Consider the following 143,803-nt stretch of genomic DNA (forward strand, 5'->3'; position numbering starts at 1 on the left):
GAACAGACAGAAGCACATGTTAATGTGCCTGAGTGACCCAATGTGAGGGAGCAGGAAAATGTTCTAGAAGGCTGGCTCCCAGGCTGAAAAATGCCAGTGATCAGATAGGACCTGGTCTGCATTGCTTGGGCCCTGGGTGGGGGCTGAGGGTGTGAGGATGCAGAGGCTGGAGCTCTGGGTTGTGCCTTCAGGTCGTGGCATTGAATGTTTTTTCTCCCTGCAGCGATGAGCCTGGCTTGCCTATCAGCATGGGTCTGAGATGGCGCCTTCCCACCCCTGTCTTCTGTCTCCTCTGTTGCTAGACTGAGCAGCTCTGTGTCTGTCTCTGCCACTCTTGGTGCCAGGCTCCCAGGTGAACACAGGTGCAATCTAGGCCCAGGGAGATTCTGTTCAGCCTTACATGCAGCCTCAAATCTGTCCCCTCACCTATCAGGGAGCACTTCCTCTCCTGGGAGTGGGATCCGGTCATCTGGAAGCCCAGTCCCGCCCCCCACCCCCCTTTTTTTAGCTATACTTGCTGGAGTGGGCGCAAGACCCCTTTTCAGTGTGCCGGGTATGGGAGTGCAGAGATGAAGGCACAGTGCCCAGCCTAAAGACTTTCATAGCCTGGTAGGGCAGCCATATAAACGGATGGCAGCCACGCAGAGAACCGAGAAAGAGGTAGTTACATGCGGGTGCCTAGGGGGCTGCTGCAGGAGCCCCCAGAAGGCATCCCTCTGATGGGGTGGGAGATCCAAAAGGGTTTCTGGGGGGGAGGTGAGGATTGAGCTGGGTCAAGAGGACATTCCAGCCTGGAGGACTGCCACACAGAGCCAGGTGTGTTCCAGGAATGGGGAGGGGTTAGGTGTTACTAGAGAAGGGGGCCACGTGGTTAGTGAGGGAGGAGAGCTCACTGAGGGCGTGCGTGCTGGCAGCAGGTGGCTTAAGCAGAGGGCTGACGTGGTCGGATTTGCCTTGCTCTGGGAGGTGGATGGGAAAGCTGTATGGTGGCAGATAGGGAGGAGGAACCAGCAGTGGGGATGATGGCGGGCATGTTTGCAGTTGACATGGAAAGCGCTGGGTTGCGGCCTGGGCTAGGGGGCCAAGAGGGCCAAGTCTAAGGTGGTTTGCCTGCCCACCACTACAGCAGGGGCTACACGAGGTGGTCAGGTCAGGCAGGACAAGGGAAGGCCCGTTTTGGACAAACTGAGTCTAGAATGTCTCTGGGGACATCCAGGAGCCAATGTTTAGCAGGAGGTTAGGTATGAGTCTGGGCCGCAGAGAAAACCCTTTCAGGGATAAGAGTGGCTGGGAAGAAGGTATAGGGTGTCAGCTGAAGAGTGCAGACCCCAGAGGGAGCAGAATAACAGTGGGAGGAGGGTGTTGTGAGGGGACCTCAGGAGGGTAACTTAGCAGCAGAGCAAGGAGCTCAGGGTGACTGCCTGCCTGGGTGGTTAGGAGGCCACTGGTGGCCCTGCTGCTGGCTTGGAAGGGCAGGCTTTGGCCAGCCTAGATTGAGGAATACATGTGAGGGAAAAGACCAGGGGCTTGGGCAGGGTGACTCCAGGAAGGAAGCGGTTGAAGGTGAGGTTCCTGGGGGGAGAATGATCCCGGGTCATCCAGCAGGAAGAGAGAGGACCTAGAAGGTGTGAAAAAGAACTATCGGGCTGGGGGTGCAGTGGGAGGAGTATGCCTAGGGTGCTGTGGGGGTGGGGAGCGCCTGTGAGGGTTGGCAAGAGGAAGGAGAACCAGGGCCTGGCAGAGGGGAGCCCCAGACTGTCTCAAGGCTGGGAACTAAAGGCCTGGGCTGGGGCTGAGCAGGGTCAGGCTTTCGGACAGACACAGCGTGGATCTTGCTCTGGACTTTGTGTATGCCCTGGCCTATCTTGGAAGCCCTGGTTCTCAATAGCCGGGAAAGGCCTGGAACGGTCCGAAAAGAGCTGGGCCTCTGCTGCACTGCCATGGAAGCATTTGTGTTAGCTATTTCCCTGGGTACTGGGGTGACAGCCATGGGCACTCACCAGCAGCCGCTTGCCTGGCCTGGTGGCGGGGAGTATAGCCTTCAGTCTTGCTTGGTCCTCTCTCTACCACCAGGTGGCATGACCCCCACCCCTCAATTCCAGCTAGGAGTAGCGGTTCTCTTCCTCTCTACATCACTGGGATCTGCTCTGGGGCTGGGCAGCTCTTTGCCGGGGGTTGGGTCTTAGTCAGACTTGCCTTTCTTTCTAGGCCTCTCCAGTGACTTCTGGCCATGCTGATGTGAGTCAGATGCGTTGTTTCTCTCTGGCTCCTAGGGTGCTCAGTAGCTTCCTCCACCTTCAGGCTGCAGCCCAGTGGGGGGCAGGCTGGTGGGCAGCTGGGGGCTGAGGCAGGGAAACTTGAGCCCTAGGCCACGAGGTCCTGGGCCGCTAATTTTAGAAAGCACATGTCACTGGAAACTCTCCTTCTCTGCCAGGAATCAATGGCCTGGCTCTCCTGGTGCTGCCAGGGGCCCCTGGGAGCCTCTCCCCAAACCGGGAACCTCAGGGGTGTCTCCTGGCCTGGGTGGGTACTTTCTGTCCTGAGTACATCTCGAAAGGCGCTCTTCTGAGGCCCTGGACAGCCATGGCTTGGGCCAGGGAGGTAGCTCACCTTGTCTGCTCTCTACTTTCTCCAGCCCTTCCGGGCTGCCCCTGGCCATGAGCAGAGGCTGCGAAGTGTGAAGGCCTGGCTGGGGCAGGAGGCCACTTCAACTCTTCTGAGTAAGCTGTTGTTGAAGCACCCTGGACTAAGCGGATTTGTCTCTTCCTTCCCCCAGGCCCTGTGTGACCCTTGCCTTCTGAGGTGTGTGAGAAAGGAACCCCTGCCTTGTTTTGACTGTTTGAAAGAGTCCTTCCCTCCTCTCTTCCTGCCAGCTAACATCTCGGGGCAAGGGTGAACCAAGGGAAATGAAGTGGCCATTCCAATCTCTGTTTGGGGACTAGCATCTGCCTCCAGCTGCCATGTGTTTGCCTGTCTCTCCTGGCTTCTTCAGATAGGCAGCCTGTGCCTGTGTCCTGATTCCTGTACACCCTCCAGCCCAAGAAGACCTCATTTGGGGTGCTGTTACATAACGGATGTGTTCCAGTGCAGCCTGAATGATGGGTTGGGAAGGAGGCTGGCCAGAGAAGAGAGTTCTATCTTACGTTGGGACCTGGGAGCCGTTCCCTGTTAGTTTAGAGAGTAGAGTGGTTCTGAGCTCAGGTTCTGGAGTCAGGCAGACATAATTTGGAATTCCAGCCATGTCTGTTTCTGGTTTTTGGCCTTGGGTACATTGATTTATGCTGCTGAACTTCAGTTTCCTTCTCTATAAGCTGGGGCAGTGATAGGAACTTCCTCATCAGGTAGATGTGAGGATGCGGCCTGGCGTGTTGGAAGTGCTCGGATTGATTAGCTTACCAAGGCAAGCCCAGCCTTGCAGGGAGGAAGGTGATGCTGTGGCTTGTCTGGCACGTCTAGGCCCTGACAAGGAAGGTGCCACGTTCTGGGACCTCATGCTGTATCGAGGCTCTTCTCAGCCCCCAGGCTCCTGCTTCCAGCCCCTCCCAGAGCTGATGGTGGCCGTTGGGCACAGCGGCAGAGGACAGCTCCTGGGCTCCACCTTTTCCCTCACGCTGCCAGCACCAGGTTGGCGGCTTCTCGCTCGGCTGCCTTGGCAAGAGGGCAGGTCCAGGCTGGAGCCAGGTGTTGAGTGGGAGCAACCAGGAGGTGCTCCTGCCAGCCCTTCATGCTCTTTTTCTCACTTCTCCCTTCTTTTTGTAAATAATCACGCCTGCTTAGACGCCTGGTGACTCTCATCTCACAGCAGGCCACACTGCTCGCCTCCAATGAAGCCTTTAAAAAGCAGGTGGAGAGTGGTAGTGAGGCGGCCAAGAAGTACATGGAGAATGACCAGCTCAAGAAGGTGAGTCCAGTTTCTCGACCCACCATGGGGCGTCCTGGTGTTATACTGCAGGAGCCATATTCTTTAGGGCCTCAGTGGCCACTGCTAGCCTATCACCCTGGGAAATGTGCCTGAAAAGCCAGAGTTGGGTAGAGGCGCAGAGGGGAAGTCCTCAGTGGGGAGAGTATGCCTGCTGGAGGCGTCTGTGTGTGGGGGTCCTGGTGAGGAGGAGGGTGTTGCTGCTCACGTTTCCATCCATTGCTTCCAGTCAGACCCTTCCCTGAGAAAAATGGCCCCTCAGTGAGCCAGGCCCTCTGCTGTGAACCAAAAGCCCTCAGGTAGGCCCTTGTTCCCTGCAAGATTGCCGCACCCCCTCTGGAACTCGAGGTCTGTGGCATCCCTCAGTGCTGGAGAGGAGGTGGGGGCAGGGTAGTTGGCCAGTCTTAGAAGTCCTGTCAGGAGGTGAGCTGCAAGGCAAGCTCGGAGGGATGTGGATGCAGAGGTGGGATAGAGCTGGCCAGGCCGACTGGGGGCTCCTGAGTGCAGTGAGCGGCACTGTGTAGAGAGCACAAGGCACTGCCATCCGCGGAGGGGTTGGTGAGCACCATGGAGCTGCTGAGCCCTGCTGCTCGGGAAGGAGGCAGGGCCAGGGGCCAGGGCAGGCAAGGCGTGCCCGGCGAGCTGCAGCAGGTGGCCCCATTGGCGCTTCTCTTCCCCTCGGCAGGCAGCCACGCCCTGGCCTTTGCCTAGGAGCTGGGAGCAAGTGGTGGCTCTGTTCCGCGTTGACATTTCTGAAGGGGCGAGTGGCCAGGGCAGCTTGAGGAACCGCAGCTCGGTGGGGAGGATGGGGCTGGAACCTCTCCCTCCCTCCCTCCTGAGTAACCCTGGCCTTTGGCACTTTTCACAATGAGCTGCTGTTGATGGAGGCAAGTTGGATGTCGGGAATGCTGAGGTGAAGTTGGAGGAAGAGAACAGGAGCCTGAAGGCTGAGCTGCGGAAGCTAAAGGACGAGCTGGCCAGCACTAAGCAAAGTGAGGCTTGACCTCATGTCCTTCCCCGCAGGGAAGTCCAGAGGAGCGTCCTCTGCCCGCTGCTGCCCATTTTGTGCCAAAGTATTAGTAACAAGCCTTGCACGCATGCTCGAGGGCTGCGTGAAAACAAACAAATAGCACCCTATGCCTCCAACCCCAATGCAGCCATGCTTAGCTGGCAGGCCAGTGAGGCTAAGTGGTTTGAATGGGGCTCAGGAGGAACCAGGCTGCAGTTGGTGGGCCTCGATTGCCCTGCACTAGAGCAGTGCACACTGGGGCTTTCCCATCCAGAGTGTGGCACGGTAGCCCCAGCATTCCTGGGAGCTTAGAATGAGGGGAGTGTGGGAGTGGTGTTCAGGAGGGGAGTGGGAAGCTCCCATGCAGCCTGCCTGTCTTTGGTCTTCCACGCATAGACTTAAGTCTGGGGCATTTTCCCACAATACCACAGGCCTTGCCTGCTGCTGCTGTCTGCAAGGCATGGTTGTCATTGGGTCTCGCTTTCAGGCTGGGATCTTGCTCCCTGTCTCCCACTCTCAGCCTCCCTGGAGGTTACCCTTGCCGAGAGCCACTAGAGTTCCCCTCCATTAAAGGGACTGGGGGATGTCCTCTGTATTTCTTTTGCTTTATCTTGAGCTTTATTGTCAGCCTTTCCCTCTACTTTGGGGGCCTGCAAAAGCAGAGGGGCTTTATTTTGAGAAGTAGGCTCCTGTATAACCTCGTTTGAGATAGATTTGGGCCAGTTTCTGGTGCCTGTAGAAGTTGGGTTTTTAGCCCCGATTCCTGTCTTTTCATTTCTGTTTTCTTGGTCATTTACATCATTTCAAGAACTAGAGAAAGCTGAAAACCAGGTTCTGGCCATGCGGAAGCAGTCTGAGGGCCTCACCAAGGAGTACGACTGCTTGCTGGAGGAGCACGCAAAGCTGCAGGTCAGCCCTCACGTATCGCTGCACCCAGGGCAGGAAAGCAGAGCAGGATGAGGCAGCCCCTGCAGGTGGGAAGGGAACCTTCCAGGGGCCCAGGGGCCGGCTGCCCTCTCCCCCACTCCCCCTGGCCACATCTGCCCTACCGAGTGGGACCATTCACCGGGCAGGAGAGGGGTGGCCTGGCAGCAGATGTAGGCACTTGCCGAGGCGGCCCTCAGGAGTGGCACTGGCTCACTAGGCTCTAAGCCTTCCTACCTTCGTGCTCAGGCTCATTCCAAAGTTTGGGGCCTAGTCAAGAACAAAGAAGAAGGTGAAACTCTGGGACCCACTGCTGGCCTTCTTTCCTAGAGTGCTGGGGGGTGACATAGGGCAAAGATCCCTGGGCAAGTAAGGGCACAAGGTGTCAAAAAGGCACCTCCCCTAGCAGGCACTAGTTGTGGCCATCACCTGCTGCCCTAGGCCTGATCCTAGTCCTCAGACTAGCTTGGGTGCACCAGGCCGCATTTGGAAGCCAGGTGGTCTTGACGTTGGGAGTGAGGGCCACATAAATACTCCTAACTTTGGACAGCTGGCCTCAGTGCTTGGTGGCCCAAGTTTGGGCACCACAGTGGGTGGGGAGGAAGGGTCCAGCCTCAAAGAGGGCACCCATGCCCTCTGTATAGGGCAGGCTTGGCAGACGGGACTTGGGCTTCGAGGGCACCTGTCAAAGGTGTGCAGAGTTGGGAAGGGCCTGATCAGGTCTTGAAGAGTACTGGATACCTTGCTGTTCCCTGCAGCCAGGACTCAGCCCCCAGTGAGGTCCTGGCAGTCCTCCCTGGCTGGCGTTAGGTCCAGGGCTTTCCTTAGAGCATGGGCCAGGGCTGATGCTCCCACCCTGGCAGGCCTTTGGGTGCAGCCGGGGAGGGGGCCCCTTGCTCACTTGAATAGCTCTCATTAGGAGAGAGGGGAACCGAGCTGGACCTCTGGGGCTTGGGGCTGGAGGTGGCAGGGGAGGAGTGGACCTGGCCAACCTACTGCTGTGGGATTTCTGTCCCTTTCCAGGCTACAGTAGATGGTCCCATGGACAAGAAGAAAGAGTAAGGGCCTCCTTCCTCCCCTGCCTGCAGCTGGCTTCCACCTGGCACGTGCCTGCTGCTTCCTGAGAGCCCAGCCTCTCCCTCCAGTACTTCTGTTTGTGCCCTTTGCTTCCCCCATTCCCTTCCACAGCTCATAGCTCGTCATCTCGGCCCTTGTCCACACTCTCCAAGCACATTACAGGGTACCTGATTGCTACACGTTCAGAATGCGTTTGCTGTCATCCTGCTTGGCCTGGCCAGGCCTGGCACAGCCCTGGCTTTCATGCCTGAGCGTGGAGGGCACGAGTTAATTGTAGTCTGGTTTGCAGTGGGGCTGACTTCCTGTTGATTTGAGCCCCTTTTTGTTTTGCCCTCTGGGTGTTTTCTTTGGTCCCGCAGGAGGGTGGGTGGAGCAGGTGGACTGGAGTTTCTCTTGAGGACAATAAAAGTTGTCATGGTGTGTATGTGGTGCGGTGTGTGACTGTGGCCATGGAGAGGGCTCTGCTTTCTCTCCTGCCTGGAGCCCCCAAGGGGCCACAGGCCTTCAACCTGTTTCCCCCACTGAAGGCCAGGCTCACACCTGTTCTCGAAGGCCCTGCCCTCTCTGTTCTCCTGTTCCCCGGGCTGGGCCAGGCCTCGCTTCAGGGCCACCGACCGAGTGTGTGTCCTGTCTGCCTCCCTGGGTGTGGGCAGCTTGGGAGGCTCAGTAAACCGGCAGGGCTTCTGGGTAGAGGACTCGCTTGCCTTCTCTGGGTTCCTGTTCGTCACATTTGGGACAGACAGAACGTGGCAGAATGCCACTAGTCACTCCCTGCCCCACCCCCTCCTGAAGGTTTGCAGGATGACCTCTGACTAATGCCAGCTGGGAGAGGAGACTTGTCCTTGGCAGTGATCTGGAGCTGGCCCAGGGCAGAGCTAAGCAGAAAGGGGCTGGGGCCCTTGGCCCTGAGAACGTGCTGGGTGTGTGCCTGCCACCAGAGCGCTGTGCTGGTGCTGGCTCCAGGGCGTCCCTCCCGTGGCTCCCTCAAAGCTGTGTCTTCCAGGCCCACAGCAAGCCAGGCCAGAACCGGGGCTTCCTGCCTGGCACCAGTGCCCAGGCCCCTGCACTGTGCTGCTCTCCAGTAGCACATGAGGAAGGCAGTCCCCGCCTGCAGCACAGTGCTCCCACCCTGCAGGGCCTCTGCCATGCCTGGTGTCTGCATGAGGACTGGGCGGAAGGGTCAGGGGAGCAGGTTAGAGGTGTGCCTCCTGGAACTGGGGGGACCCCTGAAGGATGTTGATGCTGGCAGGGTAGCTGATGGCCTGCTGTGCATGCTTGCTTCTGCCTGCCCTGTCCAGGCCCAGGCCAGTGGTTCCCTTCTCTAGCATCCTGTCGCCCTTCCCTTGTGCTCAGAGCACAGCCGCCTCATGACAAGTTCTGTCCCTTTCCAGGCGGTCTGAGAGGTGGTGTCTGAGGGAGTAGGGGACACGTGGGCAATACCCTCTGGTTGCTGTGCCAAGGCCGAAGGCTGATACCACTACTCCAGGAAGTGTTCTCGGCTACCTTGGGCCTCCCTGAGGTCACCCTTCTCTGAGCTTTGAAAGGCTAAAGTCCAAACGGGTGCTTCCCTCACCAGCCCTGATGGCTTCTTCTGCTGTTCTGCCTAGGCTAGCAGCAGACAGAAAGCTGCATGAGGCCAGCTTCTGGAGCGCCCTTTCTAGTGGAGTGATGGAACAACATTGGAGCAGGGGATGTGGGCACAGGCTCTTAGAGACGAAAATTGAGGTGCTTGCCCAGCCTAGACTGGAGGGCGGCCTGCAGGCTCGCGCTTTCCTGGATCAGCTTCTGTTCCAGGGCATCTGCACCCGTGGGCATCCTGATCTGTTTTCTTACCCATCTTCCACTAGACTGTGAGCTGCCTGAGGGCAAAGCCTGCTGCTTGTTGATCTCTGTGTCCTAACCCCTCATGCGGGAGCTAAGTCCTGAGGTAATGGTGTCTCCATTTCAGAACCCACTTTAAATGACATGCTTCTGTGAAGTTTCCTTTTTTCAATGTCTTTTTTCTGTGTGTTTGGTGTCATTGTGGTGCATGAGGTGGCTTGGAGGGCATTTGGCCTGGAGGTGTGGAGAACAATTAGCAGAGGGTGATTGTCATCCAGGCAGAGACCTGGCTGACTGTGTATAAAGCAGTTGGCCTGAGCTCAGGGGTCCTGAGGGTGACCGTGGGCTGCAGGACAGTTGGAGTCGGTTGGGGACAGGGGCTGTGTGAAGGCCTGGGGCACCCTGGGGAGATGTCTTGCCGACGTTGGGAAGCACCTTTGCAGCTAAGGAGGGCCAGGCTGGAGATCTGGGAGCTGACAGCCAGGTGGGGTTCTTGAAGGCTCAGGCATGGTTGAGAGGACAGGCTTCTCGGGGAGAAAAAGAAAACTAGAAACAGTGGTTGCCGAAGAGATGGGGGCCAGGGACCGCAGGACAGGCTCCAGAGCCCCCAGCTGAGCTAGGGTGGGACTGCACTGCCACTCCTTTCTCTGCTCCCTGTCTGGTCCATGTATTTCTCACCCAGGCTCTTGGTTGGCCGTATTCTAAGCCAGGTCCCTCTCCTGGCTCCAGAAGTTTAGGGGTAAAGCCCCTCCATAGGGGGTGCTGCCTGCTGAGGAGCAGGGCCTCTGAGGGTTCTCCCATAGCACGATAGCAGTCCTGGGCAGGACGCAAAGGGAGCAGCACAAGCTGTCACTTTGCTCTGAGGGGTCACCTGCTCCCCCTTCACAGGCTCCGATCCCTGATGCTCTCTGTGCTTGCCTGAGCCACCCACTGCATTGCCTGCTGTGCCCTGCCATGGTGCCCAGCCCTTTCAGGGTGGGGTGCCACATGCTCATCTTGTGCACGGGTCCTGCCCCTTGAAGGACCTGTCTGTACTCACTGTCTTCAATTCCTCTCCGTCTCTTCTCATGGTAAAACGCATATATATCACACATATATATAGTGTCATCAATGTATATGTAATGAGCCATTTTCACCATCGTTAAGTGTGCAATTCAGTGGCATTAAGTGCAGTCATAGTGTTGCGCAGCCACCACTTCCGTCCACCTCTAGAATTTATTTTCTCAAACTGACACTCTGTTCCCACTCAACACTCCCCACCCTGTCCCCAGCCCCTGGCACCCACCCTTGCCCTCTGTCTCTGTGGATCTCCCTCCTCTCATGTAAGGCCCTGTCTCTCTCACAGGAGCAGAACCCTATAGCAAGTGTCTCTTTATGATCGCTCATTTCACAGAAATGCCCTCCAGGGGTCAGCCATGTTGTGTCCTGTGTTGGAGTGCCTTCCCTTTCCAGGCCAGCTCATATTTCCTTGTCTGGGTAAACTACGTTGTTGTCTCTCCCTTCGTCTGCAGATGACACTGGGCTGCCGCCACTGCTTTTCTCAATCGCACACCAACCAGCCTTTCACACGCAACCCCTCATGCAAGCCACCCTCACCAGGCCCCTGTGACCCTTGCCAGACTCAGTGAGCATTTGCAGGTCACTGTCCTTCACCAGCAGCAGCAGCAGCAGCAGCACTGGACAGATGGAGCCAGCCACTGCTCCTCCCTGACCTGTGAGGGGTCCTCACTGGCTCAGGTTGCAGGACCCCACCAGGAGCTCTCAGGCATCCTCCCCCATTGCTGCCGCATCTTCCCTCTGCCTCTCTCATTGTGTCCCAGGACTTGCGGCGTCCCTGTGAGCTCACCCAGGCTCAGGGCTTTCAGTGTCATCTCTATGTGGTAAGAACTTGCAAAGTTCCATCTCCAGTACTTTCTGGAACTCCTGTGTCCACCTGCCAACTAGACAGCTCCACTTGGATGACACTTCCTGCATGACACACCCAAGGCTGACTCCAGACCATTCTCTCCTTGCCTCCCCATTGCAGGACCTGGCAGCTCTATCTTTCCTCTTGCTCAGGCCAAATCTGTTGTCCTTAACTCCTCTTTGAGCCCTGCATCCTGGTCATGCACAACCCCTATTGGCTTCACCTTCAAAATTGATCCCTGATGCAAAGAGTTATCCCCTCTGCTGCTATCAGCCTGGCCCAAGTGACACAAGGCTGTTCAGTGACAAATTCTTGGGGTAACATTTTGAAAATTTCAGCACCCATGGCTTTACACCCACCCTTCCCCGCGGGTGTGGCTGCTCTCCAGCTCTCTCGTCCTGCTCTCCCCAGGTGCCTCGGCTCCAGGGGGACAAGGTTTTCCCTGGGCTGCTGCCTTCCCTGCTCCCTTTCCAGTCCCCAGAAGGGTGCCGGCCTCAGAGGCCTCCAGAGTAGAGCCTTGCCCACCGCAGCAGCTCCAGCTGGAGGAGGTTCCCCTACTTCCTGCACCTCGACCCCTTAGAGCAGCAGAGGCAGAAGCAGAGGCCTCCTTTGGAAAATGACAGGTTTTTATTGCTATGTTTGCAGTGGCTTTTTAGCACAGTAACAATGTCCCCGCAGGCCCACCACCCTCACCCAGCCCCAGCCCTCCAGCCTCTGTCCGGGTGTCAGGGAAGCCTTTCTTGGGGTCACTCAGCTGTCTCGGGACTGGACGTGACAGACATACGTGGGTTAAAGCCGCTACACAGAAGACTGGAGGTGCAGGAAGTGCATCCGCCTTGAGCCTGGATGTGGGAGCCGTGTCCGGGGTCCCTTCCCGGGGGTGTGCCCAGCCCAGGGCACAGGGTGGGAAGCCTGAGCAGGCCAGGTTAGCAGCCCAGACACCCAGGATGGAATATTGCAGCCTCTTGCCCCACAGACCTGTGGGCAAAGGGACAGCGTGGGGACAGCCCCGAGGCCCCCACCATGCACTTTTCCAATCCATTCTGGGTCTGGGGATCACACACACACATCCACACAACAGACTCGCACACGCAACAGCTCGAAGCTTTTGTTTTGCCTCTGAAAGTTAGATCTATAAATTCACACTCCTAGGCTAGGGGCAGAGGGGAAATGTAGGGCTCACAGGGATGGGAGTGGTAAGGAGAGGATGGTTTGGGCTCCTTCCTCTTTTTAGAAATATACAAGCAGAAATCTCATTCTCTCAAGTTTTTATAAAATGTGCAAAATACAAGCCTCCTTTGCCCAGAGGCACCATTTACATCTGGTATTCACCTTTGCTAAGAGATAGATATCTATATATACTCTACGTACTCACGCACGCATGCACTCGCACCCAAGCTCACACAATTGATATTGGTGGTGATTGGCGCAGGAACCAGAAGGTTCCACTGCTGGCTGGCTCTCTAAGCTTCTATAACAGGGATGGGGAGAGGGGTATAGCCCAGCTGAAATATTTGTCTTGGTTCTGCTGCCCCTCCCTTGCCTCCCTTCTCCTCTCTCTCCTCCCTCCCGTCTCTCCCTCCTTCCCTTCCTCACGTTTCCCAAGCTGCCACTGCTGTTTCTGGGGTGAGGGGTCACCCAAGGGTGTGCTACAGAGCAGAGCCTGGAGAGGTGGGCAGGGGGTGGGCATGGCAGGGGCAGGAGGAGTGCTGCACTGTGGGTGGGGGTGGGGCACTAGGCGGGGCCTAGGACCAGCTGGGCTAGGACTGGAGGGGGAGAGGCATCTATTTTTGGTGGGTTGTGATATTTTTGGCGTTTTATTAAAAATGGAAAAAGTTGTTTTAGTGAGCACTCATAGTACTTTCTCCCCTCCTCTCCCAGGCAGACCCCAAAAGTGTCAGGGAAAGGCACGCCCCCTGGAGGGGTGGGGTGGGGCTGAAGCAGGGGCTGCTATGGCTACCAGAGGTGAACTGGTGATGTGAGCTGAGCTGTCCCATGACACTCTCCACCACGACGACCTTGCTGCTCTTGGACACTGGGGTCAGGGTGGTCAGGCCCCTGACATCTGCATCCTGAGCTCGGTACTCCAAGTGGTGGAGGCCCCAGATGGGCTGGGTCAGGTGCTGCTAGCACTGCAGGAGAGGACATGTTGAAGCCCCCAGGGTCACCTGCTCATCCCCACGGTGACTTCCTCTGCCTCTCTCCAGCTCCCGCTGCCTGCCATCCTAGTCAGGGCCACTCCTTGGCTAGGAAGCAGGCTGGGTTGAATGTTCACAGCAGGGGAGGGGAGGGCAGGCCGGGAGGGAGCCTTACCTCAGCCATGGTGCCCTTGGCCCTGAGGAGGCAGCCCAGGAGGTGCAGTGGCATGCACAGCATGGAGGACAGCACGAAGGCCCAGCTCATGGCCTCACCCCACCCCGGGTACACGTAGGTGTTGTAGACCAGCGGCTCGTAGTACACAACGTTGAAGATGAAGATGACCTACAGACCAGAATGCCGTGGTTAATGGGGCCCCCTACCCTGCCCCACCTCCCCCAGCCCTTACCATGCAGACCAGCGGGGTGAAGAAGGACCAGCACCATTTCATCCAGGGGCAAGGTCGGTACCCGATCATACAGGCAATGTCGTCCGTGAAGCGGTCAGCTCCTGTGGCAAGGCAAGGCGGGAGGGCCAAGCTGGAGACCTGCCTTCCCCACCACCGTGCCCCAGCCCAGCCCTCAGCCATGACCTACTGTACACACAGGCCACCACCACGCACTCCCAAAAGGCCTGCCAGAGCAGGGTGGTGCCGCTGGCCGAGTAGTAGTCAAACAGCTGGAAGACATACATCCCACCCTGGGGGACAGAGCCCAGTCAGGGAGGATGGCGGACGGCCACCAGAGGTCACAGGCAGACCCCCCACCCCACTCACATCAGTCACCATGGAGAGATCAATGACAAAGCGGAGGGCACAACAGAGGGCCACAGATATCTCCCTTTGGAAACAGAAGTAGTAGGAGGCTGGGAGGAGGTCGAGGAGGCTGGTGATGAAGCCCTCCACACCTACAAACTGTGGCCAGGCCAGCTCAGGCCGAGCCCCGCACCACCCTCCACCCCTTTCCTTGCCTGCAGCCCTCATTCCGCCCCCCTCCTGGCTCCCTGTCCCAGGGCCCCATGCAAACCTGGCTGTCGAGATCAAGCAGCAACAGCATGAAGAAGAACAGGGCAGCCCAGAGTGGGGCCACTGGCATCAGTGTGACAGCCTGTGGGTAGGCGATGAAGGCCAGGCCCGGCCCTGTGGGAAAGGTGCAGGCTCTAGACCTTGCAGCCGATGTCCTGCCCTACGCGCACCCTGAGCCCTGCCTGCAACACTCACGCCCATGCCCACACCTGCCTCTGAGTTGCTGTCAACCCTGGGTCGTGCAGCAGGGGCTGGGAGGTCCTGTCTCTGTCAACATTGACAAATCCCAGGACCTGCCCTCACAGGCCCACAATCTGACAAGTTCTGTTTGAATCCTCGTCACTTTTCAGCATTTCTATTGCGTGTTGTTGTACATCATGCATCTGGGTGGCCGTTGCTGCTCTGGAGGCGGGGCTGGGGGTAGGGCCCTACCTGACTCTGCCACCTTGGAAATGTGCATGCCCTGCTCTGCAGCCATGAAGCCCAGGATAGAGAAGACCACGAAGCCAGCAAAGAAGCTGGTCCCACTGTTGATGAGAGCCAGGATGATGGCATCCCAGAGGGGTGGAGGGGCCAGAGTGGATGGGTTAGGCTGCTGGGCAGGGCAGGGCGGGACGGGGCACGGGTGGCAGGGCAGCAGTGCTTACTTGTAGCAGTTGTTGTCGAAGCGGTTGTAGCTGCCCAGGGCTGTGAGGGCCCCCAGGCCAATGGCATAAGAAAAGAAAATCTGGGTCCCCACATCTATCCATACCTAGAGGAGGGCCGGAGAGCGCAGGCATGAGGGGCCTGCAGGGCTCCCACCCCAATGCCCTGCTGCAGCCTCCCCACCTCCACCTCACCTGAGGGGACCCCAGCTTTGACCAGTCAGGCTTGAGATAGTAAATGATGCCATCCAGGGCGCCAGGCAGCAGCACTCCAAGCACCAGCAGCATGACCAGGACCATGTAGGGGAATGTAGCAGTGAAGTACACGATCTGGGGGGCCAGGCTGCTCAGTGGGGGCTGCGGCACCACCTCCCTCACAAGCCCACTCTGAGCACCTCCGGTCCCCCTTGCGGGCAGGTATGTTCAGAGGTCCCCATTCTCCTCCGAGCCATGGCTCCCGCCAGAGGAAGCTAGGGGCAAGGCTGGGCCCCGGCAGCCCTGGAAAGTGCAGTGGGGAAGCTCTCTGGGTGCCTCATTTGTCTGCAGGGACGCGTGTCAGTGGGGAGCAGGCGAGCCTCTGGGAGCTCTCTTCAGTGGGGACAGGAGGCGTGGAGCATGTGGGGAGTGAGAGCTGTGTGAGTGTGTGGGCAGTGCACATGTGGGAGGCCCAGGCAGGGAGCAGGATATTGGATCGGGGCCGGGTCCCCCTCCTCTTCTGGAGAGAGGCTGGGGCTGAGCAGGTGGAGAGTGTAACTGGGCCAGGCAGAGGCAGGCAAGACGCGGCTGCCACACTGTCTGCCCCCTCTTCCCACATGCTGCTCTGGGGACCTTGTCCCCTAGGGAGCTGGCCATGTCCCACAGCTCTGGACATTGTCTTCTTTGTTCAGGTGACTCCCCAGCCTGACCAGGAGCCCCCAAGGGATGTGGCCAGACTCTGCTCTGTGTCCCCAAGGCAAGATAGGCAGGTAATAGATGGCCAGACCAGGTCCATCAGACTGTCACAAGAGTCAGAGACTGGCAGGAGGGCACCGGTGGGGGTGATGGGCACAGGGAAGGGACAGTGCCTGCTGGGGCCTCTCCCCACAGGAGCAAAGGCTGCTGGGCCCTGGATTTGCAGGATGGGGAGTGTTGCTTGGCTTTCAGTACCTCCCCCTTCCTTGGGGCTAGACTCTGTCTGGTCACCTCCCGTTGCCACGGGTGTGCCTGGCACAGACATCCAGCTCCCAGGGCTGAGCCACACTCCCCACTGCATGCCTCTAGTGGTACCTTTCCCATGGATTTGACCCCCTTTCAGACACAGAAGTAGACCAGCACCCAGCAGGCCAGCAGACAAAGGGTCACCTCCCAGTTGAGGGCCCCTGGCACCTCCAGTCCCCCAGACAGCCTCAAGACTTTGTTCCTAGGGGAGGGAGGGAGGTCCCATGAGGACTGTGCCAGTAGAGGATGGAGCCACAGGGTCCACCCCCAGGAGCCGTGGCTCCCTTCTCTCCCACAGCCCAGGGTTCAGCAGGCCCTCTTGTCCATCTGGGCTGGGCCTGGAGCCCACGAGCCCCTGGCCTTTGGGAGGCCACTCCCATCCCACCCCACATGCAGCCCCAGCTCCCCCATCAGGTGGGAATGACCAGGACAGTGATTGGCTGCCGAACCCAGGAGCGAGGCTGACCTGGTGCAGCCCCTGGGGCTGGCCCCAGGACTCTCCGAGGGCAGACAAGGGCAGGCAGGGTCCAGGAGGGACTGCCAAGAAACACCCTGGTCCCCTCTCAGGGCCATTCCCCTGGAGCCGGGCAACATGAGGGAGACCTGGGGGATGGGATGGGCTTGGCCCAGAGGTGCTGGACTCACTCCCAGAACTCGATGACAGGGGGCCGGCGGTCAGCAAGCTGGTCACAGGTGAGGTTGGCCAGGCTGGCACTGGCACAGTCTTCATGGCGGAAGATCTCCACACAGTCGGGAGTGTTCCAGGTGTGGCCACATGTGGCCCAGGGCAGCGTGGTGGTAAAGGACTTGACCAGGTAATAGAAGCCCCAGGCCAGCACCATGATGTAGTAGGTGTTGCAGTAGAAGATGATCATCATGGAGGCATAGCCCAGGCCTGGGGCCGGGAAGTCCTTGCCATGTAGATTCTTTCCTGGCCACCTACCCTGCCACCCCTTTATCTCCCCACCCAGGCTGGCAGTGCTCCCACCGTCTGTCCTTCTGGAGCCTTGTTTGTGGTGCTCCTGACTCCCCTGGACTCCCCCTTGTGTGAGCCCCAACACTGGGCTGACTCCCCAGCCTCTCTCCTCTCCTCCAGCCGCCCCCTAGACCCAAGGCAGAGCGAGCCCCTCTCCTCCTGTCCCCATCTGACCAAGTGCTGTTGAGTCTCCAGCCTTACACACCTGGCCCCTTCTGTGGGTCCCACTGCCACCATGGCGGTTCCAGGAGGTCCAAGCCTCCACCTGGCCACCCAGTAACTCCAGTCCTCAGCAGCTGGTGGTGGTGGTGGTGGAGAGGGGGGGAGTTTCTAGTAGCCTGAGGTACTGTTGGAGACAGTTGCCCCCGTAGTGGGCAACCTCAGTACGTCACTCCACCTATCTGTGCCCCAGCGTCCTTGGGGACAGTAATAGTAGGACCTACCTAGAGAGCCAAGTGTGCTGGGCAGGTCCCATCCCCAGCCCGGCTATGCCTGGCCTGTCCTTGCCTTGTGAAGCTGCCTATGCCCCCTCTAGTCCCTGCTTCCCCAAGTTCACTGTGCGGCCTGAACATCTCCTCCAGGCTCCCCCCTCGAGACTGGGATGCCATCACGTGGCCCCAGGCCTGGTGCTCAGGACAGGAAAAGATTTCTCAAGTGGGAGCCAGCTGGGAAAAGGGGGCAGTCCCTGAGGCTGGCCAAGGGCTGCTCACCTTTGAACAGGGGACAGACGTTCCAGACATTGATGCTGCCGGCCTTCATGAACTGGCCCAGCGAGATTTCCAAGAAGAAAATGGGGATTCCTCTGACCAGGGCTATCAGGATGCAGGGAATAAGGAACACACCTGGGGGTGGAGGCACAGGGTGGACTCAGGGTGGCCCCCAGCCAGGCTGCCCAGGCCCAGTGGGCCAGCCCAGACTCCAAAGGCCCCATCACAACTTCCCACTGGGTGAGTCAGTGTAGGGGTGGCCACTGACTCAGGCCCCACGTAGGGTCTTGAAGGGCTGGGTTCAGTGTGTTGAAGAGGTGCTATGGTAGCCCCTGGGCCATTGAAGCCCTATTCCCTGGGTGGCAGAGAGGCGCTAGGCCCACAGGGCTTCCACCCCCATGGTCACTTGGGGTGATGGCCATGGAGGACACACATGCTCAGACACGCAGCCTGTCCCTAGTGCCACAATTCCCTGTTTCAGGCAGCACAGTGAGGGCACGTCCCTGTGTGCATGTTCGCCAAGGGTGGGTGATCAGGCCTGAGGGGCTCATCCAAAGGCAGGGAGCGCGACTGTCCTGCACTTGGACGCTTGCCTGCAAGTGTGAGGTCCAAGGCAGAGGGCGGGTGGGTCACAGTCCCCTGCTGGTGGGATGGACACGTGCAAGGACAGAGGGATACAGGTGCGGGAAGAGGGGCCAGGCCGGCCTTAGCAAGCCCAGGTAGTCAGGCTCTACAGGAGATAGGCAGGGCATGACACAGGCCCTGGCCAGCAGGCTGGGGTGGGGGTGGCAAAAGGACAGGGAGAGTTGGGTGCCACTACCCCCTTCTCCTCTCTGGGCCTCCTACCCTTGCCCTGGCTGGGCTCGCTCCACTACTCAGAGGCCGAGCTTGGCTGCAACTTGCCTGACTCCAGGTCCCAGCATCCTTCTCCTAACCTTGGGCAAAGGCCTTTGCTCTGGACCTCTGTTTCCCACCCATCACTGGGTCACTTCGGCTTCCAGAAACCCCAGTGCTGTTTTGTAGTCACAGGACACACGCGTACCCATCGGTCTTGCTAAGCTGGGCCCGGGCAGGCGGGCGGGCATGGGACGTGCATGCACTGTGTCCAGTGGCGGCGCCAGGCGGGCCAGGCCGCAGGCTTCCCAAGCCTGGCTCAGGTACCCAGTGTTCCAGGCCCGGGCTAGAGGGGAGGGGCGGGAGGGCCGTGAGGGGAGGGGAGGGCAGGGAGAGGGACAGAGTGGCCCATTGTGTGTGTGTGTGTTCATGTGTGTGCACACGTGGGGGGCCCAAACAATGTGCCGCTTGTGTGCCCGACCCGCAGGGGCAGCCAGGGCTCCTTACCTCAAGGAGACCCCAAGGCGCAGGCCTGCTTTCCCACCTCGGCGGCCAATCGCTCCTCCCAGCCCAGGAGTCTGAGGGGCAGCCTCGTGGGCATCGCCGGCCCCCGCCCCTCACCCTGCCAGGCACATGACTGCGAGAGGGGTGGAGGCGCCCGGCCCAGCCACCGAGCAGCAGCGGTGGACCAGGGGCGGCCCCGACCCCGCGTGCCCAGGGGCCAACCGCTGCCCGGACTTCACCCCTCCGCGGCGGCTCCGGGGGTTGGGGGTCGGGGGCCGGCGGCCTGCTGGAGGAGGGGGCCGCGGGGTGCGGGGGAGCTCACCTCCGCCGTTCTTGTAGCACAGGTAGGGGAAGTGCCACACGTTGCCCAGGCCCACGGCGAAGCCCACGCACGACATGATGAAGTCCATCTGGCGCGTCCAGGTCTATCTCGCGCGGCGGCACGGCCAGGCCACCGCCGGGTGTCCCCAGGCCCGCGGGGCCGTCGCCCTTGGCCGGGGCCCCGTCGGGCCCGGGCGCGATGATGGGGCCCTTCTTCTGGTCGCTGGACACGCTACAGATGCCGTTCTCGGCGCTCTTCTTCGCCATGGCCCCAGCGGGCCTCACGGCCAGGCCGGGGTCGCGGCACCTTGCGGGGGGCTGCGGCAGGCGCGGGGCACCGGCGGCACCGGGGAGGGCCCCGAGGGCGCTGGCCGGCCGGGGCCGGGAGACTGGGCGGCGGGCGGGCGGCGGGGTGCGGGGCACAGGCGGCGCAGTCAGAAGCAGTCCACGAAGCACTTGAAAGTGAGCCTGAAGAATCTCCTGTGTGTCGGGGGCCCGGGGGCGCGCGGGCGTCGGCGGGGCCCGGCCGGGCGTCGGTGGCAGCGGTTCCGGAGGCTCTTGCCCGCGGCTCGGGCGGTGGCGGCTGCCGCGGCTCCTCGCCCGACCCTAGGCTCAGCCTAGCGGGGCGCGGGCGATATCGGCGCCCGCAGTCTGCAAGCAGCGGCTGGAGGAGGGGCCTGTGGCCCGCGCCCCCGGCCCCGGCCGGGGCCAGCGGCGGCTGCGCGGCTCACCCGAGACTCCGGTGGCGGCAGCGGCGGCTCCGGCGCGCCTCGCCCTCTCCTTCCGGGCGGCGGCGGCTGCAGCCGCTCTCGGGGCCGCGGCGGGCTCAGCGACTCGCCACCGCGTTCCGACTGTCCCTCTCTTCCCGGTTCCCGGCCGGCAGCCACTTAAAAACCGACTCCAGGGTGATGTCACTATCGCCCCACCCCCACGGCTGGCCGGCCCCCCTCTCCCTCCCGCCCTCCTCGTCACAGTCCGCCCACCTCGTCCCTGCCCTCCTCCCGGGGAGGAGACGCCGCTCCAGCGGGAGGCAGGATGGTTGCTACCTGGGGCGGCCACCAGCTCCTCCCGCAGGGCTCCGGGCCGCCCCTCGCCCCAGGGTCGCCCGCTCCTAGTGCGGCCCAGGCTTCCCGGCCTGCCCCTCCCAGCCCTAGGAAGACGTCCCCCGGGCCCCCTCAGCCCTCCGCCTCCCTTTCTATCCCTTTCTCCCCGCTCCTGGCAGGCTGCAGCCGTCTCCTCCCGGTGCTCGCTCCTTCCTTGAGCTCTGTCCACCGCTGCCCACTGGGGGCTAGAGCTTCCTGGCTACCCTGGAAGCTGGAGGCCGGGACCAGCTCTTCAGGTGACAGGCCTCTGTGTCTCCACAGTGGCCAGAGGGGAGCCTGCCTGACTGATGAGCAAGGCTCGACTTTGTCACCAAGGCAGAGAAGGGGCCCGGGTAAATGACCCCGGTGGCCCCCACCCCTGCCTGGCATGAGAGTGGGTAGGGGCTTCAGACTTGAGGGGACTGGAGCGGGAATAAGGCAAGGCTGCCACCTGGTGCCTGGCGGGTGCACAGACCCTTCCCCAAGGCCTCAGGCCTGAGGTCCTGGCTGCCCGTCCCCCACCCACCCCGTGTTCCTCTCCCCAGGACCCCCCAGGCCTACCCAGCAAGAGCCAGCTTGTTGGGCTGCCTCTCCGCCACCAGCTGAGCAGCTTGGTTAGAATTTTCTAGGGCAAGAGTAGCCTGGGAGTGGGGTGGGGAAGGAAGTGGTCATTCTCCTGGCCTGGGAGGTAAAGTGTGCCCCCCTCAACTTCAAACTCCCTGATCTGATCATGGACACTGCAGTCCCCAGATGGCTCATCCCGTTAAGCTAAGCCCGTGGCCATCCCTCCAGCTTTAGGAAGAAAAGCAGTTCTGGCCCAAGCCAGATTGAGCTTCCTGGGTGAGGGAGGGGCAGTGTCCCTACCCAGGCTTGGAGGAGGAGCCTCAAGGGGTGTGTGTGGTTGGGGGAGACAGCCGGTGTCACCTGTGCTTAGACAAGGGGCGGTGGGCGGGTACCCTTGAGGTGGCAAGGTCACACTGCTCATCAGAAGTTTCTCACTAGGGTCTTCTGTGGCCCAGCCTTTGACTGAAGCTGGTCTGGAGACAGGGGCATTAGAAAAGTGACTCATAGATGGCCTAAAGAAGCGGGGCCACTCAAGGACCCAGGAGAGAGTGAAGAGGGCCAACCCAGCTGGACCTCAGGCAAACCCCATGGCCTTTGAGAGAAGAGAGAAGAGGACCCGGTGAAGTAGGTTCCGAGGGCCTCAGCCCAGCAGGAGCGCAGGGTGGGTGTGTGATGTCATCGAAGGGAGGACAGTGACGTGGGGGAGGGCCGCTTTGAGGGAGAGTGCAGGCCACGGCCAGACAGCTCTGGGAGCCAAGGGCAGGGGAGACTTTCAGATGTTGCTTGTCCAAGGGGTGGGGGTGGAAGGGAGAGAGAGCAGAGGCTCGAGAGGGATGTAGGAGAGCTGATGGCACTTTGCGGACAGCCTCAGGGCTGCAATTGAGAAGGGCTCCCTCCCTCATGCAGGCTTTTCCTCCAGGACCTGCACCAGGAACTCACAGAGGATCAGGGAGAATTCTGAGAACATGCTACTGTGGTGCTGCCTAGAGAGGAAGGATAAATGATGACAAGTACATCTCTGAGTAACGTATGGGCACTTGTTCATGAAAACTGTTTTTCTGAAAGCTTGTGAAGGTCTTGAAATACTCGCTATCAGTTGAGGACAAACATTTACACCCTCCTTCCACAGGGAGTTCAAGCAGGCTGGATGGGTCCATCTATGGATGATCTTCCCCAGCCCCTTCCTCTTCCCAGCTCATCCCTGGCTCTCTGTGTGAACAGTTCTCATCAGTGGAATGTGGTTGATGAAGTGAGGTCTTCAATTTTCTCATTTACTGTGTAGTCATGTTATTTTCCTCGTCTGAGGCTTAAAAACTCACCTGCATGCAGCTCATGACAGCTTAAAATCTCTTGTGAACAAAACAGTAACAAAGACACCCACCAGCGTTGAGCATCCCATGTTGATGACAGCGACTACCAGGGGTCAACGTCCTCTTCTCAATCCTGTGTCAGAGCATCACTTGACTGATTTCATTAGCAACTTCCCAGGAGAATCAGCTTACAAAATACTTGTCCCATTTTCCAGGCAGATGTAACCCATCTATTTTACTGAAGAAATAGGAAGAGCTGAATGCTGAATACACTGAATGTCTGCAGGTTGTGCAAGTTTGTGATTTTATCACTTTCTAATTTCTGATCTGTGTGGACCACTCTACAGATTTTTCTCACTGGTGTGATCAGCCTTCTGGAAGTCAAATATAATAGACTTTCAATAATATAAAAGTCAACACAAGCTCCTCATGGTTTCAGTGCTCAGTGACAACTCTAAACTTACACAATGTGTTTCTTTATTAGTTTTGTTTTCTGGTATCTCTACTCGGCATCTTCACCACACCCATTTTATGTTTCTTATACAGGTAATTGATAATTTTAAAATTTATTGGTGCTTACTTTAATTAAATAAGCACACAATATCTTAGAATTTAAAAAAAAATATGCAGTAAAAGGAAATGCAATAAATTTTAATGTAAGGAAACCAGCAGCTGAAAGCAAGGGAAATCTCTTCTGCTGCATAGGAGGGTATGGAGACCTCATAGTACGATGATTTTCTGCAGTTTAATCATTATTGCCACACAAGTGATAGCATCCTCTCTCTTTATATCAGCACATTCCCTAACGTACAATAAAGACTGAGCACAGATACCGCCAACCAGACTGACCAGCACCTCTCACCGAGTGCCTGAGCTGATAGTGATAGATATCACATTCGTCTAACAAAATCATTACACCCTGTAAGGATACCCACCAGTCATAAGGAGACAATTTAAAAAATTTAGTCAAAGCCCAAACCTGATAGGTAGTCATTTATACTTAGAAAAATTAACTCTTATCTTCACATGTATTTTTCTTAATCATAGAGAAGCTACTAGAGTCACTGTCCAAGTTACTGAATATCTTATTCCTAGAATGAGACACTGCACAATGTGTTCTGACACAAGGGGATGTAGATATAGTTAAGGGACAGGAGATGTGATCATGGGAACAAGAGTCTGTGATCCAGCAGTTCTTTCTCCCTCACAGTTGACCAGAAACAAGGCCCCAGCAGAACAATGGAAACATTGACTTAGGTCTCCACAGTCTGATGTGAGATGAACAGCAGGTAGTTTATGCTTCTGTTTTATAGTAGGAAATTTAATAAAGAAGGGCCATTTTGGGGATAATACTATTCTCTAGGATGCTTAAATGCCCCAAAACAGAGAGCACTACAGTGTCCCATGGCCAGGAGCTACAATACCTGGGTCTAGAAAGCAGTGGACAGAAATATCGGTTTCTCTTGCCACATGTATGATGAAAATTTGAAGAATGTTTCTTTCCTTCTCCATAATCATAGTCTGCGATGGACTGGAGGTCCTGGTGCTTAAGAATAAATGTGTCTCCAGTAGGAAAAGAATTAGTCCCATAAAATAATTGTGCTTCCGTGGTTCTCATACTGTTGGAACAGCTGACCAAGAAAGTGTTGTAACAGCTGCAGTGTTTATTGATTCCTATCATATTGGGGGCTACATTCGCAGCTACCAAGGGAAAGAGAGAGAAGTAATTCTGGCCTAGATAGAGTCTATAGATTTTTTTTTCTTTCCTTCAAACTGAGGTTTAAAAAAATCACATCAACTAAAATGCAGATGATGATCAAATGATCAAGGACAACAGCCATTAAATGTTTCAGGTGTGTTTTAACCCAAAGTCACACAACATGTGAGAACATGAGCTCTGGAGTCGGGAGAATCTCTGAGGAGAATCTAGAAGGTGGGTGGGAGGAAACAGTGATTCACGTCTAAGGAAATTGCAGGGCTACCTCCTTTAGGGGAAAGGAAAGCCTGAGCCTCTCCTACAGTGTGCTGTCTAAAAATTTTTGGCTGACTTATTATATTCTTCAACACCAATATTTTTTAGTTCTCTTTTAAATTTTTTTATCTCTTAAAATTCTCACAGTGTTCTTGCATGCTGCCACTAGCTTATTAAACATGATTGTAATATTTAAATTTTCTGCCAAGAAATCCATATGCTTTTATATTCATTGATGCCAGTTTCTGGACCTTTATATTGTCCCTCTGTTTGGACCATATTTCCCCATTTCTTCATTTTCCTTGATGGTCTTTTCTGCCATCTACTTATCAAAAAAAACAGCTCTTTGTTCATCATAACAAAGAGCCATACTCTTCCAAGCCTAGGCCCTTAGAGAAAAGCCTCACCAATCACCCCATCAGTGATTGTAGATCTCTCAAAAACTTCATAATAACTTCATAATATTCAAACTTCTGTCTTTGTTCTCAGTGGCCCCAGGTTTTAGAGCATGTTGGGTTGTGGCAGGACTCCTAAGTAGGGGAGGTAGAAACTATTTACTCAAGCACCCTCTTGAACAGGTACACCGTTCAATACAGTTTTATTATTCAGGTATGATTCATCAGAATAATGTCAGTTTAAGCGCCTCTCAACCAGTTGTCTAGCATTGAAATGTTATAATTTATTATTTGGATCTCTCTGTCATTTATTTTTTGAATCTTAGGTAAAATTACAAACTGGTATAAAACTGTCTGTTTGGCAAATGATCTGCTGCAGAATTTTCATCTTCTATGTATCTCTGTTTGCACTTAAATCCAAGTTTATATTAGGCATGTATCTAGAATGTAGAAATAAATCTTAAAATTCCTTCATTTTTAAAAAGATTATGGGGTTTCCAGAAGATGGGAGAACCTTCTTTATTTATAAAATACCTGATTCCACATTTTCCAATAGTTTCCTCTTTATCAATCTCCTCTCACATTATACTATATTAAGCAAGGAGAAATTAAAACACACCATCCACACTTTGCATAGAAATCCCCTCAATCCCCTCAGCTTTTTTTTTTTTTTTTTGACGGAGTTTCACTGTTGTTACCTGGGCCTTGGCCTCCCAAATTGCTGGGATTACAGGCTTGAGCCACTGCATTGGGAAGCTTGAACTGGGCAGAGCCCACCTCAGCTCAGCAAGGCCTACTCTCTCTACAGACTCCAGCTCTTTGGGCAGGTCATAGCTGAGCAAAAGGCAGCAGAAACTTCTGCAGACTTAAACGTCCCTGTCCAACAACTCTGAACAGAGCAGTGGTTCTGCCAGCATGGCATTTGAGCTCTGAAAATGGACAGACTGCCTCCTCAAGTGGGTCCCTGACCCCCGTGTAGCCTAACTGGGAAACACCTCCCAGTAGGGGCCAACAGACACCTCATACAGGCGGGTGCTCCTCTGGGACAAAGCTCCCAGAGGGAGGATCAGGCAACAATATTTGCTGTTCTGCAGCCTCTGCTGGTGATACCCAGGCAAACAGGGTCTGGAGTGGACCTCCAGCAAACTCCAACAGACCTGCAGCTGAGGGACCTGACTGTTAGAAGGAAAATGAACAAATACAAAGGAATAGCATGGCCAGGCACGGTGGCTCATGCCTGTAATCCCAGCACTTTGGGAGGCCGAGGCAGGCGGATCACAAGGTCAGGAGATCGAGACCATCCTGGCTAACACAGTGAAACCCCATCTCTACTAAAAATACAAAAAACAATTAGCTGGGAGTGGTGGCGGGCGCCTGTAGTACCAGCTACTCGGGAGGCTGAGGCAGGAGAATGGCGTGAACCCGGGAAGTGGAGCTTGCAGTGAGCTGAGATCGCGCCACTGCACTCCAGCCTGGGCAAGAGCAAGACTCTGTCTCAAAAAAAAAAAAAAAAGAAAGAAAGAAAGGAATAGCATCAACATCAACAAAAAGGACATCCATACCAAAACCCCATCTGTAGGTCACCATCATCAAAGACAAAGCTTAGATAAAACCACAAAGATGGGGAGAAACCAGAGCAGAAATGCTGAAAATTCTAAAAAACAGAGCATCTCTTCTCCTCCAAAGGATCACAGCTCCTCACCAGCAACAGAACAAAGCTGGATGGGAATGACTTTGACGAGTTGATAGAAGTAGGCTTCAGAAGGTCAGTAATAACAAATTTCTCCAAGCTAAAGGAGCATGTTCTAATCCATCACGAGCAAGCTAAAACCTTGAAAAAAGGTTAAATGAATGGCTAACTATAATAAACAGTGTAGAGAAGACTTTAAATGACCTGAGGGAGCTGAAAACTATGGCACAATAATTTTGTGATGCATGCACGAGCTTCAACAGCTGATTTGATCAAGTGGAAGAAAGGATATCAGTGATTGAAGATCAAATTAATGAAATAGAAATAGAAGACAAGTTTAGATAAAAAAAGAGTAAGAAGAATGAACAAAGCCTCCAAGAAATATGGGACTATGTGAAAAGAAAAATCTAAGTTTGATTGGTATACCTGAAAGTGATAGGGAGAATGGAACCAAGTTGGAAAACACTCTTCATGATAGTATCCAGGAGAACCTCTGCAACCTAGCAAGGAAAGTAAACATTCAAATTCCGGAAATACAGAGAACACCACAAAGATACTCGCTGAGAAGAACAACCCTAAGACACATAATTGTCAGATTCACCAAGGTTGAAATGAAAGAGAAAGTTTTAAGGGCAACCAGAGTTGTGCCATGGCACAGTGTTGTGCCATGTCCTTTCTCTTTTTTCTTGCCTGTTTATTTATGTCAGATGTGCCACCTACATGTAATAAGGTCAGAATTCTGCCTCCAGTAACACATCAAAGGTGACCTTTGATTGTACTTTTGGTTTATGCTCCAAAATATTGATTATAAATTTCATCACCGTCTTATTTTATGTCAAAATAAATCTGCATAATCTGAATGTCAATACATTTTGGAATCTACTAAATAACTGAAATTGCAAGAAATATTACCCACTCCAAAAACTGGAGAGATGGGCATGTCCAGAATTGCAGTTAGCACTTGCTTAACTGGTGCAGAAACTGCAGAAGCTGCAGAAGCCACAAGCTGTTGAGGGCACTTATATGGTAACCACTATAGACGTCTGAAAGACAAATGTGGACTCGGTAAATGTGACCATTCCAGAGGGTCTTATACTTCTAAGGTTTCTGGACTTTCTCTCCAGAAACCTCCAGATTCTAAAATATACAATCCAAATAAATTTCCTGTGGGTCAGAATTGAAGGTGAAATGAAGATGATTAATTACAGAAAACTACCAGGAGACTACTTCAAAAGCTTCTAAAGGGAATGACTTTTCCAGAACCTTATCCTATGTGAAGGAAGACAAATCTCCCATTCCAGATTCTCTCCCATTCTTCCATTATTATATGAATGAGTAAAGTTAGCCAAAAGGTGTAAGATGTACATAAATAGTCCAGGGAGGCCAAAACCACAAAAGGGAGTAACAGCCAAAAATGAGCTTTTCCCCTGGAGATGCTTTTTCAAGGTCACAGCCCAGAAGAGGAAGCCTATCGAATCTCTAGGTTTCCATTGGAAGAACAGGCAGTGCTTACCTGCACTGCACAATCCATTCTAACTAGGATGATGACTATGGATTAAAGATGAAAGTGTGGCAATGCACAGACTCTATCTGAGGAGAATACAGAAACACTAAGACAATGACAGAGGGTGAGACAAAGGCAGTAGAGCAATGTGAAGCCTCTGACATCGTGATTTTTAAGACCAACATCTTGTAAATGCCATCATAGATCTCAGCTTCTTTTATTGTGGGGACTTTGCTGGTTTCCTAGCTGAGAAAGTGAAAATAACAACCTGCAGGCACTTCCCAAGTCTCCACCTGTATCCTGTTTGCTTTAAATCTCTAGGAGAAGAAAGTCAGATAACTGGGCCTAGTGTCAGCATAGGAGGCACTTCCTAAAAGCTACATATTAGGAAGAAGGGAAAATGTGTGTTATTGGAATAGTGGTTATGGAGTGGGCTTTCATCTGAATGTATCTGCACCTGCTGGTATTCTCAGATGCAACATTCAACTGCAAGAGCCCAGTGAAGAAACACGGCACTCCCAAATCTCCTGTAAGTTTTTGTCTTCATTTTGGTTCCACTAATGAAGTGAATCTGGAGCTTCAGAGAAGGGGCTCACTTCTGTGTCATTGAATCCTTGCTCTGGGTCTCCTTGCAGAGTTCAATAGGTTTAGTAAGGCTAATCAGTTGTTTCAAGAGATGGTGTCAGCGGCATATGGTGTCACTGAAGGAGTATGATAAACCAGGACACAACCATTTCATGCTGGGCTAGAGAAGCTTGGGGGAAATGATTTGTAAGTCCCAGCAGGAACCTCTTTGCAAGGCAGGGTCTGGGCTATTGGGGGCACAGACCAGGTGAGTTAGATATCAATATGTAAAGATGAGTACCTATGGATATTAATTGAAAATACATAAATACTTCAAAAAATTCCAATAAATTGAGTCCAAAATTAACCCCAAATTATTCAAAACACAAATTCCTTGACAAATATTTTGGGAGCAATGAGTTCATAAAGAATTTGAAACTACCGTTTCAGCTTCTGATTCTTATTGTTCCTGAGATGAGAAAATCATCTCTAATCACACATCACAGAGCAAATCTGTAAACAAGAGTGTTTCCATTGAAGATCCTGGGGGATCTGAACACCAGGCAGGTGCTGGAGACACTGTTTCAGGAGTGCCCAGCAGATCTCAGAGGGACCTGCTGGTCACTCACGTGGGACATCAGCAGTAACTTCCTCAGTCATCAGTCAGCTGTGCTGGTGACTGATGGATCCAGGGCAGAACCAAGGCACCTGCTCAGTGTCATGGAGAGTGATGGTTCCAGAAATTATCCAGGTGGTCTCTGTGCTTATAAAATGTAGGTTCACAGTGAGGAGCGTGTCCTGAGGGGGATTGTTCTTCTGTGAAAGGACCTCTGTTCATCAATGTTCATAAATGGAGCAGGGCATGCATTTCCTCAAACAGGAATAGGGCTTGGACCATCAGCATCTCACTCTTGTAAATCTGATGTGTCATTTATCTTCCCTTTCTTATTATTAACCAGGCTTTGTGCTATGAAATGCTATCTCATGAATATGCAAATAACCTGAGATCCACTGAGGTAAATTTGGATGTCTGTGCCCTGAGAGCATCACCCAACAACCACATCCCTCCTCTATAGAAGCCCCTGAGAACACAGCTCCTCACCATGGACTGTACCTGGGGGATCCACTTCTTGGTGGCAGCTGCCACAGGTAAGGGGCTCCCAAGTACCAGTGATGAGGAGGGGATTGAGTTCAGTCAAGGGGGCTTTTATCAACTCCTCCATTCTCCTCACAGGTGTCCTTCCCAGGTTCAGCTGTTGCAGCCTGGGGCTGAGGTGAAGAAGCCTGGGTCCTCAGTGAAGGTCTCCTGCCAGGCTTCCAGATACACCTTCACCAAATACTTTACACAGTAGGTGTGACAAAGCCCTGGACAAGGGCATAGTGGATGGGATGAATCAACCCTTACAATGATAACACACACTATGCACAGACGTTCTGGGGCAGAGTCACCATTACCAGTGACAGGTCCATGAGCACATCCTACATGGAGCTGAGCAGCCTGAGATCTGAAGACATGGTCGTGGATTACTGTGTGAGAGACACAGTGCAAAAACCCACATCCTGAGAGTGTCAGAAACCCCAGGAAGAAGACACCTGTGCTGACACAGAGGAGATGACAAAGATTATTAGATTAAAGATTTGCTTAGAAAATGACATTAAGTCATTAAAGAAAAGGAACAATATTAATGTGTATTTGAGAAATTTTAATTATTTGAGAGATTTTTCATACATTTATTCTGTAAACAAATTTCAATGATTAGAGAATGAATCAAATTCATGAAACTAATATAGAACTTCCTCTGAAAGTATTTCTGTAAACATTAATTTCTTAATCAGTGCTGTAAGTATTTTGGAATACAGACACAAAATCACATTTTAAGTCTGCATTTATATCTATTAAAAATGCCAAAAAAATCTCCTTTTGTGCGTGTAGCATTTTGAATTCCAACCATCAATGCATGATAGTTCTTGGTTTTCCACATTCATATTGCCAAGTATCCTTATGAGAGTTGTGTGTTTTAACCAATCTAGTAGGTGAGTAATGGGATCTAATTTTTATTTAAATGCACATGTCCCTCAAAAAGTTCATATTTAACAATTTTCCTATAACTTTTGTTGAGATGCCTCTCCTGATATTTGGTTCATTTTAACTGCATTGCTTTGTTTTGATTCATTGTAAGTTTACTTGCATATTGTTTATAAAAGTCATTTAACAAATTAAAAGAATTCATTTAACAAATATGTGACTTGGAAGTATTCTTTCCAAGTCTGTGGCTGTCTTTACTCCCTTATCAGTGTGTATTGCAGAAACATACGTGTGTGTGTGCATGTGTCTGTGTGTGTATGTGTGTTTGTACAAATTTAGATTCAAAAATATGTAAAATTGTACTCATTCATAGATGATGTTTTTGGCATTATATCTGAAGTCTCATTATAGAATACACAAATAGTGATTATTTTTTCCATGTGTCTAAGCTCAGGCCACAATCAACTCATGAGTGTTTAAACTTCACCTACTTGATTGGAGGACTATTCACCTCAGATATTTGGAATACTTCTGTAAGGAGATGTGTTCGTCTTCCCAATATTTATTTTCATAATCATCTATTAATATGTGTATTGGTTTATGAATATATATTTCATACTCTGAAGAAGATCCATGCTATATTACTCATTTTATCGTTCAAATCACCACAGCTTTATTAGGTCCTGGGAGCTCATTTAGTTTGGATCCTGTATCCTTACAGTGCACCTCATCCTTTTGTTTTTGAACACTTCCCTGTTTCCTTGTATTACAACAAATTCTAAGTTCATTTTCTATATTACCTCTTTTGTACATAGAATTAGCCATTTTTCTAAAGCTTGCTTGTTTCTAACGTTAACGAATAGCAGTAAAATAAAAAAATTGTGATACCATGTAAAATTACTTCTAGGACCTCTCAACCTACTGGCCTAGCAGACGTGCATGTTTATATGAACCCATGCTTATGGACGCATCAAAACTACTTATGTACCTAATCTTCTGTAACTTTATTATATTAAAAATGAGAACACACTGGTCTCCTGACCCAACTATGCTACCACGTGGACCTTTCTAGCCTTCCTTCCTTGACTGTCCATAACCATCCACTTTAAAGTGAGGAATCCTATCCCACCAATTGCCTTATTATTACCTGGTTGCACAATTTTAGGACACATGCATAGCGGTACCAGAAATGTAAAGCTCATTGGAAATATGTTTATCTACTAGAATAGAGTGCTATGTGTAGTTTCTTTACATTTTAAACATACAGAATTTCCTCATTTTCAAAGTTAATTAGACTAGCAACTTCATTTTCTACTTTCTTCAGTGAAGTCATTTCAATTACACCGTATAACATCATTTATTTGAAATTCGGTATAAACCAAAACTATAGTCAAGTAAACAGATAGAGGATATTCAAGGAATTTAGAGAATGAGTATTAAATAAGTAAAAATGGCACTGTTTAAGAATAGTAAAATTTTTTTTAGTGCTATAAAATGGTTGAGACACGATGCAGTTAATTTGTCTAAGCTCATAATTGTGTGATGGAAAATATAAACCTAAATATATACAATTTTTGTGAAAAGTATTTAGCAGTTCATTAAACCCAGGATTAAATGCACACTGTATAAAGTTATCTAATAACTTATTTGGTGAGGGTGGGGATATCATGAGATGCATGCAAAAAAGAATGAAGTAATTTTCCTCATTTGCATATAAGATGTTACCATTCACTAAAGACCTTTAATTTAAAAAAAAATCAATTTTCAACGTGACCCAGGTTTTTTCTTCCTGACAAGCAAATAACCCAGATAATTCTTTTCTTTCTTTGGTTGATAAAGATTTTCCCCAAACTTCAGCTCAGTTCAGGCACACACTGTCCCTGAATGGGCATTTACCCGCAGATGGGTACACACACCTGTCAACATGGGGACTCTTCTGTCAGACAAACACACCTTTACTCACGTGGATTCTTCCCTCAGACAAACACATATGTCCCCACATGGACTCTTTCCTCAGACCACCACGTATGTCCTTACATTTACTCTTTCCTCTGGTAATGACATTTCCTCATGTGGACTCTTGTCTCAGACAAACAAACATGTCTGCATGTGAACTCTTCACTCTGATAAGTACACATATTTCCACAGAGACTGTTTCCTGACACAAGCAGATATATCCAATGTAGAACTGTTTTATGGGAAAATGATCTCAAGATAATAATTATAAAATCCCTCCCTGACAAGGTGTAGATCTGCATTTTTTTATTGTACCTTAACTTTGCCTTATTGTCAAGAACAGTAGTTTGTAGCTATAAATGCACCGATTAGAGATTGGTGTCCGTTTTCTCTGGAAATGTATTTTTAAGTTCTTACTGGATGTATTTTTTTGATAATGTTTGCTACTGTGAAGATACCTGAACAGGGTCCACACTAGAAAATAAAAAAGACTAATCAGCAGATTAACCCTGTGCATCCAGACCCACGAGTCCTTTGACCCTGCCCCCCTGAAATGGAGACACAGAGGATGGATGAGCAATGCTGAGCGGCGCACCCAAGACCACAAAAAGAAAGACAAGAAAATGTGTCCCCTCCCCTCCTCATGAAAGGCAGCTCATCTCCTGTTCCTTCAGGCCCTGGCGAGGAGCCAACCCATGTCTCTTCCCTTCCTCAGTGTCCACACCATGGGGTCTGCACTGATTTGGGCTTCCCTTCTCATCACCCTCAATATTAGTGTCCCTTGTGAATCAGGTCCAGGTGCGGCTGCTCCACATGGGGCCGTTCTTCCATTTCCTCAGTGTTTGCAGAAGTCCTGTGTGAAATTTATTGATGGAGTCAGAGGGGAAAAATTGTACACCCAGTGGTTCACTGAGACTCTCATGCAAAGCCTCTGATTTCACCTTTACTGGCTACAGCAATGAGCTAGGTCCAGCCAGCTTCATGACAGGGATTTGTGTAGGTGGAAACAGTGAGTGATCAAGTGGGAGTTCTCAGAGTTACTCTCCATAAGTATAAATAAATTAACAGTCCCAAGCGACACCTTTTAATGTGCAGTCTACCTTAAAGGGACCAAACTGAAAGTCAAGGACAAGGCCTTGTAATACTGTGAGAGACACAGGAGAGGGAATATCTGTGTGAGCCCCAACAGAAAAATCTCTGCAGGAAGACAGGAGGGAGCTGCATGGTAGATGCTCCTCAGAACCACCAGGGCGCCTTGAGGACAACCTGGGGGCACTCAGAACCACCAGGGTGTGCTTAGGACCATGGGGTGCTCAGGATATTAGGGGGTGCTCAGGATCATGAGGGGATGTTCATGACACCAGGGGGCACTCAGGACACGAGGGTTTGCCCAGGACCACCAGCAGGCACTCAGGTCACCGGGGGTGTTCAGGACCACCAGGGGGCGCTCAGGACACCAGGGGGCGCTCAGAACCACCAGGGGGCGCTCAGTACACGGGGGTTCTCAGGAAGCAGCTCCAAATCAGGAGCCTGAGAAGCTGTGGTTTTCTTTTAAACCTTGGTGATTCCCGACCTGGTCAAGCAAAAGTCTTCCCCAGGATCTCTCACCATTTCTTCCTTGTAAATCCATGATTACTTTTACCTACAAAACATTAACTTAGAACAGGAATTTAATGCTGCATATTTTCCAAGTAATACTAGCAATGATCTCTCAGGACAATTTTTAAAATAGGTTATTTATATATTCTCTTGATTAAAAATAATACTATTATTAAAATAGTAAAATTATAAAAATCACACCTGTAATCCCAGAACTTTGGGAGGCTAAGGCAGGCAGATCACTTGAGTTCAGGACTTTTAGAACAGCCTGGCAGCACAGTGAGGTCTTTTCTATACAAAAATAATAATAATAAATACCTGGGTATGGTTCCACCTGTGGTAGCAGCTACTTGAAAGGCTGAGGTGGGAGGATCCCTTAAGCCTGGGAGGTTAATGCTGCAGTGAGCTGTGATTGTGCCACTGCACTCCAGTGTCGTTGACAGAGTGACACCCTATTTAAAGAAAATGTATATCCTCAATATAAACTGTTTCAATGATTAGAGTTTTGTATTTTTGTGCTGTAATAGTCAAACAATTGTACATGTTTTTTAACATTAACTCAGCATATACATGGTATTTTGTTTCTTTTTCTTTCATCTGCTGTTTTTGGAAATTAAACACAACTTTAAATGCTCTTGTTATCCATTTTGGTTGGCTTCAGGTGTCCTGTTTTTCAGACTGTTTCTCCATCTTCCCTTTTTCTTTGAAAGTATTTTACCTTCCTCAGTCTCCATGAAGGAAAAAGAAAGTCACTTTACTTTCTGACCTCCAAGTCTGGTGAATCAGTTCCCTTGTCTTCATAATCACTGAAGCCAACCAAGTTTAGAGGATAATGGTTCTCCTTAGAATATGCTCATCTACCTGCAGACTCCCTGCCCTACTCACCCTTTTCCAGGGTCCTGCAGACCATCCCCTCATTTCCCTAAGTACCACAGAGTGGGCTCTGCAGCTCCTGCTGCCCTCTGTGTGTTCAGCCCTGGGGCTCACTAGTGTTTTGATGATGAAGTCCAAATCCCCATGTGCTTGGACCCTCTGAGACCACCCTCTAGGAAGACGCCATTGTGAGTGAGCCCTGAAAATCATGGGCTGTGTTCAGTTTCATTATCCTGGATGTTCTCTATCATAAAGGAATATTGACAAATAAATACTAGAGTTTGTATTGAATATTCATGCCAAAAAAGTTTTTTTTTTAATTTTTCAAATGAAACAATTTTATCTTTCCTGGTTTGAAAACTACAATCTAAATTTAACAAATAATGTAATACAATGTTTGTCTTGTTAGTTATTCAATTTATTAAAAACAGACCGATATTTAAAGTTAATACCATTGCACATTTGAGTGACATATTTTGCAAGAACAGCATTTACATTCAGCTTTAACAAAACATGTATTTAAATATATTTGTCTTTTTAGTATTGGAATAGGCAGACATACACATAGAAGAGCATTATTTTCTACTACAACCTCAAACTGCAAACACAGTTTAAATTCAATTAAGTAATTACAAAATATGAAACAAATAGGTGTGCAATTTTGGTGTTTAGATATACATTCACTTTTGCATGGGCATATGTATGTGTCTTTGCTGGGCTGTTGTGTATGTATGTGTGTTTGTAGAACCATGAAGTTTTCAAATACATCATTAAATGACATATTAATCTTGGCCAGGCATGGTGGCTCAGGCCTGTAATCCCAGCACTTTGGGAGTCATAGGCAGGCAGATCACCTGAGGTCAAGGGTTCAAGACCAGCCTGGCCAACATGGTAAAACCCCGTCTCTACTAAAAATACAAAAAATAGCCAGGTATTGTGGCAAGTGCCTTTAGTCCCAGTGTGACAAGGAAATGTGGGGTCAGAAATCCCACACAGAGTTTCTACTGGTGTACCACCTGGTGGAGCTGTAAGAAGAAAGCCACTGCCCTCCAGAACCCAGAATGGTAGATCCACTGACAGCTTGCACCATATTTCTGGAAAAACCACATACACTCAATGCCAGCTCGTGAAAGCAGCCAGGAAGGAGACTGTGCCCTGCAAAAGTTTTTTAAAACTTTTCATTTGAAAAGTTTTAAGAAAGTTCTGCCACAGGGGCAGAACTGCCCAAGACCATGGGTACCCACCTGTTACATCAGGTAACCTGGATTTGAGACATGGAGTCAAAGAAGATTATTTTGGAACATGAAGATTTGACTGCCCAGCTGGATTTCAGACTTGCATGGGGCCTGTAGTTTGGACCAATTTCTCCATTTGGAATGGCTGTATTTACACAATGCCTGAACTCCCATTCTTTCTAGGAAGTAACTGACTTCGTTTTTATTTTACAGGCTCATGTGGAAGAGACTTGCCTCATCTCAAATGAGACCTTGGACTGTGGACTTTTGAGTTAAGGCTCAAATGAGTTAAGACTTTGGCAGACTCTTGAACAGGCATGATTGGTTTTGAAATGCGACAGCAATCACGACTCTAGAGGAGCACATGTGAAATGCAACAAGCAGGAGCAGAAGACAAGTAATTCATGATTTCACTGTAGTGCATTAAAATGGTAAACTCACAGAAGTAGAATAGAATGTTGGTTACCAGGGGCTGGAGGGGTGGACTGGAAAAGGAGAGATTTTGGTCAAAGTGTAAAATGTTCCAGTTAGACAGAAGGAGTAAGTTGCAGTGTTCTAATGCACAAGATGGAAAATATGGCTATGAATGCATTATATATTTCAAAATGGCTAAAAATGTAAATGTTAAAATTTTTCCCACTAAGAAATTATACAGGTCGGGAGTGGGGGCTCACACCTGTAATCCCAGCACTTTTGGAGGCCGAGGTGGGTGGATCACAAGGTCAGGAGTTCAAGACTGAACTGGCCAAAATGGTGAAACCCTGTCTCCACTAAAAACACAAAAGTTAGCCAGGCGTGGTGTTGGGCGCCTGTAATCCCAGCTACTCGGGAGGCTGAGGCAGGAGAATTGTTTGAACCTGGGAAGCAAAGGCTGCAGTGACCGAGATCGCACCACTGCACTCCAGCCTGGGCGACAGAGTGAGACTCAGTCTCAAAAAAAAAAAAAAGAAATTACACATTTGTGAGGTGATGGATATGTTAAATAGCTTGATTAACAATTCCATGATGTATACATGTATCATAGCATGTGTGAAGCGACCTACCTGTATGAAGGTGAGGTGACCTGCTCACGTGACAGTGAGGTGACCTGGGGGATGTGTAAGGTTACCCGGGGGTATGTGTGAGGTGAACTTGGGCTCATGTGAGGTAACCCAGGGTGCATGTGTGGTGGCCTGGGTGCGTGTGAGGTTACCTGGACATGCATGAGGTGACACGGGGAACTCATGAGGTGACTTGGGCATGTATGATGTGACCTAAGGCATGTGTGAGGTGACCTGGGGGACGTGTGAGGTGACCTGTGGGACGTGTGAGATGACCTGTGGGACATGTTAGGTGACGTGGCGGATGTGTGAGGTGACGTGGGGAATGTGTGAGGTGACCTGGGGGACGTGTGACGTGACCTGGGGAATGTGTGAGGTGACCTGGGGAACGTGTGAGGTGACCTGGGGGATGTGTGAGGTGACCTGTGGGACGTGTGAGGTGACCTGGGGAATGTGTGAGGTGACCTGGGGAACGTGTGAGGTGACCTGGGGGATGTGTGAGGTGACCTGTGGGACATGTGAGGTGACCTGGGGAATGTGTGAGGTGATGTGGGTGCATTTGAGGTGACGTGGGGGATGTGTGAGCTTAGCAGGAGTGTGTGTGAGGTGACATGGGGAATATGTGAGGTGACCTGCCTGATGTGTGAGGTGACCTGAGCACATGTAAGGTCACCTAAGGTGCATCTGAGGTGACATGGGGGATGTGTGAGGTGACCTGGGGAACGTGTGAGGTGACCTGTGGGACATGTGAAGTAACCTGGGGAATGTGTGAGGTGACCTGTGGGACATGTGAGGTGACCTGGGGAATGTGTGAGGTGATGTGGGTGCATTTGAGGCGACGTGGGGGATGTGTGAGCTTAGCAGGAGTGTGTGTGAGGTGACATGGGGAATATGTGAGGTGACCTGCCTGATGTGTGAGGTGATCTGAGCACATGTGAGGTCACCTAAGGTGCATCTGAGGTGACATGGTGGATGTGCGAGGTGACCTTGGGTGAGTGTGAGGTTACCTGTGGGATGTGAGAGGTGAATTGGGACTTGTGTGAGGTTACCTAGGAAATGTTTGAGGTGACCTGCGGGATGTGTAAGGTGACATTGGGGATGTGTGAGGTGACTCAGGGCACATGTGAGGTGACCTTGGGGATGTGCAAGGTCACACTGTGTGAGTGTGAGGTCATGTGGGATATTTCAAACTTTGTAAGGAAAGCCTGCAACAATATATGGCTCTAGAAGCTTCACACTCCAACACTGTTAATGTGCACATCCTCAAGGAACTCTAAATGTTTGCAGGTTAGCTTAAATGCCATGGAGTGACACCTGCCCCAGGTACACTCATATATGCATCCTGGGTCTCCCTATCAACCCCTATCCTCAAATTTTCAGTTCATGTTTGCTCCATGATATCAACTCAGATATGCTGAGGTGTTTTTTTTTTTTATCTGTAGTTGTTCAGGTTTGCTGTTTCACTCTCATTAATCTGGGCTCAGTCCTCTCCTCAGGTGTCCCACTTCAGAGCTTGCTATGTAATAGGAGACATGCAAATAGGACCCTCCCTTTTCTGATGAAAAGCAGCCCAGCCCTGACCCTGCAGCCCTGGGAGAGAAGCCCCAGCCCTGGGATTCTCAGGTGTTTCTATTGGGTCAACAGCAATAAACAAATTACCATGGAATTTGGGCTGAGCTGGGTTTTTCTTGCTGCTATTTTAAAAGGTAATTCATGGAGAACTAAGGATATTGAGTGTGAGGGGACATGAGTGACAGAACAGTGGCTATGTGTGGCAGTTTCTGACCAGGATGTCTCTGTGTTTGCAGGTGTGCAGTGTGACGTGCAGCTGGTGGAGTCTGGGGGAGGCTTGGTCCAGCCTGGGGGGTCCCTGAGACTCTCCTGTGCAGCCTCTGGATTCACCTTCAGTAACAGTGACATGAACTGGGTCCTCTAGGCTCCAGGAAAGGGGCTGGAGTGGGTCTCGGGTATTAGTTGGAATGGCGGTAAGACACACTATGTGGACTCCGTGAAGGGCCAATTTGCCATCTCCAGAGACAATTCCAGGAAGTCCCTGTATCTGCAAAAGAACAGACAGAGAGCCAAGGACATGGCCGTGTATTACTGTGTGAGAAATCCTGTGAGGGGACACAAGTGTGAGCCCAGACACAAACCTCCTGCAGGAACGTTGGGGGAAATCACTGCAGGGGGTGCTCAGGACCCATTCATCAGAGTCAACCCCAGAGCAGGTTCACATGGAGGCTGGGGTTTGTTTCCTGTCAGGATTTGGGACTTCCTCTGGTTCTGACAGTTTCTCTAGGGAAACTCTTTAATTTTAGATTTCGTGCCCACCAATGTCATCTCTACATATATTTTTTTAATCATTGTAATATGAGGGCTCATTCTCACATGCACAATATGTACATTGCCACCTACAGGAATGAGAACTCCTCAACCATGGGCACCAGCATCAGAGTCGTGAGGAAGCTCAGGAGTGCCCGGTGAGTCTTCTCCAGTCAGACTCAGGACAGGAACCTCAATGGGATTCCCTGACTAGAATGGCTTTTAGGGATTTTGATTACAGCCAAGAGAGAGGCTGGACCAGGGTCAGTGTCATGTAGGACCTCACAGGTTTTATGTATGGCATTTCTCCTGAAAATATTCAAATGAGTATCAGCACTGATCTGGTGCTTTCTGACTTTCGTTTTTAGTGGTTCTCGCTTTTCCATTTGCTTTTCCTGCTTTCTGGGAAAAAGGATGTTGTCCCTGTGGTCTAAATCCTGGGGCTCAAGCCCTTTCCCTGGAGCTTAGGTGGGGCTCAGGCTGTGACTCCTGCAGCCATTGGGAGAGGCTGCTGAGACTTTCTTCTCTCTCATTATTCAGGACACTCCACTCTGTTTTCTAGAGACGCATCTGGGAATGCATGTGGCCATTAGGAATGAGGGCATAAACTTCTTTGGTCAAAATGGGGTGAGGATGTGGAATTGATCCTGTGCTGTGTAAACTGTCACAGAGTCACCTTCTTCACTGGTAGTGTTAGAAGAGCCTGTAAAAGTTGTCAGAATCCAACTGGAGTCCCTTGTGTTCAAACCCTGACAAATGGAGCTAGGGAAGGCCATTTATGGAAGCTTCTCATGCACATACCCCTGAGAACAAGACCAAGCTTTATAACACTCCAAAAAACCACAAATTGAACAAAGGCAACCACAACAATAAAAGAATTACTTATATCCCTAAGAACAAGAGCTAGCTTTATAACACTCAGAATAGCCACAACTGTGCACAAAGGCAACCACAACAACAAAATAATTACTTATATCCCTAACAACAAGAGCTAGCTTTATAACACTCGGAAAGGCCACAATCTTGCACAAGGCAACCACAACAATAAAAGAATTACTTATATCCCTGAGAACAAGAGCTAGTTTTATAACACTCAGAAAAGCCACAACCTTGCACAAAGGCAACCACAACAATAAAAGAATTACTTCTGTGAAAATATCTGCACAGCAACTGCCTGTCCAACCTTACACTGATGTCAACCTTGTTATTGATGCTTCTAGCCTGGGGTCGTTCTCATCAAAATGTCATTAAGATGCTGCGTATGACAAAAATTGTGTTTTTCAGTGCAGTCATGTTCTAGTAAAGCCCTCAGAGACCCTCTCCTTCACCTGTGCTGCCTCTGGATTTCAGATCATAACCAGTACTTCCTCCTGGAGCTGGATCTGCCAGCCCCCAGGGAAGGAGCTGAAGTGGGTCAGGTGTGTAGGTCATGAGGAAGCACACAGTACCACCCACTTCTCAAGAGTCCAGTAACCACCTCCAGATACACATTCAGAAAGCAGTTTTTCCTACAGCTGAGCTGCATGTGCAATGAGTACACCACCATGGATTTTTATACAAAAGACACAGAGGGGGAAGTCATTGTGAGGCCAGACACAAACCTCCCTGCAGGGAAGCTCAGGACACCAGGGGGTGCTCAGGTCACCAAGGGGCGCTCGGGACACATTAAGGCAGGTGCAAGAGGGGAAAAAAGGTGCTGGAGGTGGGGTTTTTCATCACTGACATATTTTACTCTCCACCATATTTATTCTAATGTATATTATTGTATTATTAGACAATGATGTTTATATAAATATATATCCATACGTAGGTGCACCAGGTTGTCCTCTCCATCTAATGTGGACCTTGTCCTTCAGGACTAAGTCCTTGTATATATTTGAGCACCTCATAAATTATGGTCAATTATGTAGGATCTCTCACTTTTTCTGTGTCCCTTCCTCCCTCCTCTCTCACACACAAACTGACACACACAAAGAGTTCTACAACTTTAATTACCTGATGTGTTGAAGAAAATTTATTGAAGTGCAGCTTTTTCAGTTTAACTGCTGTTCACGTTGATGTAGGAATAAGAACATTGTCTTTCTCAACTGTGTAGTTCTCTAAGCTGAGTAGCACCTTTCTTTATAATACCCAGATACTGAAAGCAATCCAAATATTGATCAGCAGGTTAAGCAGTAAACACTTTGTTCTAAATTCATTCACTTGAATAATACCCACTGTTCAAACAAGTACTGCTGGAAATGCGCAACAAGGGTAAATTCACAAGTACTTATGACGAGTAACATAAACCAAAGAAATACAAGTACATACATACAGTTCCACTTTTATAAATTCTATAAAATGAAAACTAATCTAAAGTTACATAATGAAAACCAGTAGTTGGCCATGATCATGGTATGAGAAGGGAAGGTGTAGGAAGTGGAAATTACAAGACAACGAGAGGAAATTTTGAGGATAATTTTTTCTGTATTAAGAAAAGTTATGGTTATGTCATTATTTGTTAAATTGTACACATTAAGGGAAGATTGTTACTTTCTAATTTCAACTTTTTAAAATACTACAAATTTAAACATATATAATTTGGTAGAAAAGAATTTAGAGACGGATAAAATATATGAGAAATAAAAAAGAAAATCTCAGAACGATGGCATAAGGACTTCAATCATCAAACTAAAGAAATTTTAAATTTCTCAACACAGAATTAAAGATTCATAAAACCAGCTCCTGGATCATTGATTTTTTGGAGTTGATTTTCATGTATTTATCTCCTTCAGTTCTGCTCTGATTTTAGTTATTTCTTCTCTTCTGCTAGCTTTTGAATTTGCTCTTGCTTCTCTAGTTCTTTTAATTTTGATGTTAGGGTGTCAGTTTTAGATCTTTCCTGCTTTCTCTTGTAGGCATCTAGTGCTGTAAATTTCCCTCTACACACTGCTTTAAATGTGTCCCGGAGATTCTCATATGTTGTGTCTTTGTTCTCATTGGATTCAAAGATCATCTTTATTTCTGCCTTCATTTCTTTATTTACCCAGTAGACACTCAGGAACAGGTTTTTCAGTTTCCATGTAGTTGTGCAGTTTTGAGTGAATTTCTTCATCCTGAGTTCTAATTTGATTATTGCACTGTGGTCTGAGAGACTGTTTGTTATGATTTCTGTTCTTTTGCATTTGGCAAGGAGTGTATTACTTCCAATTATGTGGTCAGTTTTAGAATATGTGCGATGAGGTGCTGAGAAGAATGTATATTCTGTTGACTTGGGGTGGAGAGTTCTGTAGATATCTATTAGGTCTTCTTGGTCCATAGCTGACTTCAAGTCCTAAATATCCTTGTTAATTTTCTGTCTCGTTGATCTGTCTAATATTGACAGCGGGGAGTTAAAGTCTCCCACTCTTGTTGTGTGGGAGTCTAAGTCTCTTTGTAGGTCTCTAAGGACTTCCTTTATGAATCTGGGTGCTCCTGTATTTGGTGCATATATATTTAGGATATTTAGCTCTTCTTGTTGCATTGATCCCTTTACCATTATGCAGTGCCTTTCTTTGTCTTTTTTGATCTTTTTTGGTTTAAAATGTTTTATCAGAGATTAGGATTGCAACTCCTGCTTTTGTTTTGTTTTGTTTTGTTTTGTTTTGTTTTGTTTTTGCTTTCCATTTGCTTGGTAAATATTCCTCCATCCCTTTATTTTGAGCCTATGTGTGTCTTTGCACGAGATGGGTCTCCTGAATACAGCACATCAACAAAATAGATAGACAGTTAGCCATATTAATAAAGAAGAAAAGAGAGAAGAATCAAATAGATGCAATAAAAAGTAATATAAGGGATATCACTACTGATCCCACCGAAATACAAACTACCATCAGAGAATACTATAAAAACCTCTATGCAAATACACTAGAAAATCTAGAAGAAATGGATAAATGCCTGGACATATACACCGTCCCAACTCTAAATCAGGAAGAAGTCGAATCCCTGAATAGAACAATAACAAATTCTGAAATTGAGGCAGTAATGAATAGCATACCAACCAAAAAAAGTCCAGGACCAGATGGATTCACAGCCAAATTCTACCAGAGGTACAAAGAGGAACTGTTACCATTCCTTCTGAAACTATTTCAAACAATAGAAAAAGAGGGACTCCTCTCTAACTCTTTTTATGAAGCCAGCATCATCCTGATACCAAAACCTGGCAGAGACATAACAAAAAAAAAAGTTCAGGCCAATATCCCTGATGAACATCAATGCACCAATTGTCAATAAAATACTGGCAAACCAAATCCAGCAGCACATCAAAAAGCTTATCCACCACGATCAAGTCGGCTTCATCCCTGGGATGCAAGGCTGTTTCAACATATGCAAATCAATAAATGTAATCCATCACATAAACAGAACCAATGACAGAAACCACATGATTATCTCAATAGATGCAGAAAAGGACTTCAACAAAATTCAACGCCCCTTCATGCTAAAAACTCAATACTCTAGATATCCATGGAATGTATCTCAAAATAATAAAAGCTATTTATGGCAAACCCACAGCCAATATCATATGGAATGGGTAAAAACTGGAAGCATTTACTTTGAAAACCAGCACAAGACAACGATGCCTCTCTCACCACTCCAATTCAACATAGTATTGAGAGATCTGGCCAGGCTAATCAGGCAAGAGAAAGAAATAAATTGTATAAAAATAGGAAAAGAGGAAGTCAGATTGTCTCTGTGTGCAGATGACACGATTGTATATTTAGAAAACCCCATCGTCTCAGCCCAAAATCTCCTTAAGCTGATATGAAACTTCAGCAAAGTCTCAGGATACAAAATCAATGTGCAAAAATCACAAGCATTTCTATAACCCAATAACAGAAAAACAGAGAGCCAAATCATGAGTGAACTCCCACTCAAAATTGCTACAAAGAAAATAAAAAACCTAGGAATACAACTTACAAGGGATGTGAAGGATCTCTTCAGGGAGAACTACACACCACTGCTCAAGGAAATAAGAGAGGACCCAAACAAATGGAAAAACATTCCATGCTCATGAATAAGAAGAATAAATATCATGAAAATGGCCATACTGCCCAAAGCAATTTGTAGATTGAATGCTGTCCCCATCAAACTACCAATGACTTTCTTCACAGAATTGGAAAAAACTATTTTAAAGTTCATATGGAACCAAAAAAATCCTGCATAGCCATGACAATCCTAAGCAAAAAAAAAAAAAAAAAAAAAAAAAACAAAGTTGGAGGCATCATGCTACCTGACTTCAAACTATACTACAAGGCTACAGTAACTGAAACAGCATGGTACTGGTACCAAAACAGATATATACACCAATGGAACAGAGCAGAGGCCTCCCAAATAACACCACACATCTACAACCATCTGATCTTTAACAATCTTGACACAAACAAACAATGGGGAAATAATTCCAGAACTATTTAATAAGTGGTGTTGGGAAAACTGGCAAGCCATATACAGAAAACTGAAACTGGACCCCCTTCCTTACGGCTTATACAAAAATTAACTCAAGATGGATGAAAGACTTATCAAGACCTGAAACCATAAAAATCATAGAAGAAAATCTAGGCAATACCATTCAGCACATAGGCATGGGCAAAGACTTCAAGTCTAAAACACCAAAAGCAATGGCAACAAAAGCTAATACTGACAAATGATATATAATTTAAGTAAAGTGCTTCTGCACAGCAAAAGAAACTATCATCAGAGTGAAGAGGCAACCTACAGAATGGGAGAAAATTTTTGCAATCTATCCATCTGACAAAGAGCTAACATCCAGAATCTACAACAAATCTACAAGAAAAAAAAAACCCATCAAAAAGTAGGTGAAGGATACGAACAGACATTTCTCGAAAGAAGACATTTATGCAGCCAAAAAAACATGAACAGATCCTCCTCATCACTGGTCATTAGAGAAATGCAAATCAAAACCACAATGAGATACCATCTCACACCAGTTAGAATGGTGACCGTTAAATAGGAAACAACAGATGGTGGAGAGGATGTGGAGAAATAGTAACATTTTTACACTGTTGGTGGGAGTGTAAATAAGTTCATCCATTGTGGAAGACAGTGTGGCGATTCCTCAAGGATCTAGAACTAGAAATACCATTTGACCCAGCAATCCCATTACTTGGTATGTACCCCAAGGATTATAAGTCATTCTACTACAAAGACACATGCACCCGTGTGTTTATTGCGGCACTATTCCCAATAGCAAAGACTTGAAACCAACCCAAATGTCCATCAATAATAGACTGGATAAAGAAAATGTGGCACATATACACCATGGAATACTATGCAGCCATAAAAAAGGATGAGTTCATGTCCTTTGCAGGGACATGGATGAAGCTGACAACCATCATTCTCAGCAAACTAACAGAAGAACAGAAAACCAGACACCGCTGTTTTCACTCGTAGGTGGTAGTTGAACCATGAGACCACATGGACACAGGGAGGAGAATATCACACACTGAGGCCTGTCAGGAGGTAAAGGGCTAGGGGAGGGATAGCATTAGGAGAAATACCTAAGGTAGATGGCAGGTTGATGGGTGCAGCAAACAACCATAGCGTGTGTATACCTATGTAACAAAACTGCACATTCTGCACATGTACCCCAGAACGTAAAGTATAATTTAAAGAAAGGATTACATATTCCATTAAATATATATGAGAAATCAGTGACTCCTGAATATACACATGAATACACGCTGGGTCTACCTGTATTTTTAGGGAAACACTAGAATACAGCAAAATAATGTCATGATTTTATTAAAAATGGGAGTTTAGCAAACCACACCATGCATGTCCAGCTCTGTCCTGGAGTTGGTTCAGGGAACAGGTGGGTCCTGTGTTTAGCAGCCATGACAACAAGCTCACAGCGTCAGTTCTAGTTGACACCTCAAAAAGGCAAACGGATCTCAACTAAAATGTCATGTGGATGTCACATCTGTGGGTGCTGCATACTCCCTCGATGTGAATATGGAAAAGTTAATTACCTCTTGAGGCGTCTGTTGAGATTAGTGCTGGTCTCTAAGGAACACCCAAAATGGCTCGATAGAGCCAGAAAGCAGACTGGCGCAGGGCTTTTGTGATGGTTTCGTGGTGGGTCAGAGTGAGGCTTCCCACTGACACGAAGGGGATTGTACAGTGTGAAACACCCACTGGTGTCAAATGAGGAAGCTCCTGCGATTCCTAACTAGATTCACATTGTGTGATAAAAGACACACAATAGACATAACTTCATGGTCGGATATCACAAAATGCTGTTAAAAGATGTGGTAAAAAGGCAACTTTAAATTTTTAGTCATTGGAGTGTGTATAACACAAAAATCATTTTCAATATTTTGTAACACATGCATGCAATAGGACAAAGGTATGTGATGAGGGTAAAATCTCGAAAGTGTGAATCTTCCAGCTACCAAGTCATAGGGTAATAACTGATGTGTGCTGAGGGAGGAAACCATCATGTCATAGTGCTAATGGTATAACCCTTGGTGACGAGAGTTCAATATTTTATTGAAGTTTCCATAATTTTTATTTGAAGATGCCATTTTTCAACATATTCAGATGATTGTGAGTGCCATTGATTCTGTATCATATGAACAATGGCAATACCTTCCATGTTTACATAATATTAAAAACCACGTTAAGACTGAATATTTGGTGTAATGGTGCATCACATTATTCTAGCTTCCATACTAGTTGTTTTATTTGTTTGTTTTCTCCTTTGTTGGCATTTGGTTTCAAATTCATATATCAGGTCTCTATAATGTAGGAATTTATTTATTTATTTATTTTTTTCAGTCTCTGCTGAATATCTTTTTTTTATTATACTTTAAGTTTTAGGGTACATGTGCACATTATGCAGGTTAGTTACATATGTATACATGTGCCATGCTGGTGCGCTGCACCCAGTAACTCGTCATCTAGCATTAGGTATATCTCCCAATGCTATCCCTCCCCCCTCCCCCCACCCCACCACAGTCCCCAGAGTGTGATATTCCCCTTCTTGTGTCCATGTGATCTCATTGTTCAATTCCCACCTATGAGTGAGAATATGCGGTGTTTGGTTTTTTGTTCTTGTGATAGTTTACTGAGAATTATGATTTCCAATTTCATCCATGTCCCTACAAAGGACATGAACTCATCATTTTTTATGGCTGCATAGTATTCCATGGTGTATATGTGCCACATCTTCTTAATCCAGTCTATCATTGTTGGACATTTCGGTTGGTTCCAAGTCTTTGCTATTGTGGATAATGCCGCAATAAACATATGTGTGCATGTGTCTTTATAGCAGCATGATTTATAGTCCTTTGGGTATATACCCAGTAATGGGATGGCTGGGTCAAATGGTATTTCTAGTTCTAGATCCCTGAGGAATCGCCACACTGACTTCCACAATGGTTGAAATAGTTTACAGTCCCACCAACAGTGTAAAAGTGTTCCTATTTCTCCACATCTTCTCCAGCACCTGTTGTTTCCAGACTTTTTAATGATTGCCATTCTAACTGGTGTGAGATGGTATCTCATTGTGGTTTTGATTTGCATTTCTCTGATGGCCAGTGATGACGAGCATTTTTTCATGTGTTTTTTGGCTGCATAAATGTCTTCTTTTGAGAAGAGTCTGTTCATGTCCTTCGCCCACTTTTTGATGGGGTTGTTTGTTTTTTTCTTGTAAATTTGTTTGAGTTCATTGTAGATTCCGGATATTAGCCCTTTGTCAGATGAGTAGGTTGTGAAAATTTTCTCCCATTTTGTAGGTTGCCTGTTCACTCTGATGATAGTTTCTTTTGCTGTGCAGACGCTCTTTAGTTTAATTAGATCCCATTTGTCAATTTTGGCTTTTGTTGCCATTGCTTTTGGTGTTTTAAACATGAAGTTCTTGCCCATGCCTATGTCCTGAATGGTAATGCCTAGGTTTTCTTCTAGGGTTTTTATGGTTTTAGGTCTAACGTTTAAGTCTTTAATCCATCTTGAATTGATTTTTGTATAAGGTGTAAGGAAGGGATCCAGTTTCAGCTTTCTACATATGGCTAGCCGGTTTTCCCAGCACCATTTATTAAATAGGGAATCGTTTCACCATTGCTTGTTTTTCTCAGGTTTGTCAAAGATCAGATAGTTGTAGATATGCGGCGTTATTTCTGAGGGCTCTGTTCTGTTCCATTGATCTATATCTCTGTTTTGGTACCAGTACCATGCTGTTTTGGTTACTGTAGCCTTGTAGTATAGTTTGAAGTCAGGTAGTGTGATGCCTCCAGCTTTGTTCTTTTGGCTTAGGAATGCCTTGGCAATGCAGGCTCTTTTTTGGTTCCATATGAACTTTAAAGTAGTTTTTTCCAATTCTGTGAAGAAAGTCATTGGTAGTTTGATGGGGATGGCATTGAATCTGTAAATTGCCTTGGGCAGTATGGCCATTTTCACGATATTGATTCTTCCTACCCATGAGCATGGAATGTTCTTCCATTTGTTTGTATCCTCTTTTATTTCCTTGAGCAGTGGTTTGTAGTTCTCCTTGAAGAGGTCCTTCACATCCCTTGTAAGTTGGATTCCTAGGTATTTTATTCTCTTTGAAGCAATTGTGAATGGGAGTTTACTCATGATTTGGCTCTCTGTTTGTCTGTTGTTGGTGTATAAGAATGCTTGTGATTTTTGTACATTGATTTTGTACCCTGAGACTTTGCTGAAGTTGCTTATCAGCTTAAGGAGATTTTGGGCTGAGACAATGGGGTTTTCTAGATATACAATCATGTCATCTGCAAACAGGGACAATTTGACTTCCTCTTTTCCTAATTGAATACCCTTTATTTCCTTCTCCTGCCTGATTGCCCTGGCCAGAACTTCCAACACTATGTTGAATAGGAGTGGTGAGAGAGGGCATCCCTGTCTTGTGCCACTTTTCAAAGGGAATGCTTCCAGTTTTTGCCCATTCAGTATGATATTGGCTGTGGGTTTGTCATAAATAGCTCTTATTATTTAGAAATACGTCCCATCAATACCTAATTTATTGAGAGTTTTTAGCATGAAGGGATGTTGAATTTTGTCAAAGGCGTTTTCTGCATCTATTGAGATAATCATGTGGTTTTTGTCTTTGGCTATGTTTATATGGTGGATTACATTTATTGATTTGCGTATGTTGAACCAGCCTTGCATCCCAGGGATGAAGCCCACTTGATCATGGTGGATAAGCTTTTTGGTGTGCTGCTGGATTCGTTTTGCCAGTATTTTATTGAGGATTTTTGCATCAATGTTCATCAAGGATATTGGTCTAAAATTCCCTTTTTTGATTGTGTCTCTGCCAGGCTTTGGTATCAGAATGATGCTGGCCTCATAAAATGAGTTAGGGAGGATTCCCTCTTTTTCTATTGATTGGAATAGTTTCAGAAGGAATGGTACCAGTTCCTCCTTGTACCTCTGGTAGAATTCGGCTGTGAATTCATCTGGTCCTGGACTCTTTTTGGTTGGTAAACTATTGATTATTGCCACAATTTCAGATCCTGTTATTGGTCTATTCAGAGATTCAACTTCTTCCTGGTTTAGTCTTAGGAGAGTGTATGTGTCGAGGAATTTATCCATTTCTTCTAGATTTTCTAGTTTATTTGCGTAGAGGTGTTTGTAGTATTCTGTGATGGTAATTTGTATTTCTGTGGGATCGGTGGTGATATCCCCTTTATCATTTTTTATTGCATCTATTTGATTCTTCTCTCTTTTTTTCTTTATTAGTCTTGCTAGTGGTCTATCAATTTTGTTCATCCTTTCAAAAAACCAGCTCCTGGATTCATTAATTTTTTGAAGGGTTTTTTGTGTCTCTATTTCCTTCAGTTCTGTTCTGATTTTAGTTATTTCTTGCCTTCTGCTAGCTTTTGAATGTGTTTGCTCTTGCTTTTCTAGTTCTTTTAATTGTGATGTTAGGGTGTCAATTTTGGATCTTTCCTGCTTTTTCTTGTGGGCATTTAGTGCTATAAATTTCCCTCTACACACTGCTTTGAATGCATCCCAGAGATTCTGGTATGTTGTGTCTTTGTTCTCGTTGGTTTCAAAGAACATCTTTATTTATGCTTTCATTTCGTTGTGTACCCAGTAGTCATTCAGGAGCAGGTTTTTCAGTTTCCATGTAGTTGAGCGGTTTTGAGTGAGATTCTTAATCCTGAGTTCTAGTTTGATTGCCCTGTGGTCTGAGAGATAGTTTGTTATAATTTCTGTTCTTTTACATTTGCTGAGGAGAGCTTTACTTCCCAGTATGTGGTCAATTTTGGAATAGGTGTGGTGTGGTGCTGAAAAAAATGCATATTCTGTTGATTTGGGGTGGAGAGTTCTGTAGATGTCTATTAGGTCCGCTTGGTGCAGAGCTGAGTTCAATTCCTGGGTATCCTTGTTGACTTTCTGTCTCATTGATCTGTCTAATGTTGACAGTGGGGTGTTAAAGTCTCCCATTATTAATGTGTGGGAGTCTAAGTCTCTTTGTAGGTCACTCAGGACTTGCTTTATGAATCTGGGTGCTCCTGTATTGGGTGCATATATATTTAGGATAGTTAGCTCTTCTTGCTGAATTGATCCCTTTACCATTATGTAATGGCCTTCTTTGTCTCTTTTGATCTTTTTTTGTTTAAAGTCTGTTTTATCAGAGACTAGGGTTGCAACCCCTGCCTTTTTTTGTTTTCCATTTGCTTGGTAGATCTTCCTCCATCCTTTTATTTTGAGCCTATGTGTGTCTCTGCACGTGAGATGGGTTTCCTGAACACAGCACACTGCTGGGTCTTGACTCTTTATCCAATTTGCCAGTCTGTGTCTTTTAATTGGAGCATTTAGTCCATTTACATTTAAAGTTAATATTGTTATGTGTGAATTTGATCCTGTCATTATGATTTTAGCTGGTTATTTTGCTCGTTAGTTGATGCAGTTTCTTCCTAGTCTCGAAGGTCTTTACATTTTGGCATGATTTTGCAGCGGCTGGTACCGGTTGTTCCTTTCCATGTTTAGTGCTTCCTTCAGGAGCTCTTTTAGGGCAGGCCTGGTGGTGACAAAATCTCTCAGCATTTGCTTGTCTGTAAAGGATTTTATTTCTCCTTCACTTATGAAGCTTAGTTTGGCTGGATATGAAATTCTGGGTTGAAAATTCTTTTCTTTAAGAATGTTGAATATTGGCCCCCACTCTCTTCTGGCTTGTAGGGCTTCTGCCGAGAGATCCGCTGTTAGTCTGATGGGTTTCCCTTTGAGAGTAACCCGACCTTTCTCTCTGGCTGCCCTTAACATTTTTTCCTTCATTTCAACTTTGGTGAATCTGACAATTATGTGTCTTGGAGTTGCTCTTCTCGAGGAGTATCTTTGTGGCATTCTCTGTATTTCCTGAATCTGAATGTTGGCCTGCCTTGCTAGATTGGGGAAGTTCTCCTGGATAATATCCTGCAGAGTGTTTTCCAACTTGGTTCCATTCTCCCCATCACTTTCAGGTACACCAATCAGACGTAGATTTGGTCTTTTCACATAGTCCCATATTTCTTGGAGGCTTTGCTCATTTCTTTTTATTCTTTTTTCTCTAAACTTCCCTTCTCACTTCATTTCATTCATTTCATCTTCCATCGCGGATACCCTTTCTTCCAGTTGATTGCATCGGCTCCTGAGGCTTCTGCATTCTTCACGTAGATCTCGAGCCTTGGTTTTCAGCTCCATCAGCTTCTTTAAGCACTTCTCTGTATTGGTTATTCTAGTTATACATTCTTCTAAATTTTTTTCAAAGTTTTCAACTTCTTTGCCTTTGGTTTGAATGTCCTCCCGTAGCTCAGAGTAATTTGATGGTCTGAAGCCTTCTTCTCTCAGCTGGTCAAAGTCATTCTCCATCCAGCTTTGTTCCGTTGCTGGTGAGGAACTGCGTTCCTTTGGAGGAGGAGAGGCGCTCTGCGTTTTAGAGTTTCCAGTTTTTCTGTTCTGTTTTTTCCCCATCTTTGTGGTTTTATCTACTTTTGGTCTTTGATGATGGTGATGTACAGATGGGTTTTTGGTGTGGATGTCCTTTCTGTTTGTTAGTTTTCCTTCTAACAGACAGGACCCTCAGCTGCAGGTCTGTTGGAGTACCCAGCCGTGTGAAGTGTTAGGCTGCCCCTACTCGGGGGTGCCTCCCAGTTAGTCTGCTCGGGGGTCAGGGGTCAGGGACCCACTTGAGGAGGCAGTCTGCCCATTCTCAGATCTCCAGCTGTGTGCTGGGAGAACCACTGCTCTCTTCAAAGCTGTCAGACAGGGACATTTAAGTCTGCAGAGGTTACTGCTTTTTGTTTGTCTGTGCCCTGCCCCCAGAGGTGGAGCCTACAGAGGCAGGCAGACCTCCTTGAGCTGTGGTGGGCTCCACCCAGTTCGAGCTTCCAGGCTGCTTTGTTTACCTAATCAAGCCTTGGCAATGGCGGGCGCCCCTCCCCCAGCCTCACTGCGGACTTGCAGTTTGATCTCAGACTGCTGTGCTAGCAATCAGCGAGACTCCGTGGGGTAGGACCCTCCAAGCCACGTGCGGGATATAGTCTCGTAGTGCGCCATTTTTTAAGCCAGTCCGAAAAGCGCAGTATTCGGGTGGGAGTGACCCGATTTTCCAGGTGCGTCCATCACCCCTTTCTTTGACTCGGAAAGGAAACTCCCTGACCCCTTGTGCTTCCCAAGTGAGGCAATGCCTCGCCCTGCTTTGGCTCACGCATTGTGCATGCACCCACTGACCTGCGCCCACTGTCTGGCACTCCCTAGTGAGATGAACCCGGTACCTCAGATGGAAATGCAGAAATCACCCGTCTTCTGAGTAGCTCGCCCTGGGAGCTGTAGACCGGAGCTGTTCCTATTAAGCCATCTTGGCTCCTCCCTCTATCAGAATTTATTTAAAAGTGTCTTTTTTTGTCCATTTTAATGGGGCTTCCAGGAGACTTAAGAACCTCCTCTGCTTGCAACACATTTTAAAATTACACACTAATGTAGAACATCTGTATTTAATCCTGGTTTTTAGTTAATTGACAAGCTCTAATAAGAGAAGTAACTTCTCCATTCTGGGCTGATTTTACATCAGGTATAGGAATATACCCTAGGTGAAAGTTTGTACCAGTAATATGAATTATTAGGTAATAACCTCCACCTTTATGATTTAGGTGTTATTCATCAAGAAATAGTGTTAAATCAGGAGTCTCAATGAAAGTATTACTTAAGGGATATACAAAATATGTTGCTAATCTACATAAAACTGATGTGAACACACTCTTAGTATCCAGCCATGTTTCCTGCCAACCACACAGTAACTTTGAATTCACTTGGGACTTGTTCTAATTTTCAAATTAGTTACTTATTAATCTTAATGCTTCTAGATATTATGTGTGACTATTTTAGCAGAGAGTGAAAAAAGACAACCTAGGCTGACTACACAATGAGGAAAATCACAACCTGCTGAAACAGGAAGCCTCTGGAAGTGAGTGGCTCCAGGATTGAATAATTTGACAGCTCATGTGCCCAAGAAGTTTCTTTTCTCAATTTTCCACACTGATGCATCCAGAAAGTCAGCTTCACCCCCCAGGTGACTCCCATCATGCAGTTACATGGTGACAATATTCCCATGGTCACATACATATTTTATATATTGGCTGGAAAAGGGGCAGAGACAGTTCTGCAATTCTCCTCTGAAGGACCAGGAACACCTGAACAGACCACCTCCCCTGCCCCCATGACTAGAACTGCACCACGTGCCCACATGAACACTCATCCCTGATGGGGATAATAAGACTCCATTGATGAGGCCAACTATTTTAGCATATAAATTAGTAAAGACTGATATAAAGGTTTCAAGAACTAATTGAAGTCTGTTCTTCTATGTCCACCAGAGACTACAGATGCTCCAGTGATATCTTGTTTTTCTTTGCTGTGTGACTTTGTCTCTTCTCCTTGTTCCATCCTCCAGAGAATCTCTTTCAGCTCCCACAGGTGCATTTCTCTGTTATATGTAACTGACAATTGATAAATTAGTGGAAGCCCTCACACTGAAGGAAGAGTCTCTGACCTCATCTCGGTCCATATTCCTAGAAAGGCATTGTGCCTGTAAGTCTGGGTGTGACCTTCTGAGTGTTCCTGACCCTCCTCCAGATGAGATGCTCATCTGTGTGTTCTTGTCCCTTCCACTGGGGTACAGCCCCCCTGTTTCCCCAAGGTGTTCCCTCCCACAGCTCCAGTGTTCCCCATCAGTGTCATCATCTCCCAGATCTGCTGCCCTGCCCTGCAGACTAAAGCTCTGATTCCATAAGAAAGAGAGTTATGTCTCAACAGAACTTCGTGGCAGTGACCTCTGTTCCCATCTCAATTCCTGAGGAGTTGCACCAGTGCACCTAGGGTACTGGTTTTGGTGGTTCCCCTGCAAAGTAATTTTTAGTTCTGTAGTGGATATAAGGGAGTCGAGTCTGAGTGCCTTTCAAAAATGGGGGCTCTTGTTCTCTCCCAGACAGACACTTTGGGAAAGGAAGATTTTGTGACTGCCCCTTTTTTGGGGAAAGGGATTCAAGAGGATAGAAAAGCTCTTCAGTATGTGGTCCCTTAGAATTTCAAACTGCAACAAGCTAACCATATTCAATTTCAAGCAATCCCATATATATTTGTATTTTTATCTTTAACAGCCTATATTTCATATGCCAGACTCTGCCTTAGGTAATCTCATATGCTGGCTTTGTTACTCTCTACAAGAACTTGCTTCTTGTTAAATTTAAGATTTTTTTTAACTTCAGTTATCCTAAGCATTCAGAAATTTGCAAAATTTCAGCTTGACTGTTTATCTGTTATTGTTGATGTAGTTGTAAGAAAAAAGAAAATATAATCCTCATTTATGTACACTTTCAAGTTGAGTAGTAGATTTTTAGTACTACCAGAGTAATAAAATAATTTGAACATTGTTAAGCTGCTTAAGAGAAAATCAAATTATGGTAAATTTGTTCAATGGAATTCTACACAACATTTATAATAAATAATTGTCTGATACATGCAACAAGAAGGTAAAATATCTAAGTATTTTTGCTGAGTGAAATAAACCAGACAAATGAGAAGATTTACCATATAATTTCATTTATATAAATTCTAGAAAATAAAAACTGAACTTAAGCAATATAACAACAAGGTAAGATATCTAAGTATTGATGTTCAGGAAAATAAAGCAAACAAGAATATGTACTATGTTATTCCATTTTAATAAATTCTGATAAATTAAATTGAATCTACAGCAATATAAAGAAGATCAGAATTTACCATTTGGGGAAATGGTAGAAGAAGGGAAGAGGAAAGGAGGAGGAATATGGAAGAATGAGAGGGAAATTTTGAGAATTTTCTGGTTCACCTTGATAACTAGGATGGTTACATCAGGTTTATCAATTGTACACTTTAAATATGTGAAGTTTATTATCAGTAAACTGAAATTTATAAAATTTATTACCAGCAAACAAATGAAACTTGCACAAGAAGTAAGTGATATAAAGATAGAAAAAATATTAAATTTCAGAAACACCTAATAGTTTATCTTCGTGAACCCTAGTTCTCACCATATTTTTAGGTGAATGCTAGAATGCAGCAAAATTACACATGTTCTCAATACAGAAAGTGGGTTTCACAAACCACACTAGGCATGCCCAGCTCTGTCCTGGAGTTGGGTTGGGGAGTAATATAGGGCCAGTGGATGAGGAGCACAGGCCCAGATACTGGGGCTCACTAACCTCAGGTATGAGCTCTTAGATACATACAAAGCCCCTCCACGTATGGGTTTACTTCACCATCTGTAAATAGAGAAACCATTGACCCCTAAAAATATGATTTACACAAATATGTAAAAATGTAAGAGAGTGATTAGTTCAAAGTGTTTATCACAGCACAATTTCCTAATAAGACAGCAAGTTTTCCAAACACCATCATTGTCATCAGATTCTTGGAGGGCATCATTACCTTATCTGGGCAATGCCTTCTGCTCAGGTGTCCCACCCCAGAGCTTGCTATATAGTAGGTGACATGCAAATAGGGCCCTCCCTCTCCTGATGAAAACCAGCCCAGTCCTGACCCTGCAGCTCTGGGAGAGGAGCCCCAGCCTTGGGATTCCCAAGTATTTTCATTCAGTGATCAGGACTGAACACACAGGAATCACCATGGAGTTTGTGCTGAGCTGGGTTTTCCTTGCTGCTATTTTAAAAGCTGATTTATAGAGAGCTAGAGAGATTGAGTGTGAGTGGACATGAGTGAGAGAAACAGTGGAAATGTGTGGCAGTTTTTGACCTTAGTGTCTCTGTGTTTGCAGGTGTCCAGTGTGAGGTGCAGCTGGTGGAGTCTGCGGGAGGCCTTGGTACAGCCTGGGGGGTCCCTTAGACTCTCCTGTGCAGCCTCTGGATTCACTTTCAGTAACGCCTGGATGAGCTGGGTCTGCCAGGCTCCAGGGAAGGGGCTGGAGTGGGTTGGCCGTATTAAAAGCAAAGCTAATGGTGGGACAACAGCCTACGCTGCACCTGTGAAAGGCAGATTCACCATCTCAAGAGATGATTCAAAAAACATGCTGTATCTGCAAATGAACAGCCTGAAAACCGAGGACACCGCCGTGTATTACTGTACCACAGACACAGTGAGGTGAGGTCAGTGTGAGCCCAGGCACAAACCTCCCTGCAGGGGCGCGCGGGGCAACCAGGGGGCGCTCGGGACCCACTGAGGATGGGACAGGTCCCAGGAGCAGGTGCCGGGAGAGGTTTCCTTTCTCCTCAGCTGGAAAAGTCACGTTTATCTTCGCAGGACTCTGGAGTCTTCTAGGCTGTGATATTTTGTTACTTATATTTATTATGAATTTTATCATTAATATTTAAATTTTAGTAATTATTAACATTCTACATATTATTATATTTTTAAGTATATACTTTCAAGAAATAAACATTCCTAATTGTTTACACTGATTCTTCCAGAGTTTTATTAACATTTGTTAACATCAGCAACTACATAGCTATAGGGACAAAAATTTATACCCATAGAAAGATGTATAAATACACAGACCAATGCATATATATGTAGGCATTCGTATTAAACATTACAATGAAATGATAAAAAAGTTTGAAAAAATCAAACTTAATTAACTACATTATTAACTTTTAATTATTAAATTATTACAGTAATTCATAATTGATTTCCCGGATTTTCAATTGTTTACTTAAATTGGTTTCTATTGGTTCATTTAAAATAGTACTTTGGTCATTTTAAAGAGCTAAGAGTAAATGTTAAATGTTGTCACGATAAAAATTTGAAACAATGAATGATAATTATATCATTTATTTCTTAATTATCTTAGTTATTTCATATTGTATTCACAAATCATAACATTACCCTTTACCATGTACATATAAACAACCATAATTTGTAAATTTGCAATAAAATTTTTATTGTAATCTTTTATATTTATCCCAGATTATAATCTTTTTTTCACTTCCAGATCTCACTGGATTGTCTCAAGGGCCCCATCCACACCACTGAGCCCTGATGAAAGGCTCTAGGCTGTGGCCGGGATAGGCAGTCTCTTCTTCCAGAGCACACTCTGTTTGAGGGGGAGATGTCATCTCTGCCCTTGAGGAGCCCCAGCTGATGGGGGAGCTTTTGCCCTTAGGAAGCTCTCAGTCTGATGGGGAAGATGCTGTCCCTGCCCTCAGGAGGCTCTTGGTCTGAGAGGGGAGACATAATTCATTCTCTCTCAGTGCCCTCAGTCTGATGGGGGAGACACCGTCCCTGCCCTCAGGAGGCTCCCAGTGTGATGGGGGAATATTGGCTCTGTCCTCAGGAGCCCGGTCTAAGGAGGGTGGCTCAGCCCCACTCCTGAGGGTAAGGATTCCATGGCCACAGTCTGGACAGTGGGCCAGTCACACTTGACAGTGGGCATGTTGCCAGCAGGACCCTTTGGGATGTGTCTGAGCCTGGAGGTGAGTGGCACGGGGGCTGGCAAGGCTAGGGTGGAGGCAAGCAGGTTCCGCTGTCTGCCGCCTTCACACCTTTCTCCTTCCACATGCATAGATGAGCCCACCAGCCCCAGCACTGACCTCCAAGCCAAGCATGTCCCTGCCTTTGCTGTGGTCTCTAGTGCCATGAACTCAGCCTCTGTCCTGGGCACCAGCCCATCTTCCCCGACCTTCACCTTCACCCTCGGATGGCATTACTCGCAGGACTGCAGTGAGCGCTCCCCACACCCCCAGCCCCACCCTTTCCCTCGCTGCCCAGTCCCAGGGGTCTCCGTTGGGTCTGCTGCTTGATGTCTGGCCTCTTCCTCTGGTTTCCGCTTCTCCTGGGGCACCTTGGGAGAGTCACCTCCTGCCCCTGCCTAGAAGGGAGGGCTCTGGGAAGCCCCTGACCTGCTGCCCCACTGACCCTGAGGCCCAGTGCGGGCAGCTTTGCAGGCAGCATCAAGGCTGGCCGCCGCTCCTCCTACCTGCTGGCCATCACCACAGAGCACTCCAAGTCCTGCGATGATGGACTCAACACCTTCCGCGACGAGGGCCAGGTTCTGCAGTGAGACCCTGTCTGGACATGGGGTGGGGTGGCCACAGCCACCCTGGCCAGCTGCTCTGGGGCAGGGCTTTTGGCCCTGGGGGTCCTCTATGCATGGGACAGTGTGCCTCCCCCGCTGGAAGGCTTCTGGGCTTGGGGTTTGGTGGGTGACAAGATAGTGAGGTCCCAGCTTTGCTGCCCACATCCCTCACCCTCAACCCTCGCTTCCCAGGCACCTGCCAAACCGCATACCCAGCCTGCCGTTGCTCCGGAGCTTCTTCACAGACGGGGTGAGCTGCAAGTGTAAGTGCGTGCGCAGGAGTGAGAGTGTGGGGAGAGAGGGTGTCAGGGAGGTGGGGCCACAGCCTCAGCATGGGGGTTCCTGCTCCAGCTCCTGCCTTCCCCCTCCTCCCTGCACCCCTCACCCTTGTGTCCACCGCAGGACCGGCCCTCTGCTGTGGGCCCCGACATCCCTGAATGACATCATGCAGCCCCACCCAGGGGCCCCCGTCTGGACTGCCTCTTTCCAGACCCATCCCCCATAGCCACACGACTCACTTCTCCAGTGTCTTCGCGGCTTTTTAGGTCTTCCCTGAAATTCCAGCCTCTGCTCCTGACATTTCACGCCTCCCTTCGCTACTCTGTTTTCCTCCTCAGCACGCCTCATGCACAATTGATGTTTCCCTTCCTCCCTGCCTGGCTCCCCAGCTAGAATAGAAGCTCCCCGAGCTTATATTTGGGGCTTCATTTGTTTCCTTCACTACCCTCAGTCAGTATTTGCATCGCGTCTTGTCTTCATGGGATGGGGTCGGGGTGGACACTGGAAAGGTGTGGCCTGGACACAGGGTTGAGATTGGTGGACAGGTGGAGTTCCCAGCCTCAGGACCTGGGGAGGCAGGATCAGGCCTGTGATAGCCCTGGCTGTTTGTTTGTTTTGAGACAGAGTCTCACTCTATTGCCCAGTCTGGAGTGCAGTGGCATGATCTTGGCTCACTGCAACGTCCACCTCCTGGGTTCAAGCTATTGTCCTGCCTCAGCCTCCTGAGCAGCTGGGATTACAGGCGTGTGCAACCATGCCTGGGTAATTTTTGTATTTTTAATAGAGACTGGGTTTCACCATGTTGGCCAGACTGGTCTTGAACTCCTGACCTCAGGTGATCCACCCACCTCGGCCTCCCAAAGTGCTGGGATTACAGGCGTGAGCCACTGCACCTGGCCTCAAGTGATCTTCTTGCTTCGGCTTCCCAAAATGCTGGGATTACAGGCATAAGCCATCACACCTGGACATATTGTTGTTTTTAAAATCATATATATATTTTTCATGCACGATTTTTCTTTTTTTTTTTGAAATGGAGTCTCACTCTATTGCCCAGGCTGGAGTGCAGTGGCATGATCTCAGCTCACTGCAACCTCCATCTCCTGGGTTCAACCGATTCTCGTGCCTCAGCCTCCCGAGTAGCTGGGATTATAGGCATGCGCCACCACACCTGGCTAATTTTTGTGTTTTTAGTAGAGATGGGGTTTCACCATGTTGGCAAAGCTGATCTTGAACTCCTGACCTCAAGTGATCTGCCTGTCTCAGCCTCCCAAAGTGCTGGGATTACAGGCATGAGCCACCGTGCCCGCCCCACCTTTCCCTGGCTGTTTTTGATTATAGATGGACTGGAAAAGCCATCTTGATGTCAAGCGCTCTGTCTCATTGGTTGGTTGAACACCCCGGTGATATTGGTACCTAGCTTATTTCTTATCACTTCTTCTGCTTACTTAACTCTCCCTTGACTTGTGCCCTCTGGCTGGAGTCCTGTTGACACTGTCACTTCCTCTGTTTAACGCCTAGTGGACATGACTACCTGCTCCACTCACTCAGCCTTTGTTGATGTTCCCACTTCCCCTGTTTATTTAACTCCTCGTTGACACGATCACTTCCTCCATTTCCTTAATTCTTCTAAGTCTATAAAGTTACGGGAGGCTCCGAATTGGCTCCTCTAGCGTGGTGAGGCATGTGGTCTGCTGACAGGTCATAGCCTTTCCTCCTTTCTGGCTTCTCCTTTACGTGTGTCTCATGACCTCAACACAAGTGGTCCAGAGAGGACAAGCAATGCCCATGAGGTCACATGGCACATCGGGGTGTAGCACAGACATATATCAGGACTGTGCAGCCACAAGTGGTCCATGGGGTTCCTGAGATGCTGGCATTGTGGGAGCCACCCTAAATTGTCCTCTGTTGTCTCCCTGCAGTCCTTGGATAGCTGGGGCACCTCTGAAGATGCTGACGCTCCTTCTAAGCGACACTCAACCTCTGACCTCTCAGATACAACCTTCAGCGATATCAGGAGAGAAGGCTGGTTGTATTATAAGCAGAATCTCACCAAGAAGGGGAAGGTAAGATGGGTGGAGGAATGAGGTGGAAGCTGGCTCCAGCAGAACCCTCCAGCCTCTCCTAGGCCTACCCTGACAGCCTCTGGAGCCAGAGAGAACCAGTGTAGGTTGGTGCATGAAGGATGGAGGTTAGATGCTAGGAAGAACTTCCTGGCAGGGGGATTTAAATAACTTATGTAAAAGAAGTTAAAAAGAGAGGTGGATTTTGCTGTGGGATGGATCTGATTGAGTCGTGCTTGGAATTCTGGCAAAACCATCCCACAGTGGCCCTGGCTTGACAGGCCATCCTGAAGATGGCCGCTGGGGCTCATGGAAAACAAGGAACAAGTCCGGGGTGATTTCCGTAGGAGAGTTAAGGCCCAAGAAGATGCAGGCAAGCCAGCATAGGGCTTAGTGTTCATCCTAAGGGCAACCAAAAGCTCTCGGGGGCTCTTGCCAAGGGAGTTACAGCTTTAAAATATTCATTTGGCTCCCTGGGAGTGAGTTAGGGAGGGGCCGCGCTGGAGGCAAGAAGACCAGTTAGAGCCACCGTGGAGATCCAGGTGAGAGGCAAAGGGGGCTTCGGGGAGTACTTGGGGAGGGCCTGGGAGGGAACCAGCAGGACTCTGAGAGGAGAAGGGCAGAGCCCGTGGATCCATGGGGTGCAAATCCTGGCCCCAGGCTGCGCTGTGGGCTGGAGAAGTGGGAGGAGAGACCACTGCCTTCCCTCCCGGCAATTAGGATGAACCCGGGTTTGACTCTTGACTACATCACCCATTGCTCTGAGAGCCTGGGTGACTCACCTGGCCGTGACTCAGTGTCCTCGCCTGTAAATGGAGCTAACAGTAATCCCTAGCTCATAAGCCTATTGCTAAGGATTAAATGAGATGACCTAAGTAAAGGGTTTACCCAGTGCCCGGCACTTGAAGCTGCTGTACTTCTGCTTACTGCTATTTGTTTTCTTTTTTTGAGATGGAGTCTCGCTCTGTTGCCCAGGCTGGAGGGCAGTGGCGCGATCTCGGCTCAATACAACCTCTGCCTCCTGGGTTCAAGCAATTCTCCAGCCTCAGCTTCCTGGGTAGATGGGACTACAGGCACTCACCACCAAACCCAATTAAATTTTTTTTTTTTTTTTTTTGTATTTTTTTAGTAGAGATGGAGTTTCACCATGTTGGTCAGGCTGGTCTCAAACTCCTGACCTCAAATGATCTGTCTGCCTTGGCCTCCCAAAGTGCTGGGATTACAGGCGTGAGCCACTGTGCCCAGCCCACTTACTGCTATTTGAATTTTCTGCCCTGCCTTCTGGGGTCTTGGGGGTCCCTGGAAAGAACATAAGCTTTGAAGCAGACAGACTTTGAGTTCCTATCCAGCCACATATCAAGCACATGGCTTTGGGCACCCCACTTACCTTCCCCGAGTCTCACTTTCTGATCTGTACGATGGGAACAATGTTATCCTACTTCAAGGGCTGCTGTGGATTAAGTGAGAGTGAAGTCAAGGTGGGATTGATGCGCCTCCATGGAGAATGACTAAGGCCTCCCTGCTCGGGAGCCTCTGTGGAGGTTCTGGGGAGTTAGTGGTGAGGAAGCCAGGGCAGCCCTGCCCTCCTGGGGCTCCTGTTGCTTCTGTTGAGCAGAGAGAACGCATGTGGCATCATGGTTCCAAGTGCACAGACTGCCATGACGCCCGGGTGCAGGGGCAGGTGGGTGTGGGTAGGGAGGTATCCAGAGGCTGAGACACAAAAGGATGAGAAGCCACAAAACTGGGAGACAGTGGAGGGGCCTGACAGGGAAGATGTCTCCTTAGAGGGTCCTGGGGAGAGGTGGGGAGAGGTGTGCTGGGAGTCAGGGTGAGAGGTGGAAGATGAGCTGGGGAATTGGGCGCCTGCCCAGAGTGTGGGGCCTTCATACCCAGGAAGAGCCTGTCCAGGGTTTTATTATTTTATTTTATTTTATTTTATTTTATTTTATTTTATCTATTTTTGAGACGGAGTTTCACTCTGTTGCCCAGGCTGGAGTGCAGTGGTATGATCTCAGCTCACTGCAACCTCCGCCCCCTGGGTTCAAGCAATTCTCAAGCCTCAGCCTCCTGGGTAGCTAGGACTACAGGCACCTGCTACCACACCCAGCTAATTTTTGTAGTTTTAGTAGAGACTGGGTTTCACTATGTTGGCCAGGTTGGTCTCGAACTCCTGACCTCAAGTGATCTGCCTGCCTTGGCCTCCCAAAGCGCTTGGATTACAGGCGTGAGCCACTGTGCCCGGCTCTGTCCATGGTTTTAAATGTGGGCTGAGGCTGGCAGGAGACTGGGGTTATGTCTGTGACAGGAGGAGCCAATCCCATTGCCCTTGTCCAGGTGAGTGAGGCTGGGGGCCCCAACCCAAGGCAGTGGTGTGGGGCTGGGTGGAGCAGACACTTTAGAGAGAGATTCCATGGGAAGGATGGCCAGGGCTTGCTGGCTGCTGGGAGGTATGGAAGGAGGAGGAGGCGATAAGGTTCCTGGATTCCTGGCTTGGGCTGAGGGAGGGTGGTGGGTGGTGGGACCCTCCCTGGGCCATGGCACACTGGAGGAGCAGGTTTGGGGAGAGGAAGCCAAGTGGCTCCACTGGGGCTATGTGAGTCTGAGGGCCCTGGGACAGACCCCAGTGGAGATGTCCTGGGGACAGAGGCTCTGAGGGCGTGGTACTAGAGGGAGGCCCACCTGGGGACGGCCTTTGTCTGTCAGCACCGACGAGTTACATGTGCCTCTGTGCAGGGGCTTGAAGGAAGAAGGCAAGAGACCTGGCTGAGCCTTGAGAGAAGTGGGGGGGCCAGGGAGGCCAACAGAGACCAAAAAGAGCCAGCAAGTTGGCAGCGACCCGTGGGGTGGGAGCCATGAGGCAAGGAGGGACCAGCCATGTGCACTGTGCGAGGAGAGCCACATGTGGGCCAGCCCTTCCAGTCTAACGTGTGAGCCACATGAAGGGTCCTTGTGAGGGTTGCTGGCTCCCCCTGCTGGGGAGCCTGACCCTCAGCTCCTGGGGGCCCTGAGCCCAGTTCAGGGACAGGAGCTGTCCCCTTCCTGCTCACTGGCCAGTTCTGGAGGACCAGGCCTCCACTCCCTTGCTGGCCAAAACCCGATGTCACTTGTTCCTTTGGTGCCGTGGCCTGGATGTTAAAGGAGAGTCTTCAAGTCAGCCTCAGGCCCTTCGTCCACCCAGGCCATTGGCAACCTCTCTGTGCTCCCTCCCAGCCCCAGCCTCTTTCAGAGACATGGACTGTCAGGCAGAGGAGGGAAAGGGACAGTGACTTGTCCCCGCAGCTTCAGCCCCAGCATGGGAGCTGCATGCAGCCTTGGTGACCAACTCCCTCACTCATTTACCAGCCGGAGACACTGAGGCCTGGGAGTGCAGTTGGCTTGTCCTAGGTCATGCCACTGGTTTAGCCTCAGAGAGGTGCCCTTGTCACCACCTCACTGTCACATTAAAATTCTCCCTGGAGGGCTCTGCTGTTTCCTACTCTGAATGTCCCTGTCCCCCTCCAGCAGTTCTGTGATGAGCAGGGCTCACAGCTCAGGATCCACATGATGGGAGGCCAGATATGGGCTGTGCCCATCTGCCAGCCATGGGATCTCTTTGTCTGCTTTGTTCGGAGAGCTGAGGCCTGTGCTGGATGTGGAGCCACCAGCCAGCAGAGAGGAGCTCTTGGTCTGATGGGAGATGGAGCTCCTGCCCGCAGGGTGCTCCAAGGATCATTAATTCATTTATTCAGCAAATATTGATGAGTGCTTGCATGCTGCTGTAGGCCCTGGGATATGGAAATGAGAGGACGGATAAGCTCCCTGTCCCCAGGACAGCCTGAGGCTGCGGTAAGTTATTGGAAAGGATCAAGCTGATCAGAAGCGGGAGCTGCATTGAGGGAAAAATATGGCCAGAGAAGGCCTCGCTGAGGAGGTGACATTGGTGATGCTGGAGTTCAGAGCTGAAGGGGAAGAAGGACGCAGCCACATATAGAAGTGAGGGAGGGGGGCTTAGGCAGAAGGAACAGCAAGCGCAGAGGCCCTGAGAAAAGAAAGGCTTGTCTCGCTCACCTGCAAGGGCCCCCTGGCTTGACATAGTGAGAAAGGTGTGAAGATGAATTTGGAGAAAGGCAGGGACAGACCACAGGAGACTTTAGATTTGATTCTGAGGGCGATGGGATCTCTTGAGAGGATGCTGAGCAGGGGAGAGATGTGATCTCCTTTTCATTCTAACATGATTGCTGCAGCTGCTGCTGGAGAATGGATGCAGGAGCAAGAGTAGAGACTGGGAAGGTCTGTGCATCCTCCAAGCAAGAGGCGTTGATGGCATGGAAAGATGTCTTTCCTCTGGCAGGAAAGACAGAGACATGGGATGTTTTGGAGGCTGAACAGTTGTGACTTCCTGATGGATGGGATGTCAAGGGTGAGGAAAAGGGAGGAGTCAAGGGCAGCTCCCAGGTTTCTGGACAACTGGATGGATTGACTGGGCTGGAAAAGATGGGGGTAGAGAGTGGAGAAGAGGTTTGACGGTAAGAAATCACATGGCCTGGCAAGTATTGTGCAAAGTGCCCATGGGACCTGCAAATGAAGACACTGAGCAGGGTGGGGGTGCCGGGCTGTGGCTGGGGGAGATGCTGGGCTCGGGAATGGCCATCAGCAGATGGACCTGGTTTAAAGGCATGGCACAGGTGACATCCTTGAGGGAGGTGTGCAGGGAGGGGAGAGGAGGGGAGAGTCAGGACAAAGTTCTGGAGCTCCGCTTCCTTTAGGGCGGGGTCTGTTACCCTCCGCTCTGCTGACATTTTGAGCCAGATAATTCCTTGTTGGGGGAGGCGGTCCTGTGCATTGCACAATGTTTAGCCGCATCCCTCAGATGCCATAGCACACCCTCCAGCTCCCTCCACACAAATGTCCCATGGGGACTAGTCTGGCTGTTTAACTACAGGTGTAGAGGGTGGGGGAGGGGAAGTAGAGAAGACTAGGAAGGAGCCAGTGGCATTAGGAAGAAAACCGGGAACATGAGGTCTCAGGTGCCGAGATGGGGTCTGGAGAGGGAAGGAGGGGCTGGCTGTGTCAGATGCCGCCAAGGGGTTAAGGCAAGTTGGGGAGAAGCAGCCATTGGCTTTGGCCACATGGCGGTTCTGGGTGTCCCTGAGAGGAGCTTCTGGTCAAGTGGAGTCTTGGGTGGGCAGCAGGAAAGTGGGGAGAACAACCCTCTAAGAGTGCAGACAGTTTCTGAGCAGGTTTGCTGGGATGAGGGGCAGCCTGGGGAGGGGCATGGGCTGGGAATGGCTTCCCAAGGATTTCATGTATGGAGGGCCATGCTGGGTGTCTGAGCATTGCCACCACTCGGTGAGTGTTGATGCTGGTGTTTAGAGGGGGAGAGGGTTGGGGTCTGCTGGCGGGCTTTAGGGTGATGGGTAGGGGTGTCTAGGCAGGCGAGGGACTGAGAAAGCATTGGTGGGCTGTGGGCAGGAGGCTGCCCAGGTCTAGCCGGGTGGAGCAGGGGGCTCCTGGTAGGCAGCGTGGGGTCCATCCCCCGGCTGTCCTCTGTCTGCTACTGTGAGAGCAGTGGGCAGAACTGACCTCTCACCACTCCTGTTTCCCCCAACCCCGTGTCTCCCTGCAGAAAGCGGGCAGCGGCCTGCGCCAGTGGAAGCGGGTATATGCCGCGCTGCGGGCGCGCTCGCTCTCACTGAGCAAGGAGCGGCGGGAGCCCAGGCCGGCAGTGGCGGGGGCTGCGGCGGCCGGCGCAGGTGAGGACGAGGCGGCGCCCGTCTGCATCGGCTCCTGCCTCGTGGACATCTCCTACAGCGAGACCAAGAGGAGGCACGTGTTCCGGCTGACCACCACTGACTTCTGTGAATATCTCTTTCAGGCTGAGGACTGGGATGACATGCTGGGCTGAATCAGAGCGATCCGGGAGAACAACAGGGCCGAGGGCGAGGTGAGGGCCCGGCCAGCCCGGCGGCAACAGAGGGCGGGCGGGGTGGCCTCTCACCGGCTGTGGACCTGGGATGTCCGCTCTGAGCCTCACTTCCCTCTGCTAGAAAGGGGGACTGACAGGAGTGCACCTCGTGATTGTGTCCCCCCAGGTTTCAGGGTGACGAGGGTGCAAGGGCAGGGCTCACGGAGGACCTGGTGTCCTCGGGTGCAGGGACCGGCAGTCACCATCCTGACCCTAATGATGACAGGGATTATTGTGACTGTGTTAGGATCGCCTTGAGCAGGCTCTGATGTGGAGTGGTCAGCTCCAGGCCAGTCTCAGCTTTTCTCAGCAGGCGAGGAAGGCAGGGGCCTCCTATGCAGTGTGTTAGGGCATGAGTGTCCCCGCACCAGAACTGCACTGGGCTGGCCTGTCTGCAGGAGGATGAACACGTTGACCTTGTGAGGAGGCCAAGAGGCTTGGCCTTTGGCCACAGGTGGGCAAGGTTGGAGCCAAGGGCCTCGGCAGGGATTTTGGGAGAATTTTTTTTTTTTTTTTTGAGACAGAGTCTCGCTCTGCTGCCCAGGCTGGAGTGCAGTGGCGTGATCTCAGCTCACTGCAACCTCCGCCTCCCAGGTTCAAGTGATTCTCCTGCCTTAGCCTCCTGAGTAGCTGAGACTATAGGCACATGCTACCATGCCTGGTTAATTTTTTTTTTAATAGAGATGGGGTTTCACTGTGTTAGCCAAAATGGTCTTGATCTCCTGACCTCGTGATCCTCCCACCTCAGCCTCCCAAAGTGCTGGGATTACAGGTGTGAGCCACTGCGCCCAGCAGAAGAATTTTTTTTAATGGCGCCCATTGCGGTCAGCCGTAGCTACACTCCAGGGACCTAGGTAGGGATTCCTCCCTGTTTACTTCTTTGGCCAGGAGCCTGCACAGAAGTGCCTTGAGACACCCACAAAAGTCATGTGGGCGTCCCAGGCCTGGGGTCTCCGCCAAGAAGGCAGTGGGCCTGGGCCTGCTTTGGCCGTGGGAGGGGGCGCTAGTGCATGGCCTCTTGCTGAGGACACATCCTCTCGCTAACCAGGCTCTGCTCTCCCGGGAACAGCCTTCCCCACTGCAGGGAGGAAGGCACCTGGAATTTGGGCCTCCTCCTCTGGGGGCCTGGCTTGGCTGTCTCCAACAAGGCTTAGTCAGGGGGGTTCCAAGTCACATCACTATGGCAGTAGCAGTCCCTCCTGGGGCACCTCCTCCATGCCTGCTCAGCATCTGCCAGGACGGTGGCGAGTGCTGCTTGATTCTGCACCCAGCCCCGAGCCTTCCCTGTTAGCCCCCCATGTTTATTACAGAGGAGACTGAGGCTCAGAGAGGCTAAGAGGCTTCCCCAAGGCCTCAGCTGGTGAGAGGGTGCTGGGGAGTCCAGGCCTGGTCTTTCTCACTCCAGGGTCTGGGCTGTCCACCTGGCAGGTGGACAAGAGGGGAAGCAGGGCTAGGGATGAACCCAGGGGTGGGCTGGCTGTGGGCACTGACATGATCCGCTCTCTCCTCTCCTGCTTCAGGACCCCAGCTGTGCCAACCAAGCTCTGATCAGCAAGATGCTTAATGATTATCACAAAGTGAGGTGAGGCCTAGCCCTCGTGGAGCAGTCTCCTCTGTGGGGGTGGTAGGGGGCTGAAGGCAGAGGATGTCTTCCTGGACCACCTCCAGGGCTTCCCTCTGCTGGGGGAAGGGGTATCCAGGGTATCCAGGGTCTTCAGGCTGCAGTTTGGCATGGAGGCATTGCCTCAGGGTGGAGGGGATGTCCCGAGGGGCAGGAGGCCAGGGTGGGTGGCCTGCTTGGCCACCCCAAGTGAAGACCTCTCCTCTCCCCCTTTTTCCTACACAGCCATAGCTCTGGGCCCAAAGCTGATTCCTCCCCCAAAGGTTCTCGTGGCCTGGGAGGCCTCAAGTCTGAGTTCCTCAAGCAGAGAGCGGCACGTGGCCTCAGGACTCAGGACCTGCCCGCAGGGAGCAAGGGTAGGAAGGTGGCCACTGAGACAGGGTGGTGTGTTGGGGAAGAGGGCATGGAGAGGGGAGGGCATGTGTGTGTGTGTTGGGCTGTGTCTGCTCGTGTGTGCCTGACTGTGTGCCAGGGTTACCGGTATGTCTGTCTGCGTGTGCATGCCTGTGAGGGTCTGGGGGCTCTCAGGGTCTTGGGGTGGAAGGACCTGGAGCCTGATTCCCCTCCCTGACATCCCTGCTGGGTGGTCCTCTAATCTTTGCTGGTGTCTCTGCAGGGATGAGAGGCCCACCCTTTCCAAGAGCAACCTTTCCCATTTCCCTCACCTTTGGCTATTAGAAAGTTCTTACCTGGCTGGGCAAGGTGGCTCACACCTGTAATCCCAGCACTTTGGGAGGCCAAGACAGGCAGATCACCTGAGGTCAGGAGTTCAAGACCAGCCTGACCAACATGGCGAAACCCCAACTCTACTAAAAATACAAAAGGCTGGGCGCGGTGGCTCATGCCTGTAATCCCAGCACTTTGGGAGGCTGAGGCAGGTGGATCACAAGGTCAGGAGTTCGAGACCATCCTGGCTAACACGGTGAAACCCCGTTCTCTACTAAAAAACACAAAAAATTAGCTGGGCGTGGTGGCAGGCACCTGTAGTCCCAGCTACTCAGGAGGCTGAGGCAGGAGAATGGCGTGAACCTGGGAGGCGGAGCTTGCATTGAGCCAAGATCGCGCCACTGCACTCTAGCCTGGGTGACAGAGCAAGACTCCTTCTCAAAAAAAAATACAATAAAAGTACCCGGGCGTGGTGGTGTGCGCCTGTAATCCCAACTACTTGGGAGGCTGAGACACGAGAATCACTTGAGCCTGGGAGGTGGAGGTTGCAGTGAGACGAGATCACACCACTGCACTCCAGTCTGGGTGACAGAGAGAGACCCTGTCTCAAAAATAAATAAATAAATAAATAAATAAATAAATAAATAAAAGAAAGTTGTTCCCTTGGGCCAGCAGGCATCATGGCTGACACCTATAATCCCAGCATCATTTTGGGAGGCTGAGGCTGGAGGATTGCTTGAAGCCAGGAGTTTGAGACCAGCCTGGGTAACATAGCAAGGTCCTATCCCTACAAAATATTTTTTAATATATTATTTATTTATTTAGAGACAGAGTCTTGTTCTGTCAATCAGGCTGGAGTGCAGTGGCATGATCTCAGCTCATCGCAACCTCCACCTCTTGGGTTAAAGCGATTCTTGTGCCTCAGCCCCCCCTAGTAACTGGGATTACAGGCATGCACCACCCCGTCCGGCTAATTTTTTTTTTTTTTTTTTTTTTGAGACGGAGTCTTGCCCTGTTGCCTAGGCTGGAGTGCAGTGGTGTGATCTCGGCTCACTGAAAGCTCCGCCTCCTGGGTTCATGCCATTCTCCTGCCTCAGCCTCCTGAGTAGCTGGGACTACAGGTGCCCAACACCACACCTGGCTAATTTTTTTGTATTTTTAGTAGAGACGGGGTTTCACCGTGTTAGCCAGGATGGTCTCGATCTCCTGACCTTGTGATCCGCCTGCCTTGGCCTCCCATAGTGCTGGGATTACAGGCGTAAGCCACCGTGCCCGGCCCATGCCCAGCTAATTTTTGTATGTTTAGTACAGACAGGGTTTTGCCATGTTGGCCAGCTGGTCTCGAACTCCTGGCCTCATGTGGTCCTGCCAGCCTCAGCTTCCCAAAGTGCTGGGATTACAAGCATAAGCCACTGTGCCTGGCAAAAAAATTTTTTTTAATTAGCCAGGTGTGGTGTTATGAGCTTATAGTCCCAGCCACTCGGGAGGCTGGGGAGGGAAGATTGCTTGAGCCCAGGAATTTGAGGCTTCATTGAGCTATGATCATACCACTGCACTACAGCCTGAGCAACAGAGACCATGTCTCTAAAGAAACAAAGTTCTATGGCTTCCGCCTTATAGTTTTGGCCCACGAGCCACACAGAAGTCCTTGCATTGCTCTGGGCCTCTCCTTTGGGCTAAGCATCCTCCCCTTCAGGCCTTCTCTCTTGCCATACAATGTCCAATCAGCCCTGGGCATCTGGTTTCTTCTCTGATGGAATCCCCATACATCCAAATGGGTGAATGTGGCGGTGAATGTGTGCGACCTTCCTGGATACTCCAGCTCACTCTGGCTCTGTCTCCCCCACTTCAGATGACAGTGCTGCAGCCCCCAAAACCCCCTGGGGCATCAACATCATCAAGAAAAATAAGAAGGCCGCCCCAAGGGCATTTGGGGTCAGCCTGGAGGAGTGCCAGCCAACCACGGAGAACCAGGTGGGTCTCTGCCACACGCCAGAGCAGGCCCGGCAGGGGGAGACCAAGGCACAGAGGGTCAGAGCAGCAAGGGACATGGAACAAGCTCTCCACCTCATTGTACAAACACAGCTGGGAAAACAGCCCAGAGAGGGGAAGGTCCCCGCCTGCCCTGGGCCTCCCAGGGAGGGAGCAGCAGGGCTGAGGCTGAGCCCGGCTCCTTCTCAGACCATGGCGAGGCTTTGGTGTCATTTGTAGCTCCCAGACTGGAGGCAGCAAGGGCCTTTTCTTCCCCCCAAGGGTTCCTGGCAGCAGCTCTGGGCCTTGCATTGTCCCCTTCTTGGCCTCCCCAGCTCCTCTGGCCCCTGTCCCCCCTTACACCCCTCCCCTGTGTCCCCAGCACATCCCCTTAATCGTGGCTGCATGCTGTCACATTGTGGAGGCACGAGGGCTGGAGTCCACAGGCTTTTACCGAGTGCCTGGCAACAATGCAGTGGTGTCCAGCCTACAGGAGCAGCTCAACCGTGGGCCTGGTGACATCAACCTGCAGGATGAGGTGGGTGAAGCTGGGGGGTCTGTGGAAGGGGGGCTGAGATGGTGTGTGGGTGGTGCTCCGCTTGGAGAGTTCTGTGGTCTATTGTGTTGCATGCATTGTGCCCTATGACATGCCCAGCATTGGTCCAGGACACCAAGATAGGCAAGATGGAACTTGTCCCCGCTGGCCAGCCCGGGGATGGGTATCACCCAAGGCTGAAGCTGACCAAATAAATGCAGTCATGGCCTGGGGAGCTCTGAGGCAGAGGCTCACAGACGGCAGTTTTGTCCGAGTGTTTAGGATGAGTAGAGTTCACCAAAGGCCTGTGAAAGCCAGGTGAGGGCATTCCAGGCAGCAGAATGGCCTGCGCAATGGTGTAGACGCGGAAAGTGTGCCAGGAGTCAACCAGCTTTCTCTGTAGAAGGCAGAGAGTAAATATTTTCTGCTGTAGTTTGCTCTGTTGCATTCCTCACTTCTCTTCCTCCTCCTTCTCTTCCTAATCCTTTAACAACGTAAAAACCATACTTAGCTCAAGGGCCAACCAAAAGAAGGCTGTGGCTAGATATTGCCTACAGATCATGTTTTACAAACCGCCGGCTTAGAAAAAGGGGAATATATGATGTTTTCTAGAATGGCCAGCCATTTGGGTGGCTGCAACACGGAAAGAGAAGTGGCTGATCAGGCGAGATGAGACCAGCCTGTGAAGGAATCTGCAATCACACTTAAGTGTTTCCAGCAGGGCCAGCGATTCTCAAAGGGTGTTCCCCAGAGTCCTTGGGTTCCCCAGAGGGGCCTTGGGAGGCCAGGGTCAGGTCAGGACCCCATGTCCTTGCTAGAGCAACCCTGCTTTGCCCTGTCTGTTGTACTGGGTTTTCACGTACAATTTTATTTGCCCAAAGGGGCTCTGATAAAAAAGATATTTTGGAAAACCATGAACATGGGCAGTGATGTCCCATGAGTCACACACATGAAGGCTCATGGAATACACAAGTCTTCCTGTCCTTGGAGAATGAGGAGCTGAGACAAGTGTGTGTGAAACTGTGGACAAGAGAAAAAGATGATCTCTCATCAGGGACCACACTGTGATGAGGAAGGACAGGGTGCTCAGGCTGGAGCAGGTGGTGGCTGGAGGATTTGAGTATTGGAGGAATGAATAGGAGGGAGCAGGTGGACAGGAAGCCTTTCGAGGTGTGAGATGATGGTATTTTCCAAAACCCCAGCAAGGGCCAGGGAGGGCTTGAGGGTTAGGACAGAGAGTGGATCTACCTCCTGGGCTTGGAGGTGGGGAGGGTGAGGCCCCAGGGGGACAGAGAGGGCATTTGATGGCTTCACTGAAGACTTCGACCTTGATCTGATGGACAGTAGGGAGCTTTTGATGGTTCTTAAGCTGGGGAGGCATCGTGAGAACAAAGTTCAAGAAAGAGTAATGCTCCTGCTCATGTCCATTGGATACGAATGCAGAGGGCAGGGGTCTGGGGAGAAGTCACTGATCTATGGAAGCACTAAGTGTCGGGAGGACTTGGTGGTCCCGGGGGAAGGGGGAGGATGGGAGCAACCCTAAGAGTTGGCTGCATGAGAGGGAGGAACGAGGGGTGAGGAGGAGCCGCATGTTTGAGCTGGGGCTGGTGGTATCTTCCCCTGGCAGAAACCAGGGAGTAGGGCAGCGTGAGGAGAGGTGGAAGGGAGGGGCCGTCTCAGGGAGTGGCTCCATTGGATTTGGGGTGTGGAAAGTCCCTTGCATGGGGAGAGAGCATAAACAGGCGCTAGATTGAGCATGGACTAGAGAGTGGCATGGGTCCTGCTGCAGCTGGGGCATGGGATGACCAAGGGTGGGCCGCAGAACAGCAGGGGCCACGCTCTGAGTGGGACAGAAGGAGAGGACTGCCGGTGAGGCTGGGGTGAGGGCAGACACTTCACTCTGGAGGAGTCAGGAAGCACTGGCCAGGGCATTGGGTTTGGCAGCTGGGAGATGAGAGGAGCTCACACCTGAGGGCCAGGAGGTAACAGAGTCGGGTGGGCAGGAGCCGCACTGGGTGTGTGTGAGATGAGGGGGCCATGCTGGCAGGCAGCTGGTCCAAGCCAGGGCCAGCTGGGGGCATACAAGGTATATTGGGTGTGTTGTTTTGTCTTGGATATCATTGTGTCATTTGTTGTGGGTCGTGCTGGGAGTAAGTGTAGTGGGGGATGAATCTAACCCCTGGTGAGCCTGTGGGGAGTGTATTGTTTATGGGATTGTCTGGCATTAAGCTGTGGATCCATTGTAATGAGTGTGTGTACTGCTGTGCTGTGTCTCTTTGTTGGGGGTATTAGGTCGCTTTCTGGGCCTGAGTTATTCTGAGCCATTCCCAGCGAGGCGGCTGTGCCCGACTTGGTTGCAATGTGGGGTGATGGTGCCCCCTGGAGGACAGAAGGGACAACGACCCGGCCGTTAGTTCTTGTACTCAACAACCATTTATTTTAGAGTAGGGTTTCTCAACCTCAGTGGACATTTTGGGAAGAACAATTATTTGTTGTGTGGGGTTGCCCTGTGCACTGGAGGAAATTTGGAATCATCCCTGGCCTCGATCCACTAGATGCAAGTGTCACCTCCCAGTTGGGAAAATCAAAATGGCTCCAGACATTGTCAAATGTCCTCTGGGGGTGGAGTGGGAGTTTGGGGGCCAAAATTGCCTCCTTCTGTTAGAACTACTGATTTAGGGCCATGTAAGTATCAGGTTAACTGTCCTAGCTAGGTGATAGGAGCACAGTGGGAAATGAGACAGACGGGATCCTGGCTCCTCCTGGAGCTTACAGTCCTGCAGGGAGACAGACATGAACTTAGAAACAAAAGCAGAAAATAATGACAAATTGGGTTAAGCGACATGAAGGAAACAAAGTCAGGGCTGGGGTGCAGGTGACAGGGCAGTGGTGAAGGTGGCTGCTTTAGCTATGAGGGTCAGAGAAGGCCTCTTTGAAGAGCGACTTTTAGGCAGGGATGAGGAGCCAGTTGTGTGGAGGCAGGGAGGAAAGTTCTGGTTGAGGGAACCAGCACATGCAGAGGACCTGAGACAGGAAGGAGCTGGCACGAATGACTGCTGTGTCACGGATGCTTAAACTGTGCCCAGTGGAGGCAGCAGCTGCCACTCACTGTGTCCCCACAGTGCCTGGGACTTTCTGTGAATGGGGAGGTGTTGGAGCCCAAGCGCTGGCAGGAGCAGGGAGGGGCTGGGGCCAAGTGTGAGTGTGGGCACAGGACCTCTCTGGGGACTCAGTTCTGCTGCCACCATCCTGATGAGTAGAGAGCTTAGTCTAAGTGGGTCCCAGGCCTCCCTGGTGGGCTTGATTGGGCTCTGGGGTGAATGATCATGGAGGCATGGGCATTGGGCTAGGCCTGCCTGTGGCCTGACATCTGACTCCTCCCCCAGCGCTGGCAAGACCTCCATGTGATCAGCAGCCTGCTCAAGTCCTTCTTCCGAAAGCTGCCCGAGCCTCTTTTCACTGATGGTGAGTAGGAGGTGGAAGTGGGGGTGGGGAGGGGACACCAGTCTGTGCCACACCCTGACCACTACTTTTGCATTTGGTTTGTTGGTTTTACTCTTTTTTTTTTTTTTTTTTTTTGGAGACAGTCTTGCTCTGTCGCCCAGGCTGGAGTGCAGTGGGGCAATCATGGCTCATTGCAGCCTCAAGCTACTGGGCTCAAGCGATCCTCCCACCTCAGCCTCCTGAGTAGCTGAGACAGCAGGTGAACACCACCACACCCAGCTAATTTAAAAGTTTTTTTCAGAGATGGTGTAGTTTCTCACTATGTTGCTCAGACTGGTGTTGCACTCTTGGGCTCAAGCAATCCTCCTGCCTGCCCCAGCCCCACAAAATGCTGGGATTACAGGCATGAGCCACCATGCTGGCTTTTTTTTTTTTTAACACAAAAGCTTATTAAAAAAAAAACATAGATTGTACAGATGTGAATAAAGAAAACAGCACAGGACCCTGTGAATCTCCTCCTCCCTTTCACGGGAGGTTGTGGCTAACACTTTCTGAGCATTAGTGTGTGCCAAGCACAACTCCCTACAGCAACTCCATGAGGAAGGTGCTATTGTCTTCCCTCTACAGATGAGGAAACCAAGGCTCAGAGAGGTTTAATGCCTTGCCCAAGGTCACACAGGTTGTAAATGGCAGAGCCAGGATTCCACCCCAGGCGTCGGGCTCCGATGGGCTTTAGCTGTTTGCTGAACTGCTTATTCACAATCTGTTGTGTTTCTCTCCTGGCCCTCTTATATGCATGGCAGAGATACACACGTGCCTGTGAGGGGTTTGGAGTTGGGTGGGTTCAGGGGTGTGCTGACAGATGTTTAACATCTGTTTCTGGGAGAAAAAAGCCCTAATGCCTAGCGTTTTCCAGCTTCCATGGGGTAAATACTCCTACCATGGTTTATTTCAAGCCACCAACATGATGTCACCAACATGGAATTAGGAAGAGAGGCACACAGTCGCTCTCAGGAGCTGGTGTGAGCAGACTGCAGCACGCCGCTGGTTGAGTTGTTTTAACAAAAGCAGAGTTGTAATTCTGAGATTCATTCGTGTCAGTGCAGAGAGCTCTACCTCATTCTTCTTTTAAATCAGCCACATAGAATTTCATGGTTTGAATAGACTATAATTTCTTTAAGTACTCCTCTATTGATGGATATTTAGCTTGTCTTCAAATGTTTGCTATCACACAACCTGTTGCAATGGCTTTCCTTGAATAAGTCCTTGCACGGCTGGATCTGTGCTCTGTAAGGGGATTCTTAGATGTAGAATTGCTGGGTCAAAGTCCTGGTGAACCTTTCTGAGACCAGTGTCAATTGCACTCTGAGAAACAGGCCCTGATTTAGACTCCCACTAACAATGTAGGACTCTGTCTCTCCACATCCCCAACAGCATTGGATATTACAACTATTATTGTTATTTGAAGGCCAGGCATGGTGGCTTATGCCTGTGATCCCAGCACTTTGGAAGGCTGAGGCGGGTGGATCACCTGAGGTCAGGAGTTCAAGACCAGCCTGACTGTGGTGAAACCCTGTCTCTACTAAAAATACAAAAATTAGCTGGGTGTGGTGGCGGGTGCCTGTAGTCCCAGCTGCTAGGGAGGCTGAGACAGGAGAATTGCTTGATCCCAGGAGGCAGAGGTTGCAGTGAGCCGAGATTGCACCACTGTACTTCAGCCTGGGTGACAGAGCAAGACTCCATCTCAAAATAAATAAATAAATAAATAATACAATAAAATAAAAATAAAAATACTATTATTTGACACAGGATCTTGCTCTGTTGCCCAGACTGGAATGCAGTGGCACAATCATGGCTCACTGCAGCCTCAACCTCCTGGGCTCAAGTGATCCTCCCATCTCAGCCTCCTGAGTAGCTGGGACTACAGGTTTGTGCCACCATACCCATCTAATTAAAAAAAAAAATTTTTTTGGTAGAGGCAGGGTCTCACTACGTTGCTCAGGCTGGTCTTCAACTCCGGGTCTAAAGTGATCATCACTCCTCGGCCTTTCAAAGTGCTGGGATTTTAGGCTTGAGCCACCTCACCCAGACAGCATTAAATATTATTAATATTTTAAACTTTTGCTAATCAGATAAGAGAAATGGTATCTCATTATTGTTTTTATTTTCATTGCCCTCATTACTAGGGAGATTAAATCTTTTTTCATTAGCATATTGGCTGTTTCTATTTTCTCTGTAATTGCTTGATCAGACCATGTGCCCATTTTTCTGTTGGGTTGTTTATCTTTTTCTTATGTTGATTTGTGGGAGAAAAGCTCTTTGTGTTTTACACATATTAACCCTTTGTTAGTTTTTGCAAATATTTGCTTTGGCCTGCCATTTGCCTTTTCACTTTGCAGTATAGAAACTGAAAACAAATTTTTTGTTGTTGTTGTTTTGTTTTGTTTTTTGAGACAGAGTTTCACTGTTGTCGCCCAGGCTGGAGTGCAATGGTGCGATCTCGGCTCACTGCAACTTCTGCCTCCTGGGTTCAAGCAATTCTTCTGCCTCAGTCTCCTGAACAGCTGGGATTACAGGTGCCCACCATCATGCCCAGCTAATTTTTGTATTTTTGGTAGAGACGGGGTTTCACCATGTTGGCCAGGCTGGTCTCAAATTCCTGACCTCAGATGATCCACCCTCCTTGGCCTCCCAGAGTGCTGGGATTACAGGCGTGAGCCACCGCGCCCTGCCTAACAATTTTTAATTTTATTTTTATTTAATTTTATTTATTTTTTGAGACTGAGTCTCACTCTGTCGCCCAGGCTGGAGTGCAGTGGTACGATCTCAGCTCATTGCAACCTTGGCCTCCCGGGTTCAAGCCATTCTCCTGTCTCAGACTCCCAAGTAGCTGGGATTACAGGCACCTGCCACCATGCCCAGTTAATTTTTATATTTTTAGTAAAGATGAGGTTTTGCCACATTGGCCAGGCTGGTCTTGAACTCCTGACCTCAAGTGATCAGCTGATGTGCCTCAGCCTTCCAAAGTGCTGGGATGACAGACTTGAGCCACCGTGCCTGGCTGAAAACAATTGTTTAAAATGTGACCAAAGCTGTTCATCTTTTCTTCATGGATTCTGCATCTCATGTTTAGGATGGCCTTAGGATTATAAAAATATTTTCTTATTTTTCCCCAGTGCTTTTATAATTTTCACAATTGGCTCTGCCGTGTGATTGCATTTGTGTATTTTGAGCTAGAAATGATCCCCCCCGCCCCCGATGGTAGCCATTTGTCCCGGGGACATCTGTTGAGGCCCCCATCCCTCCCCCCGATTGGAAGTGCTGCCTTTATCATATAATAAATATCCACATGGCCCGCTTCCCCCCTTTCTAGCCTTAACATTGCTCTGCCTTTTCTGCCGTGCCAGCCGGCTTCAGCTGTGCCATCCATTCAGGATGTTTCAGTCCCTGGTAGGGCAGATCCTCCCGCATTACTCTTTCTTTAAAAACTATTCCTGGCTGTCTTTGTGCATTAGCTCATCCAGATGAATTTCAGAATAGGCTTATCATGTTCCATTTTTTAAAGGTCCCCATGGAATTGTTCTGAAGGGAGTTGGGGGAATCCTTTGGCGAGGCTGTCTGAAGCCCCTCCTCCTCTCCAGGTGCCCTTCTCTTCTGACCTGCTGAACCTTGGTGTCCATGTCCTGGAGACGGGGGCATGGACCCCTTTTCTGCGATCAGCATGCACCTCAGGTCGTATTGCCTCCCAAATGAACACAGCTGGGCTACCCCAGGTCAGGTGCACACCCGAGTGTAGCTGTGGTGAGCGCAGCTGTGGTGAGTGCAGCTGTGGTAAGTGTAGCTGTGGTGGGTGTGTTCACATACACAAGAGGCTGTCGCCCATGCTGGAGCCCCCAAACTGGAGGAGTTCAAAACACAGCCCTCCCAGCAGGGCCCTCGGCCTGGAGAACAGGGGAAGGTGCTGCCCCTACCTCTCTAAAGAGTCTCTGCTGTGTTCTAGACAAATACAACGACTTCATCGAGGCCAACTGCATTGAGGATGCGCAGGAGCAGATGAGGACGCTGCGGAAGCTGGTAAGGAGAGAGAGGTGCTGCCAGGCACGAGGTGGGACAGCTGCATGAGCACCTCTGTCCCAGGAGGCAGGGAGTCCGGTGTTGCCCACGACCCCTGTGGCCTTGCCCTGCTCCACTCAGGGCCTCAGTTTCCCCATCCACACAAGAGAACGGGGGGTTAGAGGATAGGTTCCAGACTCCCTGAGGCATGGTAGTGGGAGATCTTTGGGGCATGGTGGTGACGGGGTACAGGGGCAGGCCCTTACAGCCTGTCCCCATGACCCTCCTCTCTCCTGCTCAGATCCGGGATCTCCCAGGACACTACTATGAAATGCTCAAATTCCTTGTGGGCCATCTCAAGACCATCGCTGACCACTCTGAGAAAAACAAGGTAGGTAGGAGTCCTGCATGGAGTCTGGGGGAGGCAAGCAAGGACTTACTGTGTGGGGGCCCTCAGCACGCACTGAGCTCCTGCAGGTCCAATAACTCAGGCCCCTCTAGGCACGCCCTCCTCCTATGACTGCTCCATCCCCATCCCGCTCCTACATGCTGGTCAGTGCTTTCCCCCAGAGAGCCATCTCCTGAGTTTCTGAGGGCTTTCCAGAGGCAGGGAACCCCGGCTCCCCGTATCCGATGCATTGCCATCCTCTGACTTAGCTCAAGTCCCTCACATTGCATTTTCCTCATCAAACCCCTTATGCCTTCTGGTTCTGCAGTGGGGAAAATGACGGGAGTGATAGGATTTTTTTGTGTTTTTTGTTTGTTTGTTTTTTTGAGACGAAGTCTCACTCTGCCACTCAGGCTGCAGTGCCTTGGCACGATCTTGGCTCACTGCAACCTTCACCTCCCGGGTTCAAGCAATTCTCCTGCCTCAGCCTCCCGAGTAGCTGGGATTACAGGCACCTGGAAGTGATTGGATTTTTTCCCAGGCCTAAAATGACCCCTGGGACCTCCAACATGTTTCCTACTGCAGGGTCTCCCACTGCTGGCACTGACCACTCAGGGCTGCCCTGTATAGGTGTGCAGGTTGGGCACTGCTCATGGCTGCTGGGCCTGGGGATGAAAGGGGCTGAAATCTGGCCTGTGCTCTACTCATCAAGCATCTCCATGCCCATACAAGGGGGTGTCCACCCTCTAAGCTGGGGACTGGTGAGGATGTAGTTGGGGACAGAGGCCTTAGGGGCCAGAGTGAGGGAGGACTGAGTTCAGGATGTTGACAGTGACCTGCTTTCCCTGATGCCCAGATGGAACCCCGGAACCTGGCCCTGGTCTTTGGGCCGACACTGGTGAGGACGTCTGAGGACAGCATGACAGACATGGTGACCCACATGCCTGACCGCTACAAGATCGTGGAGACACTGATCCAGCATGTAAGCCCCTGTTCCGGGGGTCACCCAGCAGCCCCTGGGGCCCAGGCCATGTTCCTCTGAGCCCCTCACTCTTGCTCAGCCTGGCGGGGTGTGCCCCAGGAAGGGCTCCGCAGCTTTAGAGCATGCTGCTAGGGTGGTATATACTCCTCCAAAGCCATGGGCTGCATTTCAAGGCAAGGCAGGAATGGATCCTGGAATCCTTGCTGCCCTGGGCTGTTTTGTCCCCAGCAGGAGAGTCAAGAGGCCCCCGAGCGTCCAAGATGCCTGGGAAAGGCAGAAGAGGAGGAAGGGCAGGGAAGGTGCTACTGGTGGAGGGCGGAAGGGGCAGCTTCAGAAGGTGGCACCTGGAGAGGTGTCCTGGCAGACGCGAGCAGACGGGGGCCAAGGTCTGGCCTGACATCAGGAGGCCCCGGCTCTAGTGACTTTCCCTGCTGGCCCCACTGAGGTTTTGGGGAGGTAGTGGTGATGTCCATGGTAACAACGGGTGGATGGGGCAAGGCACAGGGCCTTGGCCTGAGGCAGGATCCTGCACCAGTGCTTGGCATGTACTGGGCTGGCCACCTCACTTCTCATGGCTTCCTGGATGCCAACAGCCCTGGTTCTGTAGGTTCTTGTTACTGTGCATGGGCGGAGGAGAACCCAGAGTGGCCAGCAGAGGGCACAGGAGGCCTTGGTCTTCCAGAGCCCAACCCTAAGGCAGCACTGCCGCCTTCTGGGGCACACACAGATGTCATTATGAATCATAGATTTTCCATTTCCAATTCTTGTTACAGCCCACAGAGGATGAGAACAGAGCCCTTCCTGCCAGGGGAAATAAGACTGGCAGCTGGTCAGAGTAAGGGAAGCCTCAGTCCCAAGCCCCCTAGACACTTTAAGGAAGGAAAGCTGGGCCCTATCACCCCCATTTTACAGAGAAGGAAACAGGCTCAGAGAGGCAAAGCAACTTGCTCATGGTCACACAGCTAATAAGTGGCAGCCCAAGATTTCAAGCCAGATCTGACTGACCAAAGCCTGTGTTTTCCTCCTGCTATCAACCCAAAGGCCAGACTCCTAGGTCCCTCCTTGAGCTGGCTTGGGACCGAGGGAGGGGGCCAGGGTAAGGACGCGAGGCGGTGGGCAGCTGAGCCATGTTAACAGCCTTGCTTGCCCATCTCCTCCTTCACTGCATGCTCAGGGCTCCGAGCCACAGGAGGGAGCATCACAGCCTGCTGCATCCGGACACTGGGAACACCACTCCAGAGCTGTCTGGGAGGCCAGGGCTGCCCTGCAGCGTCGGGGATCCTGGTGAGGCCTTGGGAAAGCTTAGCTCTCCAGGGCACCAGGGAGCCCCGGAACCTCCCAGGAGGGTGTGTTTTGGGGGCAGCAGCAGGGAAGAGTGGGTGTCTGGCCGTGTGCTCCTGGAGAAGCCCCTGGAAGCCCAAGGTCTGAGGTCAGCTGAGGTGTCAGGAACTGCAGCCTTCAGGGAGGAAGGAGGCCAAAGCCCCAAGGGGGAGTCCCTGCTCTGGGCAGGGTGGAGAAGGCGGAGTTTGTCTCATTTAGCACTGACACTAGCACCTGGCACACAGTGGATACTCAGTGTTTGTGGAGTATAAATGAATGAGTAAATTGCTAATTGAGGTTATATCAGGCTGGGCTTTTCTTTCTCTTTCTTTCTCTCTCTCTCTTTCTTTTCGCTTTCTGGATTTTTTTTGTTTTTTTTGTTTGTTTGTTTGTTTTTTTTTTGATAAAGTCAGTCTGTCGCCCACACTGGAGTGCAGTGGGCAAATATGGCCCACTTCCAGGCTCAGGCGATCCTGCCATCTCAGCCTCCTGAGTAGCTGGGACTAGAGATGCCACCACCACACCAACTGGCTAATTTTTGTATTCTTTTGTAGAGATGAGGTCTTACTATGTTGCCAGGGCTAGTCTTGAACTCCTGGACTCAAGCGATCCTCCCATCTCGGCCTCCCAAAGTGCTGGGATTACAGGTGTGAGCCATCACGCCCGGCCAGGCTGGGCTTTTCTACTCAGAGATTCATTCCCGAGAGCTAACTGAGCTAGTGTCCTTCCCTTCTCCGCCTCTTTGGCATTTGAATGTAACCAGCCCTGGATGATTGTCAAGGGAATGAGCCACCCACTCTGCAAGCCCTGAAAGCCTGCCCACCCAAGCGTGCCAGCTCTGTCTAGCCCAGAGGCTCCATAGCCAGAGCAGTGCTGTTGTCACTTGGGGCACCCAGACCAGTCTTCAGGTCGGAAAGAGGGTGGCAACTGAGGGGTAAAGAGGAACAGCGACTTGCCCAGGGCCATGCAGCAAGATAATGGCAGAGCAGAGAGGAGAGCAAACCTGGATGTCTGATCTTGCAGCGGGCAAGTTGCCAGGAGCCTCTACCTATGTTTACGAAGTCAAGTGGAACCCAAACAAAGATCACCCAGGGCATTTGCTCAGGGACTCACTCAGCAAAGGCAGTGATACCTAACGTTTCTCAGCCTCAGCACTAGTGACCACTGAGGTCCAGATAAGTCTTTATTGTGGGAGGCTGTTCTGTGTGTTATACGACATTTAGCAGCATCCCTGGCTTCTACCTGCTGGATGCTGGGAATATCACTCTAGTTGTCACAATCAAAAATGTCTCCAGACATTGCCAAGTGCCCCCTGGGGTGGGGGATTGACGGCAGTGGCTCTGGGGCCAGCCTGCTCTTATGTGCTGTGTGGCCTTGGACAAGTTCCTTACCTGCTGTGCCTCAGTCTCCACACCTGTAAAGTAGAGATGGCAATACTGTTTACCTCACATTGTTGTGAATGTCTGCTAAAGCACTCGCGGCGGTGCTTGGCAGGTCCTAAGTGTTGTGTGAGAACTGACTGTCATCCTCTTCCTCGTGGTCATTATTCCACGCCAGAGACAGATCCCCGTGCTGGGAACACGGAGGTGAATGGGAGCCTGCTCAGAAGGAATATTGCCAGCAGGTGTGGTGGTGCGTGTCTGTGGTCTCAACTACTTGGGGGGCTGAGGTGGGAGGCTGCAGTGAGCCGAGATTGCAACACTGCACTCCAGCCTGGGTGACAGAGTGAGACCCTGCCACACACACACACAAAAATCCGTAAAATGATGTTTCTCATTCATTTATTCATTTAATAATGTTTATCAGAGTAAGAGCTGCGTCTCTTTTTGCTCTGGGCTATGTCCAAGGAAGCCCCACAGAAGGAACCACCCTGCCCCTGGGTGCAGGGCTGGGGTCGTAGTCATGGAGTTCTTGAACTGCCTTAGAGGACCATGATGAGAACTTAGCCAGGCAGAGCAGGGAGAAAGGGCATCCCAGGCAGAAAGAACAGCATGTGCAGAAACAGGGTGGCAGGAACTAGTGTGGATTCCTCTTGAGAGCCGTGGCCACCCGGGCACTTCTTGTAGACGCTGTGGCTTGCAGAGTACTTCTGGGCACCTTCCAATCCGAGTTAACAGCTGGCTTCTTTGGGCCGATCCTCAAGCTCCCCCTGGTCAGCCTGTCTCTGGAAGCCGCACTTATGAATAACGGTAGCTGACATCTATTATACATTAACAACGTGCTGCACTCAACGTTTTCCATACAGTATTTCATCTCAATCCTCCTCAGGCCTAGAAGGAGGTACTCACATCATGCCCGTTTTAGAGATAAGTAAATAGACTTACAGAGGGAAAGTAACTTGGCTAAGGTGAACTCGAACCAAGATAACTGACTCCAGAGCTTCCATTTTTATTTTTCTTTTCCTTTCTTTTTTTTTTTTTTTTGAGACAGAGTCTCACTCTGTCGCCCAGGCTGGAGTGCAATGGTGCAGTCTCCACTCACTGCAGCCTCTGGCTCCTGGGCTCAAGTGATCCACCTCAGCACCCCCAAGTAGCTGGGATTATGGGCACACGCCATCATGCCGGGCTAATTTTTGTATTTTTAGTAGAGCTGGGGTTTCACCCTGTTGGCCAGGCTGGTATTGAACTCCTGACCTCAGCTGATGCACCTGCCTCAGCTTCCCAAAGTGCTGGGACTACAGGTGTGAGCCACTGTGCCCGGCCAGAGCTTGCATTTTTCTTATCTTCCTTCGCTCTCTTCTCTTCTATCTCTTTCTTGTTTCCCTTCTGGCCTTCCTGTGCTGTTTGATTTAATCACATGTCAGATCATGAGCAATAATAACTGAGGCTCATGGCGCATGCAAGTCCCCTTGTTTCCCCTCTTCATTTCCCTAGGTGCCCACTCTTAATAGGCTAATATGTGTCCATCCAGGACACCTTCCACTTATTGTAAATGCATGGCTATCGTTAAATATATATAATATTCTTTGTGTGTTTTAAGTCTACATAATGAGATTATAAATTGCCTGTTCCTGTTCTTTCATAGGTGTTGAGGGGGGTAAAGGGTAATTGCCTTAATTTTTATTCATTTATTTTTTTTGAAATGGAGTTTCACTCTTGTTGTCCAGGCTGGAGTACAGTGGTGCGACCTCAGCTCACTGCAACCTCTGCCTCCCGGGTTCAAGTGATTCCCCCACCTCACCCTCCCGAGTAGCTGGGATTACAGGTGCGCACAACCATGCCCAGCTAATTTTTATATTTTTAGGAGAGATGGGGTTTCACCATGTTGGCCAGGTTGGTCTCAAACTCCTGACCTCAGGTGATCCACCCACCTCAGCCTCCCAAAGTGCTGGGATTACAGGTGTGAGTCACTGCACCCAGCCTGTCACTGTCAATTTCTAATGCTTATCAGTTTCTGTGTCTTCCTTCCACCACATCTAAAAGCCAAAAGTGGTGGGTGCAGTGGCTCATGCTTGTAATCCCAAAATCTACAATTTTTTTTAATTAGCTGTGCAAGGTGGCACATGCTTGTAGTCCCAGCTATTCAGGAGGCTGAGGTGGGAGAATCTCTTGAGCCCAGGAGTTCAAGGGTACAGTGAGCTAGGATCATGCCACAGCATTCCAACCTGGATAACAGCGAGAGACCCTATCTCAAAAATAAATTAATAAATACAATAAAAGCCAAAAGTGCCTTAGTTATTTCTTGGAGCTTGCCGAAGTCCATCTCTTTACTTGCTCAAGTATTCAGTTAAGAGAGTCTTTGTGTAATAAATTTTCTGCTGTCTCAGGATAGCTTTATTTCAAGGCCAGGTGTGGTGGCTCCAGAGAGCAGGAGGTTCACTTAAGGGGTGATTAAAACAATCTGTGGTATGCCTGTAATCCCAGCACTTTGGGAGGTGGAGGTGGGTGGATCACTTTAGGTCAGGAGTTGAGACCAGTCTGGCCAACATGACGAAACCCCATCTCTACTAAAAATATAAAAATTATCCAGGCATGATGGCATGCACCTGTAATCCCAGCTACTTGGGAGGCTGAAGCCAGAGAATCACTTGAACACAGGAGGCAGAGGTTGCAGTGAGCCAAGATTGCACCACTGCACTCCAGCCTGGGTGACAGAGTGAGATTCTGTTGGAAAAAAAAAAAAAGAATAGCTTTATTTTACATTCTCATTTTTTTAAATGAGAGTTTAGCAGGGTACAAAATTCTAGGTTCCTTCAACACATCAAAACTTACTTTCTTTTCTTGTCTTCTTGTGTCTTGCTGCTGAAAGTTCCAAGTACCTGTGATACGTGTTCATTTATAAGCAATCTGGATTTTTTTTTTTCAGAAAACTTAGAATTTTATCTTCAAGATTCTCAAATTTTACAAAATATATTAAACTGTGGGGGTCTTTATTTTGTCTCTTGTTTGGCCTTTATGGGAAAGCTCTCGCCTCCTGCCCCTCAGGAAACCTCCAACACCTTTCTCCTGTCATTTTCCTTTTCTGGGCTGAGTACGTGACACCCCTGTTGTCAGTGTGGCACCCATGGGTGGCAGGTGGCGTGGGGCATGCTCGGCTGTTGCAGCCATGGACCTGGCCAACACTAACGGCACTGGTGCCTCCCTGCCCCCGGCTCGCCGTGGGGAGTATACCGTAGGGGTATGCCCAGGACAGTGTTTAGAGAAAAGCAAGTAAAAGTGAAGCTCTCCTTAAGCCTATCTCCCGTCTGAGGTGGCCGCTCCCACTCACTGCCGTGTCTCCTCCCACACTGGGATCCCACCTTTTCTCTCCCCCAGGGCTTTTCATAGTCTGTGGAGTCAGGTTTTAGCGTCCATCAAGCTCCCTCTGAGCCCTCTTTTGCAGCCCCGCCAGCCTGGGGTTTGTTGAGAGAGAGGCGCCCCTTGCAGCCTGAGTGGGTCCTCTGGAATGAGCAGGTGGAAGAGACTCTTCTTTCCCATGCTGATTTCATCCCTTCCTTTTGTCTTCTCTGCAGTCAGACTGGTTCTTCAGTGACGAAGAGGACAAGGGAGAGAGAGTAAGTGATGCCTCGGGTTGGGCTGGCATGGGGGCTGGTCTGGGGTGAGCCCCAGTCCTTGGGGGTGGGGCAGGCAGTGAGACTTAAGCTGGGGAAGGTGTCTGTCCTTGAGGCTTCCCTCAAGTCTGATGGAGGAAACACAGACCCTCTCCTCAGGAGCCCCTATTCTGATAGAGAAGCACAAAGCTTGCCTTCAGGAATACCCAGTCTAAATGGGGGAGATATAGGCCTTGCTCAGAGGGAACCCAATTCAGGAGTAAAGGCAGCTCCTGCCCTCCAGGCTACTGAGAAGGACTTAGGTTGGAGGAGTTCCAGTCTAGTGCGGCAGACACAGCTCCTGCCCCTAGCTGAAGGGGCCGCTCTGGCCTTCATGGTTCTGAGATGTTGAGGAAGGCACAAAGCTGTCTAACAGGGGACATGTAGGAATCATCCCCAAGAGCACCCGGCTGATAAGGGAGACAGTCCCTGCCCCAGTGAGCCCGGTCTGATGGAGGAGACATGGGCTCTGTCATCAGGGCAACCCCCTCTGGGGGATCGGCAGCCTAGCATCCGAGGGCATGCCAGCTGACCCCTTCTCCTGTTCGCAGACCCCTGTGGGCGACAAGGAGCCTCAGGCAGTGCCCAACATTGAGTACCTCCTGCCCAACATTGGCAGGACAGTGCCCCCTGGTGACCCGGGGTCAGGTGAGCACAGGGGCCTGGGAGTGGGGAGGCGGGAGGGTGGACACTGCATTCCTGAGGGTCCCAGATGCCTGGCCAGATGCCCAGCTTCCCTGTGCCACCCCAGCGGGGCCCTCCCCTGCCAGCCACCATGGAGATGGGGCTGTTGGGGGTCTTCTCCCTCCCTGGGGAAGTCCAGCTTGCCCCATGCCCACCTCCTGTCTGTGCAGCTGCCCCGCCCCAGGCAGGGTCGGAGCTTTGTTCCCCCTCTCTCACTGGTTTCTTTCCTCAGCCTTTAATTTCTCATGGGCTGGCTGTGTCCCTCTGGGCATGTTCCTCTTTTTAATTTTTCTTCCTTTTCTCCTTGCACTCCCCACCTCTCCCTCCTCCTCTCCCCTTGCTCTCCTCCTACCCCTTTCTCTTCTCCTCCCCCTCCCCTCCTCCAGCGGACCCGTTGGAGATTTAAAGGGTACAGTTCAGTGTCGCGGCCTCGGTCACTAACAGTGGCGGGTGATTATAAGAAGGCTGGGTGGGCACAGAGGCAGGCAGAATGTCCCGGACTGTGAGGACCCCACACTGATATGCCAGTTACCCCTGCTTGTTATCCACTTACCCCAGCAGTCCATGCCTCTCCCATCCTAGAGCCCCTTCTCAGGAGGAAGGAGGCACTCACTGGGCCCAGGGCCCTCCCCATTGCCTGGACACCTGGGCATCGAATTGCTGCCCTTCTGCAGTGACACAGACCTTGTGGCCTCTCTTTGCCTAGTCTCACCACTGCTAGTCATCCAGGCTGGGGACCCACACTCTCTGGAGACCAGCGATGCCACGCCCAGAAGCTTCTCTTTATCTCTAACTCCTGCCTCAGTCACCCCAATGGGCCGCCTCCTCCTGCTTAAGAAACCGGGGCCCTAAGTCCTGTTTGCAGGGCCTGTGGCCCTCTCATGGCAGAGGACAGGTGATTTACATGCTCAGAGACAGATGAGGGCCACTCCCTTTGTGGCTGCAGCCACTGACTTCTCCCCCCACCATTGTTGTCCCTCCCTTTAGTTTTAGCATTTCTGTTTGTCTCTGACAGAGGCACACAGGAGCTCCCTAGTCACCAGAGGCAGGCTCAGGAGGGGCCAGAAGACATGGGGGTGGGACGGCAGAGAGGGACACCATGTCTCTTCTAATCACCCGCTGCCCCCCGCGCCCCGTGTGTCGTGTGTGGTCGCCCATCTTGCTTTTCTCACCTTGTGCAGGGGGAGGGGTCCGGAGAGGGGGGCATCTAACTTGCCTGCCAGAGAGTGTGGATTAACCACACCTGCCCACTACCCTGTGGGACCCCAGGAGGCCCTTGGACCAACCTGCTCCCTCTCTAGCCTTGGAGAGGACCCACCAGGACGTGTTTCTGGTTCCTTCTCCACCCCAGTGATATTAAGGGAGTGGGACCCAAGTCCCATAGAAATCATGCTTTTAGTCTCCTTCATAACTGGGGATCCTGCCCATGAGGCAGGGTGACCCCAGATCTGGAGGTGGAACCTATCAAGGCTCTAATCACCAGCCCACTCCACCTCCTGCATCCCACCCATTTCATTTCTGCCCTTTTATCCATTATTCATGTGGTCCCTCTTCTTTGTTGTGTGCTCGGGGGTGGATGTAGGGCACCCACCTCTCTGTGCACTGTGTGGTCTCCATTTCTCCAGAGCATCTGTGATTTGCTGTGTTTCACTGTGGTGGTTTCCATGGACTGCACCTGATATTTGGCATTTTCTCTCCAGTGCTTCAGAGTAACAGGGACGGGCGGGGAAGGGGAGAGGAACTAGACTCAAAGACAATGTCCCCTTGCCCTTAGCCATCGGTAAATGAGGGGCCAGTGGCTGGCAGCCTGATGTCACTTCCTGCCTCTAGAGCAAGAGGCAATTAACATCATTTTCTGCTCTATCCCTTTCCCATAGATGGACATCAGAGGTCCATCATACTCCTAGGGTCTGGGGAGATCTCATGTTTCAGAATTCCCTGGTTTCTGAAGCCTTTGAGGAGAGGAATTGTGTGCATAAGACTCAACTTTCTTTTTCCCTGATGCAACTTTCATTTTTTTTCTGTCTTTCACCAACAGATTCTACCACCTGTAGTTCAGTCAAGTCCAAGGTACTTATGAAGGCAATTCTGAAGGCTTGATCCCTGTACAAGCCAGCCCACTTTGGTTTTTGTTCAAGGGAATTGAGGGAATGGCAATTGGACCGTGGGGAAAGTTGATGGTCCCTGGGAGGGAAGGCAGGAGGTACCGAGTGCCCAAGGTAAGCTGAGAAGTTGCTTACCTTGGCAGTGTTTGGTGAGGCATCTGCTGTAGTAGAAGGACCTGGCCTGGGAGTTATGTGGCTAGGAGGCAATGTCACTCAGTAGTTAGAAGCACAGACTCTGGAGTCAGACAGTCCTGGGTTTGAGTTCTGGCTCCACCATTTAGTAGTTTGGGACATTGGGCAAGTTACTTAACCACTTTCTGATCCTTAGCTTCCTCATCTATAAAATGGGAATATCAGTAAATCTGTGGGGTGCTATAATAAATAAAACAGATATCCTTTAAGGTCTTTGGAGAGCCTAAAGCAAGCAGAAGGAAATAAAGAGAGGAGCAGAAATCCATGAAATTGAAAACAGTTGAAGAAAAGCAATGAAACCAAAAGCTGGTTCTTTGAAAAAAAAATCAATGAAATTGATAAACCTCTAGCCAGACTAACAGAATAAAAAGAAAGATGGCACAGATCATCAGTATTAGGGATGAAAGAGGGACATCACTACAGACCCCTAAGTTATTTTTTATTTTTTATTTATTTATTTTTTTGAGATGGAGTCTTGCTCTGTCACCCAGGCTGGAGTGCAGTGGCACCATCACGGCTCACTGCAAGCTCCGCCTCCTGGGTTCACACCATTCTCCTGCCTCAGCCTCCTGAGTAGCTGGGACTACAGGTGCCCACCATCACGTACAGCTAATTTTTTGTATTTTTAGTGGAGACGGGGTTTCACCAGGTTAGCCAGGATGGTCTTGATCTCCTGACCTCGTGATCTGCCCCCCTTGGCCTCCCAAAGTGCTGGGATTACAGGCGTGAGTCACCAAGCCTGGCTATAGATGCCTAAGTTATTGAATTTGTGGGCAACTATTGTGCCCATAAATTCAATAACTTAGATGAAATAGACCAATTCTTTGAAAGATTCAGACTGCCAAAACTCACTTAAGAAAAAATAGATAACCTGAATAGTCCTATACCTCCTAAAGAAATTGAATATGTAATTTAAAACCCCCCAACAATGAAAACTTCAGGACCAGATGGTTTCGCTGTTAAATTCTACCAAATATTTAAGGAATTTTTTTAAATTTTTAAACAATTTACTTTAATAATTTTAAAATATTCTAAATAGAAAATAGTATAATTTTAAATGTTGATATATTTAAATAGTTATTTAAATATTTGAATTATTTAAATGTTATTTAAATAGTTATTTAAGAAATAATACCAATTCTCCACTATCACTTTTGGAAGATAAAAGAGGGTGGCTGGGCACCATGGCTCACACCTGTAATCCTAGCACTTTGGGAGGCTGAGGTCGGATCTTGAGATCAAGAGTTAAAGACCAGTCTGGCCAACATGGTGAAACCCCATCTCTACTAAAAATACAAAAAAATTAGCTCGGTGTGGTGGCATGCACCTGTAATCCCAGCTACTCAGGAGGCTGAAGCAGGATAATTGCTTGAACCTGGGAAGAGGAGGTTGCAGTGAGCCGAGGTCGTGCCACTGCACTCCAGCCTGGGCGACAGAGCGAGACTGTCTCAAAAAAAAAAGAAAGGAAAATAGAAGAGGAAGAAACACTTTCCAACTCATTTATGAGGCCAGCATTACCCTGATACCAAGCCAAACAGATAGGTTCCTGCCCTCACAAAGCTTATCTTCTACTGAGAGACAGACACTAAGCTAATGAAGAAATAGACTATCTGTCTGGCAGGTTTGGAGGCACAGTGGAGGCATAAACCAGATGGAATGAGCTAATAAAGTGAGGGAGGGAAGAGCGCATACATAGACCACTCTTGTGAGAAGTCCAATTGTGAAGAGATATTTACAGAACAAAAATGGGAAAATATGTGGCTTGAGGGAAACTTTCATTAAAAGATGAAAGCAGCCAGGCATGGTGGCTCATGCCTGTAATCCCAACACATTTGGAGGCTGAGGCAGGAGGATCCCTTGAGCCCAGGAGTCCGAGACCAGCCTGGACAACATAGTGAGACCTCAACTCTACAAAAAATGCAAAAATAACCAGGCATGGTGGGGCATGCCTGTAGTCCCAGCTACTTGGGAGGCTGAGGCAGGAAGATCATTTGAGCCTGGGAGGTTGAGGCTGCAGTGATGAGCCATGATCATGCCACTGCAGTCCAGCCTGGGCAACAGAGCAAGACCCTATCTCAAAAACAAACAAACAAACAAACAAACAAAGACGAAAGCACATATTTACTTGCCAATGGGAATGATCCAGGTGAGAGACAGAGAGAGAGGAAGAGCTGGGCCCAGAGCCCATGAAGCAGCAGTAGCCTGTGCTCCTAGCAGATGCATCCCCAGGTGTAGTAGGAAGAGAGGGAGGTGGCAGGGGCACACTAGCAGGCAGTGTTGGCAGCAGGTCATTGGGGTCGCTCCCAGCTGATGGCTCTTTCCTCAGCGAAGTGGGAGGTGAGGACCTCTGCTGGGCATGAAGGTGGCAGGGAAAGTCTGAGCAGAGTGAAGGAAGTCTGAAGTAGGTCCCATAAAGCAAGGCAGATTTCCTGAAGGGGCCGAGGAGCATCATGGGCAGGCTGAGGCCTCTGAAGGCTGCGGCCCCTTCTCGAGAGCCAGCACTTTGCCCAGCATCCATGCCCTGCCCCTTTGGGCCTGGCTTCTCCACACTCCCTGGAGAGCCCCTTCTGAGTCCCTTCTGGCCAGAAGATGTCCTCATTTGCTTCCTGTGACCCCACTGTATCTCCAGTGGACTCAACACTGACCTCCCCAGAGCTCACAGGCCACTGCCTCCCTGAAGCCTCCTGGCTTGAAATTCCTTCCTCCTGAGACCCTAGCAGTTACCGCTTCCCAGTCTGGGCCTGCCTGACTCCTGCAGGAGGCCTTCTCAATTATAGGGCCTTGAACAATAGAACGTGCTTTTCAGAGAGTACGTCTTTACTGTAAACTGACTCAGAGACTTCACTGTGACCCAGTGAGTTCATCACAATCAGTAGCATGAGATGAAAGAGGAGGGAATGCACATTTACTGAGCACCTACTAGGTGCCAGCCAGTATGCAGATAACTTTTCACAAACATCGGTTTCGTTTCATTTTTATGGAAGACCTTGAATTTTGTACCATCCCCATTTTACAGATGGGGGAACCAAGGCTCAGAGAACTTAAGTAACTAGAAGGTTGGGCATATTCTTGGGCCTCAGGCAGGGGAGCTGGTTAGGTGGCCTCCTTCCTTGGTGGTGCTCTGGTATCTGAGTTCTGATCCTCTGTTCTCAGGCTCTGAGTGTTTCTTGATTTTCTGGCACAGGGACTGGCTCTGTCCTGAGCCTGAGCTGAAACCAGCTGGCCAAGCCTCTAAGAAACGGAGGCATGGATGAGGCTGCCGGTCTATTAAGTACAGCGATAGGAATAACTGTTGCAGGGACAGGGACGTTGAGTTGTGTTTGCCGCAGTGGTCTCAGTCTCATCTACTGGGGAGACCAGGAATCAGAGTCAGGGAAGCAGGAGACACCAGGTGTCTGAGAGCCTGTGGCCTCCTGTCCTGGCTGTAGGGAAGGGGCTGCTTTGGGCACTAGGGCCTGGCCTCCCACCAGGCTGTGAGCGCTGAGGGTGGGCACAAATCCTGCAAGTGCCGGACACTCACGACTGCCAGCCTCTGTCTCTCTTGCCTGACTCTAAAACCCAGGTCTGTGATGGTCAAACTGTGTTCCCTGGAGCCACCATGGGGTTGTGACCACCAACAGGTATATGAGAGGACCAAGCGTGCAGGCATCCAAGCTCCCATGGCCTCCATCTGAGCCACTCTTGGTTCTGTCTCACATTGCTGGGTTTCTAGGGAGGATTCAATTTGGACAGGGTGCTCCCAAGCTCATGAGAAACCATTGTTCTAGATGTGACAGCCCTGTCTCTAGACTTTCTCCAGGCTGTGTCCAGGACACCCAGGCGGCATCAGTGCCCCAAGTTACAGCCACATTCTGATCCCGCCTCCCTGTGTGGATGGTTTAGGCTGTCCCGGGTAGGAGTGTGGGCAGGCACACATGGCGGTCTCTCAGCTCCACAGCAGGTGGAGTGGAGCTGTTCTTTACTCAGAAGGCTCCCTTATCATCTTTTTTTTTTTTTTTTGAGACAGGTCTCTCTCTGTCACCCAGGCTGGAGTGCAGTGGCCTGAACACAGCTCACTGCAGCCTCTAACTGCTGTGCTCAAGTGATCCTCCTGCTTCAGCCTCCTGAGTTAGCTGGACTACAGGAACACACCACCACTCCTGCCTAATGTTTTTGTATTTTTTTGTAGAAATGGGGTCTTGCTTCTTTGTGCAGGATGTTCTTGAATTCCTGGCTTCAATGGATCCTGCTGCCTCGGCCTCCCAAAGTGCTGAGATTACAGGCATGAGCCACGGCACCCCACTCTCCTTATCATCTTAATTCTAAGTTCTTGAGGAAGGGGACCACTTTTGTCTTCTCTGGTGGTCCCTCACCTAATGCTTAGCTTTCTTTACGGCCTGCAATAATCCCCGAGCACCCCCACTGGTACAGGGAGAAGTCTAGCTCCTGACCAGGCTCTGATTTCCCCGGCCCTGCCCTATTCAAGTTCCTCAAATTCCTTGACCCCAATCCTTGCCCCATAAGAAACCTCCCCATGACCCTGACCCTGACAAAGAACTGGCCGTCAAAATTTTTGCATGGACAACAGATATTGGAATGCAGGGATTCCCTATCTACTTCAGGCCCCTTCAAGAATCAGAGGAGGCCAAGCATGGTGGCTCATGCCTGTAATCCCAGCACTTTGGGAGGCCAGGGTGGGGAGATCACTTGAGGCCAGGAATTTGAGACCAGCCTGGCCAATGAGGTGAAACCCCGTCTCTACTAAATATACAAAATTAGCTGGGGGTGGTGGTGCATGCCTGTAATCCCAGCTACTTGGGTGGCTGAGGCAGGAGAATTGCTTGAACTGGGGAGGCGGAGGTTGCAGTGAGCCAAGATGGCACCACTGCACTCCAGCCTGGGCAACAGAGTGAAACTGTGTCTCCAAAAAAAAAAGAAAGAAAGAGAGAGAGAGAGAGGGAGAGAGGGAGGGAGGAAGGAAGGAAGGAAGGAAGGAAGAAGGAAGGAAAGAAAGAAGGCAGAATCAAGGAATAGAGGAACAAAAAAGGCAAGACATATGAAAACAATTAGCAAAATGGCAGACATAAATCCTAGCTTATTAGTGATACATTGAATGTAAATGAATTTAACACCACAATCAAAAGGCAGAAATTGGCAGGATGGATTATTATTTTTTTCTTTTTATAAGACTGGATCTTGCTCAATTGCCCAGGCTGGAATGCAGTGGTGTGATCCTAGATCACTGCAGCCTTGACATCCTGGGCTCAAGCAATCCTCCCACCTTAGCCTCCCAAATAGCTGGGACTACGGGGCCATGCCACCACGCTTGGCTAATTTTAAAAACAAAATTTTTGTAGAGATGAGGTCACGCTATCTTAACCAGGTTGGTCTCAACCTCCTGCGCTCAAGTGATGCTCCCACCTGGGCCTCCCAAAGGGCTGGGATTACAGGTGTGAGCCACCGGGCCCAGCCCAGAATGGATAAAATAAAATAAAATGATCTGTGAGAGATTTACTTTAGAGTCAAAGACACAAGAGTTGAAAGTAGAAGGATGCAAAAAGAAACCATGTGAGGAGTTATTAAAAGAGAGCTAGGGTGGCTACACAAGCGTGAGACAAATTAGACTTTAAGACAAAAATTCTTACTGAAGCCTGGGCGAGGTGGCTCACGCCTGTAATCCCAGCACTTTGGGAGGCTAAGATGTGTGGATCACCTGACGTCAGGAGTTCAAGACTAGCCTGACCAACATGGTGAAACCCCATCTCTACTAAAACTACAAAAATTAGCTGGGCATGGTGGCGTGCACTATAGTCCCAGCTACTCAGGAGGCTGAGACAGGAGCTCCTAATTGCTTGAACCTGGGAGGGGGAGGTTGCAGTGAGCCAAGATAGCACCACTGCACTCCAGCCTAGGCGACAGAACAAGACTCTGTCTCAAAAAAAAAAAAAATTGTTACTAAAGATACAATATCTTTTATAATGATAAAAGAGGCAGTTTATGAGGAAGATAAAATGATTGTAAACAAATATACTCCTAACAACAGAGCCCAAAATACATGAAGCAAAAACTAATAAAACTGAAGGGAACTGAACTGAATTAGACCATTCAATATAGTAGTTGGAGACTTCAATACCCCACTTTCCTTTCCTTTTTTTTTTTTTTTTTTTGAGGTGGAGTCTCACTCTGTTGCCAGTCTGGAGTGCAGTGGCATGATCTCCGCTCACTGCAAGCTCCGCCTCCCGGGTTCACGCCATTCTGCTGCCTCAGCCTCCCGAGTAGCTGGGACTACAGGTGCCTGCCACCATGCCCGGTTAATTTTTTGTATTTTTAGTAGAGATGAGGTTTCACCGTGTTAGCCAGGATGGTCTCGATCTCCTGACCTCGTGATCCACCCACCTCATCCTCCCAAACTGCTGGGATTACAAGCGTGAGCCACTGCTCCTGGCCCCCACTTTCAATAACGGATAAAACAACGAAGCAGAAGATCAACAAGGAAGTAGAAGCCTTGAACAACACTGTAAGCCAAGACCTGAAAGACATCGAAACACTCCACACAGCAGCAGAACACACATTGTTCTCAGCTACGCATGATGCACTCTTCAAGATAGACTTATACTAGGCCTTAAAACAAGCCTCAATAAATGGAAAAGGATTGAAATTATATAAAGTCTGTGCCCCACCTGCAATGGAATTAAATTAGAAAATGACAACCGAGGAAATTAACAAATATGTAGAATTTTTTTTTTTTTTTCGAGGGGAGTCTTGCTCTGTCCTCCAGGCTGGAGTGCAGTGGCGCTATCTCGGCTCACTGCAGCCTCTGCCTCCTGGGTTCAAGTGATTCTCCTGCCTCAGCCTCTCAAGTAGTTGGGACCACAGGAGTGTATCACCACACCCGGCTAATTTTTGTATTTTTAATAGAGACGGGGTTTCACCATGTTGGCCAGGCTGGTCTCGAACTCCTGACCTCCAGTGATCTGCCTGCCTTGGCCTCCTAAAGTGCTGGGATTACAGGCATGAGGCACCATGCCCAGCTAGAAATATGTAGAAATTTAAAAACACTCCTAAATAATCGATGAGTGAAAGATGACATCACAGGGAAATTAGAAAATATCTTGAGATGAATGGAAACTAACACACAACATAACATAACTTACTGGATGCAGCTAAAGCAGTGCTTAGAGAGACATTTGTAACTATGTCAATATTATAAAAGAAGAAAGATTTCTAATTAATAACCTAAACTTCTGCCTTAAGAAACTAGAAAAAGAAGAGCAAACTCAACCAAAAGAAAGCCAAAGGAAGGAAATAATAAAGGTATGAGTAAAAATAAATGAAATAGAAAATAAAGTCAGTAAAACCAAAAGTTTTTTCTTGGAAAAGAGCAACAAAATGACAACTGTTTAGCTAGACTGACCAAGAAAAAAAAAAAAAAGAGAAGACTCAGATTAATACCTCAGGCATGAAAAGGGAGCTATCAATACTTATAAAAAGTAAAGGGGGGCTGGGTGCAGTGGTTCTCGCCTGTAATTCCAGCACTGTGGGAGGCCGAGGTGGGTGAATCATTTGAGGTCAAGAGTTCAAGACCAGCCTGGCCAACATGTGAAACCCTGTCTCTACTAAAAATACAAAAATTAGCCAGGCATGGTGGCGGGCACCTGTAATCCCACCTACTCTGGAGGCTGAGGCAGGAGAATCACTTGAACTTGGGAGGCAGAGGTTGCAGTGAGCTGGGATCGTGTAACTGCACTCCACCTAGAAGACAGAACAAGAGTCCATCTCCACACACACACACACACACACACACACACACACACACACAAGTAAAGGGATAATATGGGAACACTGTGAACAACTGCATGCCAGCAAGTTAGATAAATAGAAGAAATGAAAAAATTCCTAGAAAGACATAAATTACCAAAACTGACATAAGAAGGAGAACCCATAAATAATCTGAACAGACTTACAACATGGAAAAAGATTTAATTAGTCATTTAAAAACTTTCAACAAAGAAAATTCCAGACCCAGATGGCTTCACTGGTGATTTCTATCGAATATTTAAAGAAAAATTAATACAAATCCCTCACAAACTCTTTCAAAAAAAGAAGAGGAAGGAACCGTGAGGCCACTATTACCCTGATACCAAAGCTAGAAAAAGATATCACAAGAAAACTTCAGACTAATATCCCTTGTGACTATAGAAACAAAAGTCCTCCACAAGCTACAAGCAAACCGGTTGGGTGTGATGGCTCACACCTGTAATCCCAGCACTTTGGGAGGCCGAGGCAGGCAGATCACTTGTGGCCAGGAGTTGGAGACCAGCCTGGCCAACATAGCAAAACCCTATCTCTACTATTAATAAAAATACAAAAATTAGCTGGGTGTGGTGGCACACACCTGTAATCCAAGCTACTCTGGTGGCTAAGGCACAAGAATTGCCTGAACCCAGGAGGTGGAGGTTGCAGTGAGCTGAGATCATGCCACTGCACTCCAGCATGGAAGAGAGAGCGAGACTCTGTCTCAAAACAACAACAACAAAAAGACACCAGCAAAACAAATCAAGAAAGGTATACAAAGGATTATACATCATGACCAAGTGGGATTTATCCCAGGAATAGAAGGTTGGTTTAATATTTAAAAATCAATCAATGAAACACACAAAATTGAGAGAATAAAGAATGAAAATTATATGATCATCTCAATAGATGCTGAAAAAGCAAGACAAAATTCAACACTCTTTTATGATTATAAAATTCAATAAACTAGGAATAGAAGGAAACTTCCTCAACCTGATAAACATACCTATGAAAAATCTGTAGCTAGGCCAGGCAGGGTGGCTCATGCCTATAATCCTGGCACTTTGGGAGGTTGAAGTGGGTGGCTTGCTTGAGCCCAGGAGTTTAAGACCAGCCTGGGCAACATGGTGAAAGCCCGTCTCTACAAAAAATACAAAAACTAGCCAGGCACAGTGGTTCACACGTGTAGTCCCAGCTACTTGGGAGGCTGAAGTAGGAGGATTGCTTGAGCACAGGAGATCGAGGCTGCAGTGAGCCATGATTGAGCTACTGCACTCCAGCCAGAGTGACAGAGGGAGACACTGTCTAAAAAAAAAAAAAAAAAACTACAGCTAATATCGTATTTCATGCTATTAAATTAATAGACTGAGAGCTTTCCCTCTAAGATCAGGAAACAGAAAAGGTGTCCACTCTTACCACTTCTAGTCAACATTCTACTGGGAGTTTTAGCCCAGGCAATTAGGCAAGAAAAAGAAATAAAAGCCATCCACAAATAGAGATGTAAAACTGTCTCTATTTGCAGATGACATGAGATTGTATGTAGAAAATTCTAAGGAATCCACTAAATAGGAAACTCCAAGGGGCCTCAAATAGTGAAAACAAAATTTAAAACAAAGTAGCAGTACTTACATTTCCCAATATCAAAACTTATTACAAAGCTGCAGTAATCTAAACAGTGTGGTACTGGCATAAGGCTAGACAAATAGACCTATGGAAAAGAATTAAGAATCCAGAAATAAACCCAAACACTTATGGTCAACTGATACATATATTTTTTACATCCATGATACACACTAGATGTCAATTTGATATTTGACAATGTTACCAAGACCATTCAATGGGGCAAATGATAATCTTTTCTAAAAAAATGGTGCTGGAGGCCGGGTGCAGTGGCTCACGCTTGTAATCCCAACATGCTGGGAGGCCGAGGTGGGTGGGTCACAAGGTCAGGAGATCGAGACCATCCTGGCTAACATGGTGAAACCCCGTCTCTACTAAAAATATAAAAACTTAGCCGGGCATGGTGGCAGGTGCCTGTAGTCCCAGATACTCGGGAGGCTGAGGCAGGAGAATGGTGTGAACCTGGGAGATGGAGGTTGGTGAGCCGAGATTGCACCACTGCACTCCAGCCTGGGTGATAGAGCAAGACTCCATCTCAAAAAAAAAAAAAAATGGTGCTGGGACAACTGGATAACCACATGCACAGGAATGAAATTGGACCACTATCTCACTCTGTCTACAAAAATTAACTCAAAATAGATCATAGACTCTAAGATAAAATCTAAAACTCTTAGAAAAAAAAATAAGGTAAATCTTCATGGCCTTGAATATGACAATGGATTCTTAGATTTGGCACCAAAAGCATGAACAATGGAAGAAAAAACAGAAAAATTTAAAACTTCTGTACGTCACGAGACATTATCAAGAATGTGAGAAGAGGCCAGGCCGGTGGCTCATGCCTGTAATCCCAGCACTTTGGGAGGCTGAGTTAGGCGGATCCCTTGAACCCGGGGGGTTCGAGACCAGCCTGGCCAACGTGGTGAAACCCCATCTCTACTAAAAATACAAAAATTAGCCGGGTGTGGTGGCAGGTCCTGTAATCCCAGCACTTTTGGACACCGAGTTCAAGACCACCCTGGGCAATATAGCAGGACCCCCTCTCTACCAAAAAAATTTTTTCTCTTTTTTTTTTTTCTTTTTTGGGATGGAGTCTCACCCTGTTGCCTAGGCTGGAGTGCAGTGGCACGATCTCAGTTCCTTGCAACCTTCACCTCTTGGGCTAGAGTGATTCTACTGCCCCAGTCTCCTGAGTAGCTGGGATTACAGGCTCCCACCACCATGCCTTGCTAATTTTTGTGTTTTTAGTGGAGATGGGGTTTCACCATGTTGGCCAGGCTGGTCTCAAACTCCTGACCTCAAGTGGTCTGCCCACCTCAGCCTCCCAAAGTGCTAGGATTATAGGCATAAGCCACCATGCACAGGCAAAAAAAAAATTTTAATTAGTGAGGTATGGTGGTGTATGCCTGTAGTCCCAGCTACTTGGGAGGCTGAGGTGTGAGGATCTTCTAGCTGCGACACCAAAAGCACAAACTATAAAAGAAAAAAATTGATAGATTGGACTTCATAAAAATTAAAAACTGTGTGTGTCAAAGGATACTATTAGGAAAGTGAAAAGACAACCAATCATTGGATGGAAGAAAAAAAGTGTGTGTGTGTGGCGGGGGGAAGGGTTTTCCTTAGACAGGGACTTACTCTGTGGCTCCAGCTGGAATGCAGTGATATGATCATGGCTCACTGTAACCTCGACCTCCTGGGCTCAAGTGATCCTCCTGAGCTGGGATTATAGGCATGCACCACCACACCTGGTGGGAGAAAACATTTGCAAATCATATATTTGACAAGGGACTCATATCTAGAATATATAAAGAACAATAAAACTTCAACAATAAAAAGACAACCAAATTTAAATAAAAATAAGCAAAGGATCTGAAGACATTTATCCAAAGAAGATATGCCAATAGCTATTATATACATGAAAATATTTTCTTTTTTTTTTTTTTTTTTTTTGAGATGGAGTCTCGCTCTGTCACCCAGGCTGGAGTGCAGTGGTGCGATCTCGGTTCACTGCAAGCTCCGCCTCCCGGGTTCATGCCATTCTCCTGCCTCAGCCCCCCGAGTAGCTGGGACTACAGGCGCCCGCCAACAAGCCCGGCTAATTTTTTTGTATTTTTGGTAGAGATGGGGTTTCACCATTAGCCAGGATGGTCTCAATCTCCTGACCTCGTGATCCGCCCGCCTCAGCCTCCCAGAGTGCTAGGATTACAGACATAAGCCACTACTCCTGGCCAAGATTTTTAACATCAGTAGTCATCAGGGGAATACAAATCAAAACCATGAGCTACGTCTTCATACACATTAGGGTGGCTGCAGTAAAAAGACAGACAATAACAAGTGTTGACAAGAATGTGGAGAAAATAGAATGCTTATTACATGGCTGGTGGGGCAGCCACTTTGGAAAACAATTTGGCAGTTCCTCAAAATGTTAAACCTAGAGTTATTGTAAAACCCAGCAATTCTATTCCTTAGGATATACTCAAGAGAGCTGAAACATATGTCAACACACACAAAAAACTTGTACAACCTAAATATCCATCAACCGATGAATGGATAAGTAAAATATGATATATCCATACAAGAAAAAATTATTCAGTCTGGGCGCAGTGACTCATGCCTGTAATCCCAGCACTTTGGAAGGCCAAAGTGGGTGGATCCCTTGAGGTCAAAAGTTCAAGACCAGCCTGACCAACATGGTGAAACCCCTTCTCCACTAAAAATACAAAACTTAGCTGGGCATGCTGGCACACACTTGTAGTCCCAGCTACTCGGGAGGGTGAGATAGGAGACTCGCTTGAGCCTGGGAGGCAGAGGTTGCAGTGAGCCGAGATCACGCCATTGCACTCCAGCCTAGGCAACAGAGAGAGACTCTTGTCTCAAAAAAATAAATAAATAAATAAATGAAAAAAAAAAAGAATGAAATACTGAGGTAGGAGGTGGGACTCGACTCCAGAGTCAGCTCTTGGACACTGGACCAAATTGAGAACTAGCTAAAACAAAGATGGAGTGGAAGCAGTTCTCCATAAGACATGCCTACCAGTGCAGCATTTCAGTTTACCATTGCCAAGGCAATAGCCAGAAATTACCACCCCTTTCCATGGCAACGACCCAATGACCAAAAAGTTACCAAAATTTTCCTACAAATTTCTGCATAATCTACCCCTTAATTTGCATACAATTAAAAGTGGGTGTAACTATGAGTGCAGACCCACCTCTGAGCTGCTACTCTGAGCACACAGCCTGCAGGGTAGCCCCGCTCCACAAGGAACGGCACCTCTGCTTCTGTGCACTGTCGCTTCAATAAAAGCTGCTGTCTAACACCACCGGCTCACCCTTGAATTATTTCCCGGACAAAACCAAGAATCCTCCTCTGCTAAACCCCAATTTGGGGGCTTGCCTGCCCTGCATCAGTACTGATACATGCTACAACATAGAAAAATTTTGGAAACATGTAGAAAGAAGATTATCATAAAAGACGACATGTTGTATAATTCCATTTGTGGGAAGTGTCTGCAATGGGAAATCCATACAGATAGAAAGTAAATTACTAATTCCCTAGGGCTGTGGGTCGGGGTGAGGAGGTAGGTGGCAGAGAGGAGGGTGCAGGAATGGGGAATGACTGTCAAGTGGTCAGGGTTCAGGGAGTTGAAATAATCTAAAGTTACATTGTGGTGATGGTCACACATATCTGTGAATATGCTAAAAATCACTGAACTGTAGCCTTTAAAATGGTGCATTTTGTGGTATGTGAAATAAATCTCAATAAAGCCGTAACAGGCTAAGCATGGTGACTCATGTCTGTAATCCCAGCACTTTGGAAGGTGGAAGTGAGAGGATCACTTGAGCCCAGTAGTTTGAGACCAGCCTGGGCAATATACTGAGAACTTGGCTGTACAAAAAACTAAAATTGACCAGGCATGGTTGCACATACCTGTAGTCCTAGCTACTCTGGAGGCTGAAGTGGGAGGTCTGCTTGAATCCAGGAGGTCGAGGCTGCAGTGAGCCGAGATAGTACCACTGCATTCTAACCGTGGTGACAGAACAAGACCCTGTCTTGAAAAAATAAAATAAAATAAATAAATAAATAAATAAATAAATAAATAAATAAATAATTTTAAAAAGCCATAACAAGTCGGTCGTGGTAACTCATGCCTGTAATCCCAGCACTTTGGGAGGCTGAGGTGGGCAGATCACTTGAGGTCAGGAGTTCAAGACCAGCCTGGCCAACATGGTGAAACCTCGTCTCTACTAAAAATACAAAAATTAGCTGGGCGTGGTGGTACGTGCCTCTAGTGCCAGCTACTCAGGAGGCTAAGGTGGGAAAATTGCTTGAATCCAGGAGGCGGAGGTTGCAGTGAGCTGAGATTGTGCCACTGCACTCCAGCCTGGGCAACAGAGTGAGACTCTGTAAAAAAAAAAAAAAAAAAAAAAGAAAGAAAAAAAAAGCAGCCATACAAACAATAACAAACTGTACTCTAAAACTTGCTCTAGGCCAGGCTTGCTGGCTCACGCCTGTAATCCCAACACTCTGGGAGACCAAGGCAGGAGGATCACTTGAGTTTAGGAGTTCAAAATAAGCCTTGGTAACTCTGTCTCTGCAAAAATTGAAAAATTAGCCAGGGGTTGTGACTTGCACCTGTAGTCCCAGCTGCTCAAAAGGCTGAGGCCAGAGGATCGCTTGTGCCCAGGAGTTTGAGGTTGCAGTGAGTTATGATGGCGCCACTGCACTCCAGTGTGGGTGACAAAGCAAGACCTTGTCTCAAACTAATAAAATAGGGTAAATAAAATACATAAAACTTGCTCTGCCTATCCAGTGGGTTTTTTTTTTTTTTGAGATGGAGTTTCACTTTTGTTGCCCAGACTGGAGTGCAGTTGCGCGATCTCAGCTCACTGCAACCTCCGCCTTCCAGTTTCAAGCAATTCTCCTGCCTCAGCCTCCTGAGTAGCTGGTACTACAGGCAGGCGCCACCACACCCAGCTAATTTTTTGTATTTGTAGTAGAGACAGGGTTTCACCATGTCGGCCAGGATAGTCTCGATCTCTTGACCTCGTGATCCACCCGCCTTGGCCTCCCAAAGTGCTGGGATTACAGGCATGAGGCACTGCGCCCGGCCTCCAGTGGGGTTTGATATATTTCATAGGAAACATTTCTTTTTTTTAGACAGAGTCTTGCTCTGTCACCCAGGCTGGAGTGCAGTGGCACAGTCTCAGCTCACTGCAACCACCGCCTCCCAGGTTCAAGCAATTCTCCTGCCTCAGCCTCCTGAGTAGCTGGGATTACAGACGACTGCCACCACGCCTGGCTAATTTTTGTATTATTAGTAGAGACGGGGTTTCACCATGTTGGTCAGGCTGGTCTCGAACCCCTGACCTCATGATCCACCCGCCTCGGCCTCCCAAGGTGCTGGGATTACAGGCGTGAGCCACCACGCCCGGCAGGAAACATTTCTTTGGGAAAACTCCAAATCTATGAGGGCTTAGGTGAAAGGAATAGAGATTTTTTCCTGCCCTTCTAGTATGGACATGGAGAGGCAGCATGATTGTCACCCTGAACTAAAGCACAGACTGAGATTTTGAGTGAAGATTTCTGGAACAATGACAAAGGGGAGGGGATGGAGGGATCCCCCTGCCAGGTGTGCCATTATGAGTGGTATCAGCCAGTCAGCACCAGTGAGCTTCGAGGAAGCCTGTTCTCAGTTAAGGGGCACAGATGCCACTAGCCCCAGGCCCCCATCATGTGGATGGTGCTCTGTCACTCTGAGCTCAGGGACCACTTAAGCCACTCAATGATCAAATAGTCAGAAAATGCCCAGGGGGGCCCAGAGAGGATGTGCAGACAGTGAAGGAGAGAAGCTGAGGGCTTCCCCGACCACTACATGTCAAGTAGCGCCTGCCTCCTCTCCATCAGGAACCTGAGCTCTGAAGGCAGTCAGATTGAGCTCAAATCTTGGCCAGAGTCAGCTTTCCCCATTGATAGCACAGAGGTAATAATATCTATTGTCTGGGTTGTTAGAAGATTAACAGACTCTTCATAAATTGTAGCAATTAGTATTATAAAACATTAATAAAGCATGGCTATTGGGAGGGATAAGTTCCGGTTTTTCTTTTTTTCTTTTTTTTTTTTTTTTGAGATGGAGTCTCACTGTGTCACCCAGGCTGGAGTGCAGTGGCGCGATCTTGGCTCACTGCAAGCTCCGCCTCCCGGGTTCACGCCATTCTCCTGCCTCAGCCTCCTGAGTAGCTGGGACTACAGATGCCTGCCACCATGCCCACCTAATTTTTTTTTGTATTTTCAGTAGAGACAGGGTTTCACTGTGTTAGCCAGGATGGTCTCGATCTCCTGACCTCGTGATCCGCCTACCTCTGCCTCCCAAAGTGCTGGGATTACAGGTGTGAGCCACCGCGCCAGGCCTATTTTTCATTTTTGAGACAGGGCTGGGGACTGGCTTTCTGTAAGTCTCAAGGGTTGCTAGGCTTTGGTGGGTGGGTGACTCATGGAGGGGCCTTCCCTGCAGACAGTAGGCAGTACTGTATTTGAGACAGGGTGTCCCTCGGTCACCCACACTGGAGTGCAGTGATGCCATCATAGCTCACTGAAACTTCAAACTCCTGCCCTCAAGCAATCCTCCCACCTCAGCCTCCCCAGTAGCTGGAACTGCAGGTGCATGCCACTCTGATTAACTTCTTTTTTTTTTTTTGAGACAGAGTCTCATTCTTGTCACCCAGGCTGGAGTGCAATGCCATGATCTTGGCTCACTGCAACCTCTGCCTCCCAGGTTCAAGTGAGTCTCCTGCCTCAGCCTCCCCAGTAGCTGGGATTACAGGTGCCTGCCACCACGCCCAGCTAATTTTTGTATTTTTAGTAGAGACCAGGTTTCACCATGTTGGCCAGGCTGGTCTTGAACTCCTGACCTTGTGATCTGCCCACCTCGGCCTCCCTAAGTGCTGGGATTACAGGGGTGAGCCACCACGCCCAGCCCACTCTGAGACAACTTCTGAAACAACATGTCAGTTCATGACACTTTCTTATTTTAAACCCTCCTATTGTTTTCCATGGCACCTTCCTTACCACAGCCCGTAAGGCCTCACATGAGGGGTCTTCTGCCCACCATGCTGCACTTTCCCCTCCTCACTTTTCTTGGATTTCCTTCATTTTCCAGAACCCACTGGTTACGTCCCACCCAGGGCCTTGTGCCTGGGACCTTCAGCCACCAGCGCCCCCAAAGCCCACTCCTCACCCACCCACAAGGTCTCCTCTCAAATGTGACCAACCCTGCTACTCCCTGCCACACCTGTCACTGGCCTCTTTCCTGTGTGCTCCCAGCACCTGCCTTGGTTGAGCTTGGGTGTCTGTGTTCTGTCTGCTGGCTCTCCTGGCAGCTCCCCTGCCAGACAGAGCCCCAGCCCCAAGGAGTGGATGAGCAGTGCCTCACAGGGAGTGCATCCTGGATAGGCATCTGGCAGCTGAATGAGTGCTGGCCTCCTTCCAGGTGTGCAGCGGATGGTTCCGTTTGTTACTTGATCTTGAACTGTCATGAGTGCAGTGATTCTGGGAGAGGGTTTTTTTTTGGCTCCTCTCCCAGTTTTTGGGGAATAGGATGGCAGAGAGAAGGCAAGATCTGCTGACATTCTAAAAAGGACATAGGGATGGGCTACGGGCAGGCTGGGGACTGGCTTTCTGTGAGTCTCAAGGGTTGCTGGGCTTTGGTGGGTGGGTGACTCATGGAGGGGCATTCCCTGCAGACAGTAGGCAGGTTGCTGCCCTCTGTCTCCAAAGAGGTCTTTAGGAGAAGAAACTGCAACTGGGGCCCCTGTAATGACTGGAAGACTGTGGCTCCAGGACATGGTCACTACCTTCAGGGATGGAAGTGAAGTGATGCTGAGGGGGGAGAAGAGATTCGGTAACATGCCAGTCCTCAGTCATGCAGAACAGCTGGAAGGCAGCCGCGGGGACTCTTAGAACATGCTGGAACAGTGGCACAGCCTTCAGAATTCCGGGAAAGCCTGTAAAACCTAATCAGGACCCATGGCATACACCATGGTGCTCTGTGTAGCAGGTGCTGCTTTGCTGTGGCTGTTTGTGCACATGTGTGTACATACCTAAAGCACAGAGGTGTCAAATGCATTTTGTATTGTTACCACTTTACGGGTTTGAAAGCTGCTGCATCTAGAAAAGATGGGTGTGGCCGGGCTAGGTGGTTCACGCCTGTAATCCCAGCACTTTGGAAGGCCGAGGTGGGCAGATCACTTGAGCTCAGGAGTTCGAGACCAGCCTGGGCAACATGGCGAAACCTCGTCTCTACAAAAAATACAAAAAATGTGGCCAGGTGTGGTGGCAGGCACCTGTAGTCCCAGCTACTTGGGAGGCTGAGATGGGACGATTACCTGAGCCTAGGGAAGCTGAGGCTATAGTGAGCTGTAATCATGCACTTCAGCCTGGGTGACAGAGGGAGACCCCATCTAAAAAAAAGAAAAAAAAAGAAAAGAAAAAAAGAAAAGAAAGAAAAGATTGGTGGAACCCCACCAAGGGTCATCTCACTCAAAGAGCAGGAGGCTGAGACCCAATTCAGGGGACTGCTGGAGGTCATCAGCCCTGCTTGGTTTTAGGGTAACCATGGGCTTTGGTGTCAGGCAGAGCTGGATTCAAACTTACTGATTTGTCTACAACCTACCAATTGTATGACTCTGGGTAAGATGCCCAACATCTCTGAGCTTTGTCACTTGCCTGAGTAGGTAGTGCCGGTAGCTACCTCACCGATGGTTGTGAGGGTTAGGCAGGACACCTCCTGGAATGCCAAGCCGAGAACTGTTTTTTGTTTTGTTTTGTTTTTGTTTTTTGAGACAGGGTCTCGCTCTGTCACCCAGGCTGGAGCTCAGTGGTGCAATCTCTGCTCACTGCAACCTCCACCTCCTGGGTTCAAGCGATTCTCATGCCTCAGCCACCCAAGTAGCTGGGATTACTGGTGTTACACCAGCCCACCTGGCTAATCCAAGGGGCCCTGTTCTGTCCTCCCCTTCATGCTCTGCCAGCTGAAGGCCAGTGGCTGCCAGGGATTCCCCACCTGCCACCCCACCCATCCCAGCACCTTCCAGATCCTCCAGAGTGAAGCAGAGAAATAATGAGACATCAGCCTATAGGAAGGAGATCCAGGAGAGGAAAAAGAAACAAGTTTTATTAAAGCCCCAAACACTTGGCTAGAAAAACTGAAAAGGAAAGAGAGCAGGGAGGTGGGGAGAAGAAAAAAGGTCATTAAAAAAAGAGACAGAGAAAAGACAGCAACCCTTTTCCATTTAGACATTGTCAAGTTACACCGACGGAGGTCGCAGAATATCCACAGAAGCCATCACCGCTACACCAACATGGGCCCTACAGGGTGGATGGGGCAGGGTGTGGAGCCGGGGCTCACCCCAGGGGGCCCCCTGGGAACCCCACTCTGAGCCTGAGGCTCCTGGGGGAAACAGCATATTGTGGAAGGGGCAGGAAATCCCCCATGCGAGTAACACAGCACAGTGGGCGGGGGCTGAGAGGACCAGGTGCAGGGGTCCCCCGAGACATCTTAGTTTTCTCTTGGTCAAGCACACACTGATGGACAGAGCAGCGAGGCGCATGCAGCTGGGGGCACTGATGCGTTGCAGGCTGTGAGAGGGCCAGTGGGGACAGGGGCTCAGGAAGGGATCTGGAGCCAGTGGTGCAGGGATGATGGAACACACGCACACAGAGGCACACCCACACACCTGTGTCTGCACCAGCACACATACATGCACACACACACTCGGAGACACAGATTACATGCACCTCCATGTATGCGTCTCTGTCCACATGTACGTGGCCCACACACAAGTTTCTGGCGCTCGGCATGTCTGCACACACATTACACATGTTCTCACACACAAAGCTCCTCTCACGCTAACATTCAGGTAGGCACGTGCCAATGCGCAAACAGGTTACATGCACCTATGTGCCCACGCCTTCCCCCACACCTGTGCTCGGCCATGCCTGTGGGTGCAGGCGCCATGAGTCTGCACACACAGTGCATGGGCTTGTGCCAGCACACACACAGGCTGCACACAATTCCACACGGATGCCTCCCAGCCCATAAATGTGCAGGAACCAAAGGGAAAGAAAGATGCAAATCCCACTGGGCTTCCCCCGAGCGGGTGGGGCAGTGCCCATGGCTCCCTCCTTCTGCCCCTTCGTGGATGGACACTGCCCCCCCCACCTCCCCCACAAAGGGACATTCAACTCAGGACAATGACGGTGGGGCACACATTCCTGTCACAGGGCTGAGGGTGGGAGCTGGGGTCAAGCGAAGTAGCAAGCAGAGAGTAATGGAGTGGAGGGAGGAGGGGGCACCACTCCTCCCTCCCCTCCCAAGTCAGGGGGTCTCTGTACAGCCAAATCAAACCAGACCATTTCACTGGACCACAGAAGCCAGGCCGACGTGCCCGCCCCCCCAGCCCCCCTACCCCGCCAAAACAGTGGCCAGGAAGAGTGCCGTGGTTTTCTTTTTTCTTTTTTAAATATTTATATATATTACATATATTATATATATAATATGTAAATATATTTTTAAAACCATATAAAATGTTAAGACACTTCACTTAAATGTAAAGAGTTGCCTGCAATTAAAAGTAATTGCATCATTTATGAGGTCCTTTTTTTTTTTCTATTTTCCAGGGTTTTTTTTTTTTCCCAGGAGGGATTTTTTTTTCCTCTTTTATTATTTTTCAAAAAGGCTTGCTCGCCTTGGTACAAAAATGATCCAAAGCTAGAAAACAAGGATGAACCAACAAAGTCAAAAAAAAAAAAAAATGAAGAAACACAACCCGTTTCCCCTCCCCCCAAACCTTCAACAGCTCCCAGCTCTCCCCAAGTGTGGACTTTCCCCAGCCAGGCCCCAGGGGCTGGGGGGCTCTGCCTTCTGCGCAGCTCCTCCTTTCTGTGCTTGCTGTGGGGGACTGATTGTAGTCCCCCTCCCCTGTGCTTGCTTCACTTTGTGCTCCAAGTGGGAATCCTGCTGCTGGGGACACCGCTCCTCCTCCTCCTCTTCTCCTATCCTCTCCCTACTGGCTCCTCACTGTGCCCTCTGGGGGGCCAGGAGTGAGAACCAAAATTGGCCTCTCTCTGCCTCCCCAGGACCCGGCCAAAAGCCAGGTGGCACTACCAACCGCCTCTGCAGGGCAGGCAGGGTGTCCACAGGCCAGGGGTGCTGGCTGGATGGTCAGGCCTTGGGGGCCTTCAGACATCTCACCAGGGTCACCAGAGCCCCATTGAAAAACTACGTCTCATCGTTTCCTGGGAAGACCCTCAAATCACCAAGAGGATGACTGAAAGTCAAGTCACTCCACCTGTGGGTCCCAGGTGTCTTCAGTGTGTTCATTAATTTTTTTTATTTTCAGATGTTACATTTATCTTTCTTATTTCTGTGATTTTATTCTAGTAGATATAGCCGAATGCACATTAATAATTATTGTAATAATCACGTTCTCATTTTGTATTTGAATTTTCATATTTATTTTAAGATTTTAATTTTAATATAAAATATTTTTCTACAATTGTCTATTTTCCATTTTTGTGAGATAAAATTAGCATATACAAAAGGCACAGATTTTCCAGGTACAGTTAGAGGGTTTCAGGCAAATGTGCACATACTTGTCTACAGCAGCTAAGTGAGGGTGAGGAACAGGTCCATCTCCCCACAAAGTGTCCTCTTCAGTGCTTCCAGTTAGTTCTCACATAAGGATTTTTTTTTTATTTCAACTTTATAATTTAGAAACAGAGGGTTCATGTGTGGATTTGTTACATGGGATTATTGGGTGATGCTGAGATTTGGAATACAGATTTCATCACCCTCTCCCTCCACTGTCTAGCAGTCCACAGTGTCTGTTGCTCCCATATTTATCCATGTGTGCTCAATGCTGAGGTCCCACTTAGGAGAATATATGGTGTTCAGTTTTCTTTTCCTGAATTAATTTGTTTAGGATTAAGAACTCCAGCTCCATTTGTTTTGTTGCAAAGGACATGATTTCATTCTTTTTTATGGCTGTGTAGTATTATACATTTTACATATACCACATTTTATATATCCACTCTACCATTGATGTGCATCTGGGCTGATCTTTGTCTTTGCCACTGTGAATAAGAATAACACAGCAATAAACATACACACACATGTGTCTCTTTGGTAGAATTATTTGTTTACCTTGTAGTGTATACCATGTAGAAGGATAGCTGGTTCATATAATATCTCCGTTTTAAGTTCTTTGAGAAATCTCCAGTCTGCTTTCCAAAGTGGGTGGACTAATTTATATTCCCATTAACAGTGTGTAAGTGTTTTCTTTTCACCACAGCCCCATCAGTATCCATTGGTTTTTGACTTTTTAGTTATAAAAATTTGAGTGGTGTGAGGCTGCACACCTACAACCATATGATATTTGATAAGGCTGACAAAAAAAAAAAGAAATGAGAAAGGAATTCCCTGTTCCATAAATGGTAGTGGGACAACTAGCTAGCCATATGACAAAGATTCAAACTGGATGTCTGCTTTCAACATATATAAAAATTAACTCAAAATTGATAAAAGATTTAAATGTAAGACATTAAACTATAAAAATCCTTGAAGACAACATGAAAATACTCTCTCAACACCAGCTTTGACAAATACTTTTTGGCTAAGTATCCAAAAGCAATTGCAACAAAAACAAAAATAGATAAGGAGAGACTAATTTGCTAAAGAGTTACTATGCAGCAAACCAACCAGCTAACCAACCAACCAAACAAACAAACAAACAAACCTATCAGCATAGTAAGCAGACAACCTATAGATTGTGGGAAGTTATTCACAAATGTTGCATCCAACAATGCCCTAGTATCCAGAATTGTATTAGTTGGTTTTCATGCTGCTAATAAAGACATACCTGATATTAGGCAATTTATCAAAAAAGAAGAAGAAGAAGAGGTTTGATGCACAGTTCCACAAGGCTAGAGAGGCCTCACAGTCATGGTGGAATGTGAAAGGCACGTCTCATATGGCAGCAGATAAGAAAAGAGAACTCGTGCAGGAAAATCCCCCTTTATAAAACTATCAGATATTATGAGACATTCACTCTCAAGAGAATAGCATGGGAAAGACCCGCCCCCATGATTTAATTATCTCACACGGGTTTTATTCCACAATATTAGGAAATTACTGAAGCTCCAATTAAGATGAGAATTTGGTGGGGACACAGTCAAATCATATCATTCTGCCCCTGGCTCCTCCTAAATCTCATGTACACACATTTCAAAATGGATCATGCCTTCCCAACAGTCCCAAATTCTTAACTTATTTCAGCATTAACTGAAATGTCCACATTCCAAGGCCTCATCTGAGACAAGACAAGTCCCTTCTGCCTATGAGCCTGTAAAATCAAAAGTAAGTTAGTTACTTCCTAGACACAATGGGAGTACAGGTATTGGGTAAATAGAGCAATTCCAAATGGCAGAAATTGGCCAAAAAAAAGGGGCTAAAGGCCCTGTACAAGTCCAAAATCCAGTGGGACAGTCAAATCTTAAAGCTCAAAAAATATCTATTTTGACTCCATGTCTCACATCCAGGTCATGCTGATGTAAGTGTTGGGTTCCCATGGTCTTGGGCAGCTATATTCCTCTGGCTTTGCAGGGTACAGTCTTTCACCCAGCTGCTTTCACTGGCTTGCTCTGAGTGTCTATGGCTTTTCTAGGTGCATGGTGCAAGCTGTTGGTGGATCTACTATTCTGGGGTCTGAATAACTGCGGCCTTCTAATCATAGCTTCACTAGGCAATGCACCAGTGGGGACTCTGTGTGAAAGCACACATCCCACATTTTCTTTCCTTGCTGCCCCTAACAGAGGTTCCCATGTGGGCCCCTCCCTGCAGCCACCTTCTGTCTGGACATCCAGGCATTTACATACATCCTCCGAAATCTGGGCAGAGGTTATTAAACCTCAATTCTTGACTTCTGTGCACCTGCAGGCTCAACACCAAATGGAAGATGCTAAGGCTTGGGGCTTTCACCCCTTGAAGCCACAGCCTGAGTTGTATGTACCTTGGCCCCTTTTAATCATGGCTGGAGCAGCTCCGATGCAAGGAACCGAGTCCCTAGACTGCATACAGCAGAGGGACCCTGAGCCCAGACCGTGAAACCATTTTTTCCTCCTAGGTCTCTGGCTTAGGATGGGAGAACCTTCCACAAAAGTCTCTGACATGCCCTGGAACATTTTCTGCATTGTCTTGGTGACCAGCATTTGGGTCCTCATTACTTATGTAAATTTACACAGCTGGCTTGAATTTATCCTAAGAAAATGGGATTTTATTTTCTATTGCATTGTCGGGCTGCAAATTTTCTGAACTTTTATGTTCTACCTCCTTTTTAAAACTGAGTGTGTTTAACAGCACCCAAGTCACACCTTGAATACTTTGTTGCTTAGAATTTTTTACTGCCAGATACCTGGTATCATCTCTCTCAAGCTCAAAGTTCCACAAATCTCTAAGGCAGAGGCAAAATGCCACCAGTATCTTTGCTAAAGCCTAACTAGAGTCAACTTTGCTCCAGCTCCCAACAAGTTCCTCGTCTCCATCTGAGGCCACCTCAGCCTGGATTTTATTGTTCACATCATTATCGGCATTTTGGCCAAAGCCATTCAACAAATCTCTAGAGAGTTTCAAACTTTCACACATTTTTTTCTGTCTTCTTCTGAGCCCTCCAAACTGTTTCATCCTCAGCGTGTTTTCCACTTCCAAATTCGCTTTTATGTTTTTGAGTATCTTATCAGTAGCACTTCACTCAACTGATACCAATTTACTGTATTAGTTGCTTTTCATGCTGCTGATAAAGACATACCTGAGACTGGGCATTTACAAGAGAAAGAGGTTTAATAGACTCACACTTCCACGTTGCTGGGGAAGCCTCGAAATCATGGCAGAATGTGAAAGGCACATATCACATGGTGGCATACAAGAGAAGAGAGGACATGCAGGGAAACTCCCCTTTATAAAATCATCAACAAGAGAGGAGAACTCACGCAGGGAAACTCCCCTTTATCAAATCACCAGATCTCATGAGACTAATTCACTATCATGAGAATAGCATGGGAAAGACCCCCCCACCATGATTCAATTATCTCCCACGGGGTCCCTCCCACAACACATGGTAATTATGGGAGCAACAATTCATGATAAGATTTGTGTGGGGACACAATCAAACCATATCAAGAATGTATAGGAAACTTAAACAAATCAAGAATCAAAAGACAAATAACCCCATTAATAAATGGGCAAATAACAAGAACAGACACTTCTGAAAAGAAGACTTACAGGTGGCCAGCAATATTTTAAAAGATTCTCATCATCACTAACCATCAGAAAAATGCAAATAGAAAAATGTTCTAATTTTTGTCACTATAGATTAATTTTTTCTGTTTTGAACTTATTTTTGCTATTTTTTAGGTTTATTTATGTAATTTCTTGTCTCAAGGTTTTGTCATCATATATATACATATGTACGTACTAATACACATATGAATATTTCATATCTGAATCAATCCATAACATCAGTAAATGACAGTTTATTAAGTAATCAGTTTATTATGTGAAATAATGACAATATGTATATTTGTTTTCCTGTTGATGAAATTTAAATTTCTTTCCAACATAAATATTATAAAAAAACTGTTATAACTATTTTCGTACAAGTTTTTCTGTTTATATTCTCACATATTGATAAAGTATGTAGAAATATAAGTATGCATTTTTTTATTATAAGACTGAGTTACATTTTCAGCTTTATGGAGCTAAGGTTGACAAATAAAATTGTATGTATTTAAGGTACACCAGTTGATGTATTGATATACATGGGAAAATGCTGGATGATAAGTAATAAGTAATAAGTAATAAGTAAACAATGCTAAACAGCACTAATTATCAGGGAGATGCAAATTAAAACTGCAATGATATTTCTTAAACCAGTCAGAATGGCTACCATTAAAGAGCCAAAAATAACAAGTATTGGTGAGGATTGAAGGCAAAACGAACGCTCGGACACTTGTGGTGAGGATGTAGATTAGCACAGCCTCTATGGAAAACAGTATGGAGATTTTTCAAAGAAGTAAAAGTAGAACTACTTTGATTCGATAACCACAAATAACTACCTAAAGGAAAAATAAATCATTATATCAGAATGATAAGCAGACTTTTGTTTTCTTGCAGAACTCTTCATAATAGCCCAGTCATCAAACTTAGGAATTAACCTATGCCTAACAACAGATAATTTTATAAAGAAAATGTTACATATATATACATTTAAATACTATCCAGCCATATTAAGGAATGCAATCATATCTTTTGCAGCTACATGGATGGAATTCATCATTATTTTAAGTATAATAATTGAGAAACAGAACATCACACACCACATGTTCTCACTTATAAATGAGAGCTAACTCATATGTGCACAGGGACATAGAGAAAGGAATGATGGACACTGGAGACTCAGAAAGATGGGAGAGCAGAAGGTGGGAGAATGGTGAGAAATTACTTAATGGGTACAATGTACATTATTTGGATCATGGATACATTAAAGCCAAGACTACTATGCAATATATATATGTAACAAAATTGCAGTCACTCCCCACAAATTTATACATATAAAATAAAAACAAATGTAATTAAAATATGATTATTAACAGTTGATCAACAATACTGAAAATTAAAATTGTGACCAATAAATGAAAATAATGTTAGTTGAACTTCAAATTTTAAAACATTTTCTACTCAAGTGACTATCAAGAAAACTAAGGACAAGCTGCAAAGGAGAAAATATTTGCAAGTCATATATCTACCAATGTAATTATAATATGAACCGGCAAACCTCGAAGATGTACAGATGACACACCAGCATATGAATGTGATTTTCCACTAGAGAACCACAAATCAAGACCAAAAGGAGACACTACCATAGACTTTCTAGAAAGACAAAAAATAAAGAAGAAATACTGACAATATCAGCGTCGGTGAAGAAGTCAGGCACCCTAGAGACTAATATATTGCTAGTCGGAATGCAAAATGAAACAGTTTCTGGGAAAATCATTTACAGTTTCCTATAAAATTAAAGATGTCCTTAATCCATGACCTAGAACTCTCACTCCTAAGTATGTCCTACAAAGGATTAAAATCATATGTTCACACACATGTATTCAGATGTTTAACATTGTGTGTGTGTGTGTGTGTGTGTGTGTGTGGTGTGTGTACGTTAGAAACTAAAAACGACATGAATGTCTTTGAAAATTTGACATAAAGCATTACAGGTGAACTCCAGACTTTCTTCTGAGTGACAGAAGGCCTGCCTGAAAGATCCCCAGAGACACAGTTGTGGATTTCACTGTCACCCTCGCATGTCATTGGTTTGGGCTGGGCTCTCTCTGTCTCTTCCCTGACCAGGACCAGATGTTGAGCTCCACCACTTGCAGTTGGAAGTTTATATTTTCAACAATGCACTGAGGTCTAACTTGCTCTACAGATGGAACCAAACAAACATGGGCACCTTTGAACAAATGGTGCCTGACATTTGTACTGATCCCAGGAGAACTCTTCCCAGCTCTCTTTCTTCTTGGTTCTCTCCTGCAGGCCAGCAGCCCTGCAGTTTAGCCTGGATCTCCCATGCATCCACCCATCTCCTTCCAAGTGCCTTTTACCACAGCCTCCACCGTTTTTGAAGCAACTCTTGGGCTTTGTAATTCTCCACACTCTGTTGTAAATGAAGTCAGGTCCTTCCAGACCAGATTCGGGACTCTATTTTATGACCAAATTTCAGCCTCAGCCCCGCTCCTGAGACAGAGCTCCAAGATAAGATTCTGCAGGTGGAGATTAGGAGTGTTTTTCTTCTTCAATGTAGGAGCTGAGTGCTCAGTGCAGGGTTGGGGAGAAACTTTCCGCTTTATCAGCATGCAGCTCCTGCTGGGATAGACCTTCTTCCATAGAAGCAGGGTTGGGAACCAGGGGGCCAACGTCTTCAGTGCTGCTGCACCCAGGGCAGAGCCTTCATCCATCAGTGAGGCTGTGTGGAAGAAGTGAGTCTCTGGTTCTCAGTAGCTCTTGTCCAGAACTGAGCCTCAGCAGCATGTTCTGTCGGCCCCAGTGTCCTGGCCCCTAGTGAGCAGCATCCTAAAATGGGAGCTAGCATATTTGAGAATAACAACATCTACACATTCAGAAGCTCTTTGGTTTTCTTTCCAGCTAATATAATTTCCTCTTTTTTGTGTAGCAACCTGTACACATGCATGTTGATGCATAGAGACCTATGACACTTTTTTCTCGATAAGTAAAAAATTATTGGTCACTGTGATCTTTTCTCCAAGTTCACCATTTCCCTGAAGGTGAGCACAGGTCCTTCTGCATGTGTTCAAACAAAAGGCGCAGAGACTACCTAGTAAGTGAGGTGCTCACCTGGTTCTGGATGTTTGGTCTGTCTCCTCCCCTCTGTTGCCCCACACGAGGTCAGCCCACTCTTTCCAGGTCCGAAGAAGAGAGCACAGTTTTGTCCTGATTATATGACTCACCCAGCTTCTGATGATTCTCCTGTTGCCAGCGTCCATGGAGGCAGATTATTTATTATGTAATTCACTAAACTAATATCAAATAACAAAGCTGTAATGCCCCACACCCAAAGGCATGTTCATGCAATTCAGTGGAGGAGAGGGCCTTTCAGAGATAGAAGGATCGAGCTAGATTGGTCAATATATGAATGAGGACACTAGACTTGATTGTCATTGTCCTGCCCCGTGTCACAGGTGTGATCTGTCAGGGCAGAAGCAGAGTTCCTTGTGTGCTCAGATGAGAGGGGTCACGGAGGTTCTCTCTGGTTCCCAGGAAAGGTAATTGCAGTAATCTTGGTGATGAGACTATTCTCCAGTGCTGACCTATTATAGAGTTTGCATATGAAATTGTCACTGCAATCCCCAATCTACATCTTTTAACACGGAAGTGTACAGAGGTCAGGCCACATCCTCAGGATCACACATTAAGGAGAATGGAGATCTGCCCCATTGCTTTCTCCTAAGATCTCCAGTAGATCTCAGGATTCAAAATGACTCAGAAGGAAAGGTCTCAGGTGCTTCTGTTAAAAACACCCACTTCCTGGGACCGGAAGTTTCCCTCTAAGCACGATGGATAAAAATAAATCACACTCTTGATCTTTTCCACATCCAAAGATTCCTGAAGGCAGAGCTGATTGATATCCTCACAGATAGACTACTGCCTTTCAGAGGTGAACTTGGTATTCAAGTTCCAGCAATTCTGAGAATTCAAGGACACCTCCACCTCTCCACTACTTTGCACCTCACCTAAAAACAGCTTTCTCATTAGAGTGTCTTGTTTCCTGATGTAAATACATCACAAAATTATTTTAAATAGAGTGAGAAATAAAACCCAAGCTTATTCAAAACACATATTCCTTGGAAATTATTTTGAGAGCTGGGAGTTCATGAAGAACTCCTAATTGCTATGCCAACCCTTCCTTGCTATTGTCAGTCATGAGAAAATCAGCACCAATCACACATCACAGGCCAAATCAGTAAACTAAAAGTCTTCTGTTAAAGATCTTAGGATCTCAGGCAGATGCTGAAGACACTGTCTCAGGAGCACCCAGCAGATCTCATAGCTTGTCCATAGGCCCTGCTGGACACTCACATGGGACATCCAGCAGTCTCTTTCTCAGAATCACCAGTGGTCTGTGCTGGTGGCTAATGAGACCAGAATGAGGCAAAGGCATCTGCTCAGTGTCATAGTGATGGTCCAAGAAATGATCCAGATTGTCTCCATGCTAATCAAATATGGGTTCACTGTGAGGAATGTGTCCTGTGGGTGCTGGTTCTTCAGTGAAAGGACCTCTGTCCACAAAGTGTTTGGAAATGGAGCAGGGCATGCATTTCCTCAAGTGGGATTAGGACTTGGACCATCACCATCTCACTTTTGTATGGCTGATGTGCCATTTATCCTCTCTTTCTTGTCCTGAATCAGGTCTTGAGTTATGAAATTCTCTGAATCATGAATATGCAAATATCATGAGATCCACTGAGATTAAATATGGTTATTCCTGTGCCCTGAGAGCATCACCCAACAACCACATCCCTCCTCTAGAGAAGTTGCTGAGAACCCAGCTCCTCACCATGGACTGGACCTGAAGGATCATTTTTTTGGTGGCAGCAGCTACAGGTAAAGGACCACCTACTCCGAAGGATGAGAGGACTCTTTTCAGTCAAAAAGAATTTCATCCACTCCTGTATTCTCTCCACAGGTGCCCAATTCCAGGTGCAGCTGGTGCAGTCTGGGGCTGAAGGAGGAAGCTTGGGGCCTCAGTGAAGGTGTCCCGCAAAGCTCTGGATACACCTTCACCAGCTACGATATTCACTGTGTGCGACAGGCCCCTGGATAAGGGTTTGAATGGATGGGAGGGATCTACTCTGGCAATGGTAACACAGGTTATGCACAGAAGTTTCAGGGCAGAGTCACCATGACCAGGGACGTGTACACGAGCACAGCCTACATGGAGCGGAGCAGTCAGAGATCTGAGGACATAGATGTGTACTACTGTGTGAGACATACAATGTGAAAACCCACATCCTGAGACAGTCAGAAATCCTGAGGGAGGTGGCAGCAGTGCTGGGCTTGAGAGATGACAGGGATTTTATTTGCTTTAAAGACTTTTTTTAGAAAGCGAGTTTAAGTCATTGCTGAAAAAAGGAAAATAGAAATGTGTATGGACTCTAATTATGTGGGAAATTTTCCATACAACTTTTATTCTGTAAGCAAAATTCAGGGAGTGGAAAACAAATCAAATTAATAAAACCAATAAAAGAATTCCTCTGAAAATATTAGTGTGAGCACAAGTTTTGGAACGGGTGTTATAAATGTTTTGGAGCACAGCTGCTAGATCACATTTTAACTCTACACTTATCTCCATTATATAAAATATCAAAATGTTTTAATGTTTTCCATTTTGTGCAATTATAATTTTGTGTTCATGCCAGCAATGCATGATAGATCTTGTTCTTCCACATCCTCATTGCCATTTGGCACTATGAGTATTGCGTATTTTAACTATTCTAATAGATTAGTATTGATATCTCATTGTTGTTTAAACGCACATATTTCTAATTAAAATTTTGTATTTAATTATTTCATATAATTGTGATGAAGTGTCTCGTATGGTATGTGGATTATTTTTTATTGCATTGTTTCTTTTTGATCAGTTGTAAGTTTCCTTATTTTCTTTTTTTTTTTTATTTATTTATTTATTTTTTTATTATACTTTAAGTTTTAGGGTACATGTGCTCATTGTGCAGGTTAGTTACATATGTATACATGTGCCATGCTGTTGCGCTGCACCCACTAACTCGTCATCTAGCATTAGGTATATCTCCCAATGCTATCCCTCCCCCCTCCCCCCACCCCACAACAGTCCCCAGAGTGTGATATTCCCCTTCCTGTGTCCATGTGTTCTCATTGTTCAATTCCCACCTATGAGTGAGAATATGCGGTGTTTGGTTTTTTGTTCTTGCGATAGTTTACTGAGAATGATGGTTTCCAATTTCATCCATGTCCCTACAAAGGACATGAACTCATCATTTTTTATGGCTGCATAGTATTCCATGGTGTATATGTGCCACATTTTCTTAATCCAGTCTATCATTGTTGGACATTTGGGTTGGTTCCAAGTCTTTGCTATTGTGAATAATGCCGCAATAAACATACGTGTGCATGTGTCTTTATAGCAGCATGATTTATAGTCCTTTGGGTATATACCCAGTAATGGGATGGCTGGGTCAAATGGTATTTCTAGTTCTAGATCCCTGAGGAATCGCCACACTGACTTCCACAATGGTTGAACTAGTTTACAGTCCCACCAACAGTGTAAAAGTGTTCCTATTTCTCCACATCCTCTCCAGCACCTGTTGTTTCCTGACTTTTTAATGATTGCCATTCTAACTGGTGTGAGATGATATCTCATAGTGGTTTTGATTTGCATTTCTCTGATGGCCAGTGATGATGAGCATTTTTTCATGTGTTTTTTGGCTGCATAAATGTCTTCTTTTGAGAACTTTACAAGGGATGTGAAGGACCTCTTCAAGGAGAACTACAAACCACTGCTCAAGGAAATAAAAGAGGATACAAACAAATGGAAGAACATTCCATGCTCATGGGTAGGAAGAATCAATATCGTGAAAATGGCCATACTGCCCAAGGTCATTTACAGATTCAATGCCATCCCCATCAAGCTACCAATGACTTTCTTCACAGAATTGGAAAAAACTACTTTAAAGTTCATATGGAACCAAAAAAGAGCCCGCATTGCCAAGTCACTCCTAAGCCAAAAGAACAAAGCTGGAGGCATCACACTACCTGACTTCAAACTATACTACAAGGCTACAGTAACCAAAACAGCATGGTACTGGTACCAAAACAGAGATATAGATCAATGGAACAGAACAGAGCCCTCAGAAATAACGCCGCATACCTACAACTATCTGATCTTTGACAAACCTGAGAAAAACAAGCAATGGGGAAAGGATTCCCTATTTAATAAATGGTGCTGGGAAAACTGGCTAGCCATATGTAGAAAGCTGAAACTGGATCCCTTCCTTACACCTTACACAAAAATCAATTCGAGATGGATTAAAGATTTAAACGTTAGACCTAAAACCATAAAAACCCTAGAAGAAAACCTAGGCATTACCATTCAGGACATAGGCGTGGGCAAGGACTTCATGTCCAAAACACCAAAAGCAATGGCAACAAAAGACAAAATTGACAAATGGGATCTAATTAAACTAAAGAGCTTCTGCACAGCAAAAGAAACTACCATCAGAGTGAACAGGCAACCTACAACATGGGAGAAAATTTTCGCAACCTACTCATCTGACAAAGGGCTAATATCCAGAATCTACAATGAACTCAAACAAATTTACAAGAAAAAAACAAACAACCCCATCAAAAAGTGGGCGAAGGTAAGTTTCCTTATATACCCATTATATAAGTCACTCACAAAGTTAACAAAAATTGATTAACAAATATGTGTTTTACAAGTGTATTCTCCAAATTGTAGTTGTCGTTTTACTCCCATATCAGTGTCTGTGGCATAAAAATATTTATATACATATGTGTGTGTGTGCATATATATATAGTGTGTGTGTATGTGTGTAAACTTACATAAAATAATTATTTCATAGCTCATACTTTCGGCATGATATCTAAAAACTAATTATGAATTCCACTAACAGGATTTTTCTCTTGTCTCTAATCTCAGGCCACAATTACAGCATAATTATTTGAATTTCTCCTATTTAATGAGAAGATTATTAAGATGTTTAGAATTCTTCTGAATTGAAGGTGCCTTTTTTCTAATTTTCTTTATTCAATAATCTGTTAATATCGGTGTTGGCTCATGAATGTTTATTTTTTACTATGGAGAAGATCCGGTGCTACATTATTCATTTTATCGCTCAAATCACCACCGCTTCTTTTTAGGTTCTGTGAGCTCATTTAGTTTGGATTCTGTATTTTTACAGCATGCCCCATCCTTTTGTTTTTGATCACTTCCCTATTTCCTGGTGTTACAAGAAATACTACGCTCATTATCTCTATTATCTTTTCTACACATAGAATCAGTTATTTCTCCAAGGATTGCTGGTCCTTGATATTAAGGAATTATATTAAAACACAAACTTATGATGTTGGGTGTGTGTGTTGTTAATGTACTGTCAGTGTTTCTAGAATCTCTAAGCTAACAGGCCTAGAAAATGTGTATGTGTATATTAACCCATGTTAATGGACCCATCTAATCTATTTATGTATCCAATCTTCTGTATGTTTATTGCATCAAACTTTAGAACACTGGTATCTACAATCTACTATGATGATACATGAAGGTTTCAACCTTTCCTTCCTTGCCTGTCCATAACCACCTACTGCAAAGTGAGGAACCCCTCCCATCATTTGCCATTCATTCAATTTGTTGTACAATTTTAGAATATATGCATCGTGGTATTAGAATTGTTAACTTGTACGCCTGTTGGAAGTATGTTTATTGACTAGAAAAAAGTGTTTAAGTGCAGTTTCTTTATACTTTAGATTTACAGAACACCCTGACTTCTAAGTTATATAGGTGAGAAACTTTATGTGCCACCTTCTTCAGTGAGGTTATTTGAAATATGTTGTATACATTTTATTTGACATTCTGTAAAACACAAAACTGTAGATGTCATAAATATATGAGGATTTTCTAGAAATTTAGAGAGAGGGTATGCATTAGGAGAAACAGGTACTGTTTGCAAACAGTGAAACTTTTTTATGAACTGCAGTAGTGAACGCATGACACAATTTGTTAATTCTCACAATTCTATGATGTAAACTATGAATCTAAATATATACAACTTACAAAATTATGTAGCACATCATGAACCCCAGGATAAAATGCAGAGTGTACAAAAATAAAATATCAAATACATTTACACTGTGTGGGCAGGGAATTGCATGAGATGCAGGCAACAAAGAATGAAGTAACTTTCCCCATTTGCACACAAGATGTTTCCATTCACAAGAGACCTTTCTTTTATCAGGTTCATGTGCAACCAAGTTTCCCTGCTGACAAGCAATTAATCCAGATGATTCACATCTTCCTTTGACTGAGAAAGATTTCCCTCAAACTTCAGCTCAGTCCAGGCACACACCGTCTCTGAATGGGCATTTACCAACAGACAATGCCCACACCTGTCCCCACATGGACCTTTCCCTCAGAAAACGCATCCTCAGGTTGACTCTTCCCTCAGACAAGCACCCCTGTCTTTCATGTGAACTCTTCCCTCAGATAAGCACACATGTCCCCACATTGACTTTTTCCTCAGACAAGCACATATAGCTGACAACGAACAGTTAGGTGGCAAGATGAGCTTAGGATAGTGGTAATTATGGACTCCAGCTCTGATAGTTTGTAGAAATTGTCATTTTTAAAATTCTAACTGAAGACTTTCCTTTATTGTAGAAGGCAGTCCTTTACAGCTCTAATTGCACAGCCTACAGGCAGGAGTCCATTTCCTCTGGGCAAGGTTTATTTTTATTTGTTTATTGTACTTATTTGTTGATAAATATTGATACTATAAAGATACCCTATAGGGGTCCACATATGAGAAAAAAAAGAGTAATGGGCAGATCAACCCTGAACATCCAGTCCCAGGAATCCTTTGACCCTGCCCTCCCTGGAATCCAGAGACAGAGATGGGAAGAGGCCTGCTGAGCAGTGCACTCATGTCCCCAGGGAGAAAGACATGGAAATGAAGCCCCTCCTCTGCAAGTGAAAAGTAGCTCATCCCTTGTTCCTGTAGATCCTGGTGAGGAGCCACCCCACATCTGTGCCCTTCCTCAGTGTCCACACCATGGGGTCTGTGCTGATCTGGGCTTCTCTTGTCATCACTCTCAATATCCATGTTCCCCGTGGATCAGGCCCTGCTGTGGCTGCTCAAAGGTGGGGCTGTTCTCAATCTGTTGCCTCTGTGTTTGCGGAAGTCCCCTGTGAAGTTAACTAACAGAGTCAGACAGAGAAATACTACAGACCAGGAATTCTGCCTTTTCTGCAAAGCCTCTGGATTCACTTTCACTGAAAACAGCATAAGCTTGATCCAGCAGGCTTCATGACAGGGGTGGGTGTGGGTAATAACAATAATTCAAATGGAAGTTCTCAGTGGGACTCTCCTTGAGTAAAAAGATGATTAAAAATCCTCAAATACACTCAGTTCAGGAGATTCTCTTTTAAGATGATTAACCTGAGAGCTCAGGAAAAGTCCGTGTATTACTTTGAGGGACACAGTGAGGGGACATCTGAGTGAGCTCAGACACCAACCTCCCTGCAGGGAGACAGGAGGGGACTGCCTGGTAGATGCTTCTCAGAACCACCAGGGGGTGCTCAGGACATCAGGGGGCGCTAAGAACCATCAGGGGATGCTCAGGACACCAGGGGGTGCTCAGGACACCATGGGTTACTCAAAACCACCAGGGGGCGCTCAGAACACAAGGGGGCACTCAAAACCACCAGAGGGTGCTCAGAACCACCATGGGGCACTGATGACAAGAAGGGATGTTCAGGACCACCTGGGGGTGCAGAGCCTCAGGAAAACAGCAGGTGCTCAGAACCACCAGGGGGCACTCGGGACACTGGGGTGGGGGTCACTCAGAACCACCAGGGGGCACTCCAGACACGGTGGTGAGGGGTAGCTCAGGATAGCAGGGGTGCTCAGAACCACCAGGGGGCACTCAGGACACTTGGTGGGGGTCACTCAGAACCACCAGGGGACACTGGAGACACCAGGGAGCCCTCAGGACACTAGGGGGAGCTCAGAAACACGAAAGGGCAATCAAGACACCAGGGGAATCTCAGAACCACCAGGAGGTGCTCAGGACACCAGGAGTCTCAGAAACTCTAGGGTGTGCTCAGAACCACCAGGGGGCCCTCAGGACCCCAAGGGATGCTCAGATCCACTAGGGGGATCTTAGGACCCCAGGGGGCTCAGAACCACTAGGGGGTTTTGAGGACACCAGGGGGCGCTCAGGACACCAGGGGGTGCTCAGAACCACCAGGGGGTACTCAGGAAACCAGGGGACTCAGAACCACTAGGGAGCACTCAGGACATGAGGAGGCACTCAGAACCACCGGGGACGATCAGGACACCAGGTGGTTCAGAACCACTAGGGTGTGCTCAGAACCACCAGGGGTGCTCAGAACCCCAGGGGGGCGCTCAGGACACCAGGGGCAACTCAGAATCACCAGGCCGTGCTCAGGACACCGGGGGGTGCTCAGGACCTCCAGGGGCGCACAGGACGCAAAGGATAGCTCAGAACCTACAGGGGGCGATCAGAACACCAGGGTCCGTTGAGGACAACAAGGGGCTCACAGAACACAACGATGTGCTTAGTAAACCAGGGGTTGCTCACAACCACCAGGGGGTACTCAGGACACCAGGGGGTGCTCAGGAAACCAGGGAGCAGTGAGGACACCAAGGGGCACTGAGAACACCACTGCTCCCTTAGGAGGCAACTCCAAATCAGGTCCCTGAGTGGGAGCAGGGAGGAGGGTTCCTCTTGTATCATCTTGCCACTAACATGTTGGGAGTTTTTCTGCTTCCTTTGTGGTTTCAATCATTGGCAGATTCTTCGGTATAAAGCAGAGCAAGTATAAAGCTCTGCTTTCTTGTATTGTGTCATGTTTTTGGCTTTGGATGCTACCAGAATTACGTTGTACTTTGAGAGGATTCATTCATGGTGTGTGCAATAGTGAATGAAAGCGGTAATTTTAGGGGTGGCTTTGAAAGCTATGTTAGGTGTGGCTGAGGGCAGTTTACAGGAAATGGTCATCACTATAGAAGGCTACTCATTTCTTTGCACATTTGCATAAGCAATTGTACTTTATGAATTAAAAACTGCATGTTTTCTTGGCCCTTTTTCTTAAATGGTCCCACTCTAAGGGCAGTAATGTAATCAAGCTGTGTTTCAAAGACCTCCAATCAAGTTAAGTCTGTTTAGTGAGATGCTTTGTAAAGAAAATGTACATCTATTTTTTTAGAGTCACCTTTACATTTTACATTGCTTTACAAATATTAATTTGGTAAATTTAGACTCATAATTGTCTTCAGTAATTTAAAATCTTAAATTCATGTCATGTTAAATTAAGTAATCCTAGGCTTCTCACTGTGAATTAGGGTTACTAAAAATTAGAATAGTAAGAGAGTATAATCAATTTATGGTGAAGTTTATAAAGAAAGATGAGGATATGTTTTTGGCTTAAAAATATTTTGTTTTCCAGTTTACAGGGCCTTTCTACTGGTTTTAAGATGACAACCGCTGTTTACATCTAACCCTTTTTTGTTGAACATCTGTTGAGTTTGTACTGATATTTCATAGCTAGAGTTTTAAAGTAAAAGCTCTAGTATCTTTGTATTAGTGTGAATGTGTGCTTGTATGTATTATGTACATATATATATTTTTTTTGTTATGTGTTATGGCTACAAGGTACAAAATTGACTTTAAAATAAATAACTATTTCAAATTAAGTCAATGAGCCCTAATGCATCTGAAGTACATGTAACTTAAATAAATATGTAATAAATAAGCTGGCTTCAAAATTATTGGTAAAATAAAATTAGAAATATTTTAACAATTATCAGAATACCTTATGGTTTATATCAATTGATCAAGTGATTTTATATTTAAAATTGCAGCTGGATGTTATATGGTGTGAAACATTTCTATGAAGATTATAAAATTATTAACCTATTTAAAACCAGAATGATCTTTGTAATTTGACAAATAAGATGTTTAATATTATTGTTTTAATAAAAAACAGGTAAATAGTTATTGGAAATACAATCATTTATTTAGTAAGAATTTTACTTAGGTAAACACCTGAAATTCATGAGTTATAATATGGATAACAGGGAAAAAACTTTAAAGGATGAGTATTATAGTTTTCATAAATGATCTAGGTAAGCTATTTAAAAAATAAATTAAGTTAATGTAACAAAATAAACCTTTTAAATAAACTTGTTCTACAATTTAAAAATCTAAAGTTTAATTAAATAATAGATATTGACTAAATGTTTAGGTCATTGCTAATCGTTTTAAAAAATGTATACTATAAGAAAATATTTTTGTAAAAAATTTGTTCTTACAAAAAGATTTTATTTAATTCAGAGGTTACTTATAAAACATCCTAAACATAACCAGTAAATAAGAGAGATGCCACTGCACAGCCTGGGTGACAGCAAGATTCTGTCTCAAAAAAAAAAAAAAGAAATTTTTAGACATAGAGGAGTACTTTTGGTATGAAAGGTTAAAATAAAAAAATAAAAATAATTTTATATGAGAAAGAATCTTGTATTGCAACTTTTTATCCTAAAATAAAAATGACTTTATTTAAGAAAGAGTGATGTTTAGAATAAAACTATATGTTCAAGTATGACATAAGTGGTTTTGTAAGTCAAACTAAGGTTTGTAAAAAGTTAATTTATTAAAATAACTTCATATTATGAAGTTGACTATAATTAAAAGGGAAGTATTTATAATAGTCCTTATAGATTTGTAGAGATCTGGCTTTCATATAAAAATATATAAATATACTAAAGATTGGTTAGAATGAAAAATTGTCTTAAAGTATTGATTTACTCAATAAAATTATAAGATATTTTAATTTTTTAACCCAAAAGTTTAACTCTTACTGCATCTTGCCAGTTTTATTCTCTTTTGAGAAGGCTTGAGAGGATCTCAAATTTTTCATGAGCTCCTCTAACATTTTTTTTCTTACAGCAGTTAGCCTCTAACAGAGTTAACTTCTAACATTGTTAGCTTCTAACTGCTATGATTGCCTGATGCTAAAAATCTTTTATATTAAAGTTCTTAATAAAATGTTTTATTTCAATATAGTATTCTGCGCTCTTGGGTTTTTTTAAATGTCAATATTTGTCTATGAAACCAAAATCTTCACTTTTAATCCAAGACACATTCTTCCTATGTCTAATTAATCAAATACTTTGTTTCATTGGAGTTGACTTGCAGGTTATCTACATGGATTTCCCCACAGGGAAACAGTCACACTGCTGAAGGTGTTTTTCTCCCATTTGGTAAATGGCATAAAACAAATTTTATATTTTCTTGAAATACTTCCTCTGTAGCTGTTTTTAAGTTTTTCAACTACTTAGGAATACTGAGATTTTGAGAAAATATAAATTAATGTTATTACGTTAATGTAACTATCTGCATAACTTTTAAAGGCCTTGTGCTGCTACATTACTGATCTTTGATTCCTGGGTCTAAAAAGGATACACAACACTTTGGGAGGCTTTGGAGGGTGGATCTCCTGAGGGCAGGAGTTAGAGATGAGCCTGGCCAAAACGGCACAATCCCATTTTAATAAAAAATACAAAAATTAGCTGGGCGTGGTGGCGGGCGCATGTAATCCCAACTGCTTGGGAGCCTGAGGCAGGGAGAATTGCTTGAACCTGGGAGGCGAGGTTACAGTAAGCCGAGATTGCACCACTGCACTCCAGTCTGGGTGAGACTCTGTCTCAGGAAAAACAAATAAATACAATAAAAATAAAAAAGACACCGAGTCTTGCTAAATTTTAAACTCTGACAGCAAATGAAGCCCCATCTAGAGATGTGGAAGAAAATGACAATAAAAATTAATCACACACTTAAGACACAAGGCCAGAAATTGAATCTACTCAACCACTCCAGGCCCAGAGACTGTTACAGAAGAAGTGGTTTGTAAGAGTGTAAAAGCTAATTTTGAAAGATGAAATTACTTGAAAGTTTCTTTATACAGTAAACACTAATTGACAAGGGTTTCTTGAAGAATTAATCCACTTTTTAATTTGAAAAACTTATAAAAGTTTATGAGATCATTTGAAATTAAATTTTATGGTAAAAGTAATTATAATGTAATAGATTTATTTTTTCAGAATTGAGAGACAGTTTTAACTTCTCTCATGCTGTTCTTATAAGGGGTTATTGTTTAGAAAATTAATTTTTCTCTTTGAAAAATAAAAGTTTTTGCTTTCTTTCAAAATCACTGAGTTCTCACTGGACTAAATAAACAACTTACATTACAACAATCTGTAATCTTATTTTGTAATATCAAACATTGTAAACTTTTGATATTTGACAAACTTCACAAAATAAAATTCTAAATTCAGTCATTTGACCTCATTATTCTTTTCTGATATTAGGTCCCCAAAGCCAAAATTAAACATATTCAGCTTATTTGGTATAATTAAAATATGCAGGAAGCAATGTCAAATTTGCAAAAGTGTTTAACTTTGGACTATATTTAAATAAATGTGGACTATATAATTGGACCATATTTATATAAATTAAAGAGCATATTTTCCAAAATTGTATGAGATCCAAGTGATTTGATATGTCTTAGTATATTTTATCGCTAGTGTTTATGATTATTATGTAAAATTTCTGTTTATTGCAGAAGTAACCAAATTTTCCCCTCAATTCTGTCTTTAACCATGGCTATTCTAAAACTTCAGTCATCCACAGTTGGTGTTTTACTTTGATTCTTTATCAAGTGGCTTATAATAATCTATAGAATTTTGAGGAGTACTCTTAAATATATGATTGTGACAATTTTATAAATTGTGCCATTGGTATAGAGATTAAAACTTCCAAGACTCTCATTGATACCTGATTGATTTATGATGATTGTTAATCTAATATTAAGCAGGACAGGACTTAATTGCATGAACTGAATTGACAGAAGACTGAAATTATTTTTATGTCTTATTCTTTAAAGCATTTGCTAATTACTTATGTTCTGTTTTTTCAGAATCAGGAAAAGTTTGTCTTTTAAGCTATTCACAGTTGTTAACAATTGAGTATGGTATACTTTATTAAGAAAAAAATAAAAACATAATATCTTCTTATATACATAATTTCTCCAAAATTTGGAAACTGTGAGTATTCTTATATCAAAATAGTTATTTGCATAGGTTCAATAAAAATCTGCTTTCTTCCATAACAGGGCACAATTGGAGACAATGGTCATTTTACTAAGTCTTTAACTTGAATTATATATTTTCATATTTACTTTATAAAATGAATCTAACCTGGAGAGCTGATAAAGCCCCTTGGGAAAACTGGCATGTACCTTTTTTTTTTTTACAGGGCCCTGAACTGTAATAAGTAAACAATTTAATTTCTGACAGACCCAGGACTCCCAAGTTTTCTTGGAAACTTGAAAAAAGAGAAAGTAACCCAATTCACATAGCTATCTGGTGGCACAGATAAAATATTGACTGGGCTTGAAGATTTTAATGATTCTACCCTTTGACTCATTACAAAAAATTTCTAGCAAAGTCAATTTATGAATAAAATTGCCTATGTACAATCAAAAAATAGAAAACAAAAAAGGAGAGCTAATATGTTAAATGATTATTTTGCTGCCTCTTATACAAAAAAACCAGGCCAAGTCTCATAAGCCTAAAACTGATTTTACAAATAAATTGGTCCTACTATGATTTTGTCTCGAATAAAATTGGGGAATTATAGAGAGAAATATTATTTCAAAATAAACTATAGTGCATCAGTTAATAGATTTTAACCTTGTCCAGTTGCTTTTCAATTTATATTATTTTCTACAATTTGGACTGAATTTTAAAGCGTATCTTTGCACAAGTCTCCAAAATAACGTTTTCAATTATTTCCCTTTTTAAATATTTTTCCTAACTTGAAACCAGCAGAATTTAAGCTGTGCTTTCTTACAGCTAGACAATGTAAATTCTTTATAAATTACCCAGCCTCATGTATGTCCTTATAGCAACCTGAACATGGACTAATACAAGCAACTTAATTACATATGAAGTCTCCTTTTGTACCTGCCTATTGTGAAGAGAAAATAAATCTTGAGACCCCAAAAACACTAAGCTAAAGAGAAGAGTCCAGCTGGTGTAATAGGAGATAGAAATTATTTAGGTAGATAGTTAGGATGAAAGAGTCTCTGGCAAAAACTTTTCTTCTAACAACAATCAGCTCAAAAATAACTTCTTTTCTAATCAGACACAGTTCAAAGAGATCACTTCTAACAAAGAGCAGCCTGAAAGATCAGGCTGTAAAATATAGATAAACAACTGTGGCAGAGAGGGTATTTCTGTTTGTAATCACCAAAGTTCACATACATAGGATGGGTCCCAATAAAAACACTGGGCCTTAATGAGCACATTCCTTTCCTTTTCTGGGGTCACACTGAGTTAGGAAAGCTGTTAGCTTGTACGGGGTTTGGGATGCCCCCAGCTGCAAGGAGGTACCTGGGACCTGGCATGGAAACTCCTCCCTCCTTTTTCAGCACATGCATGGTGGAAGGAGATAAGGAACGTGGAGCAGACCAAGCTAAGTCCCCACCTGCATAATAAAAGCATGAGATGGGGCTGCCAGAGACTTAGCTCTATGCAGATGGCACACCTGCTCCTGTTTTTGCACCCTATGTTGATGAGATACCCTCTCCCCAGTAGCACATTTATAAAAATCCTTACATTTTACTGCATCACAGCAACCCATTTGGGACCCCTTTCTGTGACAGAGAGCTTTTTTTTTTCCTTTTACATATTAAATTTCTGCTCCAACCTCACCTTTTGTGTGTCTGTGTCCTTGATTTTCATAGCCACAACACAAAGAACCTTCGGTGATATTCCAGACAACAAGGTTGCTTTACTGGAAAGGGCTTTGGGCAAATCTGCCTCCCATTCTATTCAAAGTCATTCCTCTGAGGCCCACATGAGACAGATACATATCTGATTGCTTCCTCTTCAGTATCATTTATGAAAAAATGAAGATTCACTAAGTCTGACTAAATTGTGGATTCAGTAAAATAATGCAACCTACTGTGTCTTATCTACTTCTAAACTGCAAAACCCCCTTTCAATTTGTCCTGTCTTGAAGGAAAAAAAATGTACATTTTACATATATTGATTGATGTCTTATGTCTCTCTAAAATGTATAAAAGCAAGCTGTACTTCTATCACCTTGGGCACATGTCTCAGGACTTCCTGAGGCTTGTCATGGGTGGGTTCTTAACTTTGGCAAAATAAATATATTAGTCTGTTCTCCTGCTACTAATAAAAACATAACCAAGCCTGGGTAATTTGTAAAGGAATGAAGTTTAATGGACTTATAGTTCCACATGGCTGGGGATACTTCACAATCATGTCAGGAAAGCAAGGGACATCTTACATGGTAGCAGACAAGACAGAGTTTGTGCAGGGGAACTCCCCTTGATAAAACTATCAGATCTAATGGGACTTATTCACTATCATGAGAACAGCATGGGAAAGTGCTGACTTACTGCAGGAGAACTACGTAATTTTATATTTCCCTATGTGCTTCTTTTTCATTACACATGTAAATTTTCTTACCATCCAAATTTCCCCTCTACCCAGCTTTTCCTCTGTGTATATTGAAAGCCCTAAAAATCGTCTTTAAGGAATGGCACTAACCACACACAGTTTCTGTGGTTACTTTTATTTTTCTTGCAGGCTGTCCTAACTTTGGGAAAATTAATTTTAATTTGATTGAGATCTGTCTCAGAAACCTTTGGTTTACACTAGGAAAGATCCCAAATTAGGAGCCAATTACTGTAAAAATCAGCCATACCACTCTGCGTGTGTGTGTGTGTGTGGGGGGGGGTGGTTGGTGTATATGTGTGTGTACATGCATGTTTTCATTTCTGTGGGCTTTAAGCCATGTAGTTCTCTCTGTGAAGATACTTTTTGACATGACCTTTGAATAGAGAATTGTAAGAGAAATAAGAGGCTCCTATGAATTATCTGAAAGTTTCTGGACTCACCATGGATCTTGACTGTGTCATTGCATCTGACAGTCCCAGGGAAGTGACTCTCTGGTGGTTTCATGAATCTGTGCTTGGGCTTTCCCTGCAGTTTACTGGGTATAGTAATGACAAATCACTGTTTCAAGAGACAATTTCAAAAGCATCAGATGCTGCTGAAAGAGGATTGTGAACCAGGGGACAGCCCTTTCATTCTGGGAGAGCAACACTGGGAGAATATGCTCTGTGAGCCCAAACAGCATCCTCCCCAGCAGGGTGAGGGCATAGCTGCAGGGCAGGCCCAGAACCCACTCAACACAGACGTCAGCCCTGGAGCTGGTGCACAGGAGTCTGAGGAGAAAATTTTACCAGCATCTGAATTACACTTATTTCAAACAAAAATGCATGTTCTGTGAGTGTTTGTTTCACTATTAGAGGAGTTCTGTACTCATGAAGTTCTGGACATGCCAGCGGACAAATATCAGTAAACAAACATCAGAACTTGAACCTCAGCTTCCCACTGTTGCATTCTCCATGTGTCATCTATATTATTTCTCATGCTAGATCAGGTATTTAGCTATGAAATATTCCAGTTAATTAACATGTAAATAGCTTGAAGTCTACTGAGTTAAATACATATATTTTCTCCTGTTTTTCCCAGGTGTTCCCTCCCACACCTCCAATAGTCTCCACTATTATCATCGTCTTCTACGTCTTCTGCGATGCCCTGGAGATTAAGGATTTGATTCCATGACAGAGAGGAGGTACATTTCAATGGAACTTTGGTGAGAACCTTGGTTTTTATCCCATTTCCTCTGGGGCTCCACCAGTGCCTCTGGAATCATGGTTTCAGTGGCTTGCCCCTGTATGGTAGGTAATCCCTTTATTCTGTAGTGCTGATGAGGGAGGTGGGTCTGAACGCATTTCAGTAGTATGGGCTCTCCTTCTGTCTCAGACAGACACTTTGGGAAAGGAAGATTTTTCTGAGTGTCCTCATTCTAGAACAAAGGGATTCAATTGTATAGGAATGCGGATAATAGAAAACCTTCAGCCAAATTAAGGTTAATGAGATTAATTGAGCAATGGATGATTCATGAATTGGGCAGCCCCCAGAATCGCAGCAGATTCAAAGAGACTTCAGTGCAGTCACGTGGTGGAAGAAGGTTTATAGATTAGAAAAATGATGTACAGAAATCAGAAGTGAGGTACAGAAACAGCTGGATTGGTTACAGGTTGCTTTTGTCTTATTTAAACAAAATGTGCACACTCAAGAGTGTATGAGTGGTTGAGGTATGGCTGCTGGAATTGGCCAAGACTCCGCTATTGTTACAGGCTCATGCTCTGAAGTTGGCTTTTCAATCTTGTCCACCTATTCAGGTAGGTTACAGTTTGTCCGGAAGGACTCAAACACAGAAGTACGGAGTCCTTCTCAGGCCATATTTAATTCACTTTATCAGTGCCCTTCAGTATGTGGTTCCTGAGAATTTTACACGACAACACGTTTACCACACTGGAATTTAAGCAATCCAACACGTTTGTAGCTTTGTCTTGTAATAGGCTATATTTCATGTGGCAGCCTTGGCCTCAGTTTAGCTAACACTATGGCTTCATTTCTCTCTACAAGAACTCATTTCTTTCAAGATTTCCACGTTCCTGAAAGGAAAATAAACCTTTGGGACCACCAAATCACTAAGCCGAAGGGAAGTCAAGCTGAAAACTGTTTGGGGCAAATCCACCTCCATTCTTTCACTAAAATGATAGCTACTAAGGTTTTTAAAAGCTACAGACCTCCTTCAAAATTTGACCACAAGTAAAATCCTTGTGGGCCAAAGACAGACAGAGTCATTTCTCTGCTCATGTAAGTCAAATGCATATCTGATTGCTGCCTTTGCTCTATTGTTTCACTAAGCCAGATTAAGGCCTACGTGACTATTCCTGTAAATTGTGCATTCAGTTAAAGGCTAATCAGAAACTCAAATAACGCAACCATTTCTCTCAAACCTACCTATGATCTAGAAGCCCTCTCACCACTTCAAGTTGTCCTGCCTTTCTGAACTAAATCAATGTACATCTTATATACATATATTGATTAATGTCTCATGCCTCCCTAAATTGTATAAAACCAAGCTGTGCCCACAAGCTTGGGCACACATCATCAGCACTCCCTGAGGCGGTGTCACAGGCATGTCCTTAATCTTGGAAAATGAACTTCCTAAATCTATTGAGATTAGTCTCAGACACTCTTTGGTTTACAGGTTTGTTTTTTGTTTCATAACTTCAATTATTTGACATGCTAAAGAAAATTTGCCAAATAGCACATTCTCTTGTTTACGTGTTATTGTTGTTGCAAAAATAATATATTTTATATATAATTTATCATCTATGTACATTACCAAATTGAGTAGCAGATTTATTAGTAAGACCCAAAGTAATGAAAAGTTTGGATACCAATTAGCAACTTAGAAAAACAAATTATGCTACATTTGTTTGCTGAAATGCTACCTATTATTTATTAAAAAATAAACAATACAACATAAAAGGTTTAATTCTCAGTATTTCTACTGAGAAAAATAAGCCAAATAGATAAGAGTACATACTATATTATTTCATTCTTATAAATTCTAGAGAATAAAAACTAAAGAAATATGAAAACATCAGTACTTTTATAAAGAAATGGTAGAAGAAAAGAGGAGAAAAACAAAAATATGTCTGTAAAAGAGCAAGAGGAATTCTCAGGTGAGTTGACTTGTCACCTTCTTGAAAATAGAGATTTTCTTTATCAAAGTTTACTATTGTGCAGGTTAAATATGTGAATTTTATCGTCTGTCAATTAAAACTCATAAAATTTATTACAAGTAAACAAGTGAAATTTTAGACCAAAAAGGGATGATAAGAAGGAACAAATGAATACATTAAATATCAGATACACCAAAAATTTATCTGCCTGATGCCTAGATGTTTCTGTATTTTTAGGTAAACGCAGCAAAATCACACAGGTTCTCGTGGCAGGAAGTGGATTCTGCAAACCACACTAGGCCCATTTAGCTCTGTCCAATAGTTGGTTAAGAGAGCAATTGAGGCCAGCTGTGAGGAGCATAGGACCAGGTACTAGGACTCACTCATGCCAGATATAAGCCTTTAGACACATACATAGCCCCTCCATGTGTGGGTTCACTTTTACATCTGTAAATGAAGAAACCACTGACTGCTAAATAACATCATTTATACACATAGGTAAAAATAATTAAAAATATGATAGTTGTTAAATGTTTATCGCACAACAATTTCACATTAAGACAGCATTTTCCCAAACACAATCATTGTCATCAAAATCCCCCAGGACGCTCTCATCTACTCTGGGCCCTGCCCTCTCCTCAGGAGTCCCACCCCATAGCTTGCTATATAGTAGGTGACATGCAAATAGAGCCCTCCCTCTCCTGATGAAACCAGCCCAGCCCTGACCCTGCAGCTCTGGGTGTGGAGCCCCAGCCTTGGGATTCCCAGGTGTTTCCATTCAGTGATCAGGACTGAACACACAGGAATCACCATGGAGTTTGTGCTGAGCCGGGTTTTCCTTTTTGCTATATTAAATGGTGATTCATGGAGAACTAGAGATATTGAGTGTGAATGGGCATGAATGAGAGAAACAGTGGGTATGTGATGTGTGGCAATTTCTGACCTTTGTGTCTCTCTGTTTGCAGGTGTCCAGTGTGAGGTTCAGCTGGTGCAGTCTGGGGGAGGCTTGGTACAGCCTGGGGGGTCCCTGAGACTCTCCTGTGCAGGCTCTGGATTCACCTTCAGTAGCTATGCTATGCACTGGGTTCGTCAGGCTCCAGGAAAAGGTCTGGAGTGGGTATCAGCTATTGGTACTGGTGGTGGCACATACTATGCAGACTCCGTGAAGGGCTGATTCACCATCTCCAGAGACAATGCCAAGAACTCCTTGTATCTTCAAATGAACAGCCTGAGAGCCGAGGACATGGCTGTGTATTACTGTGCAAGAGACACAGTGAGGGGAAGTCAGTGTGAGCCCAGACACAAACCTCTCTGCAGAATGCTTGGGGGAAATCAGCTGTGGGGGGCGCACAGGACCCACTGATCAGAGTCATCCCCAGAGGCAAGTTGCAGATGGAGGCTGGTTTCCTGTCAGGATGTGGGACTTCATCTTTTTAGAGTTTCTCTAGGGAATCTCTCTAAGTTCAGAATTCTGTGCTTACCAATGTCATCTCTACATATTTTTAAAATGATTATTTTAATGTGAAAACCTATTCTCCTATGCACAAAACACAGATTGATGCTTACAGAGATGAAAAGCCCTCAACCATTGTCACCAGGATCAGAGTATTGAGGAAATTCAGGGATACCTGGTGAGTCTTCTCCAGTCAGACTCAGGACAGAAACCTCAGTGAGATTCCCTGAGTAGGACGGTCTTTAGGAATTGTGATCACAGCCAATAGAGTCTGGGCCAGGGTCAGTGTCATGTAGAACCTCACAGTTTTCATGCCTGACCCTTCTCCTGACACTAAAGTATGCAACTTAGTATCAGCACTGATCTGGGGCCCCTTTTGCTCTTAGCCCACTCTATTTCTTTTTATTTGTTGTTGTTGTTCTTGCTCTTCCTTGTGCTGTTCGTGCTTCCTGTAAAATGGGGATGTGGTTCTTGCTGCCAAAGCTCGAGGTCTCAAGCCCATTCCCTGCAGCTGAGGTGGGGCTCAGGCTGTGGCTCCTGCAGCCACGTGGGAGAGGCTGATAGGACTTTCCTCTCTCCCATTGCTCAGCACCCTCCAGTGTGTCATGTGGAGACTCACCTGGGAATGCAAGTGGCCAACAGTAGTGAAGAGGATGAGCTTGTGTGGTCAAAATGGGATGTGGATGTGAAATTTGTCCTGTGCTGTGCAAAGTACCACAGAGTGAGTCACCTTCCTCACCAGCAGTGTTAGAAAGAGGGTGTGAAAGTTGTCAGAATCAAAATAGATCCACTTGTGTTAAAACCCTGACAAATGGAACTAGGAATGACAATGAAGGAGGTTTCCCATGCACATACTCCTGATAACAAGAACAACCATGAATGGATTCTGCTTAACCACAACCTTTGATAGAAGCCACCATGACCTTATAAAAATCACTTCTACAAGGACATCTTCCCAGCAAATCACTGTTTAACCCTATATTGATGCCAACCTTGGTATTGACTCTACAAGCAAGGAAAATCGTCTCAAAACAATTTATGTAACCCACCTCATTTTCACTCATAAACCTATGGATTGACATCCTGGAGTCACTGCTGCATTTGTTGTTAATTGTAATTAGCCCCTTTTACAATGTTTGTGACTGTTTTTCTCCGATGTCTCTTGGAAAATAAATAATTTACAAGTTGATGGCAGTAAAGAAGCTATTTAGGATATTTTTAACATCCTGTTGAATATTTCTGCATAGCACATCGATCCCCTAAAATACTTCTCTGTATTGGCATGTGATAAATCAGAGTATAATGCTGAAGGTAAAATGGAAAATACATGGGCTTTTGATGAATCAAGTCATAGGGTGATATTGTCTTTGCCCTTGAGGAAGCAGACCATGGGTTGTTAAGTTCTAGTGGGAGTACCTTTGGCAAAGGGATTTCATGAGTTTCTGAATGTTATGCTACTTTCAATTTAAGAACGCAACTTGTCATTTATTTTTACTTAAATTTTTCCAGAAGATATTTGGCAGTAAGGACAGGGTAGCATTCGTGTGATACTGATGACTTAGAGAATTATTTTGTAATTTCTCCTGTAAGGTATGCACATTGCTCACTCAATACAGAAGGTCAAATGTCACAGGTGGGAAAATAGGAATAAAGCAAATTTTATTAAATGTCATGACTGTAGTTTTTGGCAAGGAAGTGCTTCATGTCAACCTGAAAACAGACAGACAACAATAAAACATATTCAAACCCACAGGGAGTCAGACCTATGTCCTTCTCTCGTATAAGTACAAGGCTTTGCCACATCCAAACTATCCTTTAGGCTCGACGGTATAAAATGCTTTTGGACTGTGGAAGCTAACAGCTCTCCCCTCAGGCAGGGCTAAGGTATCTGGGGAATGCAGAGTTGTGTTCACGAAGAAGATGGCATTATGTCTGTCTTCTCCTGTGCCTGGTGACGGCTCTCCCAGGGTGAGTGTCTCAGATGTGGGTCTATGGGGTGAGTGTAGGTACATGTGACTGACAGGGACTGATTCCCCATGTACTCACATGCCCTGTCCCAGAAGCAGCTGCAGGAGTCAGCCCTGGACCTGAAGAGCCTGCACTGCCCCTCTGCATCACCTGCACTGTTTCTGGCCACTCCATCACAACCAGTCCTTACTACTGGGCCTGGATCTGCCGGCTCCCAGGGAGGGGCTGAAATGGATAAAATGCATTGCTAGGGGTGGTGGGAATCCATTCATCTTGTGGAAAATGGCAGCATCTCTTTATAAGGCAGAATCATGTTATATTGTGTACACATACCACATTGTCTTTATCCATTTGTCCATCGACAGACACTTAGTTTCCATACCTTGGCTGTTGTGAATAATGCTACAATAATTGCAGGAGAGCAGGTATCTTCACAAGGTGGTAATTTCATCCCATATGGGTATATTTCCATAAGCTGGATCCCTGGTCATATGGTATGTCTGTTTTAATTTATTTAGAAGCCACCACACTGTTTTGCGTAATGGTAATGATGGGAATGTAGAATGTCATAGCCACTATGAAGAACAGTTTTAGATTTGAGGTATAATCCAAAAACACATAGTGTTTGATCATGGTTCTCATATGAGGCTCTAATAAACCTAGTGGAAGTCCAGAAAGTTTTCCCACCTTGGGCAAGGATGAGTTTGCCCCTAATTATCTTTAAGGCAGAATATTTGCAGAATGTGAGATGGAGTCTGTTGGCAGGATTCAGGATGATTCAGTAATAAATAGTAATGGCACAGAAAAATAGGGAGTTAGAGACATGCAGAGAAAGAAAGAGATAGAGAGAATATGAATCTCGTAAGAGGAAAATCTGCTGGATATCAGTGTTGGGTTTTCATTCACAGAGACATCAGTGTGAGTGAGAAACCATGAAGTCAAGTGAGGAGTGGAGAACATGTTCAGTCTGAAAATCAGCATATTCTCAGAGGCACCCATTGCCCCATGACACAGGTGGAGAATTTTGGAAACCAGTGAAGTGTGAGTTCACAATAAGTGATGAAGTTATCATTTTTCCAAACTTTCATTAATATGCAAAGTATTTCTATAGATCACTCATGCACATACACACAAATGTGTTTTTGCATTTATGGATGTCTAGAGAAAAATAAGTGAGAAAATTTTTCCAGGTTGCAAAGATCTGTTTAAGTTGCAGATTCCATAGGAGAGTGTCTTTGAATGAATACTGGTCTATTAATTAAATAGTTCAAAATTCTCTCTGTTGGAGCAGCCTTCCAATTATGTAGACTTCTTTATTGCTTCTTGAGTTGTGAAACATAAACCCAAGGATTGACTTACTGGAATTCGACTGGTGTGTTCATAAAATTTCTGATAAGTTTTCTCCCAATGATTTGAGAATAGCTTTCCTGTTTTTTTACTCAAGGAAATGAATTTTCACAAGGTTTCAGGACATCACATTTCAGGTGTTTTACTTAAAGAGACTCTGCCTGGGTGCAGTCAGCTTTCTTCTAACCATGAACTTACTTCTTCAGCAAACCATTCAGTTTGTGCCTCTATTAAGAATCACAAAGCTTTTAAACTTCAATGCACTGAAAATCATGCCCCTTGAATTAAATGTGGATTGGCACTGACATGAATTGGCCACTCTTGGATATGTATCCTATATTATGGGCTCAACATATTAGTGGACTGAGAATCCTCCATTAGCTGCCTCTGACTGTGGCACTGACCAGATTGAGAATCCTCAGAGTCATCCATGGAAAAGAGAATCCTTAGGTTCATGGGGTTTTTGGAGACATTCAGGTGAGTGGAGGGGAGAAACAGGACTGGGGGTGGCCAGCCATTTCAACAATACTTGGAATGATTAGCATCTAAGTATAAAGGTCTGCATCACTCAAAACACCCTGCATGACAGGCTGACAGGAAGAAATCCAACCCCACAGTGGCTCCATAGCAACTCTTTAGTATACTTGGTAATGAAGCTCTTTCAGGGAAGAAACGTCCACTCAAGGGACTCAGTGATGCTTCTCTGAGCTACAATAAACAGTGTATTGGACCCAGGTTTCTCTGAGTTCAATGTGATGATTACACTCAGATGCTGCTCCAATGAGTTTAAATGAGCATGTGGCAATTTAGATGCGCCTGGTTGTGTGGTATGTTATATGTAAATCTGAACTATGTAAACATAAAGGGCATGTCTGAACTAGTGTGAGGGTGAGAGATCTTAGAGGCCCCAAACCTCACACTCTTGTGCTTATTTGCTCCAGGAACCTCCAGGTTCTTCGAGTGAAAATTGACATAGATCCTTTCCTGGATAAATCATCCAAAGACCTAATCTCTGAGAAATACACATGTACATTTCTCCAGATAGACCATCCAGGGGAAAGACATATCTAGAACCTTATCTGTATTGGGTAAGGTAGTCCATCTCCATTACAGACCCTCCCAGCAGCCTTCCTTTATCATGAAATTGGATAAAATTAGCCGATACTGAAATAATCCTATAATATTATAGCCAGAAAAGGGAAAGCATCAGTTTCATTTCTGGAGACTCTGCATATAGGTCACAGCCCAGAGAAAAAAAGGATGATTGAATTATTAAGAATCAATTGTAAGAACATATAATACTTCCAGGATGCACACTTTGTTTTCTCACCAGTATAATCTGGGTTAAAGATGAAAGTGTGGCAGTGCACAGACTCTATCTGAGGAGGAGAACATAGGGAAACTGAAAGACAATGGCAGAGAAAAAGACAAGGACAGTAGGAAAATCTGAAGCCTCTGACATAAATTTTTTGAAGACAAGGTCTTGGCAAATCCATTGACCTCAGATTCTTTTATCATGGGGCATTTTCAGGGTTCCTAGCTGAGAAAAAAAAATCATGCACTTCCCAAGTCTCCACTTGTATTCTGTTTGCCTTAGATCGCTAAGAGAAAAAAGCCATAAACCTAGGCCTAGTGTCTGTGTAGGAGGAGCTTTTATAGGCTAGAAAATAGTAAGAAAGGAGAATATGTGTTATTGGAATAGCATATACAAAGGTGTCTTTATTCTGACAGGTCTGTATCTGTACCTGCAGATATTCTCAGATGCAACATTCAACTGCAGGAGCCCAACGAAGAAACTAGGCATTCCCCAAATCCTACAAGTTTTTGTATTCATTATGTGTCCACTGATTCAGGAAATGTGAAGCTTCAGAAAAGGGACTCCCTTCTGAGTCATAGAATCTTTTCTGTGGGTATCCCTCAGTAGGTTTAGTGAGGCTAATCAATTGTTAAAAGACATGGTGTCGGCAGCATATGGTGTCACTGTCAGAGAATTCTAAACCAGGACACAGCCACTTCATGCTGGGCTAGAGACTCTGAAGGAACATATCTGTGAGCCCCGACAGAAACCTCATTGCAAGGCAAGAGCCTGGGTGAAAAGGGGCACTTGGGAGCCACCAAGCACAGGTTCCAGCCCTGCAGCAGGTGCACAGCTGGGGAGGAAGTTTCCTCTCAGGGCCTGGGTTTTCCTTTGTCAGGAAAAAACAATCTAAAATAACTGTTCAAAAAGTCGCTGACGTGCTTTAAATATTCTATCACATCAAAACCATTCATATAACTTGAGGCACTGAGAACTATTTTTTGAAGTGGGTTTCTAGAACTATAATATCTTAGTAGTGAGAATATGAAGGATGGGCATGTTTTTACTAATTCTATGGGTACAGATTAGTTGAAGAAACTTCATTCCTATGAATAAGAAATTCAGATTTCGGTGTTAAGTAATGTTGCTTACATTGTGTGAGTGACAGGGCAGTAGTGGATCTGAGAGTGTGGCAGGTGCACAGACCAAGTGAGTCAGAAATCAATATGGAAAGGTGAGGGTCTGTGGATATGAACTGAAAGTATGTAAATACTTGACAAAATAC

General features: G+C 47.1%; 3 protein-coding genes and 1 pseudogene across 3 annotated transcripts; 3 read left to right on the forward strand and 1 right to left on the reverse strand.

The window, feature by feature from the left end:
* The first annotated feature begins 3,353 nt into the window (after nucleotides 1-3,353).
* On the forward strand, nucleotides 3,354-7,187 carry LOC115933460 (B-cell receptor-associated protein 31-like). Its single transcript, XM_031007569.3, has 5 exons — nucleotides 3,354-3,624; nucleotides 3,774-3,905; nucleotides 4,792-4,911; nucleotides 5,737-5,837; nucleotides 6,876-7,187. The coding sequence occupies exons 1-5, from the start codon at nucleotides 3,354-3,356 to the stop codon at nucleotides 6,912-6,914; spliced, it is 663 nt and encodes a 220-aa protein (XP_030863429.1). The 3' UTR covers nucleotides 6,915-7,187.
* A 4,121-nt stretch (nucleotides 7,188-11,308) lies between these two features.
* Nucleotides 11,309-19,266, reverse strand: LOC129527390 (sodium- and chloride-dependent creatine transporter 1-like). The gene is given in 15 exon segments (XM_055364447.2): nucleotides 11,309-11,634; nucleotides 12,617-12,788; nucleotides 12,970-13,137; nucleotides 13,202-13,302; nucleotides 13,389-13,491; nucleotides 13,568-13,705; nucleotides 13,818-13,930; nucleotides 14,249-14,373; nucleotides 14,464-14,567; nucleotides 14,656-14,790; nucleotides 15,727-15,859; nucleotides 16,303-16,552; nucleotides 17,344-17,475; nucleotides 19,001-19,103; nucleotides 19,105-19,266. Coding segments are annotated over 15 exon segments (2,265 nt in total).
* A 9,917-nt stretch (nucleotides 19,267-29,183) lies between these two features.
* LOC129527345 (rho GTPase-activating protein 23-like) lies at nucleotides 29,184-89,750 on the forward strand. The gene is given in 23 exon segments (XM_063699802.1): nucleotides 29,184-29,229; nucleotides 33,427-33,552; nucleotides 38,618-38,661; nucleotides 38,746-38,944; nucleotides 40,482-40,549; nucleotides 56,422-56,744; nucleotides 57,961-58,007; nucleotides 58,164-58,319; nucleotides 58,544-58,655; nucleotides 58,867-58,924; nucleotides 60,873-61,016; nucleotides 66,619-66,936; nucleotides 68,478-68,539; nucleotides 68,804-68,934; nucleotides 71,097-71,218; nucleotides 71,598-71,753; nucleotides 75,137-75,215; nucleotides 79,195-79,268; nucleotides 79,549-79,638; nucleotides 80,492-80,617; nucleotides 86,889-86,930; nucleotides 87,518-87,614; nucleotides 89,689-89,750. Coding segments are annotated over 23 exon segments (2,682 nt in total).
* Nucleotides 89,751-137,264: 47,514 nt separating this feature from the next.
* Nucleotides 137,265-140,103, forward strand: LOC115933462 (immunoglobulin heavy variable 3-23-like; annotated as a pseudogene).
* The last annotated feature ends 3,700 nt before the right edge of the window (nucleotides 140,104-143,803 follow it).

Source organism: Gorilla gorilla, chromosome 18, assembly GCF_029281585.2.
Source record: "Gorilla gorilla gorilla isolate KB3781 chromosome 18, NHGRI_mGorGor1-v2.1_pri, whole genome shotgun sequence".
Taxonomy (NCBI): Eukaryota; Metazoa; Chordata; class Mammalia; order Primates; family Hominidae; genus Gorilla; species Gorilla gorilla.

Bases quoted from the DNA above. Each gene is read 5' to 3' on its own strand.
- LOC115933460 (XM_031007569.3), top strand. From the start codon at position 3,354: ATGCGGCCTGGCGTGTTGGAAGTGCTCGGATTGATTAGCTTACCAAGG. The intron at 3,625-3,773 runs GTTGGCGGCTTC...AATCACGCCTGC, and splicing joins CCTCACGCTGCCAGCACCAG to TTAGACGCCTGGTGACTCTC. The intron at 3,906-4,791 runs GTCCAGTTTCTC...TTTCACAATGAG, and splicing joins TGACCAGCTCAAGAAGGTGA to CTGCTGTTGATGGAGGCAAG.